This window comes from Vitis riparia, chromosome 19 (genome assembly GCF_004353265.1).
Source record: "Vitis riparia cultivar Riparia Gloire de Montpellier isolate 1030 chromosome 19, EGFV_Vit.rip_1.0, whole genome shotgun sequence".
In the NCBI taxonomy this organism is placed as follows: domain Eukaryota; kingdom Viridiplantae; phylum Streptophyta; class Magnoliopsida; order Vitales; family Vitaceae; genus Vitis; species Vitis riparia.
In genome coordinates this window covers 25,210,931-25,327,291 of record NC_048449.1, presented here as the reverse complement: position 1 = coordinate 25,327,291, position 116,361 = coordinate 25,210,931, and the positions used below count along the sequence as shown (strand labels likewise).

At 35.7% G+C, this 116,361-nt stretch overlaps 10 protein-coding genes and 1 long non-coding RNA gene across 16 annotated transcripts; 2 read left to right on the top strand and 9 right to left on the bottom strand.

Moving 5' to 3' along the window:
- Positions 1-7,926: 7,926 nt before the first annotated feature.
- Positions 7,927-9,360, top strand: LOC117908370 (protein FAR1-RELATED SEQUENCE 5-like). Its single transcript, XM_034821954.1, has 3 exons — positions 7,927-7,956; positions 8,042-9,091; positions 9,178-9,360. Exons 1-3 carry the CDS (start codon positions 7,927-7,929, stop codon positions 9,358-9,360), a joined length of 1,263 nt encoding a protein of 420 aa, XP_034677845.1.
- A 3,001-nt stretch (positions 9,361-12,361) lies between these two features.
- LOC117908063 lies at positions 12,362-13,038 on the bottom strand. Its single transcript, XR_004650152.1, has 4 exons — positions 12,965-13,038; positions 12,703-12,842; positions 12,520-12,620; positions 12,362-12,422 (listed from the first exon to the last, which is right to left on the bottom strand). It is a non-coding gene; the product is annotated as an uncharacterized LOC117908063 (long non-coding RNA).
- Positions 13,039-14,079: 1,041 nt separating this feature from the next.
- On the bottom strand, positions 14,080-16,424 carry LOC117908369. Its single transcript, XM_034821953.1, has 5 exons — positions 16,403-16,424; positions 14,882-15,003; positions 14,637-14,783; positions 14,418-14,543; positions 14,080-14,325 (listed from the first exon to the last, which is right to left on the bottom strand). The coding sequence occupies exons 2-5, from the start codon at positions 14,981-14,983 to the stop codon at positions 14,080-14,082; spliced, it is 621 nt and encodes a 206-aa protein (XP_034677844.1). The 5' UTR covers positions 14,984-15,003; positions 16,403-16,424.
- A 12,638-nt stretch (positions 16,425-29,062) lies between these two features.
- Positions 29,063-43,768, bottom strand: LOC117909567 (ABC transporter D family member 2, chloroplastic). Its single transcript, XM_034823622.1, has 10 exons — positions 43,128-43,768; positions 42,839-43,046; positions 42,682-42,749; positions 41,316-41,642; positions 41,041-41,205; positions 38,063-38,291; positions 32,644-32,885; positions 32,244-32,556; positions 30,282-30,553; positions 29,063-29,618 (listed from the first exon to the last, which is right to left on the bottom strand). Exons 1-10 carry the CDS (start codon positions 43,413-43,415, stop codon positions 29,433-29,435), a joined length of 2,298 nt encoding a protein of 765 aa, XP_034679513.1. The 5' UTR covers positions 43,416-43,768; the 3' UTR covers positions 29,063-29,432.
- A 650-nt stretch (positions 43,769-44,418) lies between these two features.
- Positions 44,419-60,975, bottom strand: LOC117909568 (zinc finger CCCH domain-containing protein 37). Of its 2 annotated transcripts, none has more exons than XM_034823623.1 (12): positions 60,476-60,975; positions 59,285-59,532; positions 52,777-52,836; positions 52,598-52,675; positions 52,447-52,509; positions 52,147-52,359; positions 50,411-50,448; positions 50,239-50,285; positions 50,008-50,135; positions 49,548-49,658; positions 48,470-48,604; positions 44,419-44,833 (listed from the first exon to the last, which is right to left on the bottom strand). In XM_034823623.1, the coding sequence occupies exons 1-12, from the start codon at positions 60,828-60,830 to the stop codon at positions 44,645-44,647; spliced, it is 1,665 nt and encodes a 554-aa protein (XP_034679514.1). In that variant the 5' UTR covers positions 60,831-60,975; the 3' UTR covers positions 44,419-44,644. The 2 variants fall into 2 exon arrangements, with proteins under 2 accessions (XP_034679514.1, XP_034679515.1); XM_034823624.1 differs by having other exon boundaries at positions 49,605-49,658; positions 60,476-60,973.
- A 9,240-nt stretch (positions 60,976-70,215) lies between these two features.
- LOC117908405 lies at positions 70,216-70,740 on the bottom strand. Its single transcript, XM_034821985.1, has one exon. The coding sequence runs from the start codon at positions 70,623-70,625 to the stop codon at positions 70,371-70,373; it is 255 nt and encodes an 84-aa protein (XP_034677876.1). The 5' UTR covers positions 70,626-70,740; the 3' UTR covers positions 70,216-70,370.
- Positions 70,741-70,841: 101 nt separating this feature from the next.
- On the bottom strand, positions 70,842-74,917 carry LOC117908404 (uncharacterized membrane protein YuiD). The gene is made up of 5 exons (XM_034821984.1): positions 74,627-74,917; positions 74,385-74,519; positions 74,254-74,291; positions 74,105-74,171; positions 70,842-71,411 (listed from the first exon to the last, which is right to left on the bottom strand). The coding sequence occupies exons 1-5, from the start codon at positions 74,819-74,821 to the stop codon at positions 71,052-71,054; spliced, it is 795 nt and encodes a 264-aa protein (XP_034677875.1). The 5' UTR covers positions 74,822-74,917; the 3' UTR covers positions 70,842-71,051.
- An 8,054-nt stretch (positions 74,918-82,971) lies between these two features.
- Positions 82,972-86,753, bottom strand: LOC117908406 (isocitrate dehydrogenase [NADP]-like). Its single transcript, XM_034821986.1, has 15 exons — positions 86,574-86,753; positions 86,338-86,381; positions 86,112-86,221; positions 85,963-86,000; positions 85,774-85,851; positions 85,632-85,685; positions 85,444-85,545; positions 85,169-85,260; positions 84,961-85,064; positions 84,614-84,682; positions 84,420-84,535; positions 83,915-83,949; positions 83,678-83,820; positions 83,350-83,472; positions 82,972-83,262 (listed from the first exon to the last, which is right to left on the bottom strand). Exons 1-15 carry the CDS (start codon positions 86,620-86,622, stop codon positions 83,169-83,171), a joined length of 1,251 nt encoding a protein of 416 aa, XP_034677877.1. The 5' UTR covers positions 86,623-86,753; the 3' UTR covers positions 82,972-83,168.
- A 580-nt stretch (positions 86,754-87,333) lies between these two features.
- LOC117908722 (serine/threonine-protein kinase AGC1-7-like) lies at positions 87,334-90,571 on the bottom strand. Of its 5 annotated transcripts, none has more exons than XM_034822409.1 (4): positions 90,408-90,571; positions 89,870-89,946; positions 89,028-89,761; positions 87,334-88,443 (listed from the first exon to the last, which is right to left on the bottom strand). In XM_034822409.1, the coding sequence occupies exons 2-4, from the start codon at positions 89,906-89,908 to the stop codon at positions 87,561-87,563; spliced, it is 1,656 nt and encodes a 551-aa protein (XP_034678300.1). In that variant the 5' UTR covers positions 89,909-89,946; positions 90,408-90,571; the 3' UTR covers positions 87,334-87,560. The 5 variants fall into 5 exon arrangements, with proteins under 5 accessions (XP_034678300.1, XP_034678299.1, XP_034678301.1 ...); XM_034822408.1 differs by lacking the exon at positions 90,408-90,571 and adding an exon at positions 90,220-90,392; XM_034822410.1 differs by lacking the exon at positions 90,408-90,571 and adding an exon at positions 90,248-90,392.
- Positions 90,572-91,212: 641 nt separating this feature from the next.
- LOC117909219 (UPF0678 fatty acid-binding protein-like protein At1g79260) lies at positions 91,213-94,537 on the top strand. The gene is made up of 4 exons (XM_034823164.1): positions 91,213-91,481; positions 91,582-91,722; positions 92,245-92,313; positions 94,155-94,537. Exons 1-4 carry the CDS (start codon positions 91,317-91,319, stop codon positions 94,272-94,274), a joined length of 495 nt encoding a protein of 164 aa, XP_034679055.1. The 5' UTR covers positions 91,213-91,316; the 3' UTR covers positions 94,275-94,537.
- Positions 94,538-95,799: 1,262 nt separating this feature from the next.
- LOC117909220 (mediator of RNA polymerase II transcription subunit 22a-like) lies at positions 95,800-102,591 on the bottom strand. The gene is made up of 4 exons (XM_034823165.1): positions 102,432-102,591; positions 102,044-102,192; positions 98,783-98,848; positions 95,800-96,229 (listed from the first exon to the last, which is right to left on the bottom strand). Exons 2-4 carry the CDS (start codon positions 102,188-102,190, stop codon positions 95,990-95,992), a joined length of 453 nt encoding a protein of 150 aa, XP_034679056.1. The 5' UTR covers positions 102,191-102,192; positions 102,432-102,591; the 3' UTR covers positions 95,800-95,989.
- Between the last annotated feature and the right edge of the window lie 13,770 nt (positions 102,592-116,361).

Genomic DNA, 116,361 nt, shown 5'->3' with positions numbered 1-116,361 from the left:
TCCCAACAGATTTGGAGACAAATCCACTAGCAATGCCCACCCTGATGAAGTATAAATATGATTACTCCTGGACTTTACCTCGAAGTAGTTCTTCCGATGGAAATAATTTCAAGCGCCTGACCCACTAGCAATGCCCACACTATGCTTAACTATCCAGGACCCCTGAGAAATTAAGCTTACAGTCCTCATTATATTACGCCAAATTTGAAGTCAATTCTAAAGACCTAAAAGCAGAATGACAAGGCTTGCATGTTCTGAAGGTGTTTTATCCACTTCTCTATCTTCTATATCCTCTTTGGTCTTGTCCTCTACGAGTGTTTCAGCTTCAGTTTTGACATCCTGCTCACTTTGAGGCAACCTAACATTGCTTGTCAACTCTCCAGATAAGAAATCAGAGGAAGGGTAGTTGCCTAGCTTTGCTCTAAACAACTCTCGTAATGCTGCAAATGCAAAAATGTAGAGGTTTTGATTTTAATACAGACAAAATTCATAAAATTATAAGAAGAAAGCGTTGTTAAAATACACAAAATCCAATTAGCATAAACTACCAGCAACTCTCCCAAGCATCCGGATGGTTATAGATCGAGCTGAAGATGTTTGAAGATAAGATCTCCAGAATTTCCAGTCAATAGCAAGCATGTGTTTTACAACTGATTGTTTCCCCTGGTTTACAGGAGATACCACATATCCTCCACCTGCAAAAGAGTGCAAAAGGTCATACTCAATGCATTACTTTCTAAACCATGAAATTCCTCCAGTAAATATTGGGTATTCACAGTCCTTTGCTGAGAAAAAGAGCAATAGTGAACACAACATACATCTCAATTTATGATATTATGAGTTGGATGACGATAATAACACCAATGGCAACAACAATGATATTAATTGTTGATTATGATAAAGCAACAGAAGAATTAGTTAACCTAGCAGGTTTCACAGCTGACAAAGCCTTCCAAATTGTAAGATCATTTGATAAAAATGAATAAAAGGAGAAAGCACATAGTTAAACTAGCAGGTTTCAGAGCCAACAATGCATGCTAAATTGTAGCATCTTTTGAAAAAGATCAATAAAAGCTCGTGTACAACTGAGAGAGAGAGAGAGAGAGAGAGAAAGCACATAGTTAACTTGCATATCACTAGCCCATATGTCAAAAAACTATAGTTGTTTTGAGACAACATTCATCTGGAAACTACAAGAAGACTAGGAGAGCTATTGAGATTACATTAATCTAAGGAAAACATTTCCATCACAAGAAAGTATTGATGCCAACTCCAAGAAATACTCACACATGCAAGTAGGTGAACCGGTCGACCGGTTATATTCAACCGGTTTGCTACTTAGCTCAACCGGTAGCCACTGCCCCTTTGACAATGCAGCAACTAAAAGGGGCAGTGGCTACCGGTTGAGATAAGTAGCCAACCGGTTGAATATAACCGGTCGACCGGTTCACCTACTTTATTTTGTTTTCATTTAGGTATGTGATATGGCTTCTGATTGCAAGGATTTTGAAGATTCAACTGTTCTTTGGGTTCAATTACCACATTTTAATGATGCAAAAGACAACATTTGTTTCTAATATATCTTGATTGGTTTTGTTGATAACATCATCAAACTCAGCACTCTTCATGTTCATTATTTTAAAGAATAGATGTGGATTGAATTTTAATCTTCTTAGCATCTTTCCTCTTTTAGTTTACTTGTAAATATCTTTCCTCTTATGTAGTCTTTTGACGCAAAATACCAAATGAATTTCTCAGAATTCATAATCTGCCATCTCATAAATAAAAGAAGTCATGCCTCTTGATAAAATGTGATGACAGAATGAAATCCATCATAACAATCATAACAATGTGTATTTCAGTCATTTCAGTGATCTCGATAATTAGTTCAATGCTACTGGGAGAAAACAGTTGTTTGAAGAAGCAGAAAATTGTTGTATTATTTTTTGAAGACCATATGAGAAATACAGAATTATTGTTTAAATGTTTTGGCTCCATTCAATGAAGGTATATATTACCAGTTTGATACAATGGTGAGGAAATGTTGGGGATTGATATTCAAACAGTTATCAATGCTGCTCTACGTAACCGAAATAATTATTTCACAAAGAAAGTAAAAAATTTGGATGAGGGTATTACAAAAGTAGCTTCATACAGAGTTGTAATACAAACATTCTCCAGCAAATCGCCCTTTCCATATAGCACATCACTAAGTTCATACTGTTCTCTCAGAACATTAGCAGAAGTACAATTTCTTTTCTTTTCTTTTTTCCTTTTTATTTATTTATTTTTTCCATTTTCTTTTCCTCTTAAGAGAGGCATGTGATTTTCAGGACTGGCCTTCGCTTATTTCCTCAGCTCAAGTAAAAAAAACTGAAAAAGAAGCAAACAGAGCACACACACACAAATACGAGTTTTGGCTTCCAGTAGTCATCTCCCAGGAGGAGCAGATCAATTCAGCAAGAGCAATCAAGCTATGCTCCACTTTGCTCCAGCTTTTTGTTTGAGAGGAGAAAATGCAAGATATAGGATGCCACTTTTGCTTTCATTTCCAAGTCCAAAAGTATGTTAGTCGTCTTTATATCTAGATGATAAATGGCAGGTGTAATTCCATCATGCAAGTAAGCGAGGCCTTTCCCAATGTCAAGAATTATATTCTTTCGCTGAGGCCAAGTTAGTTCCTTCATGCTATTGCTAGAGTTGAAAAGATGATGACTTAGGTTACCATTCAACATGTAATCACAAACAAGATATCGCCTTTTACCTTTACAGTCGTCACTTGTAAGAGAAAGAAGGTTCCTGTGCCTTATTTTGCTTATGATATCAACCTCACTGGAAAATTCCTCATCCCCTTGAGAATCCAAATCAAGAATTAGTTTCACTGCAACTAAAGTGCCATCACAAAGTGCCATACAATGTATTAAGGCTTAACCGGTCGACCGGTTTTGTTCAATCGGTTGACCTGCTAACTCGACCGGTAGACACTGGTCATTTTTTGATGCACCTCCCAAAATGGCCAGTGGCTACCGGTTGAGAACCAATTTGCGACCGGTTGAGGCTGTTTCTCGACCGGTTGACACTGCCAAATTTTTTTGGCAAAACCAAATTGGCCACTTGCTACCGGTAGCAAAACAAACTAATACCGGTTGATGCATTGCCTCAACCAGTTGAAACTACCCAAGTTTTATGTAAAAAAAAATAGTAGCTTGACCATATTCGTAGACATTATAGTAGATTAGAGCAAGGGAGGAGAATACATACATTTAACGAGGAACCAATACTCAATATAACCTTCCTAACGCATGATTCTTCTATGCTTTTGATGGAAATAGGCATAACCTTCCTTTTGCCATCCGAAACCAGGGATTACAGACTCAATAGTTAAAACACAAAAATATTCATGGCACCCAAATGGGAACCTAAATTATGTGATGTCCACCAACAATTTTAAATCTACAGAAAAAGGTTTAAAGAGATGAAAATAACCTATATATCAAGAGCTATAAACAAAATAAGCTAGATATAATATATACATGTAGAAGAAAATACATCATCCATATAACATCATCAGCATTGAGCGAATACATTTACGCCATTTATGTGAATGGTCGATCACTACATCCATAAGTAATACGAGAAGTCATAATTACAAAAGGTCATTTATATTAGCCAAATGTCCAAAAACATAATGAAAGTTTAATAACTATAAAACTAGTACAAAATGTAGAAGGGGTCATATATGGTCTGGTCCATGAAGCGGGAAGTGGGATCGCAAGAAGACCATCATCTCATCATGCTGCCCTCGTATAACTTGCATACCCTCTTTCACTTTCTCGTGTAAACCATCAATGCGATTCTCCAAAGATGTCAAACGTCGGTCATTGGCTAATACAATCTCCTCCAAGCGGGTACCAAGGGAGCTAATTTGGGCATTGAGGTTATCTGATGCCTCAGAGTCGTCCGGTCCAATTAGTGAATGATGATTTGTTAACGCCCTAGCTCTTACACCACCTGTTGACGGTATTTGTGTGACATTTGCTTTTGCAGAAGTTCTTCCCTGTACATCCTGATCTGCATATTCTTCATCCTCGGAGGACCCATTGTCTGAAGACAAATCAACCTCTGAGGGGGGAACGGAAGACTTCCTTGCCCATGAACCATCTTTCTTCCGAACAAAATGCATGCGCCGAAGTGAAGCCCGATCATATGTATCAAATGATTTGAGTTTTTCCTGTCTGTCTCATTGCGCAAATTGACATTGAAGTATTTGACAATCTTTGTGATAAACATGCCATAGGGGAGAACTGAATCTTCGCTGATTGAACATGCTTTCATGTGTTGGAAAATTATGTAACCAATATTAACCTTTCTTTCTGTGAGAATGTTGTCAACCAAAAAAGCCTCCAAGAAAGATACATCATCTCGGTGTCCTCCTTTAGGGATGAAAATGTACGATATCATGTGATGTAGGATACGACTCAAGACAGTCAACAAATGAGAAGTTGGTATACTACATCTCGGGTATCCACATAGCCTCTGTAGAGCTTCTGCAGGTTTGAAACCTTCCACCCTTGGCCACTTCTTGGCTTCATACAAACAAACCCCTTCATTTGGGATGTCTAAAATCTGACAAAGTTCAGCAACACCAAAAACGATCTGTACACCGTTAATCGTGGTAGTAATGGGTCCTTCATCTTCGAATGTCATATTGGAGTAGAAACATTTGACAACCTTGGGAAAAACGAACTCTTTGACGGAGACAATAGGAAGCCAACCCATTTTCGCGAAAAGCACATCAAAATGGAAATAACTGAGCTTTGCAAAATCAATGTTCCTACCCGGGATTACGGTCCGATTCGCAAAATGAAGATGAAATCGTTGGGCTAGGTCAGGGGTTGCGAACGTAGATCGATCAAAGGTGGCCTTCTTACGAACCTCCAGACTTGCTTCGACGGCTGGCCGTTTTCCTTTGTTGGTGGTGTCTTTTGCTCCATCGGAGGTGTGGTGGTTGCTGGGGCTGGCTTGTTGTCGGTCGGAGGTATTTTTCTTGGTCCTGCGCAGCCTTGATACCGCCGTTTTCTTCCCTTTCCAACCGGTGGAGGATGCTTCGACCGGTGCTCGTTTTGGAGCCATGAAGATTCCGAGTGGCCTTCAGGTATTGCGTGAGGATGAAGAAGACTGGAGTGGAAGACGGACGGGTTCAGATCTTGCGCGAGGATGAAGAAGAATGGAGTAGAAGACAAAGGGGCTGAGGGTTACAAGTGGTTTGAACGTCGGTCGACCTTCGTAGTATATGGAAAGACATCCAGTTTATGAACTTATAATTTCTATTTAATTAGCTTAAAGTCTTACATTATATTTGCTACACTTTGATATTCCATATGAGCTCATTTAACCTATAATGGATTAAAAGAATAAATATTTTGATGTACCTTAAATAAATTAATTGAAGTTAATTTCACAAAATTTATATTAAGGAAAATAAAATATGACAACCTTTCTGATATGTACAATATAGCAAAATGAACTCACTAAGATATAGTCACACCTGTTAGATTAAAATTGTAATTAAGTAACATATAGTACCATAGGGCCATTAAAATTAATAATGGTTGTATGACAAATTGTTCGAATAAGTACGAAATACCATGGTGAGTGAAATAAATTAATGAATCTGAATTTATTTAAAATTTCCTTAAGTAGAATATCATAACAAATCTCATTTTACGTAATTAAGTCTAATTAACTAACATTTCTCATATCTAGGCTATATTATGAAGCATTGATTAAAAATAAATTACGTTAATTCATGAAAAAATATAGTATAATGAAAAAATATAGTATAATGAAAAAATATAGTATAATGAACTCACTAAGATATAGTCACACCTATTAGATTAAAATTGTAATTAACTAACATATACTACCATAGGGCCATTAAAATTAATAATGGTTGTATGACAAATTATTCGAATAAGTACGAAATACCATGGTGAGTGAAATAAATTAATGAATCTTAATTTATTTAAAATTTCCATTAGTAGAATATCATAACATATTTCATTTTACATAAATAAGTCTAATTAACTAACCTTTCTCATATCTAGGATATATTAGGAAGCATTAATTAAAAATAAATCACGTTAATTGATTAAAAAATATAGTAAGTAGGAAACGGTATGAAAACATAGTTACAATAAATGGGCTAAACAACAGTAAGAAATGTCAATATTATCAATTAAGTCCATATCTCCCCTTTATATTTTGTTAAGTTATACATATATCCATTTCAAATGGGTGAAAAAAATATCAACATTAGGCTGACTTTCCCACCTGATATAAATGCTATATTTAATGGCACATAAAAAACTGATGCAAATATCCAAACTATCAACCACTAAGTGTACCATTGTGGTGGTAGGTTTTCAACATGTGGCAGCATATTAAAAAATGTAATAACTCCATCAACCAACCACATACATATGTTAGTATATATTTGGAAGGGAACAGATTGTAAGGAGCTTGGAGACTGAACGAGGTCTGGTATATGTTGGAGAACAGGTTACAAAAAACATCCAGAAGACAAATCTTCAGGTCAAGCTGCATCACACTTGGACTTTCCATTTTAACGGTATGATCTTTGAAGCAAAGTCTGAATAGGTAAACAAATCCATAATACATTTTTTAAGCTGAATGGCCTCATCTTTCAAATGGATGGGGAAATTTGCCCAAAACCTAGTACTGATTTTTAAATGGTATGTAATGATGTTAAAGAGTTTGGATTTTGATTGTTTATAGCACATTGTTAGTAATATGCATCAGTGATCTGTCGAACAGTTGACATTAATTTATTTAATATAAGTGATTCATGTTGGCTGTAAAAATCACACTATCATCAAAATTATAGGGTAATACATATTCAACTGACTTAAAAGGAGAGAATCAACCTTAAGAAATGTGTATTATTGACTCCCAATATGGGGTTAGTTTGGAATAAGTTTGGCGGCGTACCCAAAAGCTTCCATGCTTTTACATAGAATTATTTAAAAGTGATTATCCATGTTTTTAAAGAATGTGCATGAGAGGTAGTAATTATTGTGACTGGCAAACTCATTGAAGATGGCAACTAAGATTAATGATGGTATTTTTGTTAACATAGTATGCCTAAATAGGGCAACATTCTAACGTTCTAATAAGGAATGAAGGCCTTAATGAAATGAACAACGAAAAGAAACAATTAGCTACGATGTTAACATATTATAACAGTGAACTTTTACCGGTCGACCGGTTGAGAGATTTTCTCAACCGGTAGACACTGCCAAAATTTGTAAGCAGCAGCAAAATGCATCCGGTGAATATGTAGGTCAACCACTTTCTTCCACATTATAATAGCTTAGAGCAAGGGAAGAGAATAGATTCGGTTTACGAGGAACCAAACAATTGTACCGATTGTTTTTTTATGCTCATCAAGACCAACAACACCATCCCCTACCACAAAAAAGTTGGACAATCTGAAATATTGTTCTTGCACAAGGACCTCCAAAAGCACTACAACCTTAGCCTCAACAGGAGAACTATGTCTAGGAAGTTGAATTTAACTATTACTTCACTTGGTTGTCTAAGGTCAATTTAAATTATAGTGCGTTCATGTATAGATGTCAGACGTCGATCATTGTCTAACGCCATCTTTTTAGGGTATTGGTGTCGCATTTGCATTTTCACAAGTTATTTCCTCAACATAATGATTTTTAAGTGATATTTAATGATTTTAAAAAGTATTGCTTATGATTGTGTATAGCAGACAAGTATCAATTTTGCAACATATGACCTTTTAAATTGAAAATCATGGGGAAATTATCACGTGTGCAGTCTCCACCGTATCTATAATTTCTCAAATTCACAATTTTTATAAAAAAATGATAATAGATGACGTTGTCGAATTCGGTTTATCTTCAAGTATGCAATCAATTGATATAAAAGTGATATGATAATTTGTTAAAGTATTATTGGGCCACTTTTTTACGTTATTTATGTAATGTAGATGATGCAATCGGTGAAGGAGAAAACAATCAAGCGGGAGTTTGAAGTGAAGGAGGAGGACGTCGTCAATGATGATGCATTTATCGGTGGCACTTACCACCTGGGTGGAAACGGTTTGAAAGAGAAGGTGTTGAAGGGTATATCAGATGAAGAAGTCTACAAATTGCAATTCGATTGCATAGATGAGGTTGGAACATTTTACAACATGTTAGCAAAAGTAGCCGGATTTAGTATTCGAAAAGATGATTTGAAGCGAGACAAGAATGGAGATATAATATCACGAAAGTGGGTGTGTTCTAGAGAAGGACAGCGAGCGACAAAGTTTATTGAAAATGACAAGCGACAGCGTGAGCCACGATCATTGAGTAGAGTTGGATGTGAAGCTGCATTTCGTGTAGGCTTGAATAGGAAAGATGGAAAGTGGATTGTAAAGGAATTTATAGGAGATCATAATCATAATTTGGTCGATGCTATCAACACACAATTCCTTCGGTCTCATCGAACAATAAGTAATCCAGATAAGGCACAAGTTGATGTTTTGCGTAAAGTAGGTGTTAAAACCACACAAATTATGGACTATATGGTCAAACAATCAGGGGGACATGAGCACGTCGGTTTCACACAAAAAGATATATACAATCACGTTGATGCAATGCGTAGAAGTGAAATTAAAGACGGTGATGTAGAAGCGGCATTGGCTTATTTGTGTGGAAAGGCAGAAATGGATTCTTTATTTTTTTATAAATTCAACATTGATGAAGAAAGTCGACTAGCAAATTTGTTTTGGGCTGATTCAACTGCTCGAATGGATTATGCGTGTTTTGGAGATGTCCTAGCATTTGACACAACCTATAGGACAAATGCCTATAAAAAGCCTCTAGTAGTGTTGGTCGGTGTTAATCATCACCACCAAACTGTTGTATTTGGGTGTGCGTTATTGATAGATGAAAGTGTTGGGACATATGAATGGGTGTTGGAGACATTTCTTGAGGCAATGATGAAGAAGAAACCCATATCTGTTGTAACCGATGGGGATAAAGCTATGTGTAAGGCAATTAAAAAGTATTGCCCGATACGTGTCATCGATTGTGTTCATGGCATTTGCAACGAAATGCATTCACGAATGTGCATATTAAGGACTTCTCAAGCATATTTGCAAGGTGCATGTTCATGCGTGGGAATGAAGAAGAATTTGAAAAGGTTTGGCATGAAATGGTTGCAAAGTTGGGACTTAATGAGAATCGTTGGGTGACCGAGATATATGAGAAACGTAAAAGATGGGCAGAGGCGTATTTACGTGGAAATTTCTTTGGAGGATGAGAACCACACAAAGGTGTGAGAGTATGAATGCATATCTAAATAGATTCTTAAAAATTCGCTTGCGACTGTATGAGTTTGTACAACAATTTGATAGAGCCATAATGAGAATACGGCAAAACGAGGCAAAGGCAGAGTTCGAGTCGAACAATTCTTCACCCGTGCTTTCAACCAAACTATCCATAATTGAAAATCATGCTGCGACGGTATACACGAAAGAATCTTTCCTTAAATTTCGTGATGAGATGAAAAATGCAGAGTTATTCTTTGTGGTAGGTATTGTAAGTGATCATTCAATGCGGGCATACACATTATCTAAGTTTAGACACCCGAACTTAAATTGGGAAGTACAATTTTGCCCGGATATTGTAACATTAAAATGCTCATGCATGATGTTTGAGTCAATTGGCATCCCATGTTGCCACATGGTGGTGGTTATGAAGGTGGAGCATTTGGAAGAGATTCCTCAGTCATGTATTATGAAGAGATGGACAAAGTTAGCAAAGGTGTATACAAGATCAGTACCAGTGAATGAGACGGATAACGACATGGATCGGTTTGTACGATATGGTTCATTGAGTTCGATGTGCAACAAGCTCTCCTACTTTGCATCAGATACGTCATCTTCATTTATAGAGGCCAAAAATGAAATACAAAATTTGACGGCGAGAATGGAGGAACTCTATAACTATAATTTGAAAGGGAAGAAAATAGCAGCAGATGGAGCGATAGGCACTAACCAAGTTCGTGATCCAAATATTGTGAAGACTAAAGGGAATCCAGGCAAAGTGGCAATGAATGTTCAAAAGGGAAGACAATGCAGTCGTTGTAAAAGAGTGGGTCACACAATTCGAAAGTGTCCAGAAGCTACAATCTCTCAAAATGCTCAGCCGGGTTATATGGTATGTCATATTCAATAAAAAATTGCCCCTAAGATTAATTTTTGTAGTTGTACTTACATAAATGACTAACATAATTGTTTTGATGGCATTATGAGTACGTAGGAGGAAACTAATTTGTCTTCCCAATGTGACATTCAAATGGAAATGATGCCTTCAACAAATTCATCAGTTGACATTTTTGCAACCATACATGTATGTACAATAGGCTTGTTATATAATTTCCAAACATTGGTAACATCGAATTCAATAATAATTGACAACACTTAATTATTGAAAAATGCAGGGAATGTTAGGGAGCATTTGTCGAATGAACGATCTGACATGTACATAGATTGTGGTGAACTTAATAATGTAAGATCGGGAATAAAGAAACACTTTTGACATGAATTTGAGCTATGCATTATTTAATGATTTGGTTTAACTAATTGGGATGGAATTGGACAGCTGAAAAAACAATGGAATGTGCATGTGCAGATAGCAGGATTTCAGCAACATGAACAAAATATGACAACACCATGTCAAGGTGGGGATCCAAACAAATATCCAAATGAAAAGGATATGCAACCTTTTTTTTATTCCTTAACGGAGTAAGGAATGGTAGGTATTAAATCAGTATTTTTATTAGTTGACGTTATCACTTCCAGTAATGTGTACTTTTAACTTTACTATTTAATGAAAAGTTTGAATTTTGATCAAGAGTCAAGTTGATTGATAGAATGCAATATCCTCTACATTTAAAATTTAATTGATAACAAGTCATAAAATGATTGGTAAATGGAGAAACTGATTCATTTATATCATGTCGAATAAAACGGTTAATTATGCGGATTTAATTAAATTCAATTGTGGTTAAAGGTTGACAATTAGGTTGAGAAAATTCCTCAACAGGTTGAGAAAAATTCCTCAACCGGTTGAGCGAATTCCTCAACCGGTTGGGAAAATTCCTCAACCGGTTGAGGTTTTTTTCACCAGTGGCTACCGTTGAGGAATTTCTCAACCGGTTGAGGAATTTTCTCAACCGGTAGACTGGTGAAAAACCCTCACGGTTGAGGAATTTTTCAACCGGTAGGAATTCGCTCAATCGTTGAGGGTTTTTTTCACCAGTGCTACGGTTGAGGAAATTCCTCAACCGGTTGAGAAAATTCCTCAACCGGTAGCCACTGGTGAAAAATCTCAACCGGTTGATACATGCGTCGACCGGTTTCATCGACCGGTTGCTTCTAGTTAAAAATACCCTAAACCGGTTGAGAAAATTCCTCAACCGGTTGATACCCATCTTCACCCGGTTGCTACTGGTTAAAAACCATCAACCGATTGAGACAATCCGTCAACTAGTTTGCTATATTTGTCAACCGGTTCCCCCTGGTCAAATCATTCGTCAACCGGTTGAGACAATTTCTTCATTGATCAACCGCTTTCCACAACTAAAAAAATTGCTCACTCCCTTTAGAAAAATCTTCAATCACTCAATTGAACGCCAACACCGGGTCATTCTGCATCCAAAATTGTTTGTGGTGGTTGGGACAAATCCTGAACGAGTTCACACTGCATCCATAGGGTCATTATCCATATGAGGAATGTTCTCAATCGGTAGGCATAATGCGTATGCCTATGAAAAGTGGAGTTAGCTAAATCGTTGGACTGGTTCTTACCGGCTGAACGTCATTCGTCAACCGGTCTACTAATGTACTAACTATATATTTTTAGCATAGATAAATGAATATTTATAAATCTGATTAGTTAAAGATCGTACAAAATCACACATGTCGAACATGAATGATACCAATATATTACAATTTCATTTTGCCTACCATATTGAAAGAAGAGTATTTGGATATTCAAATAAAATGGACTTAATCATTAATAATGTATGATCATCGAATCTCACAACTTCCCAATAAACATGACCATATGTGGAGATGGAAATGATAAATATTAGAAAAATAACAAATATCATAATAATAATTTTTTCATTGCTCGTGTCGACGTCTTTGTACAAACAATAGCCACAATGGTTTGTTTTTCTCTATTTCCTCGTGTAAAACTAAATCACATGCTATTTCTCGACGTATTTTAGCAGAATTACAAAAGTCGGATATCGTCATCGAATCACCATTTTTGAATCTCTGCATATGTCTAATGACATGCACTCCACAGTCCCACCTAAGAAAGAGAAAAGAAAGCAAAACAACTTATTGAATGGTTGTCTAATTATACATCAGAAAAAGAATATTAATGTGAGTTATGTATTCATACTAACCCATTATCTTGGGTCAGAATGGAAGGAGCCCAATCAATGGAGAATTGGAAGACATCTTTCCCTATGTCATACAGTTTGAAGAACGTCTGACAAAATTCAACCTAATTTATTTTGAAAGTGGTTAATAAATATAGAAGAGAAAAAAAAACCAAATAAAAAGGAAAACAAAAAGAGAAAGCATACCACTTTTTTCACACTCTTAAACCGGAACTCGTCCCGACTCTTCGATCGTAATGAATCCAAAATTTGGATATCAAGTCTTTGAAGTCAATGACGCACAGATACCAATGACCAGGGCAATCGTCATGCATTGGAATAAATAGCTGTAAAGGTAGGAAAACAATATATATGAGTTGGGCCACAAAAAATATAGTATATTATAGGTGAAAACGATATCTACTCTAAATTTCATATATGCAATTAAACATTACAAATAATTACTAACCTTCTCGCAATCATCCAATTCGCTAATGTACTTACTCACGATGGATGTTTTTCTATCGAAAAAAGGTTGAGGACTCCCGTACAAATCATTTGCTAATAAGAAAACATAATACGAACATTAGTATATTGTACTTAATATGTAAGTAAACAACAAGAGAAATATGAGCTTACTGAAAATGTCGTGGGAAGATAGCATCTTATACTTCGTATGCCTATGAATTGTCTTTCAAAATAATTTAGCTTTGAGGCTTCTAGATTTATTACCTGTTGTTGAACAATAACTTCAATAAATTTATTTAACTAAGATAGCACGCATTTGATATAAATGAAGTAGGTACTTACAACATCCATCAAATTTTGTCTAGGACGTAAGCACTCAAAATCTCCACGAACTCCATGTTCATGACCAAAGTCAACAAGAAGCTCACTAAAATAATAATATGTTCAAACAAACTTGAATAAATTGGAAGCATATGAAGGCTAAAATTGTAACAACACATCTATGAATGTTCTAGACACGACAAACCTTTTTGACAATGCTCTATTGAAAACATAATCAGCGACAAGAGATTGAAGTACATTGAATGATTGAGTATCCACCACGTCTTCACGAATGGACATGGGGATTGACTAATCGAAAACAGACATAATTATTAACTATATATGTTAAGTATCAAAAATAAGAACAATGATATTAACTATTTCTATTATACCTCTGATGCTTCGCGTTTTACCATCTTCCTTAAATTGTGTACAAACGGGGAGACCTTGAATTTACTTGGTTTCCTCTCCCTTGATGTACGTGTTTTCATGACATGATTAGGATAACCACATAGTGCTCGTAATGGTTCTAATATGGAAAATGCCATTAATATACATCTATTTACTATGTAATGGTTAAGTAGTTGTAAAGAAATAATTTTTTCTTTTATATGATACATACCTTTCCATAATCTCTTCTACTCCTTTTGATTGGAAGTGGTAAAATATTTTGATTTTCGTCTGGAATGATATGCACTTCAATTGATGTAGCACATGCATCTTCATTCTTTTCATTCAAGTCCTCGGTGCATAACTTCTCATTTGACAAAGTGTGAAGATAATGTTCATTCACATTCATATTGTTCGTATCTTCCAAACTTCTCTCGCATGAGAGAATGTCATTCTTCGGTCCTTCCTCTGCATTCTCAAAGGTTTTCCACTTGATCTAAGGAAGAGACCTTTCACTGTAGTATAATTCTCCTCAAATTTAGCCAAAATTTGATCACAACTACTACTACTTGCACCATAAGCCATATCAATTAGTTGTGTCTTTAATTGTTGAAAGGTTTTATCCATCTCCATTAAGTTCCCACCATCAACCTAGTGATATATACGAACGTGATTAATAACATCATAATACAAAGGATCAATGCTAATATAGATAGTCACGATGAATATTGTAAAACACTTACTCGTTTAATAACATCTTTGTTTAGATTGATTACAAATTTCTCATCGTCCTCATTCTCACTTGCCATTGTCGTTGCATTTCCATCAACGCAATCCCTTATCTCATTTTCTATCACCCATATTTTGAGCTACAATGTATTCATCAAAATATAATACATATCAGATTTTAAATCACTAAAAACTTAAATAAATAGTAAACGACTTTCAAAACTATAACTTACATTCTCATTTGCATATCCACCAAGTTTTTTCAATCTTCGTTTCCTGTCCAATACTTCATCATCTCCCCAAGCAGTAATCCGAGGAGAAGGTCGAGTATATAGCGGTAGAAATTTCTCTTCAAATGATATATGCTCGTGGTAGAATAACTACGAGTATATTTGACATAGATATATAGTTAATTCATAAATTATATTAAAACAAAATCGTAATTCACTATGATGTAAATTAATTACAAGGACATTACCATTAAAAACAATAAGCAACCGCAAACCCCACTTTGTTGTTTCTTCTTAAACTCTTCAATCCCGTGCACAAGATAGGACAACACAAATTCTGCCCAATTCATCTTCTTTATTGAATCGATGTCTTCCACAAGATGTAAGAAAGAACGATTCACAAAAGCTTCATTGTTGGGCACAATAATGCACCCAACACAAATAATACAAACGAACTTTAAAATCGTTTCCACCCTCTTTATCCTCCCTAATTTGATTTTCTAACATCACTAATGGCAATCGCCCTTTTTTATCACAATATTTTTTACATAAATCATTCTTATGGCCAACATCTTTGTTCATGCCAATCTTGAACCCTCTTGCCCTCAATCCCATAATAAATTCAACATCAATGGGGGATAATTTGATACAAGTATTATACAATTGTAACATATAAGTGTTCGGATTAAAACTATTTATCAACCAAAGACATAACCCATGATCAATTTTCCTACATCGAAGTTGCAAGAGGCTACCAAATCCTATTTCTTCTATGGCTACCTTTTGCTTTGGTTCCAATTTTTCAATCACTCTAATCACTCGCTCAGGGAGCATCGAGTCTGAAGATATAACTGAAAAGATACACAAACATCAAACATGTTTACATTAATATAATTTCCAACAAATACATAAGTAAAGAAATTAAATATTCATTACAAAAAAAAAATTACCTTTGGAACAACACCCTTTTGAAGTGAATATTGTTTTGAACTTTCTTTGGACTTTGCTATGAAATTTTCTTTTTCTACTTTTGAAAGTGCATTCCACTTCTTGCCCAATTTTTTCCTCAACTACATTAATTGGTCACATAATTTAAATTCTAATTTTAAAATGTAATTATATTAGACATAGCAATATTATTCCTTACATCATCATTTATCTTCACTCCTTTATCCTTCTCTTTCATCATGGCTAATTGATCGTTACTACAAAACAATTTCAAACAAATTTAACAATAACAACCACAAAAAATACATTAAAAAACATATTATTTTACATATTTCTATTTCCCCTTACTAGTAATGTATCCAAGCGCCGATAGGCCTCTTTGGATTTCGAACAACTTCAAGACCATCGCGTTCGCTCCTAAAAATTAAATCAAATCATTTAAGTCAATTTTTATAATATGATTTTGGATATAATAAATCAAACATACTTTCACCACCACATTACCTCAACATAAGTTTTTTTCACATTTCAATAAATTTTATTTTTATATCTTACTACAATCAATCAAATGCCAAATAAATACAAATACCATTACAACTACAACATCCTCCCTAAATATCTTTACATTTAAAATGATGACAAAATTAACATATAATTTTTTTTCAATGTTCAATAATCTAACCACCCTCTTTTTCTATAATGTAATCAATCCATAAATCTAACAAAAAACATGAAATATAATGGACACAATATTGTAAAACACATAATTACTACTCACATTTTTTTCCCTTTATATAGAACTCGCCAAATAATTAGGATACAAGCGCCTTTTGAGTAACAAACAATTGTATCCTTCTCAGCTTTCTTTTCCTTAGTACTACACGCCCTCTTCTTCTTCTTCCAGCTACGTCTTCAATTCGGGTTTTTAAACCATTAAATTTAGAACCTGAAAACAACCCCTTACACCTCTTAAACAAAAAATAAAATATGAAGAAAACACAACGGTTATGAAGATTCCACTAAAATTCTCCGTGTGAAAGAACCGAAATTATCCGTCTGACAAAATGCAGGGGTAGGGGGGAAAGAAAGCAAAAATTCAGAAAATTTACATAAAATCTTCGAGAAGAAGAATCTAGCAGAAAAAATAGCTGACCTGGACATCGGGAGAAATGAAGTCTAAGACTCAGATCTTGGCACCGACCTCGCCCACAATCCTGAGCTCACGGTCCTTGAGGGAGACTTCTTTGATGAGGTCAAGACGTCGGCTTGGAGGAGGTTGGCCCGGTTCACGCCGATGGTGGTCTCCACCCACCTGTGAAGACGTCTTTGATCCCGGTTGACGGCGAAGGTGGTCTCCACCTAGCTGTGGAGACGTCTTTGATAAGGTTTGCGACGTCGCCCTCGATTGGCCCGGTTGAAGCCGACCGTGGTCCTCACCCAGCTGTGGAGAATCAGTGGAGAGAAAAACGGGAAAAGGGAGAGAAAACAAAGATGAGAGCGGGAAATGGGTGAGCTGAGGAAGTCGGCTATGGAGGATGCGTGAGACAGCCAGCCAGCTATGGACGGGAAGAAAGATGAGAGCGGGAAATGGGTGAGCTGAGGAAGTCGGCTATGGAGGATGCGTGAGGAAGAGAGCAAATTTGGGGGGAAAAGGAGGAGAGATGGGGGAGAGAACGGGAGGGGGAGGTACCCGGTAGAAATTTTTTTTGAAATTTTTTTTTTTTTCTTTTTCATTTGGATGGCTGAGATTTAATCATTTTCATCCAATGGATGAAAAAAATGGAGGCATGGTACCGAAGGAGGTATTGTAGAATTTCCCTATCATTATTAGTATTATTATTTTGTTTAATGTATTAACTTTGAAATTTTGTAGGAAGGTGATCTTAGGAGAAATATTCGGTATGCTTTTAGGAAAGGAACGAAGGTTGGTCAAAGGGAGGATTTGGAGCACATTTTGGGAAGGAGTTGGGTTGACATTCTGGAGGATTCAGAGCACGTTTTTGTGAAGTTTTGGGAGCTGACCTTTGAACGACATAGAGGCCATGGATAAGGAAGGTGAAGATTTTGTTTTGGAAAGGTGGATCATTCAGCAGTAAAGAGGAGGATAATTTTATTTATTTATTCCTTTTGGGAGGTGAGATTCCGGGCGACGAGGAGCAGAAATGGGGAGGATTGACAGTATATTTTTTGGCTGAATGAGGCTGACTTTCGAGGAAGATACATGGAGTGCTTTATTCAAAATGGGAAGCAGCTGAAGAGAAGGGAAACGGGAAGAAAGGCGGAGACGGACCAAGAGGAATCGGTTGAGAGGAGCAAAATGATTTTTTGGAGTAGGAGAAGGTGCAGTCGCACCATTGAGAGGATTTCCGGAGGAGTCGCACCATTTGAAAGACAAGAAAAAGTGCAGCGGCACCATTGAGGGGAGCTCTCGCCAGTCACACCGAGATGATGAGGGATCTACAGCTCCAATTCCAACCACCATCCTTGTTTCAAATACCATTCTCTGTATCCGTTTGTGGTTTTTTCATGTTTGCTCTTCGTGTGTCTCCATTGGTGTTTTTGAAAGTGGGAAGAGTGTGAATTCATCTGGTTCATCTTTGTTTCTCTCGCAACCTGATTGGAATATTCATGGTTTTGAGGGGAGCCCATCATGGAATTGGAACGAGTAATGTAAAACGGTGGGACCAAGAGGGAATCATGGAGGACGGTGCTGACCCTGGCTTATCAAAGCTTGGGTGTTGTTTATGGAGATTTAAGTCTCCTCTCTATGTGTACAAAAACACTTTTGCAGAGGATATTCATCATTCAGAGACAAATGAGGATATTATGGGGTGTTGTCTTTCGTATTCTGGACATTAACATTGATACCACTCCTTAAATATGTGTTTATTGTGCTCAAATTAGATGATAATGGTGAAGGTGGGACTTTTGCTTCGTATTCATTGCTCTGTCGGCGTGCCCGGGTGAACTCAATACCCAATTGCCAGCTTGCGGATGAGGAACTGTCTGAATACACAAGGGACGATTTTGTATTGCTCGATAAAAATTTCGGTTCAAGCCCAAAATTGAACTTGGAGTAGTATAAAGCGTTGTAGAAGTGTTAGGTTTGGAGCTTTCAATGTCAAAAAAACATCACCTATATGTACAAGTTCCAGTTGCTTGTATAATACTGTGCAATTGGTTTGTACACCATCTTCCATTGGAATCCCTATGTTTATCAAGCTCTCTCCTCATACTACATGTAGAAATTTTTTAAGAAAACCCAAAGTGGAGGTTGGACGTCACTGAGTGGAATTCTCTTATGCACAACAGGGTCGCTTGGGACAACAATTCATGGCCCTTCATTGCATTCTTCAGCAAAAACTCAAGTTTGTGCTAGATGGGGACGACAATGGAAGACATCATGGCAGTGCTTTAATATCTGGATTTCTTCTTCATGGGGGTCCAACGAGTGGCCTTGTCTATTGCTGCAGATATGTGCAAGAAACTCCCTCAAGATGCAGCTAACTTTGTGATGGAAGTTGTCCCTCTGTTGCCAAACCTTCTACAGTATCATGATGCTAAGGTGTTAGAACACGTTTCTGTTTGCTTGACTCGAATTGCTGAAGCGTTTGCTTTATCTCCGGATAAATTGGATGAACTATGCAATCATGGACTAGTTGACCAAGCTGCCTCTCTCACTTCCACCAGTAATTCTGGGATGGGCAGGCATCCCTTAGCACACCGACGTACACGGGGTTAATCCAACTTCTTTCTACATGTGCAAGTGGGTCTTCTTTGGGAACCAAAACTCTGTTTCTCCTAGGTATCAGTGGCATTCTTAAAGATATATTATCAGGTTCTGTTCTTGTTGCAAGCATATCTGTTTCACCTGCTATAAGTCGACCACCTGAGCAGATTTTTAAGATCGTTAACCTTGCAAATGAGTTGTTGCCTCTACTTCCAAAAGAATCATTTTTCTTCCAGTTAGCTCCAATCTTCTTGTTAAAGGGACTCTTGTGAAGAAGTTTCCATCTAGCAGTTCTGGAAAATAGGAAGATGTCAAAGGAAATGTGCCTAAGGTTTCTGCTCGTGAAAAACTATTAAATGATCAGCCCGAGCTTCTACAGCAATTTGGAATGGACCTTCTTCCTGTTCTAATACAGATCTATGGATCCAGTGTGAATGGCCCTGTTCGCCATAAATGTTTCAGTTATTGGAAAATTAATGTACTTCAACACCGCAGATATGATCCAGTCTTTGATCAATGTGACGAATATATCACGCATGGAAAGATCCTCAAGTCTTGGTTCCTATCCTCCAAATAGCTGAGATCCTGATGGAAAAACTTCCTAGGACGTTTTCCAAGAAGTTTGTGAGAGAAGGTGTTGTTAATGCTATAGATACATTAATTTTGGTCGGGTCTCAAAATGCAGTTTCTGTTCAACCATCTTCCAATGAGAATGACAATTAATGATTCTATAACTAGAACATCATGGTCTAGGCGTTATAAAAAACGTGATGGTAACCCAAATCCAGATGTAAATTCCTTGGAAGAACCCAAAACTTCTGTTTTTGTAACTATTGGTCCACCTCAAGTCTGCGCATCAATTCTTTATCCACGCGGCTACCACTTCTGGAGAGACTCAGTCACGCACCATAAGAAGGGCCTTTTCTTACACGCAATGGGATTTTCCTCTCCACACACTACCATAAGCAAAGCGACAACATCCTTGAAAGAGTTGGTACACAAACGAGTCTCCACAACTGCATGAGAGAACACACACACATCCGCATAGAAGAATAACCCCCCGGAATATCACGCTGCTTTGAGGGAGACAAGGACCAGCCGCATGATTCTCCAAGCAGGGAAGAAGTCTTCTCCATGCAGCCGCACACTTCTCCATGCAGTCACAGTCACATTCCCAGCCGCATGAAGGACCACAGAGAACCACTCACCATGAAACAAGGAGAATGAAGGTTCAGTGAATGATAATGGGGGCCCATTCATTAATCATGCACCATGGGAATAGAGAGATCAATGCTGCTATTCTTGAATCTCCACACATTGATAAATGGTCCACTTTAGGAGCAATCAGCTTCATGAAGGAAGAGATCACAATATAAAATTCTCCAACAGCACACCACTTTGGAGAAGAAAGCAGCCCGCACCTTTGGGCTTTGAAACAACCCCCATGCATTGGTCTAAAAGGTAAGTTCACATTCTTGAACTCGTTTTATTTTAGTTTAAATTTATCCATTCGATTCAAATTTATTTTCTCTTGTTATTTCAATCCATTGATAAAATTGCTTTTGTGCTAAAGTTTTTTTCTATTTTTTAAACCTGTTTTCATCCATTTTAATTAGTTTGGAATTTTTGTTTTCGATTTGGTTTTGGTTCATTTTGTTAGTTAGGAAAGCTTAAATTTTATTTAATTTCATTTGGATTTTTCACGTTAGTTTGAAAATTTGAAATTTTGTTTTGATCTAGTTTTGATTTTTTATGATAGTTTGGCAAGTTATGACCTTTGTTTTAATTTAATGTTGATCCATTATTTTACTTTGAAAGTTATGATTTTGTTTAATTTAGTTATGATTTATTATTTTTAGTTTGAAAAGTTAGAATTTTTAAGTATTTGTTTGGATAATTCTTGATGATAATGAAAAAGTTAGAATTTTTAAGTGTTTGGATTTTTTTTTTATGATAGTGGAAATGTTAGAATTCTTAAATATATATATTTTAAAATAATTCTTGATGATAGTTTAAAAATTAGAATTTTGATTAGTATTAGTTTTGCTTCATTCTTAGTTGGAAAATTCATAATTTCACTTAGTTTAGTATCAATTCATCTTTTAGTTTAGATGCTATCAAAATTCTAGTTTATTAGTTCAATTGGTTCCATGCTACTATTTTCATATCCTAAGTTTGTTAATTTTAATTCATGATTCATCCTTTTTAGTTTATAAGTTTTAAAATTTAAGTTGGTTAATTTATTTCATTTTGCGTTGATATATTCATATTTTAAAAAAAAAATATTGACTCTAGTTTTGATTGATCCTGTTTTAGTTGATAGTTTTTTTTTTTTTTTAGAATTTTAATTAGTTTGATTGGTCTTATACTATTTGGTTCATGTTTGAAGATTGTTAATTTCAATTTTCTATTAATTCTATGCTTTAGAATTGTAGTCAATTAGTTTAATTTATCCCCATGTTATCATTTCATGTTTAAAAACAATTATATTTAGTTCTTGACTGATTTTATTTAGTTTATCTGTTTGTTTTCTTTTATTTAATTGATTAGTTTAGTCGATTGTATCTTGTTAGATTTATGACTTAAAATCGTCAATATTAGTTGATATGTGTTGTTAGTTTGTTTTGAAAGTCAAATAATATTTGTGCTTGATTGATTTTATCTTAAGTTTAAATGTTTTTGAAAGTTCCAATGCTTGTAAGACCTAAAAGGTTTTGGTTTATCACTTTGGTCATCCTTTGTCAAATTCAATTTCTAGAGGCCATAAGAAAATAATGAAGATTGACCTTCATTCTCACTACTTTAGTTTGCTTGGTTGTCAAAAATTCTACTTTGTGATTTTGTTTCTTTTATTTTGCTTGTTTTTTATGTTTGTGGTTTTCAAATTAATTTCTTTTATTTTAAAATAAAATACTTTTCTCAAAAGATCCATTTGAAAATCTATTTTAAAAATTCATTTAGAGTCCTTGGAATCAAAATCTCTTTTTCTTAAATAATGTGCAACCATGTTTTGATCGGTTCACATCTTTTTCAGTTTTCAATAAAAGCTACGGTTTTGAGCAAGACATGAATCTAAGCTTGTGGTCCCAAACAAATGGGATAATTCTATGCTAGATTCGTGTATATCAATTAGGGAATTGGTGAAATCCCTACATAAGAAAGTTTTTCAAAACTCGTCTTTATTGCCACTTTTACCATTTGTTGAAATCATATCTATCTATTTTTTTAAGAGTTATATGCAAGATATATGTGGTAATTGATGATTTCGTACACTTTGATCATTTTTTATATGCTAATTAAATAACAAGCATGCTAGGATTTCTGTATTTTATTATTTATTATTTAACCCCTCATGTCTCACGGAAGCACGTTATGAGTTATCTATGCTATCCAGGTACACCCCCTATCACCCACCTTTTAAATTTTGTGAATATGCTTGTCACTATGAACTACACCTATATTTGATAGTGCTTAGGTGTCTTGATATATATCTTTCATTGTTCTATTTCTAATAAATTGTATGTTGAATGATATATTATTTGAACTAACTTTGATGTCTTGTGATAGCGCTTAAGAAGCAATCCAGGTACGCACCCTAAATCTTCTTTATGATTTGTGATTGGTTTTCTTGTTTAACATGTTATTTTTTTGGAAATCACCTTAGTCTACCTAGGTACCCTCAATCAACCAATTAATTACTACATTCCCCTCAACTTAATCAGTAGAAACATCTTTAGGGTTTTCTTTCTTATTTTATTTTTCCTTAAAAAACAAAAAAAAGTGGCGACTCCAACTTTTTTCAAAACTAATTTTTCACCAATAAAAAGCGAGTCTCGCCAATTGAGTGGAGGAGCACGTGAAAAATGCGGGTCCACAAACATCATCACTGCTCATTGTTTCATCATAATTTGTGGGATAAATCTCATGTTCCTTCATAATTGCCTCAAAAGATTCTCCCAAATACATGAACATATCTAGTTGTACAACGCCCATTACAATGAGGCTCTCATGTACTAGAATTGAATGGAAAAGTAGGTAATAGGTAGAAGAACCTTTGGACCCTCAGTCCCTTATACTAATGTGGGAGTGTCTTAAAGTGTTTTCCAATCTATATCATGTTTTGCCCTATTACTCATCATATAGTTTTCTTCTAGAAATCTGACATTTGTGCTAACAAATACCTTCTAGCTAACCTGACTATAAAATTTATACCTTCTCATTCCTTTTAGATAGCCCACAAAATGATGCACCTCAAACCTTGCTTCCCATTTTTCTACCTTTGGTTTCAACACATGTGTTGGGCACCCCCAAATGTGAATGTGTTGCAAACTAGGTTTGCGACCTTCCCACTTCTCCATGGTAGTTAAAGGTATTGACTTGGAAGGTACTAGGTTGAGAAGGTAAGTTGTAGTATCCAAGGAATATCCCCAAAAGGATATAGGAAGTGATGAGAAACTCATCATAGATCTCACCATGTTCATCAATGTTTGATTTCTTTTTTTCTGCTACTCATTTTGTCGTTGAGTTCTAGGTGCACTCAACTAGGATATAACCCCATGATCCTTAAGGAAATAATCAAATTGAGTAAACATGTACTCACCACCTAGATCAAATCAAAGTGTCTTAATACATTTACCCAAACAGTTTTTTTATTGTGCCTTAAATTCAATAAATTTGTCCAATGCATTGGATTTCATATGTATTAAGCAAACATGACTAAACCTTGATTAATCATTTATAAATGTGACGAAATACTCATACCCTTCCCGTGCATGAACATTAAAAGCCCCACACACATCAGTATGCACTAACTTTAAACACGTTTTGCCTCTATATCATTCAGTAGTAAAAAGTCTCTTAGTTAATTACTTTCTATACAAGATTTGCAGACTAAAAGATCTTCTCAAAACAAAGAGTATAAAATTTCAAATTTAACCAATCTTTGGATCCTATTTAGATTAATATGACCTTGGCACAAGTACCAAAGCTATGTTTGATTAATGCTAGGTTTTATTCTTTTAAGTGAGATAAGATAATTCTTATTACTTAGCAAAATAGATAATGGAGCGACACGATTAAGATTATCTATTAGTGATCTTAAACATATAAATGAATCATTCAATTTAATAAAAAACCTGTTTATTATATATATATATATATATATCAATGAATTTATTTACATAAATTAGAAACTAAAATTAAATTCTTTCTAGATTTAAAATAATAAAGACAATCTTTGAGTTCTCAAAGACAACTATAATCTAAGATCAAGGTAGTGTCTTTCATTGCCTGCACAACAATCCTCACTTTAAAAACTAATGTTGAGTACATTTCCCTATCATGCAGGCTTCTCCTTAAATGAAATTCATATAAAGAATTATAGACATGATTAATGGCCCTAGAATCTATCCACCAAGAATTAGTGGAATCCACCACTAAACATGATTCAATTAAAAATAAATGATGAATACCTGATTGTTTCTTTAGGAAAACTAGGCACTCATTTTTCTAGTAGCCTTTCTTTCCATAAATGAAGTAGTTGCCCTAATCCTTACTCTTCTTCTTCTTACTCTTGCTCTTGAACTTTTTCTTTTTCTTGGTAGCCTCAAAAGTGTTTTTCTTTTTTTGGCTAGAAGAAGCCTTGACCGTTATATGAATGCCCCTCTAGTCCTTGAGAATTCCCTCAGGCATTTAAAGTTATCTTATCAATTCAAGTAAGCTCGTCATCAACTTATCCATAGTATAATTGAGCTTAAACTGCCTAAAAGAATCCAAAAATGTCTCTAAAACCATGTCAACCTCAATTTGTCCATCGATATCAACTCCAAGGATTTTCATCTCGTTAAAAAGTCTAATCATATTAATCATATGATCTCTAATGAGAGTTCCTTATGACATCTTAGCATTCACAATAGTCTTATTGACAACTTATCTAGCTAACATACCTTTGCCACCAAACATCTCATGGAAACCAAGAAAATTTTCACAAGTCGTTGGCATAGACACATACTGATGTTGCAACACATTCTCCAAAGATTGAAGTATGATACACTTAGCCTTTTGATGAGCATTATGCCAACTATGATATTTATCCTCCTTTTCTTAAGTTGAATGTTCATTAGGGGTAGATGGAGCAAGTTCTTGAGTTACCTACTTTAGCTCTTTTGAAGTGAGTACAATGTCCAAATTCCTTTTCTAATCCACATAGTTTGGATCAGTCAATTTATTAGCGGTGAGTATGAGATTAAGCGGATTGTACAACATGATAATTATAATAGAAAAGTAAACCATGCATTAATTAAAAGAACATACACAACATAAATAAATTTAGCAAAATATGTAGAGTTTTGAAGACCACATGTCTATTTGCAAGGTATCCTAGTATCATAAGAATCAAGCTCATGTGAGGTGAGTCATGACCTTATTACTAGTTAGAGACCCTCTTGGATTGATCTCATTGCCTTAACCATGAAGATACCTAAGGCAAGATCAACATACCTTTTTCTTTGGCCCATGGACTATGTAAGTGAGACCACGTGGGGAATTCAACCACTTCATATCGAATGTTAAATTAGAATCTTATACATAAAAAGAAAAATCATATTTTATAAAGACTTGGAAATTTATGAGCTCTTCCTTAAAAGAAAAAAATTTATTCATAAAGATCTCAAATTGTGAGAAGATTAACAAATATATTGGTAACCTTCGTAAACATAAATTATTTATTATGGATTTTTCAAAATTAACTTATTTCTTTAAATTATAACCTTGTGCATAAAAGGAAAAATCTTATTTTATGAAGATTTGGAAATTTAAGAAATCTTTCTGAAAAAGAAAAAAATTTATTCTTAGAGATCTCAAAGTTTGAGAAGATTTTAAATGAAATTAAAATCTCTAAGAATCAATTTTGAAAAAAAGAAAGAAAGCTCTTATTACCTTTTTCAACTTGTCTTTTCCTACAATAAAAGATTTTCTAATCAAGCACATTCCAATTTAATAAGTTATCTAATTTAGAAAAATCACATGAAAATTTATTTTTTAAGGATACCAAAATATTGAATTTATGCTTATCACATGCCAAAGAACATATATAACATAATAAAAGGAAATAAAATAAAATATTTTCCATGGCCTAAGGGATCCTGTTGTATATTTATTAATTAAATTTGGATAAAATTCAATTTAATAAAATTACCATAATAATCCTATAATAAAAATTAGGGTTAGAAATTAGAAAAGCAATCCCTAAAATTTAGAGAGAGAAAACCCTAAACTACAAAAATAAATGCACATGGATTGTATGTAGACTACTACACACAAATTCTTACCCTACCCCCATTCTTTTAAGGGTCTTTCTCCATGAATGACTTCTTTCTTCTCTTGGGTTACATAGATACCAAAACTTGATTTTTACAAAAATAAAAATAAAAATCCTATGCTCCTTTTGAATTCGGAGCATACAACCATCTATGAAAAAGAAAACTTTTTACAATAAAAAGTAATATATGCTCCTAAACGCAGAGCTTACAACCCATTCTAAACAACAAAATGGTTTTTCATCAAAAATAACAATCACATAAATAATATATGAATGAATAAAAATCATTCGTTCATCCTTGAGGCCATGGGATGAATTAAATAACCTTGCAAAACCAAATTAGCACATCTAAGAGCAAACCTAACATGCAAGAACTAACTTAGGGCTCTAATACCTATTTCTAGGAATGTCATATTGTTCTATTCCCTAGCCCTGAATCTAGTAAGGTGTATAAAATCCACCCTAGGCTTCTTTAAACCTAAAATAGCGAAATATATGACATCGAAAAACCATTACATTAATTAGATCTAGAGAATAAAAATAATATACATTCAATTTGGATATCCACAGATTGTTTTCAAGTTGATAAAATAGTAGAAGAAGAATCTAAAATCGTAGAAAGCATTGTGTTGCTCATCTACCCGGTGTTCTTCCACTCAATCTCTCCTCACTCTGATCTAGACATGAGAAAAGAGTGGACTTTTCTCTCTAGAAACTCTTTGGAAAATGATAGAAAAGTGTGTAGGAAACCTTAATCCCAAGGGGTTTTTATAGGGCTCCTAATTGACTTAAGTGATTAGGTCACCTAATCCAACTCACCCAGGTCCTAATTAATTAATTAATTAGCTCTATTGGGCATCAATTAATTCAATAGCTTGGTCTAAAAAGGCAATTCATAATGTCTAGTGCAACCTTACGTTTTTACCAAAACGCTTTTATATACACTTATGAACTTGAAACCTAAAATTTTCAAAACAAACAGGCTACCATAATCTATGAGCTCTAATGGGGACCATTAAGACTCATAGAAAAATACCAACTCTCTCATAATCCAATTTTGAAATTAATTCAACATTTCATTAAAGAGAATGAACTACAATTTAGTATCCTATGTAATTACAATGAGGCAAAGTTCAAATCCATGACTTGCTATCCACTACATGTAGACTCCCCATGAACTAGTGTCCATAATCTAACAAGGTAGTGCTATCACCTATCAAGATTACCACTTCAGTTATTGAGTTACAAATCCACCTATTTATATGATCAATTGACATACTCTAACGCCAATGAACATATGTCAAATTCCACTAAGTGAAATGCTACGATCGTAGTCTTGTAAATCACATGTTCTTTAGATCACCCAAGATGATACATTTTCTCAATTCCATGAGATATTATAGTGCCCCTATTGAGAATATTTATTGTCACTAGCCTCTATCAATAGTAACTCAATCCATAAGGATATGACCACATTTGGATCTTGCGCACAAGTTAAAGTTTTTTCATGAATTTGGCATAGGATCAATATCCCTCAAAATTAAGAGTCCATGTTGTATAATAACTTAGTGAATTATGATTATTGATAACCTTACATTTGATTCACCATAGATCTTATCCAATGCATATGCACTTCCCACTAAAGTGTCATCAAGAAACAATTTTAAAAAATTCTAAGCTACCTAAAAGCCATCCCAAGTGAGGGTTTGTTTTTTAAGAAGAATGATTATCTTCTTGTAAAAGCTTATACTATGCAAACCAGCCTGGTTCAATTCATAGATCAATTACAAGTTATTGTACTTTTGTGGGATGTAACTTGGTTACTTAAAAAGCAAGAAGCACCCTATTGTTACATAATCAAGCATTGAAGCTAAGTTCGATATATTAGCCCAAGGAATTTGTAAAGTATTATGGATTAAAAATCTTCTCAATGAGCTACAACTAGAGCCTAAATGATCAACAACTAACCACATATGACAATAAGGTTACTATCAATATTGCTCACAACCCAATCTAACATGAGAGAATAAGTTTGTGAAAGTGGACAAATACTTCATAAAAGGAGAAAATTGAGAGTGACCAAATTGTAACTCCTTTTGTGTCTACTAAATAACAATTGGCCAATGTATTTACAAAAGGAGTCATAAACGCTATTCCTAATTCTGCAAAACAAAAGCTTGGAATGCATAATATCCATGCACCAACTTGAAGGGGAGTTTTGAAAAATATGAAATATTCTTTCTAATTTGATCATGAGCTAAAATCGCATAATTTTAAAATAAAATAAAATCAGATCGATATACTTAATAGTAAGATGGAAAAGTTAGAGCAATTGTAAGAATTTTCTTTTATTTCCTTAGTCTATTTCCCTTTTTTTCCCTTCTTTCTCCTCTAGCAATATGGTTTGTATAAATAAGTTACAACTCAGTCAAATCAATGACAACAAATTATTCTGAATTCTAATTCCAACTCTCAACAACACATTTTAGGTTCATGCTAAAGCTTTCAACAGGAGGCCCGTGCAAAGAAATGTGTGTAAATGAGTGATGCTGTAATTGACAAGGTGTTGTTAAACATCAAAGAACTAAACAAAGCAGTTATAAAATGTGGCAGCACAAAATGTGGAGACCATAGTTGTAATGCAACAGAGCAGCAGCATGTGACAAATTTGATTGGCCATTTACAACTGCATCCTGTTATATAAGTCCCCTAACAGAATGGTTCCTTGCCTCTAACCTGATCCTCTTCCAGGAGGACAATGTGCCACCTTAAAATGTGCGATTCGACTTCCAAGAAACTGCACCTACAGCTTTGACAAATTGTACATGGTGTCCTGATTGATGGGCTCAATGTACCAATTACGTTGTGTACTGTTAGGATCTGCTGCAGATATATGTAAGCGCCTATTGTGGTAACCATAAAGGGTTCTTCGATGGCCAATGCTAACATATGTTATACCTGCAGCTTCAATTTGCTGGTATAAGTGAGCCTGCAAAATACGCACAACCATTAGAAAAAAAAAATGTGAAGAGCTGCTATGCTAACATTACTTAAAAAGACTCGGTCTTTTTGGCCTAATGGAGGCAAAACTAGCAAGAAGGCAGTTATGGTCATTACTTGAAATGAAGTGCACAAGAAGAAAGCATCCATATAAACCAGGTATTGTTTGGAACTTGTGGCTTGAATTCTAGCAATAATTTCTGGACTCAATTGTCATTTCTCCATTTACAAACATTTCATCCAACATAATACCTTGTCTATGATCTGCAGCACTCTCCAGAGTTCTTATCTTACATCTTGTAAACAATCTAAACCAAGTCTTGTTTATCTGTTAATTTCATCCTTTGCCACCGACAAAAATATTTCTTTCTGATGTAGTAAATTAGCATTTTCCCTGTCTGAAATGTTCAATGTTGTGGGCTTCGCTACGAGTAGGAGTTAACCATATTTATGCATAGTGCCTGGAAATCTATTTTGATGTCCATAGTTCATACTTCAATAAACTGGGAAGGTACTTTACCTGAACAAATACACTTTGACCTTCTAAAATAAAGGACAATAAAATCAGCTGCATTTGTCAGTCCATGGACCAATTTGGTCACAAGACATGCATAGTAGGATGAGAGGATAAGAAAAAAACGTCTGTTCATACCTCATTAGCTTCATCCAAGGCACTGGTGGATTCATCTAGTAGAACCAAATTTGGTTTTGAAAGCAGGAGACGTGCAAATGCAAGGCGTTGCTGCTCACCAAGGGAAAGAACACTGGACCACTCATATGTGGAATCCAAACTATTAAAACGAGAAAGTATATAGCCAAGGCGAACGTCCTCTAGAACCCGTATTATATCATCTGTTGTGGGCTTCCTAGGATTTTCTCCCTCATTTTCCAAGGTAGATACCCCCATCAAGAAAGGAAGAGTGCCTGTGGAAAAGTTAGCAAGCACTATATATCTTAAAATAAGAAACTTGAACAATGAAAAAGTTAAGCAGCCAACATCATGGAACGGTTCCCATGGCTTGAAGAGAGCAATCAATCTGCCCATAATAGTATATCTTATGTAAACTAACTTCAGGACTAGCATGCTGTATAACATAAAAGATAGGGGCAAGCCTCATGTGCATCCTAAATACCAACCAAAAGAAAACAAGCTTTGCAAACTGGAAGTAAACATATAGAAAGCAATAATGCCCTGCCACCAGTACCTCAAGAATGTTGCCACTCAAAAAAACACCCTAAAAGTTTATTATAGAGAGATAGGTATCTCAAGTTCCAGACCTTGGAACCACCCATTTCACGCAAGTGATGGAGAAGTAATGTATGTATGACTTCCAAGCTACTAAACAATGAATAGGCAGAAGCCTGAGGTTCTCCTCCTTGCTTTTGCATTACAACACCAATCAGGAATCGTTGTCCTTATGCGAACCATGAGGTTAATGGTACCAATTTTGTCTTCTCCTGCAGTCCAAGGGATAAATGCCACTCTAGATGCAGCCACCTTCCATACTTTGCTTCACCAGAAGCAACTTTCACTACCTTCCACTATGGCGTGGAGTTTTCACCACAAAATTACAATTACAACTTCTCCAAATAAAAAATTTTCCCCTCCTCACCCACCCACATCCTTCACCACCAAACTCCCAAGCATCACCTCTCCAAAGAAGGATGTTTCCGAAGGTATTCCTATTTCTTCTGCACAAAATTCCGCCAAGTTAAGGCCACCTGGAAGAAGCAATAGGAAAGAGACCTGGAAATTGTTTGCGAAGGGGAAACCCTCACACCATTTATCATGCCATAAAGGCACTTTTCTCCACACCACAAATGCACTCCGAAATCTTCCAAACCTCTTATTGTGACTTTCCACATCTTCATCCCATACAGATTCTTCACCTCACAACTTCACCAACCAGGATCAAACTATCCATTTTTGCATTTCACAACATTCCTATAGAATACTCCTTCCTTTCAGAAGAGACAAAGTTGCTTCAATAAAGTCTTATTTACTCCACCAAATGCTGGATCTCTAAATCATCATTTCTTATGTTTATCAACATTATCCTGATCAACTAAATGGATCTAGGCTCCTCTAAACCTCCCTACCATAAGTTCAATGAGGTTTTAAGCTCACTACCACCAAACTAGGCTGGGAAACAAATAGAAATGAAATAGGTACAACAAATTTATCAGGTTGAAATCAACAGAAACCTAAGAAATAGGTGGAAAAAGATTGACTAGGCCAGAATCTTTGCAACCACATAAGGTTCATGATTACTTTTTACAGCATAATACGCACAAGAAAACTGCATGTGTTAGTTAGATTCAAGTTCATTTCTTTAGTGACAGAATTCTTTTTAATAACTCTGACAAGTTTTGGTAGTAGTTTAGAATCTATTAGAGCAAATCTTTCCTATTAGAGCTTTGTTTGAGCCTGAAAGGTCATTCACATCCACATTAACAGTTCTGCAATCTTCAGTTGATTGAAATAAGAAACCTTTTTATATAGAGAGAGTCAGGAGTTATAAATCAAAAGATTTTTCTTCTTTCAAACTTCTATTTTTAAGAAACTAACCATCAACTGTCCCTTTTCTCTAAAATTAAATTTAAAACTACATACCATCTGGTTCATCACCATCTGTCATGGGAATTACATCTTCTGCCCATGTAGGATATAGCAATTGTTGCCGAAGTGTTCCCAAAACCATATATGGTCTCTGAGGAAGGAAAAATATGCCTCTAGAATCTTTGTTTTTGGGTTGTTCAACTCCCGGATATGTATCTTGTGAAGGAGTTGCTTCAAGAGGAGCTGCTCCCAGCAGAGGATCTTCATCACCTTTCACAGAAAATGTGATTTTTCCTCTTCCAGTACTCCAAAGACCAGCCAGAGCTCGTAACAAAGAAGTCTTACCACTCCCACTAGGTCCTGTTACCTGTTAATGCAGCTATACACAAGTGAATAACTGCTTCATTGACAAGTTTACCAACCTAGAATGGAAAATGTAAACAGAACCACTAACCAGCAAATGATCCTTTTCATATATCTCCAACGATAAATCCCAAATAAGTGCAGTTTTACTTTTTGGTGTCAGGAGAGTCAAATTCTCAATGTCAAGTAACTTTTGACACTTATCCATGGCCATAGATCCATTAGACTCCAACAAGGTCAAACTTTTTACATCATAGTACACAAGATTAATTTCTTCTGAAGGGTCAGAGAGATCTTTAGAGCTGCTGTTATCCAGAATATCATCAAATTCACCTGCATACATGGGAGGTATCAAAACAGTAATCATGGTAGGTATTTATTCAATTCACCTACATACATGGGAGATATCAAAACAGTAATCATGGTAGGTACTTATTCAATTCAAAGACATCTAACCAACAAAGCATTAAAAGTCATGTAGGATTACTAAACCAGGAACTGGTACTGACTACATCAAAATGCTAGTGTGCAGAAACAAGCCAGTAAACCATGAAATACACACATACATAGTGTAATATGTACTTAAAATTCTTGAGGATTTGGATTGGCAGGAAAGCAGAACAAACATTGTACATGGCCAAAGTTTACACAGAAGAGCTCCAATTCATGACATAATAAAAATATCAGGATATAGGGTTTCTGAACTAGCTTGAGAAACCTGATAAACTTTATTGGTCCTAATGGTTTAACCTTTTGGGTCAAACATAGTTATAAAAGGCACGCTTAAAGCGCACCTAGGCTCAAGGTACAACCACTCCTTAGTTATAGCACCTCGCTTGCCAAGACATGCTGCGCCTTATTGAAGAGGTATGCCTTATCTACTTTGCTCTTCCTTTTTAAACACTTTTATTCTTGAAATTTCAAATTATATATTGAAATTTATATAATTTCATTACTTTTTTATTGAATATTTCTTTTAAATGTTTGGAATCTTAAATTTTTTACTTATTGGATTAGATTTTGAATCATATTTTATAAAATTAATACGCATCACAGGTTGCATTTCACTTCACTTAGGCGTGTGCCTTGTGTTGCTCCTTGCACCTAAGTTGTAGGAGACTTTTGCACCTTAGGTGCACCTTGCGCCTTTTAAAACTTTGTCAAATTGGTAGCTTAACATGGGGAACATAAATTATTTTGGAGAACAATGATATAAAAGGCAAGGACAAACAAGTCATTGCAGAAAGAAGAAAAGCCACATGAAAACTACAAATACAATGAAAGCAATAACATAGTGGCATTACAAAGAAACAAGATCAAGAAGGATAAAATGTTTAAATTCCTACACAGCCAAAGCCCTCTTTAGTCTACAAATCCATTTGAGTTAACCAACTATGAATCCCCATGAAAGTAGTGGCCATTAAAAGGAAAATATCTAATAGTTCCTAAAAAAACACATGTAAACAATAGGCTGCCTTATGGTATTCCGTTTATAAACTAACCTTTAATATTTAGTATTTTTTAAAGGACCCAACTCTATTCAAAGCTCCAGAACCAATACTTTCTATAACTAATTATATAACAATATTTCAAGAGATTTTTACATTTAATTATATTACATATTGTGCATATCATCAAATAATAGTTCAACAGTCAATCACAAACCTACAAAAGTCAAACATCATTATTGTGAAAGAAAAAAAGAAGATGAAAAAACCTTTCTCTGCTTATTTGGATGCAAGAGGATCCTAAGCTCTATAAGAAATGAATTTTCAGGTAGCCAACCTAGAGCTCAAGTTAAGTAAAAGTTTTTTTTATCTCCATTGGAGTTATTATCGAGAATACTAGTTCCTTTTTCCTTTTTGCTCCTTCCAATTGCAATCAGCGCTTTCCATACCAAGCCCAGCCCTGAGAAGTAGTTAAAGCTTCTAGATTGCTGTGTGAAATTCCTATAAAACTAAAAGAAAAGAAATAATACAACAGCTATAAAGCTCACCATGCTTTATGGCACAAAAGTCTCTACAGTGAACAAAAAACATCTCTACAAAATGAGCATAATGTACTTATTCATGACAAGGTATAGGTAACCCCCATGGAGGACAACAGGAGATATAGTCACCTAAGATGTTCAGTTCATGTTCAACTAACTGCTCTAGTAAAGAAGAATAATATGAGTCAAGTTGGAGGAGCAACAAGGAAAAGAGTAAGGCCTAAAAAATGTTGGCCAAGGTGGGTAAGAAGAAAAAATCATGGCCTATGATCTAATTGAAGATATGACAACAATAGAGCTAAGCAGCAAAATAGGATTCATGTCATGAATCAGGTAGTTAAGACATGAAGCTTTTAACTTGTTGCTACCCCCTTTATATGTATAATCATTTGAACATCTATATTCACAGGTCAATAATAAAGTGAACATGGCCTAATAGTTCCTTGATCCATAATGACTCATGGTAAAGGCCAAGCATGTGGTGGTGACCAAGTGGCCTTTGGAAAGATGAAAAATGATAATGTAAAGATCACTATGCAACTTGACATGACAGAAACTATTGAAGTGGGGTCCACTGGGCAATATATGCATGAACTGCATCAGGCCCCACCAGACACTGTATATAAAATGAGTCTAATAACACCTTCATCCTTTTCTTATATTCAAAAATAATATATTTAAAGGAGCATAATAAAAAGGGGACCCAACCCGCATGCATTAGCCACTTGCACAAGAAGTATACAAGGACTACCAAAAGAACATAATCAAAGAAGAAATCCTAGAGCCCAATGTATTTTCTCAATTGAGCTGTTGGAAAATTTCCACCTCAATCAAAGGTGGGATGGCTTGAGAGTCTTGATTTCATGGTCAAATCTAAAGCTAATGGAACTAGTTATGTGTCCATTACACAACCAGTGGAAGCCACCTTTATGGTCTCAGTGTTTTAAGAAGAATCGATGAATGAATCAAATTGTAACATGTGAGTAATGTACTCATAATCTGCCATGAATTTGCATAAGGTGTTTGTTGATTGATAATATTCATCCTAATCCTAACAGAAAAAAAGAATCTTGTAAAAGAACACCTAGTACTAACCTTCTTCAAAGAAAGGCCTAACCTCACAAAGAAAAGAACTCCCATAGATTTTTTATTTTATTTTACTTTTTGGTTAGGAACTCTTGGAGGTTTATTTGTAGAACCTCAAGAAAAACTTTAGAAGAAGTAATTTTTGCAGACCCCGATAGAGATTTCCCCCAAGGAAATACTAAGTTAAAGATCCAGAACATGTTCAGAACTATCCTTCAAGGGAGGCAGCTATAAAGTATAGACTCAAAAGTGTTGTCTATAGGGCTCTTCGTGACCCTGTCACTTCTATGACCCTCAATGTGCTCCCCTCAGTTGCCCACACTCCCTTAAGCCAAGTATCTTCATTCAGACCTCACTGGTAAAGGGATATGTTCTCATTATAATGCTAGATAATCATCTTGACAGTGCAGCTTACAATGATTTTCTATATTAGATTCCCCAAACAAAGAACCTAAACAATCTAAAACTATATCTTTTATAAGGAAAATATACTAAAAAAAGGGGTGTATATCACATGTATTGCAAAGTATATGAGTTGCATCTAGAGAAGAGACAAAAGAAAAGAAAGCCATGAAAGCCTCATCTCAACTTCCCTCCAATTTATCAATTAAATCGGAAAGGGACTCTCTTATCCATCACAGATTTAGCCATCCATACAAATAGAGATTGTAAAAGAGTCCTCCATTTTTAGTCTCAAATTTTCTTTCACCTCAAAGATTCATCCATTCTTTCAAGGGGTTTTCCTTCATCCACTTTTCCTATTCCACCTCACAAGCTTGCTATACCTGATAAGAAAAAGCCTACTTCAATTATATATATATATATATATATAATTAAAACATGCAGATGGACTTGGCTTCTCCAATTTAAACAGGTTGGCTTCAGAACTGGATCTAAGAGAAGATTCATTTTTGGGTCAAACAGATAATTATTGTGTCTATAAGTTGTATTGAGTCAACTTAGAGTGCAATCCAAATATTGACCAATTACCATGACTCTTGAGGTGGCTTCTGCAACTAGTTTGAAACCCAGACTTGCCCTAATCTATGTTGCATGGGTTTGGGTATGAGTGTTGGATGTGGGCATGTATCTAGGTGTCTAATCCTTTACAACTCAAATTTTAGGATATGGCGACTTGACTAAAAAGGATCCAAAAAATAGGCACAGGTAATGGGACACAAAAAATTTTAATTAAAAATAACTGGAAGTGAATATATCCTATTTAAAAGCCCTCATCTTTTCCCTCTATTCCCTTTTTTTCCTCTGATTCCTAAATATTCCAACAAAAATTCACTTTTCAGCTAACTCTTCTTTTTCTTTAATGTAATTATTAGTAAGAAAGTTCAAAGAATAAAAGAATATTAAGGAAAAAATCAAATAGCCACACCCAAAAATAAAATAGGAGTGCCCAAGAAGAATCCCATAAAATAAAGAGTTTGCTTGTTTTTACTTTGTATTTTCTTGTATTTGATTCCTTGTAGTTTTGTTTTTCTTTGGTGGGAGGATTCCTCATCCTTCTCTTGTACATCCTTTTTATCAATATATTCCTTTGTCGTTTCCTATCAAAAAAAAAAAAAAGAAGAATCCCATACCCACCCCCGTGTCATCTCATGTCAACAAGCATATGTTGGGTGAAATTGAAGGATCCGGGTATCACAGGTCCTGATTCATCTACCTTACTGGAAATGAAGTCAATGTTCTTTTACTTTTCTCTTTTATACTACTAGTGAGTGTGAAATTAAAGAGCATGGAAAAGAATAACATGGAAATATAAACCATAAGGCATATGTGCGATGATAACAAAGATGCATTAGTTACATCCAATATTAAAAGGTCAAGAAGCTCAAGCAGAAAAAGCAGTATTTTTCCTGTTAAATATAGATATTGATACAAGCAAGACACTTCCACTCATGTAATACTGCTAAGCATCAAAAAGGAAAATCAATCTTTCATTTAGAATTCACATAACATTAGATCATTCACTGACTGCAAAAGTGCATACTCGTTATTGGAGATAATTTTTTCCTGCACTACAGCTATTATCAACAAATGAGAGCTAAGAGAAACAGCTTTCTCCTTCACTATATTGCAGATAGCTAGCTAGTATGGATGAGCAAAATGGAATAAGAAAATTGACAACTCAAAAAACATTAACTGAAGTAAGTTTGTCCCAGGACAATATTAATGCAATTTAATGTTCAGAATGATAAGTATCTCAATTATCCAGTGAAAAACAGATCCATGTTTTCTGTATATGTTGTACTTGATTTTATGTTTCAACCTTCTCCACAAAGATCACTTATAGGATGGACCTAGAAAATCTGTTCACTTAGTAGCAAGTTAAGGAACTAACTAATCTCCTTTCAAGTTTATTTGGTTGGAAAAATGTAAATTCAAACAAAACATGCAGGAGATAAAAGGAAAAACCAAATACCAAGTCGATCAATGACAGCTGAGAAGGCACTTATCGCCTGAAACTGGTATACAATGAGGGAAAAATCACCAAGGATGTGATTGAAAGCAGATACAGACTGATTTATGACACCAAACTCAATTTTTCCTGAGAAATACATCGGAGCAACAACTGCAGCTGGAAGAATCTGAATAAGGTAGCGGTAGCCACTGGTAAAGAATTCTAGATTTCTGGAAGAAATCAACAATTGCTGCAAAATAGAAAATTTGAAGTCAGATGGATCATATAAAGATATAAAGGTATGTTGAGATAGAAGCCTTGTGACATTGGACCCAGAAAATGTGTCCAGTAACATAACCTATGCATACCAAAATAACAAAGTTATTAAAGACAAACAAGAAATCAAGTCTGACCTCTATATTAACAGGCAGGTACATGCAACCAAAAAAAAGTGCAATTTAACAATCTTCAATTGTCAAAATGCCCAAAAGAAGACGTCAAGGCTGTATACTCTTTGGTACTTTCATTATTCTGAAAAATGATAATTACCCTTGTTTATTTTGGTTGTACATACATATGTGAGTAGGTGGGTTGGGGGGTGGCGGTGGTGGTTGATGTTGGGGGTGGGAGGATGACAAACCTTTTCTTGCCATTCTTTGGGACTTCATATTAGGACAATTAAGAAAGCAACAGGTGATTATGCAATCAATTTATGAGAGTAGATGTTCATCAAATATCTTTCCCTTGCCAATTTACTAAAATCTTAACTTCATTAATTTCTCACATTCTCTGCATGCCATGTGTCTAGTTTAAAGCATGTGGGTGGCTCGGACGAGCGAGGAGCAATGCAACTGCACTGGATGAACTGTTCCTCAAATTAAACTAAGCAGCACCAACAATAAAATCTAAGAGAAGCCAGAAAGATGTTCAGCATGGCCAAAAAACCACAACAACCAGATCCTATGTGCTGAAACCTTATGCCTATCCATCTCGACAACATAGTGTCACATAGACAAAGCAGTTCTCTGCTAGCATGACACCAAGTGTCTTCCATATCCACAAGGAAGCACCACGTTGCCATCTCCATACCTTCTTCCATACCAACATATTGCAGCACTGAGGCAAGGATGCCCACCCACCATGCATGCCAAGGGAATTCCCCTACTTCCAACTCCAAGTACAGGTCACACCTTGTGGATCTAAGGGGAAGGCTACTTCGCTTCCATTATTGGGAATCAAAATTCCTCTAAAGAGATTGCCTCCTAATGATCACATGCACCCCCTCAAATGTTATTCATCTTTCTGCATTTAGAGTTGGACTTAAGAACAGAGGTTTGAGTCTGTGGGCAGGGAAGGGTGAATGGGCATAGTACATCTAGGTGGTAAAATCAGCCCTTCACCACCGAGTGCATAGGAACTGGTTTGAAGATCTTGGTATGTCAGCTTGATGTGAAGGCTCACCAGGGCTGAAACACATTAAACTTGTTTTGACTAGAATGATATGCAGGGGGGATCTGCCAATCACTAGCAGATTCAAGTGGGGCTTAGAGGGGGCACAAGCCCCCCTGAAAAATAAAAAATTCACCATGCAAAACTAAGTTTTGATCCTATGACCTCAGTTTTGGAGAGAAATTACCTCCCACCCCCCGAAATGCAATCTCTTTCATTTTGCCCCCTCTGGATCCTATTTGTAGCTCACCCCTGCCACCAATGTTTGTGAGGCACATGTTAGCATAAAAAACATCCACATCATCACATGATGAGTATTGAGACTACTTCATGTTCCAATTTTTTCAGCAAGAAGAAGACAAAAAATGCTTATGCTCCCTGGTTCTCAAGATTCTCTCTAAATCTAGGACTCTCGATATGTAAGCTGTCATTCTCCAACCCACCCCCTACTCAAACTTGGACATCTCATCATTCCATCTTACTAACCTCCCCTCACTAAGAACTATATGGGACAAACTTACATTCCTTGTCATACAAATGTTCATGGTCCAAACCATAAATAAGAAGAACAAAACTCCAATTTTACTTCACCACTCTTAAATCAATGTATCGCACAAGAAGGGCAGGGTTGGTCAGCTCTTTGAGCAAACTCTTGGGTTTGTAAGTTTTGTTATGGTCTGCATGCATATTTCCTACACGCCAAGGCTGCACCATATTTAGTGGGGTTTTTAATATATTTTCTCTAGTCTTAAATGACTGGACTTCGTGGAGAGGGCACAGATAGTTAGCACTTTGTGTGGGATTGTATTTTTTTTTTAGCTTTATTAAAGGTCTCCATATATGCTTCCTATATGCCAAGGTTAGTGGAATTCTTATTATATTTTCTGTTGCTTGCCTACTAGAAAAGTCATGTAAATGATGGGACCTATCTCTGGCCCATTGTGTATGGATTCATCAAAGGGGTACCAAATGGGAAACTGCCACCAAAGACAACCAACCATGTACCAAATCACATATTGCAAACACATTCAACCAGTCATGCTGAAACATTTTTACCCATTTCTCGTAAATGGAGAATAAAGCTTCAAAAAATGACTTGATGATCACAAAACATCTGTGTTCCCAAAAGTATCCAGTTTCTCAGGTCATAACATCCATATGGATATTGAAGTTAGCCAGAAGAACTCCCACATCACTGATGTTTCCAGTCACACAGAAGAACTCATTTACTGTCCCCAAGATTGCAAACAAAGATAAAATCAGTCAAATATCATCACAATATGACATTGAAAATAAAAATAATGAGAGAAAAATTTGAGAATGAAACAACCAGAAGAGTGTTAAAATACAATGTAATACTATTACCATGTTAAAATGACCCTCAAATAAGAAATGGGATTGAAGTGCTTGCAATCGAATTGAAAGGAAATATGAAAACTAAAATAAAGGACTTAAGAGAAAATGACATCCTCAAGGAAAAAGCCTTTGACTGCAAACAGTGAAATCATAATCATGGGAATGCATATAGAAGAAATACAAGGGATCCATACGGTTAAATTTTCAAAGGCACTCCTGAAACGCTGAATCAGAAGTTGCATTTCACTTTCCTCGCCACTATAGAACGCAATTGATTCAGCATTTTCACGAATACGCACAAGTCCATAACGAAAATCTGCTTCTTTCTTCTCTTGCAAGAAATTTAGGTTTACCAGTCCCTGAAATCACAGATGAAATATTTCCTATTGACTGGAGTAAGAATATGTTCTATTGCATAATGTTTCACTGCAAATTCAAAATAATGATTTCAAAAAGGTAGGAAAATTACCCTTCCAAGAAAAACACTAATAGCTGTTCCACCAATTGAATATACAAGAAGTACAACAAAAAGCGGTGGGTAGATGCCATACAGGATGTTACTAAATGATATCAAGTCTACAGCAGCATTAAAAAATGCCAGAGAGAATGAAAGCGCTGTTCCTGTGAAGGAACTTAAATCGTCAACAATCCGCTGATCTGGATTATCAATTATGGATTGGGACTGTATTTTGTAGAATGTCCAATTCTTTAGATAGCGTTCCATGTAATAGCTTGTCATCCAAGATCTCCATCTTAAAGCAAGAATTTCTCTGGCATAATCCCTCAACACAAAGAACTGCAAGACAAAGATAATGCAGCAAGCAATATACAAATTAGAAAGATCAAAAGCACATGAAACTGAATATGAACCCAATGATACTATGAAAATTGCCTAGAGCCGTCATGACACTATGAAGCAAAGGAAAAGTAACAGAACTAATACGGTCCCGTATATTCATTAAAAAAAAGTAACAAAATATTTATGCATATAATCAGCACTTGCAAAAGAAATGCCCTCCAAAAATATGTCAAGACCCCACTTGGACCTTGGAAAGAATAATGGAAAATGGAAATGCTAAAAATACCTAATAAAACTAGATTCCTTTCTCAAGCAATTAAGAGCATGTTTGGAATGCTAGAATTGGGGACAGGCATGGGAAATCCATTTCGTTTAAAATCTATTACTGTCTTTGAATGACTTATTAGAAATGTGAAATAGGAATAAAAAATTCATTCTCATGAAACCAAAACTAACTCATGTCAAGACTTGAATTTCTCTCTCCCACATGGTTTTGTGATTCATCTCCCTTTCTCATTTCTATTCTCTTACACCTAGTGCACCCTTTCAGTATTGTCTTTTCCTGATTGTTTCCAGAATCCAAAGATTGCCTAAAAGAGACAAGCATCATCTGCTCAGGATCTGATAGCATCGAAGATGTGCTTCAAATTAGGCTGCTGTCACCGCTAAGACAAGCAGACACGTGGTGTTGACTTGCATACTCCCGGATTTAAACATCATTTAACAGAATCATGAGTGGTCACAGACAGGTGCCAAGTTTCATTACATTAACCTTGTAAGAATGACAACATGAACAAATTTTTGGAAAAAAATGAAATAATCAATTAAAAAATCCAGATAGAAGCTTTACACACCTTGAGTTCAGTTGTTCAATTTTTTTTCATATTTTCTCATGTATTGAAAAAAGTTGAAAGCCAAAAATGAAAGGATAGAAAAAAGTCATTTGCTCAGCAAATATGGTACGGCCGGCAGCAGTTAGTAATGAAGGAAAGACTCAGCGAGCAATACCTAAGAAAGTGCAGCAATATATGCTCACCGGAATTCCTCCAGCAAAAGCGCCAAGATAGTACAAGAGTTGCTTGGTGAACTGTTCTTGGTCCTTATCTTGCATTGGCCAAACAAGTAGATGCAATTTACTACCAAATCAGCATGTATCAATAAATAAAGCGAAGGAGAGAATTCAGAAATCTCACTGGCGAGGGCATTGTAGAAGTCGCGGCCCAGGAAATTGAAACCGACACTGATCCCAGTGGTTCCTAGAGTGAGCGCAAACACAGCCGCCAGCTGCAATCTGGCTTGTACCTTGTCGTCTGACCACCAGTACGGAGCCGCTACTTTCCAGAATCTCCTGAAAAGCGTGGGAATGTCAGGGGCCTTTCTCTTTACATCATCCTCCTCCTCCTGAGACAAAAACCCATCCAAATTAAACAATGCCAAGAAGCAGGAACAACATCAAAGGAAAAAATAGAAGATGAAAGAGACCTTTTCGGGCTGCGGAGGTGGTGAAGACGGGGAAGAAGCGGTGACAGCAGCGGAAGAAGACGTGATATTGAAGTTGTCATCAAGAGATGAGGATGAGGATAGGAATGTGGATGGGTTTTTGGAACTCCTCCTCCTCCTCTTCCGGGGAACGTGGGACATGGCCACAGCTGGAAACGAATGGGAGAATGCGAATCTGAGTGGTTTGGTGAAGTGGCTCAGACTCACGCTATGGTGACTGGAGAGAGGGTGTGGAATTTTTCCCACTCCCACTGCCTGTGTTCGAATCATTTTTCTTCGTCCCCTTGTTTTTTAAACTTCCTTCTTCTTGTTGTTTTGTTGCCACGTCTTCTCGAATCTCCTTCCGAATTCGGAATAGCGCGTCTTAAAAAATTAATACTTCTGCCTCTGGAGCCTGCAGCCTGGAGCTGCTACCTCTGATTCAGGTTCAGCGGCTTCTCAAATCTCAACCACGCTTCTTCCCAGTTATCCCCAAGGCAAGAGGCTTAGCGAACCCAATCATGCCACGCCAGGTCGCCTCTTCGTCTTCGTTTTTCTACTGACCAGCTCACCTCCTCTCTCTTAAATTCCTCGTTTTCAGGATTGAAAATGAAATAAAATGTAAAACAAACTGCACCACACCTTTTCATTTGAAGAACTTGGCCTAATCTAATTCAATTCCATTCAGTGACCAAAAAAAACATACTAATTAATAGTAATTACAATAATATCACTATTCCACGTCTCACACCACACAATACCATCCTCTTATTGTGCATGCCTGGGAGGGGGACTCTCGTTGCATATTTTTTACTTTTCCCTTTAAAAATAAATAAATCGAATTAGATGCTGGCACATTTCATGTCCCTTCTGTGTAGTGTGTACAACCAGAGACTAAGATTTGATTGCCGCCTGAGTATAGGCTATAGACTATAGTAAAGAAGATAAAACCATCGCTATTTAGGGCAGGCTCACATGCATAAAAAAGGAAAAAATAAATGCAACTTATGTAATTTATCAAAGATATTAAATAATGCAGTGAAACAATCCACATACCGTAAACTGAAATTTTGTATAACGCTCATAATTGTAAAAAATGCTAACCCCTTTTTCGCTTCATATCTTGGTTTTCTGGTTCAAGTGCTAGTTGCCATTACCAAAATCCTCATAGTTTGGCATATTAAATAAAACACATATAGAATAATTTATGTGTATACAAAAATGCCTTTCTGTTATTTCTAAAACATAAATTCCGTAGCTCATCCTTATGATATTGGAAAAATACCATGAGATCAAATATGAATCTACTCCAAAAATCTTTTTACTCTCATAAGACCCCCACACATCCTTCAAAGAAAAACACTTAAATTATTACAATGTGACAATAAAGCTTCTACAAGGCTGATTAGAAAAAACTTGGCCACAAATTTACGTAAAACACGCCATACATGATCATTCATCCTGAAACATCAAGCATACACTACCCAATTAGTAACAACAAAATCTACTTCCCAACAACCTCACTGTTCTTCTTCTTTAGCAGTTTCATCCTCTTTTTCGTCCCCATTTGCTTCCTCTCCAGCAGATGTGGATGCTCCCTGTGATGTTGCCATGGCCATGACCTCTCCAGGGGGTGGGTGATCAAATTTGCATGTTACCCCATACTTGCAGGTGCCAGTCTTCAAGTAGAAAGGGCAGATAATTGTACCCTGTCAAAATGTTGCACCATGATTAGTGCTTTTGTGCTTGTTTATCACAAGAAAACAAAAATAAGAAAGTAGACAGTGGAAATAGATTTGCCATTCATAATAATAAAAACAAAAAATAAGTAAAAACAAAAAACAAAATATGGATGGTTTATATTTCCTCTCATTGCTCAAGAGTCAAAGCAAAAGGCATCCTTGACACTCCAAGGCCCTTTAGCCTCAAGGGAACTGATCTGATCTCAGTCTATTGAAGTTGAAATATGGATGCATGTGTAAAAGACATCTCAATGGTTCAAAGATTTGAAAGACCAACTTTGTTAACAATGCACAAGAAAGATTTATTCATTCATTTATTTATTTATTTATTTCAAGTTCACCTTTATTATATCCATTCTTCCATTTCCTCCCTCTTCATCATAAAGGGCCAATTAGATACCAACACGGCAGCCTAGAGAATCTTTCTTGCTGACACAAAATACTTCTCATGGGATATCTCAAAACAGAAAAAGACTACTCTTTGTAAACTCTTCGATGCAGTACTAGTTCTCTGACAAATTACACAAAAGGTGATCATACTATGGGAATTGAAAAGAAAGGAGTACTTGGTGTTCCAAATTGTTCAAATAATTAACTACCAAAAATTGGGCTTCTATAAAAAATTCTACTACTTCTTAAGCAAAGCACGCATTATTTTTTTTTATAGGATCTGTTAAAATTCTACATTACATATATTGAAGACAGAACACCTGCTAGTTCTCCAATAGCAAACCCACTTGAGCAAAATACGCTGTACAGAAATTTATTAAAAGAAAAAAAAAAACTATAAATCAAGAAGAATGGGATATCCTTTGTGTTATAAATAATAGAAATCCAAACCCCTGATATACTCCCAAATGTAAGACCCCAAGATGGGCTAAAGCTAAGGGAAGCCTATTAAGCAACTTCACAATCAAACAGGTGAGTTGGTCAAGTCCTCTGTCACAGATACTAATAAGAAGGTCAAAGAACAAATACATCCACACAACTTTATAAAGCTTGTTTCTCGAAAATACAATCACTCCATATCACACAAAAAGTGGCTAGTTGTGCGTAGCACCACAGAACCTGTGCCTTTAGTCCCTCCGGCTGAATAAATGAAAAGCCATAAGCAGCACATTTGGGATTTATATTGGGGCTGGCCACTGAATGCCCACCATGGCAAAGAGAAACTGCCAAAGGTCACAAGCAAGGGGATGATGGAGAAACAAATTACCAGTAATGTCTCCAAGAGGTCTCTGAATCTGAAGCATACTATTGGTCTACCGTCTTGTAAGCAAATCAACAAACTCCTCTTGATTAGATTTTTATAGAAATCAAAGGGCTAAGATACCCACAAGGTAGCCTAATTGGTCAGGGCAAACACTGGGAAGTGTGGTCCCAATAAGTGCATATGGTCCTGGGTTCAAATCCTACCACTAATGATACCCTGAATTTACCTAGTATTGTGGGGAGGTCAACACCCCGAGGTTTGGGTCCCCATGGAGAGTCCTAAGGGCTTGGCCATGGAAGGTTCCTTGATTATCAAAAAAAAAAGGGCTAAGATGGACAGTTACAGCAATGAGATCAAGAAGTCACTCCTTCCAAAAAGAGTTACACCAACTTAGAGGAGAAGAAGGCCAGGAATGGTCCTCCTAGAATATGATTTTATATCCATTCCCAATAACATACAAAATATGAGGAAGAAGGCTAGAGACCTCAGGGAGATAGTTTCCACTAGCTTTGTTGAGTAGTTTTAACCTTAGAGTGGGTCTAAGACAACCAAACCTAGTTTCCTAAATCAAGGAAGAAAAAAAGGCTTCTAGGCAATCATCCCTAGAGTTTGATAAGCAAGCACATTTAAAGAAGACAATCGCACACCCTTAAATTCTTCTTTTTTTGTTCTTTGTGTGTGTGTGTGTGATAAGAAATGTGTGGAGTGTTGCAAGGATCTCCTTGTATTTGCCATAGTTACATCGAAAGAGGCGTTGGTGGTGAATTAGTGGAATCAATCCAACGAAGGGTGTTCTGGAATCATTACTTCTCTGTACAAATGATCGATTGACAGATTGAAGATGTGGAGCTTTTCGAGACTCCAAGGCAAGGCAGTGAATAGGGGAGGAGATGATATGATTTGGTTGGAGTCAAAGAGCGGAATTTTTTTCCATCAAATCCCTTTAGTTGACCTAGAGCAGTTCCATTGGAAAGATCATTGCCTTCCCAATGGGTGTTGTTTGGAATTCCCTGGTTCCACCTAAAGTGAGTGTTTTTGCTTGGAAGGCAACTTGAGGAGAAGTTCTGACCTTGGATCAACTTCGGAGGAGGGGTGGACATTGGCCAAGATGTTTCCTATGTCATATCCAAGAGGAATTGATTGACCACATCCTTTTGCATTGTAGCAAGACGAGGGTTTTGTGGTAGGTATTGTTTTCTCTTTTTGGAGTGTCTTAGGTGCTATCTTCCTTGGTTAGAGGGGTCATCTTAGCATGGCACAGCTCCTTTGTCAAGAAGAAATGAAAAAAAGGAAAGGAATAGAAAATCTTTTGAAAATGAGGAGTTTTCTGATCAAAGATTGAAAAACACTTCCCTTAGTAATTTGTTGTCTTGGACTAAGTTGTATATAGATGAAGACCCAACATCCTTAATTGACTTTGTTCATCACTTGGGTTCTTATTGAGGCACAGAGTACCTTTTTTTGTTGTCCCACTTTCTTCTTGCTTATGCCTTTTGGCAAACGTTGCATATGTCTTGTGTACTCTAGTGCACTCATTTTGGTGCTCTTTGTATATAATACTCTCTTTATTTACCTATAAAAAATATATAAAAAATAAATAAATAATTGGACCTCCTTGTTACACACCATCTAGGTGCCCTAATATGGCTTCCCCTTGCACTATAACACCATCTCTTTTGCCATTAAGGCACATGGTCAAGCATCTTCTAGGTTGAACAAACAAACAACCTCCATTCCATCCTTAATTGATGGCTTCAAACCTCTAGGTAGTAAGAAACACTAACCAATTGGCTACCATAAGTTTCAGTTATATTTCAAATTTTTCTAACTTCTAAAAAAATTTTGTCTCGCACAACCTGGACTACATTCAATTTGATCAGCAGTTGAGCCTGTAAACCAAGCCATCACAAACAGTTGATGCCCAGTTTGGTTCTGATGACCAAGCTTTATTTAGTAGTGGAAAAAATTTTCAAAAACTAATGTTAGATGTCTAATCTGCCTTAACATGCTTTTCTTATGCTGTATAAAGATTACCAGTTAACTGTAAGAAAACACATTGTAAATGTCAATTTAATAAAAATAAATAAATAAATAAAAAGGAGTACAGACGTTTAAGAAACATTAACAAGCTTTATGATACTTGTATAAATAGTACAATTTAAAAAGTGATCATACACAAGAAATAATTCATGTAAAGGAAAACACAAAAATACGTTCAAATCTAGGCAAAAGCGGAATAAGAAAAGAAACTATAGATTAATTAGAAAATAACATATTTCCTTTGCTTTAAAAAAATGATTCAACCTTTCTGTGCATAAGATGTGGATATCCTCTTCCCACAATTTATGTATCAGAGAGAGAGAGAGAGAGACTCCAAGTATAATGCATACCTCTCTCCTAGGAAAACCTGCAAGAGTGAGCCTAATATTTTGTTGTAACTTTGTAGCTGTTGGTGCAGATCGATCAATAGGGTGATGAAATTTGCATCTTTCCCCAAACTTACATTCTCCAGTTTTCATATAAAACTACAAGAGAAGATGCAAATGCAGAAGACATAAGACCAATTGCCCAAGTAGATTGATCATAAATAAAAACAGATGTCATCACAAAGTAAAAAAATAATCCCACAAGAGAGGAAGCAAAGGCTTAACTATATAAAGGTTTTAGATAGCCATTTAATATTACAATTGAACAATAAAAAAGTTGAAGCCGTTTAAATAGGTCAAGAAGAAGCCTTGAATGTTAGAGAATCCTTTCCATAAAACTCAGACTTCCGTAAAAATAATAATAGCTTTTCTGACTGAAAATTGACATTCAGATTTTCAATAGAAAAGAAAGGAAATTATAGCAATTAATTTACCACTTTTTTAATAGGCATCAATTGCATTATCAACGCCTAACAAAAGGATGCACAGAAACATACATGATGTATATAAGGACGCCAAAAGGCCAAAAAAATAAAATAAAAAAGCAAGGGGATACACAAAACACCATTCACGCCTTACTTAGAGCTGAACCACTCTACAAAGTTCACCATGGACGAGGACCAATCTCCCATTCACACTATGACCCACTCCAAAAAAGTCCATATCAACATGTGGCAAAATTGGTGATCAACCACAAATTTTCCAAATAATAATAATAATAACAATAAGAACTAAAAGCTCTATCCAAATGGACTCTTCAAATTACTTCTCTAATAAACATTATGGCATGCCTTGTAGAGTTACATATTACAGGAGAGTTCATTCCAAGATAATAAAAATAATATGATAATATAATCACATTTAGGAGTATTCAAATGAAAACAAAGGGCAAGATGTGACCATTTGCACATATGCCAACCTGTTCTTCCAGATAAAGATTAAAATCCAACTTGCTGGTTTTCTATAAGAACTATTTAAAGTGAACTACAGATAAATTCAGGAGTGAGAATCCAGAGGAAAACATTAGGCATTCTAGACTCACTTCATCCATAAAAGTAGCATCAGTTGGAATAAAATTAGAAAGTAAATGAAGGCATACATCACATTCCATCTGTCCAGGTCTTTGAGGGTAAATAGTGGGGCCCACCCCCATCTGCAAGAGACAAACAAATAACATGCATCAGTAACTGAAAAAAAAGTACCAGAGAACTTTTTTTTTTTTTTTTGATAGGTAAAAAGTGCCTAAGAACATTGAAAAAGAGAATTCCAGAAACCAAAATACATAGAACAAAATAAATAATAACATAGTCTATAAAACCAAGACAGAATTACATAGAACAATTGATAAACATAATACAAAACACTAATTACAATGCCATTGTGATTCAGAAACTTTGACCCCACAAAGAGTTCAACAGATGCAATGCAATAATCTCTTCTCATGCATCAGCAAAGAAAGAGGGAAGTGCTTATATGATGTCTGTCCGATATAGTTTTGTTACCGTTTGCGAAAGCCTGGGGTCAATAGGATGAAGAATAGATGTGGCTGGATTAACCACTCCAACATTCAGATTAGCTGCAGGAGAGGCTACAATAGCATGGCCTATTGCAGCAGCTGGTGGATTGATTGCTGCACAACAATGAAGCAATGAAGCATGAGTATTGAACAACTTTTGTTTGAACAGTATCAAATCATGTATCTGAAGTAGAAAAAAACGAGAAATGAGACATACCATTCCTGTCTGGATGATTGTAGCGGCAAGTGGCACCATATTTGCAACTAATTTACAGAAGTCAAAAAAATTTAGGAATGTTAGATCATTCTTGTTTTCTCTCTCTCTCTCTCTCTCTCTCTTTTTTCTTTTTGAGATAATAAAATCCTGTATTAAATATCCAAAAATTCACCTGCCAGTTTTCAGGTAGAACGGACAGTCAACTTCACCCTGCAGGACGCAAATGGCAAGTGATTACAACAGATGAAAAATGGAAGCCAAGAATATGATTATGAATTTAAAACTAAAAATAATAATAATAATGATAGTAATAATATAGTAATTATTATTTATTGCTATAACAACAAAAACAATAACAAAGTCACTTAGCATTATGAAGGTCAAAACCTCTCACAAGAACATGTTGTAGTCTTAGTAAGAGGGGAAAGGGTTAAGGATTTACTCAGTGTGAGATATCACATCATTCAAGGAACCTAGATGCTACAAGTTTGAGAAGGAAAGAACCAAGATAGATATCAAGCAGTGAAGGAAGAAAATAATATGTTCTTGAAAGAGGCAGAAAACAAACTGAGGTTGCTTCTCATAAAGCATGGATATATCAGAGCTCTAACATTTAATAAGCTATTAGCACAGCAGCAAACAATGTCAGATGAAGCTGATCAATCCAGAATACAGCAGATTGACCTGATTCAGTCTATTGCTCAATCAAGAAAATACCATGTATAAAAGCATCATATTTCTTGAAGCTAGTCGATCCAGAGTACATCTAACAAAGCATTGTTCACATTAAGAAATATCATGGTTCAAAGATACTCCCAAGTGGGCTTCCTCAAGAAGGAGAGCACCATGGAGGTATGGTCAAAGGATGCAACAAATACAAGACTTATCAAAGAAACTTGGGCTCTACTTCATCTCGAAGCAGAGATCAATTAATCAAGAGGCGAATAGCCTGGTTGAGAAACGTGACCCTTCTTTTGTTAAGAATGTAGAGGAATTCCTCCACCTTGATTTCCTGGTGGTTAGGTTGTTTAGTGGTTTTATGTTCTGGTGTATATATTGATTAGGTATCAATTTTACACCATTCCCTTGCTTTCAAAAAATCTCCCCTGCTTTATAGTTCTTTCTTTCTGCTAATACTCAGAATTCCTACTTCCCATCCAAAAATAAAAACAATAATAAGGACAAATCATTAATTTCTTATAACCTAGTCGTGTTCAAACTACCCTAAAAGGAATAAGTGACAATAGAACAACAGGTAGTGAGAAATACAAGAACCAAGGAAAAATCAACGAGACAATTACTTTTTTTATAAATTGTGAACATTTCTCAGAAAAAAAATAATAATAATACTAATGCTGGAATTTTAATACATATGTAAATAAACTAATGCATATGATCCTTAGAAATTCCTCCCTGTTACAAGGGGTATGCAATGGACAGCCCTGAGAAAGATCCCAAATATGCTGCTCATAGCTTCTGGCCTTATAAGTAAAAGAATCCGGCTAATAGCCACTTTTTGGGTGACCAGAAAGGAAAGCCAATACTTTCAAGCAGAGACGGAATTCCCCTATAGAGTTGGGGGATCATAATTCATTTCTTGACATATTTATGCATGTCTATGACCAAGGAGTTTGCTGGCACTTCAATTAGTTTGCTTTTGCTGGATTAGGAAGCTGTCTGATAGAGACTCCCCCTAGGATAGCTCCATTTGGATCTGACTTTTGCCCTTCTTTGAGTGTTTTAGGTTCTGGTCACTACGGTTGTTGTGCAAAGGATATATTATCCTTCTTTATTTTCTCTGTATTTGACTTTAACAAATTCCTTTTCATATCAAAAGTAATCTGAAACCAATACTAAAAGGAGAGTCAACAATCTCATCTATTCATGAATTAGCCAAAGTTAGCTCACCAGTCTCATAGGGAGTCCTTTGGAGTTATGTACTAGCGCTGGAGTGACTGAAACAGGTAGCTTCACATCCCCAGTTGTTCCAGCACCCTTGGCTCCTGTTTCAGCCTGTTCACCATCAGCATTATTTTTTCCAGTTGATGCTATTTGTATATCTTTTGGGTGATGAAACTTGCAGGTGGCACCAAATTTACATTTCCCAGTCTTCACATAGAACTGTTTAAGTTTAGACCATGCAGAATACCCAAATTAGCAAGGGAAGTAGATAAACCTGTCCTGCAAGTGAAAGGAAAAGGGTATTACCGCACATGGGAGCTCAGAGGGCCTCTCAGGTAAAACAAAAACATCAGTATTTTCTGGAGCACCCTGACATCAGAGTAAGCCATCAGGTTATCACAATTAAGGAGAAAAACCCACATAATCTTAACAGAAATCTCATGCCAATAGCACCTACCAAAGAAATTATTTGATCTTTTGGATGGTTAAACTTGCACTTATGACCGAACTTGCATTTTTGTGTCTTCATAAAGTACTGGAACACATCAACAAGGAAATTAAGTATAGAAGCTAATGAACTCACAGGGGCATTTAAAGAAATTGGCACAAAAACCACTAGTTTGCACTAATGCTTACTGGACAATCTGGCTCTCCTGGCCTCTGGGGAAGGAATTCATTTGCAGCAACAATTGGAACCTAAACGAACAGAAATAGATCATGTCTCTGTCATAACAATAGAATGATTATATTTGTAGAATTGAAATACAAATAGAAAATAAAATTAAAACAAGAAAAGACTGGTAAAGATAGCGTACAGTGAAATTACAATTTCAGAAACATAGATGTTAAAAAAGTCATTCTTTCTTACAAAGTACTTTTTTTTATATATAAACGAAACAAATATATTAAAAGCATAATCTGAAGGCACACCAAAGTACACAGGTTGTATACAAAGGAAGCCTAGATTCATCCTTATAAAGTACACAGGCAGACTCTTACATTATAGGCATAAAGTACAGAAATAGATTCCTAACAAAAGAATCATTTTTTTATAGGTAAATAAGGAAAAATATAGTAAAGGCGCAGAAAAGTACACATGACCAACCTACACCAACAGACACACAACCTGGAGAGGACACAAACTCCCCCCTAAACCCAACTGCAACCAAAAAATTCCCTCAAACAAACTGGCAAAGAAAAAGCAGCCTCACAAAATAAGTGTTGAATCCCAAAAGTTCCTCCCTCTTCCCCTTACTGTGAGCAAAGAACTATTGTAATTAACCAAGCGCTCTAGTTTTAGAATTTCTCTCTTTTCCTCTTTCCCCTAGAGACCATAACCCCACATCCTCTTCTTGCCTCCATTTTCCTTAGAAGGGAGTTGATTTCCTTTTCAAAACCCTCAACTGACATCCCCATAATGGTATTGAAGTTGTCAATTAAACTGAGAAGGCTATCAAGGTTACACTCCTCCCCCAACCAAACGCATCCAGACTCCACAACCTTAGAGAGCTCCAACTCCTTAGCCCTGACCGCCATCTCCTTACCTGAAAGACGTTTTGCAACACTCCCTAGAAAATCCAACAAACTGCCATCTTGAAGCATTATCCTTAGCAACCGACATCCAAAGCCCAAAGGCCCCAAGGAGTGCCCTGCCTTTCACTAAAACTCTAGATCACCACCAAAATCGAGCGACGTAGCAAAAGGAAGGGGATGAGGGGGAAAAGATGGCCTACCTTCAAAGCATGTCACTTTTGCCAAGAGGGTCTTGTCGACTCTCGAAACCCATACTGCTTGACCTTGAAGTGTCTCCTTTATAAGGGGATCAACGAAGGTTGCCATGGAGATCAAAGCACCTACCACAGAAGGATACCACTGACTACCCTCTTGGGCCTTTAAACCCACAACACTATTCAAGGGGTTGCATAAAAGACCTTTAGGCTGGTCTTCTAAGCATGGCCCAATCTCAACAGGCCCGCCATAGTTCCCTCCAACAGGACTTAAGAGTTCTGTTATGGGCTAGCCCAATAAGTACTTGCAAGGGCTCCCGACACCCACATCTAAGATTTTAGAAGACCTGGGACCCAACAGCCCACTAAGCTCACAAACTTCTCCAAAACAGACTCCCTCTGCCATTGTGTGCGCTACAAGACTTGGCTCTAACTCCAACACCTACAACTCTTCCACAGCACATTTCCTTTCGTCTCTCTTCACTCTCCCTATCACATGTGCACTTCCCACTCTTTCATTCCTAACCTCTAGATTTTGCAACTCCCTTTGAAGACCACTCTTGTCACCATGGCAAAATTTCCCACCAAAGTTGGACGGCATAGACAACTTCTCTATCCACAACAAACAACTGGCTTGACGTCTTCCTCACACTAGATTTGATGAGGGTCCTAGCCCATTTCAAGTTACGTCTCTCTGTCGTCTCCTCATCCACTGCCACAAAACCTCCACAAGCATCGCCAAGCCTCTTGAAAAACTCTCTTCCCCACAGATGCACCGGTAGACCTAACACCCTTACCCATAATTTACCCACGCAAGCATCTTCTCTAAAGCGACCAACATCTAGCCTCCGCCATTCCAAAAGAAGTCTTCTTCCCTCAAATAAACTAAGCCCTAAACGCAATATCCTTTCAGCTTCTGAAACAACTTCAAACTCAAATAAAATGAAAGAGCCTCACAACAAAGACGAGTGTAAATCACCTTTCAATTCCCAAGAATGCAAAGCCCACAATTTCAACAAATCCAACACCGGCACACGGTCTGAAGAAACGTCCCACTTCCCCACCAGACTCTTTTTGAGAGGCACCAAATTGCTCAAAACCTCTATCTTGCTCTCAATCCAAACTGCCTCACCAACCTCCCCCTTGCCTTTGATCAAACCCTCTACAAAGGAACCATTCTCTAAAATGGTACCAACTCCTTTATCCTCCACACGTTGAACCGACTCCTTAGAAACCTCCCAAGTAGGCACAGGGAGAACCTTGATGCTCCTTAGTTTGGTGGCAAGGATCTTCCAACCCCCAAAAAGAACTTTTCCTTCTGGGAAAACTAAGGAGAACCTTTTCTCCTCTATAGACAAAACTGTACTAAACAAGAATCTTCCAGCTTTGTTATTGTCCATCTCCAGCTTATAGCCCCTTCCACCTTCATACCACACCCTTCTAAATGGCTACCTAAACTTCCCCTCATAGCAAGCTTCCAACCCTTCCAGTAGCCAAGCAAGAACCCTCTCCCCAAATCTGATCCAAGAAGAAAACCCCCGACCCCTCTCCACAATCTTCTCAACCTGCTTACCTTTTATTGACTCCATTGAAATCTCAAAAAGATTTCCATTCCACTCCAAACCAGCATTTTCCTCCAAGAGGATCCAAACCAGCATTTTCCTTCATTCTCTCTACATTTTCCTAGCGTAAAGACTTGTCTTCTTCCCAGTTTTCAACTATTTTTATGAAACATTAAAATCTAGCAAAAGAATCACAACTGACGGCAGAAGAGCAGAATGCTTACAAGAAAACATGCTAGTACAAGTACAGAGTTAAAAGTTTTTGGCCTCTACCTAAAGTGGTTGAATCCAGTAAATATACAAATTTATTTTGCAAGTAGTTTCCTTGGATATAAATGCAAAAAGGGATGTCGCCATGTAGTACAGTAGATAATTTATGGCATTCACGTGATAATATATATCTAAACAAATTGTTAGAAGCAAAGAACTCAGCAAAAGGCCATGATATTGAGGGGAATGGATAATTTCCATGTATAGATGTAAGACCAAATCAACCCACACCGACCTGGACAAGATTATAAAATAAAATCTACCCAGATTAGAAACTCCTGACTACTACCAAGAGTTTCATAAGAACTTCAACTTACCAACAGGGTATTCCAAATAACAAAGAATGTTGTCATTAGCATAACTAAACCTAATAGACATTTTACAATTCATATTAGATAATCCAATTCAGAAATTCTGAATCAAGTCCTATTAGAATGTAACACTGAAAATATTGGCATGTATAGGCCAAATCCATCAATGTGCTAGTTCACTCTTGGATATATTTCAGGGTGTTTTACAGGATTTGTGCACCAGGAAAATCCTAATGAACAATACATCATGTCTTTATGGAAGCTCAACATGCCATACTGCCTACTAAGTATTCAAGCCACACTTATAATTTGTGCACAGTGAAATTCTAATGAACAAATCAACAGCAGCAAATTTTATTTCCGAAAACCCCATCATGCTGATGTTTCAAATATACTGACACCATGGCATTGTGATGTAACAGTTTATGCCAAGATATTGAAATTCTAATGAACTAGTGACTATGCAGCTACACACCAAGTGAGTATCACAAATTGACAGTCCCATGCATGGATAAGGAATCCATTCAGTGGACAATTGTTGAAAAGTCTTCTAATCTATGTTACATGAAATTGGGTGCAACATGCAAGTGCATTAGTTGGTATCTCAACCACCATATACTGGAATACAAGGATATGACAAATGTTTTTTAAGTATCAAAAACCGGGTAACTATCTTGCCTAATAAAGAGCAGTGGAAAGGAGGGGCTGCACAACCCACTTATGTGGAGGGTATAAGATAGAGCATCAAGAGGTGAGAAAAACAAGACCTACAAGGCCCTAAAACACCGAGGAGTCCCCAATGGGTATATAAAATAAAACAAGGAGCTAGCATCAATGAACCGATGGCACCATAGGAACATGGTTGAAACAAGAAAAAAGATTGAACCAAACACTCCACCCCTTCAAACTGCCAAATAGTCCAAAAATGGAATAACAAGGTGATTCTCCAAGCTTTATGCCTTTAATTCCCATGCTAACCCAAAAAGATATCTTTCACAATGTTAAGAAGCACTCAAGAAACCCCAAATATAGAGTATAATAGAACCCACAAATTCTATGGTTTCCCACAATGGGTAAGAAGATGGTTAGTTAATTCCTTCTTTTCATCTGCACAAAAAACAAATATGTCGAAGGTCATCCTCTTCTTTGAGTTGATCCAAAGTCAAAATTTCGGCCCACACAACTCATTGAATAATTTTATTTTTTTTGATAAGTAAGAGATTATATTAATAAAAGCACAAAAAGTGCACAAGAGTATATAGGTCATATACAAGTAAACCAAGCAAAAAATAGAAAAGAGGGTACAAAAAATATTCCCTCCCTTACCCAATACCCAACCAATCTATGAAATCAATCAAATGCGTATATCCACTACCTATATGCACCCTAACCCACATAGAGAAATTGTTTAGAAATAAATTTTTTAGCCTTTGATTAGACAATTCCTCACTATCAAAGTATCTCCCGTTTCTTTCCTTCCAGATTGTCCAGAAAATGCAAGGAGCAACTCTCCAAACCTTAATATGCCTTTTCTCTATAAAAGACCCATGCCACCCTATGAGAGTTTCCCTAACTGACTTAGAAATAACCCACTATACACCAAAAATTGAGAACACTAGCTGCCATAATAATTTCGCTTTGTCACAATGAAGAAGGATATGATCTATGGATTCTAACTCCTCTTTGCACAAAGCACACCTATTGGCCAAAATCCACCCTCTTCTTTGAAGCTGATCCAAAGTCAAAACCTTTTCCCAACAAGCCTCCCAAGTAAAGAAACTCACCAGTCTCTAGCGGTTTAATAGCTAAGGCTGAAGAGGGAGGCTTCATTACGGGCTTCAAAGTAGTGGGGAGAGGTGGAGAAGGGGTTCATGTCTCTCACTTATTGTTTGCAGACAACACTCTTCTCTTTTGCAAGGTTATTGAGGATCAGCTAAAGTTTTGAAAGTGGATTGTGACTTGATTTGAATTGGTGGCAGGTCTTAAAATAAACTTGCAGAAAAGTGAAATTATTACAGTGGGGGGCATGGACGATGTGGAAAGAGCAGCTGCTCTATTTGGATGTAAAGTAGAGAAGCTCCCAACTTCTTATCTAGGCTTATATGTTTGAAAATAGAACCAAATTTCTGAAATAATAAATCTTGGTAAATCTTTTCCTAAATCATTGTAAATACGTTTTTTCTTTTCTTTATTTATTTATTTATTAAATTATTTATTTGGTAGGCAAACAAGTACATCATTAACAGAACTAAATTCTGGTTGTACATTAGCCCCTTAACTTTGATTAAACATCAGTTTCTGACCATAAGAAGAAATTATTTATCAAAATATATTTTAGGCTATCTCTACATCTAAAAAGAGCTGCTATTTTTAGTGCTAATGCAGGATACTTTATTCCAATTTTAACAAGCTTTATTGTATTCCCAAACACTTAAAATCTTTATAAAATTTAATCAGTTAAATTGCATTTCTAAGACATTTTCAAACCAACCAAAACTTACCTTGACAATGAAACTTTGAATCATTACCATAAATATTGGATTTACTAAAATAATTGTCAAATACATATCTCTTCACAAAGGAACCCTCTATAATTATACTCACAGAAAAAACCCCTATATTTATTTAAAATTAAACAATCAGAAAAGTAATTTGTGAAAAGTAATCAAATAAATGCTCCTTGCATTTTTGCAGGACAATTGTCATACTACTTTATTTTAAAGATAAACAATCAATTGCTATGCAATTGAATTTTCAGAGAAAAAATATTTGTCAATGTCAAAGAGTAGAACTAATATAACTTATAAGAAAGAAAATATTTATAACCAAATTACTAATTTGATTAGTATGAAACAATAAATTAGCAGGAGGAATAGACAAAAAAATAATGCCTTCTAAAACTTAATACAAACCAAACTTTCTCTAGCCTTATTGGCCTTATTGACCATTTGTCCCAAAGCATGTCAAGCTAAACATTGATCACAAAGTATGCAAGCTGTAAGAAACAAAATTTTCAAAAACATAGGGGAAAAAAAAAAAAAAACTCAAAGCACAAATAAAGTTAATGATACACCAAAACCATTCACACAAGAGTTGCATAACTTAATCCGAATGCATACTTGATATTATAGGATTGATTCACTAATCACTAAAATGCATAAACCCATCATAATATTGAATTTAGAGACCTGTTGTATAAAAAAATAATATTTGTATCTATAATATAATAAGATATCACTATTGTAGAGATAATAAAATAGCAATAAACCTTCACCTCTTTCCAATCTGGGATTCCACCCTCAGGAACCCAAATAGGATGGTCAAATTTGCAGCTATCTCCAAATTTACAGGTTCTTGTGAGCATATAGTGTGCACAATCCTTTTCTCCTGGCCTTTGTGGATAAATAGGTAAATTGCTGGCACTCTCGAATCTGGGGCGCTTGGCTAGAGAATTGGTAGAAAACCAAGCTTCACTTTGCCCAATCGTGTTATGGGCACCCAGAACAGATGGATGGTAGAGCGCTATAGTAGATAGTAGACCAAACATATGTGTTATTATATAAGTATAACTTAAATATAATTTTAAATTGGTGTAATAGATTTACTACAAATCCATAAATACAATTAAATATCATAGCAACCATATATGGAACTAAATGAAGATAAAAAATTACAAGTTTACAGGTTTAGGCAAGACATATGATAAATAAATATGTAACTGGATCAATAGGTTCTAAAGTAAATTAAATAGTATATCTGAAAATGGGACAATTTCACTTATACACTAAAATTAACAAAATTTGTTCTAATTATTAATATTTGACAAAATCCACACAATTATAAGACATAGGTATAACACATTAACATATATTAACAATATTTATAATGCAATTAAGGATGGAATCCACCGGGTTAGCAAGAAAAGCTAGATCATTGTCTTCCTGTGCTCCCATGCAAAAGATTGGATGTGCCAGTAACACCAAGTTAAGAGGACACCTGGCTGTTTGACAATAATGGTGTTTGAATAATTATCTCATTTTCAATATATCTCTCAAAGCTGCTGGCTAGTCTGTATCTCATCAAGCTTTGTTTTGTAGTAACATAGCAAACATCATTTTTTTCCTTTTTGGAGCAAACGTTGCTTTCTAGAACAAACTGCATTTCACTAGTAAAAGCCTTTGGCTTTGATATAAAAATAACTATCAGTAATAACAGTGATGGATAATCTCCGGTCATGCACCCCGTTCAATTTTGATCCAGGGACATCTGGGTTCTCAAAGATCCAAAATGTGGGATCAAAACAGAAACTCGCCTGAGATATCACTATGCCCTACTTACCTCTAATAAATTGCATTTCCAAAATGAGAAATGTTGAGTTGTAAGACGAAAGCAATAGACAATAGAGCAGAACGATGAAACAAGGAATTGAATAGACCTAGGAAAAGAAAATATATATATATCAAACCTTCAGAAGACCGCTTGAGGCCAGCAACGAGGGGGTCGACAGAACCACCAACATCAACACCGTGCGTCGACACAGAGGCACCAATTCCGCCAGGAATTCTTGAAGAGAAAGCACCGGCGCCACCGATATCGGAAGCAGAGAAGCGGAGGCCGTCGAACATGGAAGAATGACGCTCGGTAACGGAATAGTAAGAGGGATCGGAAGAGAGATGATCGGAGGAGAGATATCTGGAAGAGGAAAGAAGGGAAGAATCGGACAGAAACGGATCTGTGACAGATCGAGAAGGATATACGGAGGAGAGATTGGCTGCTGCAGCTCCGTAGCTAGGGTTGTAGCCGTAAAGTTGATTCGCCATTGCCAAATCACAAGTGAGAAGCCCTAGAGAATGAGACCAACCACTCCTCGTAGTTGGTACTCGGGAGCAGTGGCGGATGATGGGAAATGATTATGAAACCAGTTGATGATGCCTTGATGGCGGTCCGACTTGTTCGGATCGGTTTCAAACCCAGCCCGAGCCGGTTGTAAAGGTCACCCTTCAATATAATGATAAATCTTTTGCGGATCAAAAGAGAACAGGCATGTAACAATTTCGAAATAGTTGTTAAAAATCTCAAGGTTTTTTAGTGAGCTTAGGGTTGATTTTTATTGTAAAATAAGAGAGTGAATATTTTCAAAGATAATACCATTTAAAAACAGGATCGAGAGAGACAGAATATTAAATTTGTTGATATTTAAGCCTTAATCCAAAAATGTCAAAAGTTATTTTTAATTTTACATTGAGACAAGTCATCTAGGATACATTCAAACTATCTTTCCAAGATTGTTTTCTTTTTTAAGAGAGTAACAATCTATCACCTCTTAAAGATTGCTTTCTTTTTTAAAAGAACAATAATAGATTATCTCTCAAATATTACTTTCTTTTTCAAGAGAACAACAATTGATTCTTAACATAAAAATGCATTTATCAAATAATATACAAAATTTATTGAAATTTAATTCTTAATCCAAAAGTATCAAAAGTTGTTTTTTATTATACATTTTCAAACTTCATCATTTTTAAAAAGCCAGAAGTAAGATGATATTTTCCATAAAATAGGAGTCACTCTCCTTAAAAAAAAGGATTCTATAATTTTTATTTTTATTTATAAAATAATAAAACACCTTACATCGAGGATCATGTTAGAAAGATAATTAATTATTTATAAAGATAATATCTAATCATATCACACGATAGATCTAATTTACTCCATGGATCAATCATTAGACTTTTGATTGAAATTCAACAGATGTGTTATGTGATGAATCAATTTCCATCTTATTTTAAATGGTATTTCAATCCTTTCTTTGATGCACTAAAATAAAGGAGAGAAAGAAAAACAATCTTATAAGATAATATAACCAAACCATTTTGCATACAATTTAAATGCACACAAACTTACCAACTATTTCTTTCACCTTTTAAAATGAATTTTCTCAATAATATTAAAAGTGCATTTGACAATGATTTTAGGAAGTGTTTTTAGTTTTTGTAACACTTCAAAATTTTTATTTTTCAAGTATTAGAAATGTTAGAAACACTTTTCAAAATCACTACCAAACGCATTCTAAATCTCGAGTTTTCATTTGAAATTTATCAAATGAGATGTCCCGGCAAGTTTTTATTATTAGAGCCAACTTAGAAAGTGTGGTAATTGCATATACATGTCATAACAAGTGATACTCAAATATGTTTGTTCAATTTCTTTAAAGAAGGTAAATATTGACCAGGAAAAATGACCATCAACATATACAAGAACTAATATAAGTGAGCTCAATTCCAACTTTTTATACAATTGAACATCCAAGCTCAGTATCTTGCTCGATTTAAACCCTCTTTTACACCTACACGAAAAAAGATAATTTCCAAAATGAATTGGATAATGATACTTAATTCATTTAAACTAAATAAAGTATCTCTCTCATTTTCAATCCCAAATGTTATATTAAATTATACTTCATTGATAAATTAGTGGCATGTCATGTACATAACGTAAAATGAAAGTTTGTGTAAAGTGCTTTTAGGGAAGCACTACAACATCTAAGATGATGGTTATGGTATTATTTCTTTAATAATTATTGAAAGTTATATGATGTAGTTTAAGTAACACCTAGAAGGAGTGGATTATTTGTCAACACAAAAACACGAGAACATAAGATCTTTAATGTGGAAAACCATTCACACAACATGTAATGTAAAAGTTATAAGGTTAAAGACTTTAAATCATCATTCTACTGTTTGAAAGTACAATAGACAATGTTGTCTAGCAGAAACTATTCCTAAGTCTTACTGATTACTACTCAAAAAGTGCTATTTGATAGCTTTTAATTAATCCTTTTAAACACTTTTGAGTAGTAGTTGGTGCCTTTTAACCCAATTAGCATGTTAAGGCTCCTTGCAATCAATTATAATCAAATTGCCTTAAGTTTTGGTGTTTTTGTTAGTATTTTGATCACCAAAGCATTATGAGATTGAGGAGAGTTATTTGGAATCCTTAGAAAGCTATGGGAAGCTCAGAGGCATGAAGAATCAAAGCCTTGAAGCACTTTTTCCATAAACGAGTCTGGAATGCAAAGGGAAAGCAAAGAGAAATCAGCTATGGAGCATTCTTGATGACAGTCACTGCAGCCACTTTTGGAGCACTTCTTGATGTCCAATTTATGCATGCTATATGTCATTTGAAAGCTTAGGAAGTCAACAATCCAATGCTTCAAACCGTGTGCAATTTGGAGCTGAAATGAGAAAGTTACAGCCTTTGGAAGACAACTGCTCCAAGCTGAAGGAAGGCTTCAGAAAAGTGCTGCGGAATCAGCCTTTTGTTGCGAGATATTTCGCAACACTTTTACACAGTGCTATGGATTTCCCCTGAAGCTTCACGCCGCGATGGAAGCCAAACACCACAAGATGGAAGTCCACTTTGCAAAGGTATTGAAGCAGCTGGCTGCTATGAAGGAATTTCGCAGCTCCTCTTGTGCACCTGCGAAATTTCGCAGACCTCATCTTTCACCTGCGAAGTGGTCCTTAGTGCTTCCTGATATTTGTAACCGACTCTTGGAGATATTTTTCATTAGATTTTTGTTGCTTAAATGCCTAAATTCTCCTTGTAAGTCACCAATGATAGATTTCCTTAGCTTTTAAGTTAGGAATTTGGCAAAATATCATGGAATAGCTATCATTGTGATTTTTGGTATAAAGGGAGCCCGAGGAGCCTGTTCTGTGGGTGTTAGGTTGTTGAACCTTATGTAAAAGGAAGGAATATATTTTACAGAGCACTTGCTCTGCTTTTCATATATATTTTTGTTTTCTCTTTCATTTTCATTTTCTTGCTAGCCAAACATTCTCTGAGATGTTTTCTCAGAGGATGAGAGGCTAGGCTCTTTGTCTCTTGGAGTGAAGGTAACCGGGTAAGTTTCCACATGCATGAATTGGAAGTTTTGTTGTTTTAGTTTTTAATGAAGAGAAAGTGTGACCCGTGAATGGTTTCTAATCTTTTTAGTTAACTTAAAACGCCTTTAAATCACCTGGGCCAACACTTGGTAATGCAAGTGATCTCCATCCATGGAGATGCACTAGTTTACCCCTTGCGAGCCTCTGGGAGGTGAGTTGAAGGTAGGATTTTCTAGAATTGCCAACACTTGGTAAGCTTTTGGACTCCAAGGAGACATCCATTAGTTATCTCTTGCGAGCTTGTGAAGGGAAATCCAAGGTTAAAGATCACCTTGAATGGCAAGTGCTAGGTGAGAGGCACGAGTCATAGCAAGTTGCATCAGTGAGAGGGATTTAGTGCTTGAACCCATTAATGGGAAGCATCTGTACAACACCGGTTGGAGAAGGAACTATATGTTAATTCTCTAATGCGAGGAAAAGAAACAAGTGACCGAAACTCTCCTTTTTGCATGAGGAATCTGAGCCTAGTGATCCGAAACTCCAAGAAACACTTTTCTTTATAAGTAAAATCAGTTACTACTTTTGGTTAGCTTAAAACCTTTCCTTTTTCATTCAAGCATCTTTATGTTTTCTTTCAAAGCTAACCTTGAAATGAAAAGGCACCAATTCAGCTTTGAATTAATATCATTTGTGAAGTGAAAACCCATCCCAGTGAACGATCCTAGAGCCACTATGCTATAGTAGCTTTGTCTTTGCTACCCTAGTATATGGTGTAATAGGTTATAAATTTTGTTGATTAATCCCTCAATCAAGGAGCACCAGCTGGACACGAATCAGCTGAGACACCAATTAGGCATGAATCACTTACTCTCCAACACCTACATTGTACTTCACTTCCACTACATAGTACTACGTGTGCTCCTAATGGATCTAACCTCAATGTAAATTTCCTTTTCAACCTAGCAAAAACAAAAACAATTGTCTTTAAGAGTTTTAGGAATAGGAAGATAAATTAGGTTTTTCCAAACATTTGCATCAAACATAAAATAAAAAATAAATAAATAATCAGGTTAAGTATTTATAGGCCTCAGAATCTAGTAAACCAAACCTAGAAATTTCTTAAAAAAAATAAAGCCTTTTAAAATTGAAAAAACGAATCTCCACAAATTTGGAGAATTTTATCATGATTGTTGGAGTGCTTGACCAAATTTTTTAGACCATTTTGAAAATCTATTAGCTCATTTATAAAATCATTGGCCTACACCTTACCTTAATTATATCAAATTTGTTTTTCTTACACCTTTCTATACTCCTGTGTCATCCCAATTGATTATGCAACAACCTCAAGTCTTCAATAGAGAGTAAAATACAATCTAGAAAGATCTTAAGCCAAAATGAATGGAACAAAATTTTCAATCTTAAACCATATAGCTTAATGTATTAACAATATCCCATTTTTGGCAATTTTATGACAAAATACAAATTACATAAACCCTTAGATACTCTCAAATGGAGTTTACAAATCTCTTAAAAAGCACTCATCTAAATCAATCATTCCTTACCAATCATATGACGATCCAAGACACATCCAAGAGTGAACAATCTAAGCATACTTGTGATACAAATAATGCACATAAAAGATACTTAGCAGTCATCATATTTTCTCCCCATTTTTGTTGCAAAATAACAAAGTCATGTAGGATATAGCAATGAATGCAAGCAAAAGAGAGACAAGTAAGTAAGTATATATATATATATATATATATATATATATATATATATATATATATATATATAAAGTTCTAGATATAAAAGAAACAACAAATGTACATCCAAAACAAAAACATAGTACAAAAGAAAGTAGGTCAATCAGTTTTAGCAACAATCCAAAAAGAACATATCCAAACCAAGACAAAAAGAAGCAAAGTCTTGGGATCAAAAGGAGTCAATGGAGCAAAACTAGAAGCATCATGTAACCTCACCTAATAAAAAATGGGTAAGAGATCCCTTATGACATAATCCTCAAACTGGAATTGGTAGGTGTTCATATCATCCATTTGGATTTGCAATCAGTCAAGAAAAGTAAGGATTTTTTGCATATTAGTCTCAAGAGTGGGGTTCGTGGGGGCTGCAAGGTGAGACGTGGTGAGCTTGCTCTCCCACAACTATTGTGCCCTCTAGGTGTGGGCATTGGGAACTCATCACCTTACTCCAAATGTGGATCCTACTCCATCACACAAATATCCTCCTCCTCTTAAATATCTTTTGTAGGAATTGACCAAAAATGTGGCTCACATGCTTAGATCACGAGCTCTCATCGATGAAAGCATGCCTAACTATTGATCAATCTTGAGTCTAATATCCACCAAAATCTAAGAGATAATAAGTGCAAATGGAAGGCTATCGTTGTGAGTTGGCTCATTGATCACCTAGGTGATATTAATCGGTAGCCTAAAGAGAATGGGATGGATAAAACGGGCAACCTACCGAGGAATTTACGTTTGGTGGGATGACATGAAAAAAGATGAAAAAAAAAAACATGGTGAGGACCCAAGTTGGCTTGGTAAAGTCAACCATTAAGATATAAACTAGGAGATGACATGGTTTGGCAAAGAGAGTAAAGGGAATGGTAGTAAGCTTAAATCACATGAAGGCTTGAATCTCAACAAAGAAATAAGGAAGGTCTACCTTAAGATGTGGTAAGTCGAGGGCCCAACAGATAAACTAAGGGTGATCAAAAGAGTATGACCATACTTAGTCACACAAAAGGCAAACCTGAGCATCACAAAGTGGATGTTCACATAGAACATTCAAACAATGTGGTGATAAGCAACCCTAAATAGGGATGTGAAAGACTCCCACATTTTTTCTTGTAAAATACAAGGAAAATCAGTGTTCCTAAAGGAGTTTAGGGTAATACCTTGTTTGATCTTAACCCGATGATTAAGCAAGTAAATTACTATTCTCGAGTGTCTTGGGAATGAAAATACCCGACGAGAATATCAAAAAAGTCAAAGTGGCCTTTCAAAGTGAACCCCATAGCAAACTCACGAGATTGAGGCGCTAGAGGTGACTGTCAAGGATGCCTATGACTAGATATACTGACCCTAAGATAAGAATATGAAGAAACACAAGAATCGAAGGGCTACCTAAAAGAAACTTAACCGCTGGAAATGCTCAGAATGTAGCTGGGAAAACTCCTACAAACTCAAAATGGAAGAAAATCGACTGAAAAACTTCTATAAGACAAATAGACAAGAAATGAAAGCATGGGACAGTGCTTAGGCAAAATAAATGGGGAAAATGAGCATTTGAAGGCCTTTCAAGGTCGTTGACATGCAAAGAACCACTAGATACCAAATTACCTCTTAAGCACTTCGAGCACTTAATCACTTTGAGCACTTGAGCACTTGAAGGGCCCTCAAACCTAAGAGTGCTTAAATGCTCCAAAGAGCACTTGAGTGCTTCAAGGAGTGCTTAAGTGTTAGATATAGTTTACCAAGCGTAAATCACAATGAGAGCACTCCTTTGAGTGTCCAAAAAAATCCTTTTTGATGTGAATAGCCCGAGACTTCAACCATTAGTCACAAATCTTTATTTCAATTTAAAACTAAAGTCTAAATCATGATAACTCTAGAGGGGGAAAAAAACTAGAGATAGAATTATCATGACTTTGTAATATTCCAAAGATTAGCTCTAACATGTTTAGTTGTTTTTAGATTAGAAGGATTAATTATTTGTTAAAGCAACAAAACTCAATTAGAATAAATAAAAATAAAATATGGATAGAAATTTCCTAAAAGATTTAATGAAATAAATCAAACATGAAGAGTTTCATAATCCAAGTGTCAAATCCTTAGAGAAAGAAGATTATAAAATCTAAGGAGATTAAAGTCAATTTGTAATCAAATTGATCATATGTCCAATATATGAATTTGAAACTTAGATTTTTATTTTTGAAAATAGATCTCTTAAACCAATTAAATATGATGGTTAATTTTGATTTTCAATTTTATTCAATCAATAACTTATGTTCATCTTAGCGATTCGAACCTTAGATTTGTTAATAGTAGAATCAAATTGAAGTAATTAATATTCAAGGTCTTTTAAAGAATTACTAGTATTTGGGTAAGAACTTTAAGTACCTTATCTATAGTGAACTATTATAGAGGATTTGTTCCTATTAATTAAATATTGAAAACATTAAAGAAGCCATAACTTTTTTATGTTCTTGATACTCCTCTTTTAGAAATCAACTTAGCCAAACATGGTGGAGGATTTCTCCTTACAACATGTGTTTGTTTGCTAAGAAAACAAAATAGAAAGATAGAAAAGAAAAGAAACTAAAAATTAAATGTGGATTGTTGATAACCTCAATTTCCACTTCTTTTCCATTTCTCAAGCTAACGGTTTGTTCTCCTTTACTTAGTTTCTTTCTTGTAAGGTATCTTTACAATGAATTTGTTATATGAACGCTTGCACTAGTATCAATCCACTAAGAGTTTGATGGTATATCAACTAAATAGAATTCATAAAACACTAATTATTGATTTTTACCTTTCTTTTCCAATTAAGACTTAAAACCAAAACAATATCTTCTTTTGTGCACTTTCTTATGACAAAAATCATATTGTATCTTATTTTCACCCTTTTGCCCGTTATAAGATACATCATTATTTTACTTCTCTTTTTAAGTCATACATCTTTTAAAGGATTTTTTTTACTTGGCATTGCAATAGTGATAAGTCATACAGGGTTTTTCCATTTTAAGCATGTTTTCTTATTGAGTCACTCATTTTCCACTTATCCTTTTGTGTATTATACTTAATTTTAAAAAGACCAAACTATGAAGGAAGGAAAGTTATTATGAAATGAACAAGGAAATTTTTAGAAATTGTCTTGTTCATTTCCTCCAATTGAAAAGTCATATCACTCATTTTTATAATGTGCTTACGTGCACCAATATGACTATCATATTTCAGAGTACTTATCAAGGACTTGAAAGTTCATAAGAATTGCTCCTCAACTATAACCAATAATAATTGCAATATGTTACTTTTTTTATAAAAAAAATAAAAATCGCCCCATTTAATTGTTCAATACTAGACAAGTAGCTTGTAATAGTAATAAGATTCATTGCTAGAAAATAAAATTTAATTCATAAAAATTATTTCTATCTCATGACAATTTTAGCACCATATTTTAAAATAATCTAACTATTACAAAAGTTAGATAGATATCATATTAATCATAAATATAAGAGATCATATCATAATTTTTTCATTGAATCGAACTATAATCACATAACATAAAAAGTATATTATTATAATGCTTCCATTGAATTGAATTATAATAATTTCTAAATCATATAAATATAACAGAACTATTAAAATATTGAACAGTAAAGAAGTTTAATACCGTGGATAAAAAACTTAATCAACCTTTTATAATTGAGTTTTTATCATGTAATCAAATATAATAATAAACCTTTGTTGGATTAATCAACAATTATTTCATAAGTTGAATAACATATAATAAGATTAATCGTAACAAACAAGTAAATCAACATGCATACTATATAAAACTATGAATTTTCATAATCACATATTTAAATTATTAATTATAAATTTATAGCTTTTATATAAAATCATGCAATAGATATAATTAAAATTATAAAACAAAAACATTAAAATATATATGTTGATACATCATTCATATGTATTACATCCTATATATTTTAATTATATCAAGCAATAACCAAATTTTGAAAAATATGTTTTATAATCCAAAAATTAATTTGCTACCGATTGTAAAAAAAAAAAAAAGCATGATCATCATCTGAAATAGAAATAATTTTCATGGTGAAATGTCCCTTATTGGGGTGAGATGGTCCTTAAAGCCAAAGCCGAAGCCAATGCCAAAGTGGATTCTTTGATGTTCACCTGAAATATTAGTAAAGAGGTGCTTCTTATGCAGTTTCTAACTGTTCTTTGGGATGACTTTGAGTCAATTGGGGAGCCTACTCTTCATCTTACTCCAGCTTTTTCTAATAGTATTGATGCTTCTTATAGCTTCTGATCCTTCTTGGCCCCATTCATATTCCCTAAAAAAAAATCATGAAAACTAACATGACTTCAGCAAGGGTTTTGATGTGAAATATTGATGCTCTTTACCTAGGAAGGAATATGGCTTCTGATCCTTCTTGGCCCTATTCATATTCCCTAGAAAAAAAAAAAAAATGAAAACTAGCATGACTTCAATAAGGGTTTTTCTTCACATCAAATGTAGAATGATTCAGGAGATGGGTATCAACTTATCGTTAAAAAAACCTGCTCATGTTACCTTTTTCTACTGGAACCGCCAACTTTTAGGTAATTATTATTCCATTATTTTTAGTATTTGTACATTCATACACACCTAGACATAAGCATAAGCCACAGCCATGTCAAAAGGGGAAAAAAAAACAAGAGACTAAGCCGTGCCGGTAACACCCAAATCTGGCTTGTCACCACCTTCTTCTTCTTCTTGTTGGGCAGCGGCACCAAAAACAGGCCCGCCTTTGCCAGCAGCATCCTCCACCTTGTCCTGCAATTTATCTACCTTTATGCCCCCTTCATCTTCTCTGGACCGCAAATCCAACTTCGTCTTGTTCTCTTCTCCTCCCACTGACTCATATGTGGTTGCTGTATATGCCTCCTTTGGCTGTGCGCCTTGTGCCCCAGACATACCTCTCAGCTTTCCTCAGTTTTGCCTTTACCCCATTTACCTCCTGCTTGCAACTATTTTATAGTTGCAGGACCTGGAAGGCGGTTTCTTTTAGTGACTGCACGTGGCAGCCATGCAATACCCTTGTGCTAGGTGTGATCCATGCACCAGTATCACTTGGCAACGGCCTGTTGTTTGCCCTAGCTCATTTCAAAAGATTCAAGTCACCATTGCATCTTAAATTAAAAACAATTCTATAAATTGGGATTTGTTCATCTCAGTAACTCTGAACAACGCCAAAAGTTTGGAACAGACTTGTTGGACGCTTCTAGGCCTAAATCTGACCTTATTTCCTTATGTGACACGACTCAAAAGGGTGTCAAAAACTTAGGTAGATGTCAACAAATAAAGTTTGAAATGAATTGATCAAAAGAAAATGGATGGACATCATAGCATGGTCTGCACTGCCAGGCTGACAAAGAAACCTAGCAAGGCGCCTGCTAGGACTTCAACCTCAGTGTGGCCGACTGTTTCTTTCAATGGATTGATAACTTTCTTTGATCCTTCTTCAGCATCAGTATCTAAGCCAGAAGACATCAGAGTTGAACTGGTTTGTCTCAGCCTGTTGGGTGATCTAGCTAATAGAGTGGCATTTGTTCGTTTGGGTGCAGGAGAAGTCTCTATATTTGATGATGGTTTTCCCGGTTGAGTGGTTGACATATCATCTCCATCATTACAATGAAACCGTGTCTTGGAAAGTGTCATGTTTATGGTTTTTGCATGATTGCCCACTTCCCTTCTCACTCCCTGCAAAACAAAGGATTTTCTGTCAGAAATTAGTAGTTTCAGTCAAAAAACCCATTATCTAGCCATAGAAACAAATGCCAAGAACCTATTCTTGATCCATCTATATTTAGAAACAAGATAGTTTATACCCTTTTTTCATCATTAACTGTACTGCATGGAAGGAGAGGCAAATGACGGAATTTTTGGCAAGAGTTTTTGGTTATCATTGATGGGCAATATTTTCACAAGTATTCCACCTCGGTTTTTGAGTCTTGCAGGTTGTACTATGAAGCAACTACACTGACAAACCATGAGTAGCATATTTGATCAGGAAGGTCTTAATTAGCCTGGAAAGTGGTTGATCCAAAATGTTCTGTTCATGTGTAAAAGACACTGAGATTGTTGATGATCTCCTCCTAATTGCCGCTTCTCTAGGATATTTAGGCGCTTTGCCTAATCACATTGGACAGTAGCTGTGTCAAGCGGAGATCAGCCCTGAACCTCTTTGTTTTGTTCAAGGTTGATGCATGCTCAATGTTTTGGTCCAAGAAACGAAGGCAGATGTGAGGAGAATCAGAACACCAACATTAATGCAAAACAGAAAGGAGCCTCCCCTCAATTTTTTTCAAGGTGCTAAAGAAAATTTCACCAGAACAAATTAGAACCATGCCTTGGAAAAGAAAGGTAAAGGCTGCATGAGATGGCATTGAAGAAGGCAAAGGCTGAACGAGGTGTTGAAATCAAAAGTGGTCTTAATGACCACATGAAGTTTGCCTTTGGTTTGATCATGATTTAGGTTTTTCGGTCTCTTCTTGTATGTGATTAATATCCAACATGCTTTGATTTTCAACATGCAATCTTATGGCTCCCCATGCATACATTCAGATGAAATTAATCCTAAAAGTTCCAAATTAGTGCAAGAAAGAAGAAAATACGAGAAAAAAAAAACCCTTATTTTTGGTTCAAATGATGGGAAAATCCATAAATCACCTATATGCACATAACACTTCTACTCCCTCTCTCCACTCATCACCTTTTCAAATTGACACATTGCATGTTCCCATTACTTGACAACATAAAAAAGAAGTAAGGTAGTATAGATTCAACGATGTTATTTCCAAATCTACAAGTAACTATATTTATGTTATGGATCAAGATACGTGCTTCTATCTTTAAATCCTGAATTTTTAGAATATCATGAAATTTCAATCATGAGGTAATCATGAAGGTCACTCCCAGCACCAGCTAACTTCAGAGCCTCCACAAACTAGTGTGGGCTTCTTGCTTCTAAAGGGATATCCCTATCTCCTACCATCAATTTACCTTATTATGGTGATTATGTAACTCTGATGACATACACTTCATAAACCTATTTGGCCAATATACAAGGCAGAAACTCCTTCCAAGATAAATAGTCTTTGGAAGAAGGTTTCATGGAAATACCAATAGCTTAGTGACAAGGATAGATGATCCAAAAGGGTTGAGATCTCCACATGTAACTCCAATATTCATGCTTCTGTTGCCAACCACTAAACGTTAAAATGAAATGAAAAAGGCAGATTGTGACTACCAGTTTGCAAACTGGCATACTCCATAACAACTGTTTGGGGCTGGCCTTTTAGTGATGATCTTAAGCCTTGTAGAAACCTATTACTTTAAAATGATACTCACAATTGACATAAGCTGAGAAAATCCTGAATCTAGCAAGCTTAAACACCAAAAGAAGAAAATGAAGTAAAAAAAGTGGAAGAAAGGTTTCAATTCTTGATAGATAGAGCATCCTCAGGGAAGCACCAAGCATTCCACCGGAACCCCCACAGTCTCTCTTCTCCCTTTCCCACTTTTTAAAATTTTGCATTCACATGAAAGTTCAACCTTGACAGTGTTAATGGAACTAGACTAGGGGCTAGGTTTAGGGCAATCTCACCTAAAAAGAAAAAAAGACCAAGAAAATGAAGAAAAAAATTGAAAATGAAACGGGAATTTACAACATGAGGTTCAATTTATGTCTATAGTTTTTTTTTTTTTTTTTTGGATAGGTAAAAGGTTCAATTTATGTTTATAGTTCCATGAAATGATAGGCAAAAAGGATAGAAGCAATGGCTTTCCTTTTCATCCAATTGTAATCTTCCCTAGATGTTTCTATCTTTAGACCTCCATTTCCCTTGCACAACTTTCTTTCATGGGATTCCATAGCAAGGGCAGGAAGATAGAGCAAATGGTGGCAAAGTTCTAATTCATTGTCAGGGGAGCATGGCAATGATATTCTCCCCCAAAATCACGCACAAATGCACAACATGGACACCATTGAGAGAGAGCCTCTAAACCCGAACCCAGAAATGTTACTTATACTTGTTTGGAGTAGCAATTTTGTTATACTAATTGGCTTTCAATTTGTCAATTCAGTATTGTAATCACAAGAATGAATCATATTCTAGGCCAATAATGTATGGGTTGGTATGGAATTAGACAAGACATAGTGTTGCCATAAAAGCATATTTTGAATTCAGTATTGTAACCATAATAATATCATCACATTCCAAGACTGCCAATTGGGTCCCCTGATTTAAAAATGACCTCTGCATTAAGGCAAACAGTCGACTATGACAGTGCTGAAAGGAAACAGATAATTTCCTTTGATAATCAAATTGCAAATCAGAAAAGAAGATAACCAAACAAAACTATAATGAAATGCCATGTAAAAGCGAAAGTACCTGAGCGTCATACATGACAAGGGAAGCAAAAACAACAGCCATACCAAAGATTGAGTCAGAAAACCCCCTGCAATTATCAAACAAACAGATAAATACAGATGAAAGCAATCAACAGGAACAACGAAGATTCTACATTGCTGCTGCTTTACCTTTCAAGAGCGAGCGACGTTGCAGCGGCCACAACCGCCTATTCAAAATCCACCCACCCATTCATCAATATTGCCCGTAATGAATCAGAAAATAACTTGAAAAAATCAAAGATTAAAACACAAACACGTACAGATGAATGGGTAGAAGGAAATCCCCCTGGTTGAATGGCGGAACCAAGATCGAATTTGCGGCTGTAGAGAAGAGAGGAAGTAAAGGGCTTCGAGAGCTGCCCTATTGCCGCCGAAACCCCTGCTGCTATCAGAACCTTCAGGCAAAAACAAACAAATAAATACAACCCGTTTGGATTTCGTTCTCATATTCCCAAAGCTTCTTATCCAATCCATACTGGAGACCAAGTGGTCAACTTTTCACCTTGTTGTGGGCGATTTCAGGGAGCTGATCGAACCCGGGAGAGAGACAGACAGTGGGAGAAACGAAGGGTGATGTAGAAGAAGGTTTGGGCTTTGGGAAGGAGAGAGGGACAAAGGAATTTCTCTGGTAGGCCGGAGAAGTGGGCACCATCATCGTAGTCATCGTCGTCACCATCCCACACTGATGAGATAACATCTTCGGCTTCCACCTCTACCACTAGGTCCACTACCAGCAGCAGCAGCAGCAGAAATTGGCGTCTGTGTATGACCGCCATCTTATTACTGGATGTGTTTCATTTTGTTTGGCCGCCATCTCTTACCATAATCTATTGTTTTTTTCCTCCAGAGTTTAGTCTTTTAATAATTTCTATATCTAAAAAAAAAGTATATTTTTATTTCCTTTAATATTTATGAATAAATATTTAAAATTAAACCATTTAAAATTTTATTAATTGAAATAATTACATAATATTTTTGCACAGTTATGGAAGCCAGTTTCAGTTTCTCCTCACTGGCATTTCATTCTTTACCAACTTCAGGTACTCCACTTTCCAAACTTTACATTTTAACATTTTAAAATTTTTAATATTTTAAAAATTCACACAAATTTTTATTTAAAATCAATTATAAAAAAACAAATATAATTCATTCATTTTCTAATGCAAATAAATAATTTCTTCATTATATGTGGATGTTTAAGAGTAGTAAAAACGTACATGTGCCTTAATTGTTATCAATTTCCAATTAATTTTTCAAACTTTCTCAATTTTTTTCATTAGATACCAATAACTCCTAAACAAACAAGACTTAATACGTTAAGTTAATGATAAATGCAGTAATTTGTACAAATTGTTGAGGCCTCGTATTCTCAGCTATCCATGTAACTACTCAATGGATGGATATACGATCTCAACGAATACGAATTCCTGATTCAGCTGTCCCTGCAAAAGGTGTCCGGACAGGGGGTCCGGACACACCCTCCGATGGTTTTGTCAGCCATGGAAAGAGAGATAAAAGCAGATGGCACAGTTGGCCTTTTACTAGGTATTGAGTAGCTTACCTTCTTCTTTGTGCGAAGGTTCATATATATACCATTTAGAAACTCTCTCTCCTCCATAAATGATGGAAGGCTTTCTGGTTTACCATGATTGCCACTAGGTGGTGGCAGGGACATCCTCATCCTACGAACGGCTGTCAGAGGTCGTGGGAAGTGACTAGCTGTCACTTCTGTCTTTTCGCTCTGCAGGTATCGGAATATGATTTGTGACAGGATGTCAGAATGACGTAGTGAGGCACGCTTAGTTTGACCAGTGATCCGGATGATCATATCCGGGTGGAATACGAAAGGCCGCCGGATGAGTGATGGCGGTGGTCCGGGATGAACATATCCGAGTGGGATATGAAAGGTCGCCGGATGAGTGATGGAGGTGGTCCGGATAGGAAAGCGCGCCACGTGTACTCTTGGGGAAATCCGGATGTGGATATTCCGGGTAGGAACACGTGCCACGTGTCGTCAGGGGACGTGTGCCACGTGTCAACAGGGATGGGTCCCTACACAAATAACATAATCATTATGGACTAATTTTATCCTAAGAAATTTTGGTATTAATTGAGCTAATTTTTTTTTTTAATTCCAATTTATTTTTAAAAATTACTACTCTTTAATATATAAAGAATCCCAATACATTAATTCTTTTTTATTTATAATTCCTTTGCCCAAAGAAATTAACATAGTTATTTTAGATGAATTTTGGTTCAAGAAATTCTAATATTAATTTGTTTAATTTTTTAATTCATTAATTAATGTGTATGAGGTATCATATTTTGTTTGATTTGGAATCGTTTTACTTAGGTAGTATTTGTTTTTTTGGTTTTTTGCTTAAAATAATTTGTTTTCAGAATTTTGGTTATTTATTTTTTTACTTTTTCATTAGTTATTATAAACTTTTTACTAAATAGAAAAAGTCAAAATATGTAACTTTTTCTAAATAGAAAAAATAACATATTAGTTTTTCTTTATTTTTTAATACTTAATAGAAATAAAATACTACAAAAACAAACAACCTAATATTTAACACTATTAAATATTAAAGTTCTATTTAGAATTAAGTAAAAAAACAAACACCACCTTAGTAAAAAACTTTTAAAAATTCATTGAGAAAGCTGTAAGAATTTGTTAAATTGTTAGAGTAGTATATGTTTGAATATGGGGTGATACATATTTGAATAGGGGCTAGTAATTTTCCTCATTTGTTTACTCATACCTAATTTTCAATTAATTTTCTCCCTAGGCCAGTAAATACCCAATCAAATGAGGTTTGATGTGTTAGATTCGTCTACGAATCTTGTAATTTGTATGAATATTTTAGAACTCAAAAATTAAGCGAATAAACACCAAAATTATCCCTGATAACCATGCTAAGTTCCTTTCTATACATAAATACTTTTTTTACTTCTTTCAATAGGAAAACAAACATCGAATCAAGCAAAAGTTGATATGTTAGATTATTTAACAAGTCCAATAATTTTAAAAAATAATTTAGAACTCAAAAATTGAGTCAATTAATATTATAATTTCTTAGAACAAAATTAGTTAATAATGATATTGTTAGTTTCTCCTCCAAAGCAAAATTTTCATGAGAAATTATGGTATTAATTTTCTTAATTTTGTAAGTTATAAAATATTTTAAAAATTACTAAATTCATTAATGAATTCACACTCATTAGTGGTGGTATCTTAGATCTATGCAATGAAAGTAATACTAATTGATTCGTTCCCAATTGGTGTATCAGCTAATTCATGTCCTCTCAATGGTCCCCAACAACGGTGCCATTTGATTCGTGTCCAGCTGGTGTTCCTTAATTGCGGTCCTCAGGGAGTAATCAACAAAATTTATAACCTATTACACCATGTACTAGAATAGCCTCAACTAGCATAGCATAGTGGTTCTAGGATCGTTCACTGGGATGAGTTTTCACTTCACAATTGATATTAATTCAAAGCTGAATTGGTGCCTTTTCATTTCAAGATTAGCTTTAAAAGAAAACATAAAGATGTTTGAAAAAGGATTGGTTTTAATCTAACAAAAAATAATAGTAACTGAAATTACTAATAAAGAAAAGCATTTCTTGGAGTTTCAAATCACTAGGCTCAGGTTCCCAATACAAAAAGAGAGTTTCGGTCACTTGTTTCTTTTCCTCGCATTGGGGATTTAACATATAGTTATTCCCGAATCGGTGGTACAGATGCTTCCCCTTAATGGGTTCAAACACTAAATCCTTGTCACTAATGCATCTTGCAATGACTCATACCTCTTACCTAGCATTTGCTATTCAAGGTGATCTTTAACCTTGGATTACCCGTCAAAAGCTCGCAAGAGATAACTAATGGATGTCTCCTTAGAGTCCAAAAGCTTGCCAAGTGTTGGCTATTCTAGAAAATCCTACCTTCAAACCACCTCCCAACGGCTCGCAAGAGATAAACTAGTGCATCTCAATGGATGAAGATCACTTGCCTTACCAAGTGTTGGCCCAGGTGATTAAAATACGTTTTAAGTTAACTAAAAAGATAAAAACCATTAACGGGTCACACTTTCTCTTCATTAAAAGCTGAAACAACAAAACTTCCAATTTTTGCATGTGGAAACTTACCCGACTTTCTTCACTCCAAGAGACAAAGAGCCTAGCCACTCATCCTTTGAGGAAACATCCTCAGAGTTTGTTTGGCTAGAAATAAAAATAACGAGAAAACAAAAATATGAAGGAAAAACAGAGCAAGTACTCTGTAAATATATTTCTTCCTATCGTCGATTACATGATATATGATCTATATGATATATGATCTACATGATTTCTTTACATTGGTTCAAAGATATATATAGAGAAGATATTTTCTAAGAAATATCCCAATAATATCTTTGACTGATTACAAGGAGAAAATATCTTGAGAAAAAAAATCTAACTAAGTCAGTTGCAAATATCTGAGTTTACACAGGTGGATTTCGCAAGGTGATTCACATGTTGAATTATCCATTTTGCAAGTTTGAATTTTGGTTTTGCAACTTGGAGGTGATTTCACAACTTGGAGATGATTCCGCAACTTGGAGATGATTCGCAACTTCATTCACAGCTTGGAGGTGATTTCGCAACGTGGTTCGCAGCTGCGAAGATGGAGGCATGGGCTGCGAAATGGCACTCGTGTGCCAAAGGTGGGTTTCACAGCTCATTTCGTAGCTGCGAAATGGGCTTTGGGCTGCGAATTTTTTGCACAGCTTGATGCGGTTGTCTTCAAACGGTCATAACTTCTTCGTTTCAACTCCAATTTGCACACCGTTTGAAGTGTTAGATTCCTGACTTCCCAAGCTTCGAAACAAAATATAGTATGCATGAAATGGAGTCCAGGAAGTACTCAAAATGTGTCCAATAGTTGCTATCCTCTTGAATTTCATCATGTTAGATTTCTCTTTTTTTCCTCCTTGCATTCTTGATTTGCTTTGGCAAAGAACTACGAAGCTCCAAAGCTTGAATTCTTTATGTAAATGAGCTTCCATTTGCTTTGCCATGGATTATATAAAGCTCTCCCTCATCTTAGATTGCTTTGGTGATCAAAAAGCTATCAAAAACACCAAAACTTAACACAATTTGATTAGAAACGATTGCAAGGGTCCTTAACATGTCAATTGAGTTAAAAGGTAATAACTACTACTCAAAAGTGTTTAAAAGAGTTAATTACAAGTTATAAAATAACACTTTTTGAGTAGTAATCACCAATTTTTCAAAAAAGTAATATCAAGTGTTGAAGACGACCTTAAAGACCTAGAGATCTTCTATGCAATGACTTGTCCTTAAACTTTAACATAGAGATGGTGGAAATATCTAAAGGTGGAGGTTAAGGCTTTCTCTTGAACGTGAAGGAGAATGAAACCTAACTTTATAAGGGATATTTTTCCTTTTTTAGTTAATTATAGAAATTAGTGAAGGAGAATGAAACCTAACTTTATAAGGGTTCCTATTAAAGTTAAGTGACTTTACTTCATTTTGGGTTTGAGTCACTTAATTTAGCCAAAAAAAAAGAACATAATTGTTTAATTAATCTAACATTACTTTAATTAAACAATTGACCCAATCTAGAGAAGTTGTCCACTAATTTCTATAATGAACTAAAAATCAATTTAACCCTCATAAAATGCGTCAACAAGGTATATAAGCTCGAACAAGAACCATTTTTACTCATAGGATAATACCAACTCCTGTAGAATTCAATTATGAAGTTGATTCAACATCCTACTTCAAAGAGTTAACTACACTCTAATACTCATTATAAATTACAACGAGACACTAAGTGTTCATGCCTATGACATTGTAGGAAGAGTGTAAATGTGAAAAGGTACTTTAAGTGTTTTACCTTGTCCCACATAGGAAAAAGATGAACATCTTTAACAGGTTTATTAACTAGCTTACTTTCCTTAGCCTAATGGGCTTGTGGAGAGGTATAGGAGAGCCTCACGCACCCATGGGGCCCACGCCCATTTGAGTGGTGCTTTGGGCTGGTTGGACCAGAATTCCTTAATGCAAGTCACGTCCGCACATGCATCCTACGCGGGGTCCCCCACCCCCCGGGTACGCATGTGAACTTGGTTAATTTTTACAAAATTTAAAATAAATATTTTTTTTTCTTACAAGTAGAGTCATGTTCCGATTACAATTATAGTCCCGTTGAGACTATGTTAATGGCCTATAAAAGTATGTCACCCCTCACTCTCTACACACCAATTTTGAGCACTTTGCAACATTCTGTTCATCACTGTTCTTATTGCATTCATTTATTTATTTGGAGGAATATTTCAGAACCCGAGCTATATATGTCTCGCTTACAAAGTGCACCCAAGGTGAGATTCACTAGCTGTTGAATCCTAGAGGTAGACCATTGGTACCCTAGTGCATCGAGTTCGTTTTCGAGAATGATGGATCTATTTTAAGGACAATGCATTGTCACGCCTCAACCTATCACCAATAAGTTTCCAGTTCCTCATTATGTTATTTGCTTGTGTGTTTTCGGGCTAGTCCTCTATTTTAATACCTTAAAACAACACCCATGACCTGCTATCTATTTTATAAAGTCTTCCCATGAACTAGTGTCGGTAATCTAACAAGGTGAAAGTTATTAACCTCTCAGGATTACCTCTAAGATCCTTGAGTCCTAAATTCTCTTATAGTGTAATCAATTGACATATCTTAGCTTACTAACGTTATTGTTAAGTTTCACTTAAGAAATTATTATAACCATAGTATACTTGAACACACATCCTTAAGATCACTCAAGGAGATACATTGTCTCCATCTCATGAGATATCATGATGCTTCCATTGAAAATACTTATTATTATTGGCTTCCACTAATAGTGACTTAATCCATAAGGAATATATGATCACATTAAAATCTCATTCATATGACAAAGTCACTATTAATTTTAGTGTAAACTTAATATTCTTTTAAGGTTGAAAGACAATATAACATAACAATTTCGTGAAGTTTAAGCTACTTGATAGTTTTATATCACGACTTACCGTAAATCTTATTCAATGTGTTACCATACGCACTGGTGCACTCACCATGAAAAACTCATCCTAATGGCCAAGACTAACTATCTCTCCAATCATAGGATAGTGCACTATAACCTCTAATGAGTTGTTTAAGTCCATGAATCGACTATAAACAAGTCATCTACTTGTAAATAACTCCTGACTTAGATCTTTTGTACAACTTCAAATGCGCCAAAATCATGTACAATATAAGAGATATAATACATTGAATAAGGATAAATTAAAGTTTGATTTGAACTTTATTAAATAAATAATGAACTTTGAATTTGTTATATCATGCTATGCTTTTAAGTATTCTATTCTACCCATTAATTTCATTTTACTCAAAAGTTGGTATGCGTAGTGAGAAAATTTGACAAAGTTAGAAAACTAATAAAAAATTTGTTATAAGTAAGGGCATTTAGCACTTGTTCAAGCATCTACCATCCTAGTTTACATATGCACTACTACATCAATTGAGGAAGGACTTGTACCTTAATTTTCTTATAATTCTCTCACTTTGAGAAAGGGCTTAAAATCAAATGAGATTTAATTCATCGGAAACATTAACGAGTATAATAGTTTTTAAAAATAAGTTGAAACCAAAAAATTGAACTCTCTCTCTCCCTCTCTCCCTCCCTTCTATTATGTAAATAAATTCCAAATCATGTGAAACTTTATATGTTTGACTCTTAACAATCCTGATTATTTAAAAATAGTTTGACACTCAAAAATTATATTATTACTATTATTATGATAATTTGGATGAGGTCTATTCAAAATACTTGTAATCGAAGAGCAAATGTATGTATGTAGGGGAGAAAGTAGATTTGCATTTTTTAAAAATTGTATTGTTTTTATAATTGGCTTTAAATAAAATATTATCAATACCTATTATTTTTTGAAATATTATTATTCATTTTTAATAAAAAATATAATTTATACATTTATTAAGATATTAATATCTATGCTTTACAATTTTTAGTAAAATACTATATCGTACTTTTTATAATTTACTAAATTTATTGTAGTTATTATCCATTTATTTTATATTTATCTCTCACAATTTAATATATTTGGATAAATTCATTAAATAGCCCATCTTATGATTTTCATTCATCTCCTATCACTAGAAATAAGAGAAATGTTTGATAACATTTTATCAAATTAATGATGGTCTTTTGTATTTAATCAAATTTTGAGGAAAAGGGAGTGAAATTAACTTCTAAATATAAATTTGTGTGAAATTTTAGAATATTACAATTGATTGTTAAAATTTTTAATAACATTATTATTCTTTTTTTAATATAAAATATAATTTTAATATTTATCTAAAAATGGTTAATTTTAATTCACTTCTTTTAGGTTTAGTATAAATGCATTAAGCCATCATTTATTTCAAATTTTATCTCTTAGCACCGTTATAGATTTATATCAAATATAAAATTTACTTTTTAAAGAATATAATTTATCTTTTAGAAAATTATTAAACATATGTTACCAACTCACGAAATTGAGGGAATATAATATACAAAATATAATAAATTTATAGGGGATCTAAGTGATAAAATTTAAAATCAATAGTAATTTAATGCATCTACACCAAATTTTAGAGTTGAAGTGAAATTAAATCATATAAAAAAAATTGATGACCAATTTTTTTTTTTTTTACAAAATTGGGAGTTACAATACACCAAAATAATAATAATAATAATAATAATACTAATAATAATAATAATAATAATTTGAATGAGAAACAGCTAAGTTGAATGAACTTGGGAGTTTTCATTATTGCATTATTGGCATACACAAAGCCAAGTGAACGGCTAGGAGTTCAAAACTTTGATTTATAATAATAATAAATAATCTCATCAGCCTTGTTTGAATGAGAAACAGATAAGTTGAATGAACTGTGGAGTTTACATTATTGCCATAGACAAAGCCAAGTGAATGGCTAGGAGTTCAAAACTTCGATCTTTTAGGCAGCCTTGCTCTCAGTTCCTCAGCCACAGCTTCTATGAACTCTTCAGTGTTCAGATACTGAGCCCTAGTAACCCTACAAAAACAGGAAAGTTTATTAGGAACAAAAGATGTGGAGCAGTAGCAAAACATCTACACAGAATATCCTTTTGAATGCACTCACTTAGGCCCGTGAATAAGAAGTGCAAGATCCTTAGTCATCTTCCCTGATTCTACAGTTGCAATACAGGCTGCTTCCAGTTTCTCAGTAAAGTCCAATAGCCTAGCATTCCCATCCAACTTAGCCCTGTTCACATTCGAATACTTATCATAACTTGATCATGACACATGCCTTAGCAAGCAAGGTACCGTAACTAGGGAGTGGTATAGCCTTAGGCCTAAACGCGCTTTAAGGGCACCTTTAACAACTATTTACCCAACCTCGAAAACTGAAAATTCCTATTCTGAATATTTTGATACATTAAAAGAATGGTTCGGGAACTCATTTATACCTGTGTGCAAGACCCCTTGACCAGGCAAAGATAGAGGCTATGCTGTTTGTGCTGGTTTCACCTCCTTTCTGATGAACCCTGTAATGGCGGGTAACTGTGCCATGTGCTGCTTCAGCTTCAATGGTCTTTCCATCTGGGCACACCTGGAATTCAAGCCAACTTCTCATCAATCTAATGTGAGGATACATAAGAAAGCCCATTTGAAAGTGTAGAGAGAAATCAACAGAGCAGATATACCAGTACTGAAGTCATCAACCCAAGAGATCCAAATCCTGTAATGATAGAGACAAAAGTTTCAGATGACTAAAAAAAGAGCATCACAATGCTTCTTCTGTGATGCTTCTAGAGCAACAAACCTTTTCTAGTCACTTCGGCTCTGTTTTTGTTGTTGGAAAATTTAAGGGAAAATGCAAAGGAAAGAAAATAAAGAGCAATAGTACAAGGAAAGAAAAAATAAAGGAAAATAAGAATATATTTAAAGTCCATAAATTACTTTTATATGTTACTTCAAACTCATTTAACTTGTTTTTCCACTCTATGCAAAGATTAAATCATTTTAAAATGTATAAATCTTTAACTAACTAATTTTAATTATATTTGATTTTGTTTCATATTTTCCATATAGTGAATAAATATGAGAATCATTTTTCTTAACAATTTTTTTTTCTTTCCTTGGTACTTTATGAGAACCAAACATAACCTTCATGTAACTCACACATCATTGAAACAAAATGGTACAAACCTTGGGCTAAGAAATCACTCTGGACATCTCCATCATAATTTTTGCAGGCCCATACATAGCCGCCATCACTTTTAAGGGCATAAGCAACCATATCATCAATGAGACGATGCTCATACCTACCAAACCACATAAGTTAGTGACTAATAACATTAACTGAATTAAATCAGACAGCATCCTGGGGCATGATATCTCACCATATCCCCGCAGCTTCAAACTTGGATTTCCATTGAGCTTCATAAACCTCTTGGAATATGTCTTTAAATCTTCATGGATTAGAAAACATTGATAAATAATATGAATGGAGGCCTCATATATCTCACAAAAGAAGAAAAATAGCATGGCCCAAAATGATGCAGCCCCTTAGAATAACATGGGTATTCCATGAACAAATCATCTCTCTGACACACACACACACAAGTTATGAGCGGATAAGACAGGGACTGTGATGATTCAGTTAGCTAGAGTGATTGCAATCAAAAGATAAAGTTGATAAAAAAACAAATATAAAAAGAAAAAATTAAAATCAAACTCGAATGCTTACCTGCCATCATATTTCTTAAGAATGGTATTTTTTGTTGAAAGATAAAGTGGCCACCTTTTCTGGTAAGCCATGTTCATTGAAGCCTCAGCAAAAGCGCGGATGGACTGTTTAAAGAAATAATAATCATATGACAGTATCAAGAGGTCTAGTAAACTTCAAATTGGCTTTCAAGTAAGAGAAAAAGGGAAGACATTTGGTGAATGTAAACCTCATCAGTATTATACATTGACAAAGCAACTCCTCCAGCACCCGTAAATTGGTAAACCTCCAATTCTTTTATCTCATTCGGTCCATCAGGCACTGCAAATTGTGTATTAAGATGCCCTTGATTAGAAGATAACATACTAAACCAACAGTGGAATAAAGCACTAAAACATATGTGGAGCTTGTAATTCGGCATTGGAGCCTGCAGTTTTGGAAGCTATGTGAAAATTGAAACAAACATTATTCCCTGAAAGCTCACTACTGAAAACAAAAATTTACCAAACACCATTTTCAGTTTTCCGGATCCTTCAATAACGGCATCAGTTGCTCGATATTGATCCCCAAAAGCATGCCTTCCAATGCATATTGGCTTGGACCAACCTGGAAAAATGTCAAAAAATTCTATTGCCCCATTTCTCTAATGTAGAGTTAGAAACAATGAACAGGAAAAATCACATCACTAAAACCTGGGATGAGGCGAGGAACATTCTTGCAGATAATTGGTTCTCTGAAAACAGTACCTGTAGCATGTTGGAAACTAATTCACAATGTGGGAAACGTAAGAGGGGAAGAATAAAAGCAGGAACCCACAAAGGAAAATTCATCTACCATTTAAAATGTTCCTAATAGTCCCATTTGGACTCTTCCACATCTGTTTCAAGTTGAACTCCTTAACACGGGCTTCATCTGTCAGTCACCACACCAAATGAAAAGGAATCAAACAACAAAGTAAACTAAATAGTTCAAAATTGCAAGTAAAACGAACGCTGTCATTCCCCTTTGTCAAAGAATGAGTACCTGGAGTTATAGTTGCACACTTAATCGCCACATTATACCTATGACAACACAATAGTGGACAAACTTACATATTGAAAATACACAAGTAAAATTTTGAACCACAAAAATCATTAAACAAGAGAAGAAATGGTGATAGCATAAGCGCATACTTAAGAGTGGCATGAGCACTATCAACCGTAACTTGATCACGAGTGGCCTCACGGTTGGGTAGGCCAAGATCAAAGTATTTGATATCCAACTCTAGAAAGGGGAGAATAAGCTGTGGAATGCAAAGAAAAAGACAAAAAAAGAAAAAGAAAAGAAAGAATGATTAAACAAAAGCAGAAGAAAAAAAAAGAGAGGGAGGAAGCATACAAAGAAAAGCATAAGAATTACCTTATCCTTGATTGATTTCCAGAAAACCCGAGTCATTTCATCACCTGCATGATATATAAATTAGTTGAATTGGAATTGGGGCTTTGAAACCCATATCTCAATTGGGTTGGAATTTGAAAATCCATGGTGGGAGTCAGGATTCAATTCAAGAAAAGGGGCGTGTGAAGTAAAACAAGCAAAAAGAAGAAAGAGAAGAAATTGATTGAGAGAAGAAGATAGAAGAAAAGGGTGCTGACCATCCATCTCAACGATGGGGTTGTCCACCTTGATCTTCTCCAAAGCCATCTCCGATTTATCAGTGAGTTAGACACAGTCTCTGTCTGCGACACACAATCCAACGTAGAAAGCGAAGGTATACTGTAAATTCCCTTCACCTCCAGAATGCATCGGGCACATCGGTTTGATACACCGTTCCACATTTCCACCTACAGAAACGTGAAATTTCTGTATTACCCTCACCAGGCGCAAAAACTTAGAAATGGAAATCAATTATTTTTTTGGAGTAAGCATTTCCTAAAATGTAATGAATATGGTAATATATTATCGCTGAACTTTCTTCTATTTCATTTTTTATGGAGAGAAAGAATATTCTCTTCATATTCTTTCTTAGTAAAGTTTTTAAATTAGAAATTGACTGATTTGTTCTATAAAATTTGATGAAAAATGTAAATAAAAAGTAAATAAACCAGATATTTTCTTAATACTTTTTCTCAAACCAAATATAGCATTTAAATTATGTGTACATAATTCTGTTCATTCTCTAATTAGCACACAAACCAGATTCATTGGTGCAGATAGAAATATTTATTTATATTTGAGGTTACATTCTTAAATATTATTTTATTAAAAATGAAATATATATATATATATTTGAGGTTATAACACTCGTGGTTCTACTATGTCTAGTCATGAGTCATGAGTCATGAGCTTGTTGATTTGATCTAAATTAATAACATAATTTTATTTCTTATTGTTAATCTGAATTGAATCAAACCAAAACAAAACAAAGGAAACCAACAAATTAAGATTGATTAGTGTGTTTTTTGTCAAAAAATTCTTACAAGGATTGTTTGAAGGTAAAACGCATCAAATGATAAAACCCAACAACCCGTATGTTGAATAGATATTCGGCAAGCATACATTTCTTATTCTTTCTACAACATGATATGGTCTTTCTCCTAATATGTATGTTGTTATCATACAAAGTAGGAGGAGCCTATTTCCTAAAAGTACTCGAAATCAACATAAGAAGCATCATTCGGACTATTCTTGTGTTTATCACCCCCAGTATCTGAATTCTTCTTCTCAGCATGGCCCGACTCTTTACTAGCAAAGTGCCCAAAGTCTACTGGTTCGGGTATGTGGGGAGGCATGGCGCTCCTCACTAGGGCCCAGTTCACTCCTTCAAAGAATGGGTGTTGTTTTATTTCTGTGGCACCCCTTTTGTATGCAATTCGCTTCTGCGGTTCCTTCACCAAAAGCCCTCTTATAAGATCACGAGCCATGAAACTCACTGTTGGAGTATCTGGAAATCTTAATGGCTGCCCTACAACATTAAACAGTGTGGCACGATTGCCTTGGCCCTTGAAGGGAGTTGTTCCATGCAACAGCTCGTACAAGAATATACCAAATGTCCACCAGTCCACAGCACTGCCATGCCCCTCTCCTCTTATGATCTCTGGGGCCAAGTATTCATGGGTTCCCACAAATGACATTGATCTCACGTTTGTGGGCTCTGCCATTAGTTCTGGAAGGGACCCTCCAACAAAGAGGCCAAAATCTGATTTAGATTTTCGGTTTTTTTTAGTTGGTAGAATGCGTGGGAGAAAAGTAGAAGGCTGGATACACCCCTGCACTGCATATTCATCATCCAGAATTGCTCCGCTGCTGATACCTCCGCCACCACCACCAACTGTGCTACCTGAATGCCCGGATGAAGACTTGACTAGCGTTGGACTCACAGAACAGCGGAGTGAGAGGTCAAAGTCAGAGAGCATGATATGACCCTCATCTCTTACTAGCACATTTTCTGGCTTCAGATCCCTGTACACGATGCCTAGCATGTGCAGATACTCAAGTGCTAGCAATACCTCTGATGCATAAAACCTACCAAAGTTGAACCAAGAAACATAAGAGATTCTATCTGTTAATCTCAAGGAACTTCATAAGAAACTCAACTTAGCTGATAGAAGAGACATCAAGACATTTGCTCTGTAAAACCAAAATTGCCGAATCCAAATAGAGTTGGAATATCAGATGAAATCAAATTCTTTGAAGCCAAATGCAGCCCAATTCTTTTTGTTTATGTTTGTCAACTGGTGGTGATGGTGGTTGGGAAAAGGGAGATAGAACACTAGTAGACCAATATGAAAAGGAAATACATAACATTTATGCTCCTATATGGCTAATTGGTATATGATAAATAGGCTTCTAAATGGTGAATATAAGAAGTGTGCTTTTGATGGGAAAAGTTGGGCATCTTAAAGTAATCAATTTTGCTAATCCTCTCCTGGTTCTGAAACTAATTTATCAGATTCCGAATTATACCTAAATGATCTGGATAACCTTTATCATAGTGCTCATCAAAAGGTATGTATAAAGCATATGCAAGTACAAAAACTGAACCAGACATTCCAAAGGGGAAGAAAGGGAATAAAGTGATAAACAAAATGAAGTGGAAAGGTACTAACCGGGCAGCTTCTTCAGAAAAATGCTTGTTGGGTTGTTTCTGCCGCAGAGAATGTAGATTACCTCCACTGCAGAACTCCATGACCAAGCAATAGAATTTATCAGTCTCAAAGTAGGAATACAGAGTGGGCAAGAATGGGTGGTCAAGGAGTCCAAGAATCTCCTTCTCTGTCTGGGCCCGAAGTAGCTTGTTTCTACTTGCAAGAGATGCTTTGTCCATCACTTTCATTGCAAAGTAGGCAGTGGTTCCTCTGAGTTCAACAAGATAGACACTTCCAATGTCACCATAGCCAAGGCGCTTGAGCAGCCGAAAATGGCTAAGCCCAAGAGGGGAGTCTCTAGAATTGGCCAAGTTAATAGCATCCCATCGAACATCACCACCAGTGTGGGGTCTCAAGGGTGTGGTAGAGCTCTCTAAGCTGTCACTACGGGTGCTAGTGCTCATCCCTCTGTTATTGTTGGGGCCAAGATAACTAGTCTTTGCTTCATTTGTCTTTGCAGATGGTGGGTTCATAGACGAATTTGCATTAGTTTTGGAAGCAGGATCCACAGGTGCATGTGCAGAGGCCAAATCATGAGTTGCAGTTGCAGTTGCATTGGCGGCGTTACTTTTGACTGCCCCCTCCTTTTTGGATTCCTGAGGCGGGGGGCTGTGGGTTGAATTGGCACTGCTCTTGGCAACTGGATCCATATGTTTGGGCTCGCATCGTGCTTCTTCTTGTGAACTGCAACTCATCTGCACTATTGGAATGGACAATAATTCTAAAAACTAACCAATAACACAGCATATTCATGAAGAAGAATAAAGGCAGAGAGAGTATGAATATCAAGTATGAACACATACCTCAGATGAGTCAAGCCCTTTCGTAGGCTTCAAAGACATCAATTGGGTAACACGGCAATGCCCCTCAATAGGAATTCCTGATCAGAAGATTTACATGGAATTGCAGTTAAACTCTCAAACACAATGTAGAATAAACAAACAAATTGAATGAAATCGAATCAGAGGAAGTGGTGCTTTGTATTGAAACAGAAGATACAAGTGGGGGTTACTGTTGAATGGGGTAGGAAAATCTTCATCAAAGGCATATGCATGGATGATGTCCAATATCAAAGTCAACATATGAACATGTATATATATTTATATGAGAATTTGTGAATGTTCTATTCATGGTGGTTCATGGCTTGCATTACATTTTGGGGCCAAGGGAATCAAACCAACCCTTGCTTGCATACAATATTCATGTGTGGAGGGCACGTAACAGAATCGCATTCCAACCAAATCATTTTTCTTTTTAACAGAAAAAAAAAAGAAGAAGAAGAGGAAATATCAGTCGACAAAAGACAAACTTCAAAGGAGGAGGAGGAAGCGATGTACATACATTGATAGATGGGAAGAAAGAGAAGAAAGAGGAAAGATGTGAGGAAGGGAGGGGTCTGGGAGATGTTGTGATCATCCCATGTTAGTCGAAGAAATTCAAGGAAGAGAAAGAGAGAAAAATGTGGAAAAAACAGAAGAAGTGATGGGAAGATTGAATACACGAGATGAGAGAAAGAGAGAGAGAAACGGTCACAAAAGGCCCCGGGCATGGGGCATGGGGCATAGGGCATAAGAACATGGATGGATGGCCGCTTAACACTGGAGAATCGTGGTGCATGAGGCTTCTCCATTTTCGCCCACTTGCTCTCTTCTTCCAATTCCTCACCTCCACCTCACCCACTTGCTCTCTAATTTGTTTTCCCTCGATTCCTTGCTCTATTCTTGTTTGATACATCATTCTCTTTGAATATTCAACCACCACTTAGGCCTGCACTATAAGAGTCTTTTACTTTTTTTCATCTTATTACAAAATTATTATATAATCTTATTATTTTGAGTTTGGATCTCATTTCCCCATTTTCTTTTCATATGAGTTTCATGTCAGGTTAGATTTACATTTAATAATACGTCTAAATGATTGTTAGGTATGAAACATTTTTCCATTCACTCAACTTATAATCAAATATTCCTTCTTTTTTTTTTAAATCAATTAATTAATTAAAATAATAAAATGAGATGAAAATATGACAACAGTTAGACTTTTTTTTTTTTTTTTTTCGTAATTGAGAAAGAAAAAGACAAAAACAAAAACAAAAATCTCTTACCTCTCTTGTTCATTTATTTGAAGAAAGTGTCAAAAGGGCAAAGGCTGAATGGAAGAAAATAGAAGGGGATGAAAATGGGTGGTTGAAGCCTTGATGCATTTACAGATTACAAAGAAAGGAGAGTCAAACAAGAGTCAAAACCAAAGATGGATGCCAACAACAGTGCCAGGCCCCCACCTCCCCCGGTACACCCTGCAATACAGCCCCTTTCCTACCTGCTGGGAACATGGAGAGGCCAAGGCGAGGGTGGTTTCCCCACCATCAACTCCTTCTCCTACGGCGAGGAGCTCCTCTTCTCTCATTCGGGCAAGGTACTCCTTTTTCTCTTTCTAAATACTTCCTCTTCTTTTGATGATGATGAAGACGATGACTTTTTTCTTTCCTTTTTTCGGTTTTTCTTTGTTGAAAAAGCCGGTGATTGCGTATAGCCAGAAGACTTGGAAATTGAGCTCCGGCGAGCCTATGCACGCCGAGAGCGGCTATTGGCGGCCTAAACCCGACGGTACCATCGAAGTTGTCATCGCTCAAAGCACTGGTCTTGTTGAAGTTCAGGTCCTTCTCCTTCATTTTACCCCCTTTTTTTTCTTACTTTCTTGTCTGGGTTTTCAATGTATTTTGGAGTAGCTTTAACGGACCTGGGGCTGAAATCTGCATTTCACAATCGGAAACACGAGTGTTATCAGTTCCCATCTCCGGGACTGGTAATTTAGTTCAATTCTTGTTTAGGTTATATTGTTCCCACATCCCTGTCATATGCAATAGGCAGTTCAGTTATTGGACATGTGTTGTTCCTTGGATAATGCACCTTGATTAGATGATTTTAGTCGCTAACTGCCTTGATCAAGCCCTTCCCCTGAAGCCTGCAATCCCAATGCGTATAGTGCTTTCCATAAAGAGCACAGCCTCTTGTGTTTTAACAGATAAGTTTACCACTCTACTGTATTATCAATGCAAGACTCCATTAACACCAAGAAGATCTCTTCCTTCCTTGATACTTATATTGCTATGTTATTTTTAATATATTTCTTGTGGGGTCTTACCTGTTTAATGCCACTAATACTTCGTTTCTTCCAGAAAGGGACATATAATGCTGAAGAGAAACTGGTGAAGCTTCAGAGTGAACTTGTGGGAAATGCCTCCAAGGTAAATTTTAAGTTGGCCATCAGAGGGCAAACCCATACAAAAAGTTTGACTTATTGCCGTGTAGCTTTGGAATGGTTCATAAAAATAAATTCACATTATTTATTTTCATAATGAATGGATAAAATCTTTCTGGAAACACGTGGTATTCATAAAAGGGAAATGCAATGTAATTGCATGGCCCCTTTAGGGATAGTTGTTTTTCAGTCAGAACTTTGAGGGTAGTTGTTAAGAGTAGTGCAAAATCATCTTATTTAGCCTGCATTGATGTTCCTTTCTCAAACTAGGGATCCTAGTGAATCAAGAATCTCCCTTTGCTCTTTTCTGGGAGGATCTTTGGCTGGGGCTCTCTATTCCTAAAGAAATGTTTCCATGTCTCTTTAATAATCTCTCTTGGTTCAGAAGTGCTTCTTCATTTTTATTACTATGTTTTTCTTAGGATTTAGATTTTTTGCCCATAACTGTTGATTGACCTTCTAAATGAGGTCTACATTCTCAATCCCTTCCCTTATTCAAAAATGTGGGCAGTTGAATTGAATGATTGCTAGTGGGATAGCAAACGCCTCAGGGAGGTCATTCCAGGGACATTAGCAGTCTTGGAGATTTCCCAATTTGTTGTAAGTTTTTTTTAAACTGTATGGTCCATGGAATCTGCAGTCTAGTGGACCTATCACACTACAAATTCAGGTGTTGATTTTTTGTTTTTAACTTTAGGCTCCATTTGAATTATGGAAAGTACCAAGGAAAAAGTATGAAGGAATCACAAATTTTTTTAATTATGGAAAATATAAAGGAAAATCAAACACAATGAAAGTTATTAAAAAACTGATACATTTTCAAATTGTTAATTTTTCATATGAAAGATGAAAGAATTAGGCCTCTATTTTCATTTTAGTTTATATTATTTTCTCTATTTTGACCATTTCTTTAAAGGCCTGTTGGTGCTTGCATGTTGTCCCTCTCCCTCCCTTTCGTTCCTCCTTTATCTATTAATAAATTCCACTTCCTAGTCAGAAGTTGAAAACTTGTACTGAGGATGCTTTCTTTTAGTCTTCCATATTAAGCACTTCTTTATGATTAATATCAACATGAACATATGGACATGGGTGATTTTGGGATGTCCCATGCAAAATAAGACATTCTGTTTTATTAACCAAGCTGAAAAGTCCACCTAGTTTTGACATAGCATATGAATTGACCTCATTTTTGTTGGTTAAGTTCTTTTAGTGATTTCGTGAAATGTTTTGGTTTCAAACTTATAATGCCAAGCATCATGTTGATTGCTTTGCTCTATTGGTTGACTGTTTATATTATAACAAACAACTCTAAGCTAAGGGTGGATTTCATATTTTAAATGCCATGGAAAATGCAATGGATTGATATATCAGACAAGCCCTGAGCAAATGAGATGGAAGAAATGCAGCACTTTCCCCCTGCTTTTGATTTTATTTTCCAGAAAAATTTATATGGAAATGCAAAACATCAAATGGGAATCTAGATTCTAGTTTCTAATTGGCGTTAATTGAGCTGAGTTTGGCTGACCTAATTGCTGTCTAAAATGCCTTTACTTTGCTGAATGCAACATGGTTATAATGAATTGTTTTGAAGTATTGGCCTGCCATTATGTTGACAGGTTCATTAGTCTTCCACATTGGCAGTATGACTTTGTATTAGATGTTAAACAAAATGTTGATGACAGTTCAGAGAATGTCAGGAGGATTAGAATTACTCATCTGTTGCTAATTGATCCCTCTCTATGCAGCATCTATGTTAAAACCAGTTTGCTTCAACTGTGTTTGGAAGTGACTCTTGAGAGTAAACTTTCTTACCTTTCTCTTGGACAGGTGATGGAGATAAGTCGTGTTTTTGAGTTGGTTAATGGAGAATTGTCATACGTGGTTCAGATGGCTACCAACCTTAATAGTCTTCAACCCCATCTGAAAGCTTTGCTCAAGAAGATCTGATGCAATCATGTCTTACTTAAGATAGGAAATACAGATCAGCTTCCCTCATATCCTGTGTGACCAGCTCCCTGATGTTTGTTGCAGCAGTGCATCTTTTGCTGCTTGCTTGTACTTGATTAACTTTATTTTCTTTAGGATGGGCAAGGAAGCTTTAGCTAAACTGAAGTTCTCTTTATCACATGAATACTCCAACAAAATAAAATGGTGAAGCTTGTAGAATTTTTTGCATGAATAAATAGCATTTGCATTCATTGTTTGTACAATAGACTTCTTTTTCTCCTGGGATATGCAGTTCATTTAGAACTATGTCAAATTATAAATTCATTTCAAAAACATGAACCTAATTCAAACCAAGGGAATCTATTAGACTAACAGGTTCTACATTTGATGATATGAGCAAACTGACATGGGTAGTTATCTGAAAGCAATCATGTTCTTATAGATTGGAATTTATGGCTTAAAAGAAAAAAGTATTTTGGCAGCTGTGTAAAGATTCTCTTTTGATTGTTTAGGATTTCTCTGGAAACTCAAAGAAAGCAATTGAGAAAAGCATTTGTGCAAGAACAAAAGGAAGAGATTAAATCTACTTATTTTCCTCCGTTTATAGAGAGAAAAATATTAGAGGAAATGGCCAAAATCCATATCCCTTTGCAAGTAGTTTTGTCATGTTGGAAATTATGTGCCTTAATTTTCTCCTAAATTTCAGTTCTTGCAATGAAAAAGGGGGGTTTAGAAGCATGCTTTCCTTTCAAGGTCACAAATGCCATAAAGATTTGCCTAGTGCATTGCACGGGTTTATAGGAGAATTGGATGCCTCTTCTCACCCACAAAATTGATTGAGCATTTCCGATTCAAAGAAACAAGCGTTTGTCATCTTCTTTTGTTTAATACCACGGGACCATATATTTGCAGATATGTTTTTGAGAAGATATGGTATCAGGTCCAAAGCAGATAATACTTAAATGGGTTGTGACTTGTGACGCAAGGCATATGAGCCAATCCCCAACTCAATGTGTAGAATTTGACCAGCTGTGATGAGTTGATGTCCATCACTTGAGAGAAGTCGTCTTCTTCCTAACACCTACAAGATATGATTCACCTGATACATCTGCGTAGACAGATAAAGCTGAGAGGTCCATAAAGTGATGTAATATCGCATACCACTTGGGAGAAGTTCCTTATATGACTGATCAAGCATGTACAGGTCTGTCTTAAGGCTGAGAAACTTATTAAGAGCACAGAGCAAGCTTCGAAGCATGCAAAAACTAGGAGCTTCACTGATGACAGGATCCAAGGCTCTAGCTGAGGCCACACAAGCGGCAAGGGTGAGCGTTTGTGATACCGAAAAAGAAAAATCAAGTCTCCTGATCGCCATGCTCTGTTCAGGCTCCATGAAAAATGTTTTTAAGAAGTCTTTCTTCTTAAGATTTCTGCTTGAACAAATCCCTCAAAACAGCATTTGAATATAGAATTGGTAAAAGGACCAAAAACAGCACAGGTATGACAATTATGCACTGGCCTATGGTGGAAGGAAACCTTGAAAAAGACAGATTCTCATTTGCCATTAGTAATAATACATCTAGGGTTGAAATTCAAACTGAACTACATCTACCACAGTGAAACTATTTTGACCTGTTTAACCTACACATGAACTCAAATTATAGTATTTTGATTTTCAAGGGGGCACTACATTGCTTATCGTCCTAGATCAGTCTTCATGGCTGTGGGGGATCGCTTGTCCTCTGTGCAGAAGAATAATAATGAGATTCAAGCTCCTTGAGGCTAGCAGCTGCCTCCTCTCCAATTCTAGCTAACAAGTGGTCAGTTTTTTCTGCCTGTTGGTTAAACTCAGCCTCTCTTTGATCTACATGGTCATTAAGAGATGCAAATCCTGAAAAGATTGCAGTCTGCTTCAGCTCTGACACCAACTTCAGTAGTGAGTCAGCTGCTTGAACCTGTTGTTACATGAATATTAAAGAACAGAGAATTGAAATAAAATAAAGTAAATACAGAAAATCATTCAGGAATCATGCCTACCAGAGAAGTGGTGTTTCATAGAGACTTAAATTGATGTCCATGGACAGTTCCCAACCATATACTTACTTTGGGAAAAATGATTGTTAGCCCAAGGGTTCTCCTAATCGGGTTTTGATAATAACAAACTATGGTTAAGTGACTAATTGTTTTAAATAGTAAAGAATCTCAGGTATAAATTTGGAAATTCATCAAAGGACCAAATGGATACAAAATCAAGACTTTGGGAAGACTTTTGATCATAGGAAACGAATGTAAGATGAATGCATGAGTGCACTTAGGATTTTCATACCGTTTCATGCATCTTAGAAAACTCGGTTTATCCTTTAAAACTTCGATTTCATTAAAACCTGAGTTTTATCAAATGTACCTTAAGCAAAACGTTTTAAAATTGACATATTATTTCACCTAAAAACCTTGCCTAAGTGTTAAAAAAGAAAGGAATTGAAAAAGATAGGTTTTCGGGGCTAAAAGGCTGAACCGGTCGAGGCTCTGGCCAACCGGCTCAACTGGTTGGGGAACCGGTCGACCAGTTGCCCTTGTCCAGTCGAGGTCTGATCGAGAAGTGCTAAAAACACTCTCTCTCATCCAATAGCTTCCTCTTCCCAGTTGAGGTTCACCTCTTCTCGGTCGAGGTCCGGTCGAGGCAATGGTAACCTACCAAGTATTAAATGTTCTAACGGCTAGTAAACTGGTCAACCCCTAACTCGACCCGTCGAGGCTCCCTTTTGCTGTTTTTGGCTCCCGAGCTTAGAAACCTATAAATTGAGAGCTCCACTTCATTTATGAGATAGAGAAGACTTGCAATCAATTGTCGACCTACCTGTTATTGACCAAAAAACTCTCATTTCTTTCTTAGTGTGTTAAATCATCACTTGTATATCCTTTAGTGCACTCTTGTGTGTCATCCTAACTTTGTCTTGTATTTGAGCTATCCTTAAGCTAGGTTGAGGGATTCATTCTTGTAAAAATCTGAGTGTTAAAACCTTATAGAGGTTTGAATCTTGAAGAGATTATGTAAGAGCTCATTGGAGCCAAAATCCAAGTGTAAGAAGATTAAAAGCTTGGTTGAAACTTCAAGTTAGTGAAACCCTCACTCGATTAGGAGATTGAGGACAGTGGACGTAGATAAGGAAGTGCCGAACTACTATAAAACCCGAGTTTGAATTCTCTAACTCTATCTCTTTATTTTTATTTATATTCTGTTTGAACTTGTTGTGTTTGAAAAGATTTAAAAAAAACCCAATTCACCCCCCCCTCCCTTTTGGATGTTTTTCTTAATTAAGCATAGCCTTTATTTTCTCAATGATCAGTCAACAATAGTATTTGATGCGGATGGAACTCAACTAGTCCATGAAATTTGACAAATCCAATGGAAATTACCTTTGAATAGATGACAGTTTCAGGGTCGACACACTTTCAAGTTACACTGACCAAATGGGGTACAACACATTTATTACAATCTCATCTTGTTGGGGGATATTGACTGTTTTAACTTATATCTCTTTTGCTACAGTTGGAAGGTAAATTTGGGAGGGATATTGTGGCCAGGTTATCACTAGCAATGTGATGCAGGGAGGGAAAATCCTGGCTAAAGGTGGGTTGCAGGAGAGGATGGGAGACAGCAGCTGAGATCTGGAAACCCTCAACTCTCACTAGTGGCATTCTTTATCAAGCTGACAGAATGGGAAAAGATTTTGACAATTGACCTGTTGATGCACAGAGAAGGATCTTGGGAAGTTGGGGTTACTTATGCAAATCTCATGTTGTCATCATATCACGATTTGCTCCATTATCTATTTACCCAAGGAATGTTGTCCATGTTCTTATTGTTTTGGTTGGTTTCACATTCCCAAGGACAGTATTTGTGCCTTCCAGCATCTGGCAAAACAAATTTATCAAGGGGAAATAGCAGGAAGCAATGGTGTCTGGCCTCCCAATTCTTGCTTGGAATCTCTGGCAGTAGCATAACAGGAGAATTTTTTAGGGGATTTAATCAGTTTAAAGAAGTATGTTTGGACAGAGGGGGCTAGCAGCAGTCGAGCCACTCAAGGCTGAGGGGATCGAATCAGTTTAAACACCATACTGTATATTCCACACAATGATTATGACCCAAAAGCAATGCAAATGGCTAGGTTTTCAAACTAGATTTTGGTATGACCAGTCAATTCTGACCATAGACTAGGAACTTTTTCATCAAACACAGGTCTTTCCCCTGAAGCTAAAAGTTCCATCAGACATAGGTCTTTCCTCGAGGCTTGGGGGCAAAGTCATAAAAATTTCTTATTGCCACAAATTGATGTATAGGTATATGTGTATTCGTATGAAAAAAAGTCATCTTCTCATCAAAGAGGTATTTCCTTCAAGACTTAGGATTGAATATAATTTTTTCCTTTTATTGCTTTTATGTGCGTCTATCTATATGCATGTGTGCGTATGAGAAGAGGACAACTACAATGAAACACATCTATTACCATTCTGGCTGCACGCATCTCCATCATGAAAGCCTCCTGTGAATTTCTGACTGGCGGGTCATTCACCTACAACAAACAAATTGCTGTCAAGAGAATATTACATTAGATTCATTGCAATGCTTTAAAATATTTAGTATTTTCACAATTGTTAAGATGTATTAAATCCATGTTTGACATCTTTAAGAAGAACCAACTAATCCCTTGGTGAATAAGGAAATTAATTCACCCTCCCTTTTTCATATCTCCCTCAGCAAACATTAAGTCGCAACATTTATTCAGGGAAAATAATGAAGAGCCCCTTTCTCAGCCAATATTGCTGGGTAATACTTGTCTTGGTTGTTAAATTCCTTCCTACAGATCTCCATATCACTTTAAGAGCCAGCATAGCTCAGACTTTTGTCACCTATAATTTGAAAATAAGTTCCTAATTTTGTATTTTTGTTGGCTCACATCCTAAATTTGCAGAAATTAGGGGCCCTTGTCAATAAATTCCAAATTTCAATCATATAATAAATCCGGTAGGGGTTCTTGTGAACCATCATGGCTTGCACAAGGGTGGTGCTAACTAGAAAAATAAAGCATAAGACAACTTTTAGTTCCATCTCTACTACAAGAAACCAAAAACAGACAAGTCAATATCTCATTCAATCAGGACAACAATGAAACACAACAGGCATGATTAGTTGAAATAAAATATGCTTAGGTATTGCACAGAGGCATGACAACCAGTCCATTTCATAGTGGAATGGGTGTTGACTATCATCTTTAAAGAATTATATCACTGTGGCTATCAAGGTAGCTTGTTTTGCTACAATTGAGTTCACCTATCCATCATTTAAAGATGCTATGAAGGGGCATGCACACTAACTCATCACTCATACAATTGCTTACCACTCTGATATGTTTGCATCCTTGATGAATGGCATCAGATTGTGAGACTTGCTTTGCTGAAAACTTCCAGCAAGTGCAAGTTGGTGACATCTATGCACCATGAATTACCTATTGGAAATTGAATAGCTAAGGCAAAGGCAACATTATCAATGCATAACAATGCCAAGTGTCTCATACATCCACATACACAACTTGTTTACTCATGTAGTGACATGAACTTAAACTTGAAAATAGTTATTAAAAAGAAATTAAATCCTATAAATTATTTGGAGCTACAACCAAAGTTGTGTCATCCTCAGCAGACATAGCCTTGTTTCTGTTCTTTTCTTTCTTTCTTTTCTCTGAAAACCAAAAGTGTAATTTCACCATGGTCATCAAAGCGCAAGGTGTACTTAAGATGGTCTATTAAAGCATAGGTGCAAGGTGCAATCCAACATGCATTTGAGTGAAGTAGGGTGCAACTCAGCAGACTGATGCAATTTTGTATGTCACAAATTTGTATCCACAAGAAAATAATATTGCAAGCAAATTTGTGGCTGCAAGAAAATAATATTGTAAATTTCACAAGACACTAACACAATGGTATATAAGTTAATATGCTAGTGTCTCACCAAAAAATTCTAATTTAATTACATTAGCACATGATATATCAAATTTAGTAATCAACCGCATAGCACCAATACCATCATGCAGATCCAAAATTTCAAATTCCAAACACCAAAAAACTTCCTATCATACAAGAAGTTGCAAGAACTTCAAAACTTGAAAGTTAAACAATAAAAATGTAGCCTCATAAATCATTATCAATCATCATCAACAAACATAAATCAATCATTCTATTTTCAATTGTTAGATTTATAACCCTAACCATTTTCGTTCTTTTTCTTCTCCAAATTGGCATCTTCATCATCAAGAATTAGTCTTGAAGGAGAGGACCTAGTCCTAGAGGTTCATTCCCCTTGGTTTGCATCATGGCATCCAGTCTAGACTCCCCAACTCTAGTTTAACAACATGAGGCCATGTTAAATTATCATTGCCAAACATAAACTCACCTCTGCCTGTTCTTGTACATGAGCCATCCTTTCATTCACCAATCATTACTTTCATCAAGTCTTTCAAATGATGGGATCAATGGTCATTTGACTTTAAAAGAAAAAATTAACCTAGTGAAATCCATGTTCCACATACCAAAAAGGAATGATTCGTCAATCGAGAAGGGGGGCTTCTCTTGAGATGTAGCATGGATGTGCATCAAAAAAATAAATGATTTTACATATAAAATTTCAAAAATATATCCACAAGATAGACTCTCATCAAGGTTACTTTTACAAAGTTTCAGAAATTTGATTTGACTGTTGTTTTTTACTGTACGCTAAAGTGACTAAACTTGATAAACCCTTGTGTCCAGCTACTTGGAATTTGGTCACATGAATCCTTTTTTCTCATTCAAATCTAAGGACATATTTCCCATTAAATTGTAAGCCGTTACTTCTCCTCACTCCAATTTAATCTTTGTTGCACATGACAAAACCATCTTTAGGCAACTTCCTCTCATATTACTATTGGTTGATGCTACATCTCAATTTTAATGAACACATCCATTTCATCATGATTTTTCTTGTTTCAACATTCCTGCATCTCAGTAACCACATCTCAACTGTGTTAACTTCATGGGTACATTGTTCCCCCATCTCAATGTTTTAACTTCATGGGCAAGTTGTTTCTATTACCTACATTGTGTAGCTTAAAGCATGCCTCACCTTACGAACAACTGAGTCACTGAACTCAATAAAGTTATATATCCCAACTACTCAGGTAAACTGCATGAATCATTTCTCACTGCTAAGGTCAATCCTGAATATCTCCCGTGATAGCCATTTGTCACACATCCATCTTAATACCATAGATTCCAGAAAGAAATAATGCAGGCCTGCCTCTCTGGTCATCAATTTTCTTAGTGTTGGTTTAGATATAAAAAACGAAAAATAGTGGTAACTTTTATATAAATACAAGAATTACCTATATATATAATACGAGAATTAGACTTATATTGAAATATGATGGTTTTTATAAACTAATTAAAAAAAAAATTAAAGTAATTTTTAGCAACATAATGTAAGTCAAAAACAAAAAACAACAAGAAATGTCTCCAAAAGAACTCTTTGTTTTCTCATTTCCACTTGTAATTAGAACAAAAATATAAAAATAAAGAATAACATAGATGCTCAACGCCCTAGATTTTACTGTCTGATACATATATTTGAAACCACATTTTACCAACAAGTTTCTGCCAATAGATAAAATCATGAAGAAAATGAATTAAAAAAAAAAAAAAAGGAACAGAATTTAAAAAGAACAAAGTAATGGTACCCGAGCAACGTTAACTAAGAAAGTGAAGTGATCAACCACATTAGCGATGTCAGTTTCAACTCTCTGCAACAAAGTTTTCTGTTTCTGAGCCGCCGCCGCTGCCGCCGCTGCTGTTGGACCTCCACCGGCGCCTCCGCCTTTGTTCATTTCTGTTCAATTCAAAAATCCCTTGGTAAGAAATTTCGGAATTTCGGGTGCTCCAATGATTGGAATTTTCATGAGTCTCCCCCATTTTTGGAATACTTTTTGAATTAATTTGCGAATCGGCATTCAAAAAACCCAAATGTGTTTTCCCATTTCATTGAACAGATACAAGCACGTGAAACTTCCCTAAATTCTAGGCAAGAAATGGAGAGATCAAATAGATAGAAAGTATGGAGAGCAATACCCCGGCGATGGGGTTGAAGTGGGTGCTGCGGATGGCTCGTAGGCAGTCGCTAGTGATGGCGTGATGATCGCCGGCAGCGCTGGGTGTGAAATCAAAATTGAAGAAAGAGAGAGAAGCCGAGAAGAAGTTCAACACAATACAACGCTCTTCCTGTGGGATGCTTGTGAGAAAAGAATGAGGTATTTTTATCAGAAGGATTAAATTTTTAAAATTGAGTTTTATCATTATGATCTTTTAATTAAATAACCTTTATTTATTAATTAAGAAAGGTTGTAAAAATAAGAATTATTTTATTTTTATATAAATATATTTAAAAAGAGATCTTTTTTACAAGAAAATAGAAACCCTTTTGTTTTGAAATTGAAATAGATGGGATGCTTAGAATTATGAATTTAAGATTATTTCATCATTTTGATCTAATAACCCTAAAAACAAAACATGTTTTTCTAAATCAAATTATCCCAAATAAATAAGAAAAGAAGGGTACCTTTAAAAACCTACCAAATTGAAAAGAGGAGGGTTCCGCAAAAACCCTAAAAGCTTTTTCCTTTTCCGTGTCTTGGTGTCTCCTATCTTATCTACTTCTCTCTTAGTCATCTTTTCTTTCTCACACCAAAATAACAAAGATGATCATCCTACAAAGCAAGCCACTCGTCTTTCATTTCTAAGAATCTCAAGGTACATATATATTTTTTTTCTGGCCATACTCAGGAGTTGAACATGTTGCCCATTAGTATTTTGCCTTGATCCATGATGCATTTTGGTCATTAATTAAATATATTCCGTAAATGTGTTACATGTTTGAAGTGTGTTTAAATTAAGATTAAGTTTCGTTGAGTTTATTTTGAGTAATATTTAGATTATATTTTATAGTGATTTTAGGAAACATTTTCAACATTTTTAATACTTCAATTTTTTTATCATTCAAGCATTAAAAATACTAAAAACGTTTCCTACAATCACTATGAAGCACACTCTTTAAGAGTACATTTGACAGTGATTTAAGAAGTGTTTTTGATATTTCTAATACTTAAATTTTTTTTTTATTTATTAAGTATTAGAAATGATATAAACACTTCCTAAAATCACTCCCAAACGGGCTTTTAGAGTGTTTGATAATGATTTAAGAAAAACTATTAACTTTTTATCATTTAAAAAATTTTATCTTTCATGTTGGTAGAAGAGTTAGAAAAATTAGAATAATTTGATGAAATAATTTTAAACACCACACAAGATCTCATGTAGACATTAAAACATGCAGTAAAATAACGAGAATTATGAAATGGTTACCTTGATTGATCCCATAAAAAGCCATTCCTATGCTCCATTGGTGTTCAAGGATACTCTCAGTTTGTGATGGAGTAAAAGATCCGAGTTCAATGAACTTTTCCCTTTCCTACACCCAAAATACAGTCCCTGTGTGTGCTCTGAAGAGTTCGTGCAATTAGGGTAAGTCCATAAAAAATCGAGCAATAATGTGTCCAACCCCATTATGGACCACAATTTAAAAATTAAAATTACATTGATTTATGACATTATCACATTGATTATGTAAGTCCACACATAAAAATTCCAACAATTCTCCCACTTGGGCTACATAATCAAACATCACAACATAATCATAAATCAATGTCCCATAGAATCTCATCAAAACAAATAATCAAAAGCAATCATATATGCTTCATTGCTTGATTCACAGGGAAATATACAATAATAGCAATCCTTCCAACAATAGCATAATATTACAATACTAAAAAAGGCTCTCACTAACTTAATGCAACATAGGCTTTCAACAACCTCATTCGAGATACATGTTCTTGAAACACAACTATGGGTAAGCCTTTTGCTAGTGAATCCGCCAACATACCTTTTGTGGACATGTGCTTAATATCAATAAGAGACTCTACCACTTTCTCCTTAACAAAATAGAACTTTACATTAATATGTTTGAAGTGAGAAATACTCCTAGTGTTCTTAGAGAAAGCAACAGTTTCGGAATTATCACAAAATAATTTCAGCGGTCTAGAAATGGAGTCAATAACTTCCAAAGCTGAAATAAAATTCCGCATCCATATAGCATGACAACAAGCCTTATAACATGCCACATACTCTGCCTCCATAGTTAAGGATGTTGTAAGCGTTTGCTTGACACTTTTCCAAGATATAGCTCCTCCTGCCATCATAAAAATATAGCTTGTAGTGGATTTCTTATCATCTATGTAGCTAGCAAAATCAGCATCACAAAACCCAACTACATCAAGTATGTTGGTGCTCTGATATGTCAACATTAAGTCCTTAGTTCCTTGCAAATACCTAAGGACCTTCTTAGCAACTTTCCAATGTTGACTCCTAGGATTGCTCAAGTACCTCCCCAACATGCCCAAAACAAAAGCAATATCAAGGCGTGTACATACTTGAGCATACATAAGGCTGCCAATCAAAGATGAATAAGGAATGGTTCTCATTTCTTCTCTCTCATCATCATTTTGAGGACATTGAGCATTTGAAAACTTATCACCCTTCACAATTGGCGCTCTAGTAGAACTACAGTTGTGCATAGTGAACCTCTTCAATATCTTCTCAATATAGGTTTTTTGAGACAATTTAAGCACTCCATTAGCTCTATCACGAAGAATCTTTATGCCCAAAACATAAGAAGCCTCACCAAGATCCTTCATGTCAAAATGAGTTGACAACATGTGCTTTGTTTCAATGAACAAGTCAGAATAATTTGATGTGAGTAGTATATCATCAACATATAAAACAAGAAATATGTAACTACTCTCACTAACCCTAAAATATATGCATCTGTCAACTGCATTCTCTTTAAAACCATTTTGGGTGATAATCCTATCAAACTTCAGATACCACTGCCTTGAAGCCTGTTTAAGACTATAAATTGACTTATTGAGCTTGCGAACTAAATCTTCCTTTCCAACTTCTGCAAAACCAGTAGGCTGCTCCATATACACGTCCTCATCCAGATCACCATTCAAGAAAGCTGTCTTGACATCCATTTGATGTAACTCTAAATCAAAATGAGCTACTATGGACATAATCACTCTAAAAGAGTCCTTGGTCGACACAGGTGAGAAAGTTTATTTAAAATCAATTCCTTCTCTTTGACTATAACTTTTCACCACAAGTCTGGCTTTATATATCTCTATTTGCCCGCTAGAATCACGTTTGGTCTTAAAGACCCACTTGCACCCAACTGATTTACAACCATGTGGCAATTTGACCAAATCCCAAACACCATTCATATACATAGAGTTCATTTCATCATTCATGGCTTCTTTCCAAGAAGTGAATTAAGGACAATGAATTGCTTCTTGATAAGTGACTGGATCAGAAGCATCATAACCACCATACTCATGCTCCTGCAAATAAATCATGTAGTCATTTGAAATAGTCGGCCTACGAACCCTCTGTGATCTTCTCAAAGTAATCCCATAATACTCACCACCTCTATCAAACTTCATAGTTTTAATGGGTTTTCCCAACTGCAACTCCACCTTAGCCTTAAAGGCCTTAAACACATTTAAGGAGTCAGATTTCTCATGGATTAGTTCAACATAACCATATCTAGAGAAATCATCAATAAAAGTGATAAAATATTTATAACCCCCTAAAGCAGTTGCTGTCAAAGGACCACATATATCTATGTGGATCAAGTCTAAAATACTTCCACACCTATCAATCTTTTCCTTTCTGGTCTTAGCTATCATCTTCCCCTTTAAGCAAACAACACAAGTCTCGAAGTCTAAGAAATCAAGACTAGAAAACACACCTCTCTAACCAATCTCTCTAATCTTTGCCTAGAAGTATGACCTAGGCATTTGTGTCACAACATGGAAGAACTCAAATTCATTCTAGTACGCTTACAACCAACAACAGAATTAACAGAAGATGAACCATATAAAGGACCATGATGCAAACTGAGACTATAAAGATTGCCATACAAAACACCATTGCCAATTAGAACCGAGTTCTAAAAATATCCACTTTTCCACCCCAAAGTTGAAAGAGTAACCTTGTCTATCCAAAATAGATATAGAAATCAAGTTTATCCTAAGTGAGGGTATGTAAGCAACATCGTGTAACAATAAAAAGCTTTTAGTGGCCAATCTTAGCTTTATATGCCAAAAAATTTTACTTTCACTTTGCTTCCATCAACCATATACACAAATTCTTCATGCTTTGACGACCTCCTTTTGTTTGTCATCTCCTGCAAAGAATTAGTAACTTGAATAGTGGCACCAGTATCTAACCACCAAGAATTGGCATGAACATCAACAATATTAGTCTCAATCATGTTTGCATTCATATTAACCACAACCACAATTTTACATTTCTTCTTCTTCTCTAGCCAATTTTAAACTTGAAGCAATCAACCTGCTTGTTCCTAATCTTGTGGCAAAAGTTGCATTTCCCTTCGAATTTCTCATTCTTTGTAGCATTAGAAGAAATAGATGCATTAGAAGCTCCTTGACTTGAATTCCCTTTCCTCTTGAATTGCTTAGAGCCTCTAGAATTCTTGTGTGGAGGTTTTTTCTTCATATTACTCACTTGGTCAGTAACAAGAGCAAGAGAGTGAGTCTCATTTTTCTTTAGTGAGACTTCATGTTGCACCACAATGGACATCAACTCCTCCAAAGTCCATTCTTCCTTCAAGGCATTATAAGTCAACTTCATTGCATCAAATGAAGTAGGAAGAGACTCAAGTATCAACCATTTCAGGAATTTCTCACTCAACTCCACTTTCATCTCATTTGTCTTGTTGAAGTAGTACTTTGGCTTGATGATGTGATCTCTAACCCCACCTACTCCATCATACATACTGGTTGTGAGAAGCTTCAAATAAGTTGCCATTTCTGCCTTATCAATCTTGGTATAATTAGCCTTCATATATTCTAAAAAATCTTTGGCCCTTTTCGTCTTTGGCACACATTCTTTGATAGACTTATCCATAGTGTATTTCATCACCATCAAACAACTCCTATTGGAGTGCTCTCATTTCTCATAAAAGGATCTTTCATCTGCAGAGCTCATATCAGTGGGCTTACTTGGTTCATCAACTCTTAAAGCCAAATCCAAATTGTGCAGAGTCATATGCACATTGAAAGACTCATAGCATTCCTCAAAATTATTTCTAGTAAGAGGCTTGATGGCAGACAATTGCAGAGTAATTCTAGGATTGCTAGTAGCTGGAACATAGCAAAATTAAACAATATGCATGTTACTACAAAATCATGCTATTTGCTAGTTTCCAGAATTTCTCAATTTACCAATAGCTTAGAATTTTGAAATTCCACAGCGGTAAGGACAACTAATTAAATGTCACAACCAAGATGCACTAATTTTATTACCGAAAGGGCAAAAAAAATTAGTACGGTTCATAATATATAATTAATTTCCTTCACCAATCTAAGCATCCTACCAAGTATTATAATCATCGATAGGACAATTACAATACCCGTATGAATCTTAGTAATCGCAACAATAAATACCAAAAGTGGGAGATAAAATATCTCAATAAAGACAATTTGACACATATAGGATCACGATAGGCAACCACATATATGTTCACTGTTGTAATGATAAATTTAGAATATCTCAATTTGCACAACTTAACACACTTGGAATTGCGATAGGCAATCACACAAGTGTTCTTTAATGTCACAATAAATTGAAATATTTAACAAAAATGGCCTAGGACAACATTATTGGTATAAGACAAAAATTATACCCAAAAGAACAATAATAATAATAATTGTCCCAATAAAGCCAAACTTAACAAATGCATAATAATTCCAACATATGCATAATCATTCCAAGAAAACCAAAACAACCAAAAAAAGGATTTTTTTATATTACTTATTTATTTTTTATTTTTTTAATGATATCATGATGACGTCACCGTCTTTTCTATGGGCTGAACAGACCTAGTTCTTCTAGAGAAGGAAAAAAAAAAATTTCGGTCTAAAAAATTGTGTATTTCCGACGAAAACAATCGGATTTCCATTCTTAAACATTAATCCTTCAATCTAAGCCCAAAAAATGCACAAAAATGCATAAAATGAAAAACCATAAGAAACCCTAATTTTCGAAATCCCATCAATTGAGCCAAAATAAATAAATAAATAAAAATGATGGGTTTTGCTCCAAACAGTGTTTTCTACTAGTCTCCAACATTAATTGGGCTTCAAAACGGAGAATTAATACCAAACGAAAAAACCCCAAAAAAAATGGCTTCCAAATAAGAAAATGGAAACCCTAAATAACTAAAAAAAAATTGCAGCTTAAATGTCATCCATGGTAGCTCTGATACCAATCGATGAAATACTTTTAAACACCACACAAGATCTCATGTAGACATTAAAGCATGCAGTAAAATAATGGGAATTATGAAATGGTTACCTTGATTGATCCCATAGAAAGCCATTCTTGTACTCCACTAGTGTTCAAGGATACACTCAGTTCGTGATGGAGTAAAAGATCTAGGTTCAATGAGCTCTTCATTTCCTACACCCAAAATACAGTCCCTGTGTGTGCTCTGAAGAGTTCGTGTAGTACATGCTCTTCTCAACCCTCAAGAGAGAACATAACAGAATAGAACATAACAGAATAAAAACTATTCTTTTTCCCTTATGTGTGTGTGTGTGTGTGTGTGTGTATAAATTAATAATTTATATATACCACATATTATACACACAGATTGAACCACTTGACTTAATGGGTCAGTCAAGTGAATTAGGGTGATCCCATAAAAAATCAAGCAATAATGTGTCCAACCCCATTATGGACCACAATTCAAAAATTAAAATAACATTGATTTATGGAATTATCACATTGATTATGTAAGTCCACACATAAAAATTCCAATATAATTTTCTCTTAGAATATTTAAGAATTGAAAGACATTGAAATAATTGAACTAGGTGTATATCCACATTTTTCATGTGTCCTTACTTGATGACAACACTCATTTTTATTGTGAAAAATTGTTGCCACCAATGTTTTTGTAATTGAACCGATCATTAAATCGAAAAAAATTGTTGGTTCATGGTTCACTGGTCGAATCAGTGGTCGAACCAATGATGTCATAAATATATAATTTACATTTTATTAAAATTAAAAATAATTTAATTTTTTTTAATATAATTAATTAATTAATTAATTAAAATTGTTAACAACATTTCATTTTTTTATATTTGTTATGTCAATTAAATGATAAATATAAATATATTAATACATCAAATTTTATTAAATAATATATGTATAATATTTAAATATGAAAATAAAATTATAATATTTAATTTTAAGTAAGTATTTATGTACTTTATTATTTTGAAAATTTATTATATTAATTAATTCATATTATTTCATATTTATTGTTGATAATTATTATAAAAATAAACCCAAATATAAATATATATATATATATATATATATATATATAACAATAAGTTTAACAAAAGAACCTTGTAGCACAATAATTCTCTATCTATTTTGGCAACCTTAGGTCCAGGTTCAAATCCTGACCATGTAAAATAATTCATTTCTATTATAACTAGTTCTACATCCCACTTTGGAAAAACACAAAGAAAATGAATTGTATAAATAGCTTCCACATTCCAACACAAGAGACGTGGGAGGCTATGCTTTAGGAAATTTGGTCCAAAAAAGAGGTAAAGAATTTTGGTGGCCGGTAGTGGAATTGAGGAACAAATGAAAAGTTGACACTTGGAGAGGAGCGTAGAGGAGGGAGCGTTTTTGTTAGAGGGTAGCTAGCTGTAGAGAAAAGAGGGTGGTAGTGCTTTTGTGGTTTTTGGGTAGATATTTTCAGGGGGTTCTCTAGCTTGGGGGACAAGCAAGCTGCCGGAGGGAGAGTTTTTCTTAAAGAGATTTTTTGGGGCTAGAGAGACAGACAGGAAAACAAGCTGAGAGAGTTTCTGTTACAGAGAGAGAGGTTTTTCTGGAGAGAAACTAGAGAGGTTTGAGCGTGCTAGAGGGGGTATTTTCAGGTGGCCTGCAAGAGATATTTTGGAGGGAATTCATTTTATCTTGGGATGCAAGAAAATGAGGATTTTTGGAGGAAGTTTTCATCTGTGGTTGGAGAGAACAATCACCGGAGGAGAGACGCATCACCAGGGGTGAATCTGCATGTCGTTCCCAAGTTTATCTAGGATTTGAGATCATATCAACATCACCTTCAGAGGAGGATCACTTGCTCAACAAAAGACTCGGATCAATGCACCATTTAACTATTTTTCTAGAATTTTTTTGCAACTGCAGTGCCAAATTAATTTCTGATATCCTGTTGTCAGTTCAATCTGTGCATCACCATCGGAACAAAACACAAAGGTGAGTTATGATGGCCTTATTTTTATTTGAATAAAAAATCAATAGCTTGGACACATACTAATCATGAAAAGATGTTAGTGGAACACTTTATTTAATTTAAAAAGAATAAACTGATGTGAAGGTGGATGACGGTCGACCATGGGAATTCTTTATTAATGGCCTTTGTTGAACTTTAAAAATCAAATGAACACGGAATGATGTGGCCGACTATGAGGGATGTCAATGGCTAGTGTTTGTTTGAGATTTAAAAATAAAATGAATGCATGGTAGACATGGAAGAGTGTTAATGCTTTGTTTTAATTCTTAAAATCAATGGAATGAGAATGAGAGTCGACCATGGTGAATAGTTAATGGTATATATGTGATTCATGCTGACTGTGAGTGGTGTTAATGGGCTGTGTTTATTTAATCAAAGAAATCAATGAGATTGGAGATCGAGTGGCAGCCATGGAGGATTGATCTAATGGCATGTTTGTTGTTGAATTAAAAATTCAAAGTGGTCGGTCATAGAAGTTAAATGGAATGTAGTTTTTTATGTTAATATGGAATCTTGAAATCAATGCAATCGATCATGAGTATGTGAAATATTAGTGTTTATTTATGTGAATAAAAAATTCAATGTAAAATAGGGTTGGTTAGGTTAGTGGTTGTTTGTCTTAATAAAAAGTCAATGTGAATATGTTATGAGAGAGAACAACACTTGCTATCATCAACCTCACAGTACAATGCCGTATGCACCCGGTGACCCACTTGTGTATGGTTTGCATGGCCTCATTAGGCTACATGTCATCTTCATTTTCTTCCTCTTTGATTTTAAAAATATTTTTTTTTCGAATCCCATTTTTCAAATAATTCTTTAGATTTTAGTTTTTTTTTAATAATTTCAAATCTCCCATTTTTCATCTTTAGCATTTTTCTTAGGTTTCGAAAATCCATTTTCCAAACAAAATTTGTTGCCATTTTCTTCCCAGCGAGCCTCATTTTCACATCTTCCATGTTTTTTATTTTATTTTAAAATGTTTTAAAATAAGCAAGAATCTAATTTCGTAATTCCAAGTGATGGAGTAATTGGAATTGATTTATGCAAAATAAAATGGGCTTTGGTGGGAGTCCCACATCAGAGGAATAAAAATAAACCTGAGTGAAGTTCAAGATTTGTCATTGGTGACTTATTACACTATTTAGTGACACATGCGTGCTATATTTTATGTTTATTAATTGTGCACTAACCTCACTTCTTGATAGCGCATTGAGGCTCATTGCTCAGGTATGTATCTACTCGTATCATGGTCATTCTCTGTGCATATTCTGACTCTCATACGTGCATGATCGTTCTGGGTATTCATTGATTTACTCATCAATTGTCATGATTATTTCATTTTATTAGTAGAGATATGACTTTACGGACTTAGAGGGGTGCTACGGTCTTTACCGTACCTTCTCGATAAGTAACCTGACCATCAAGCCCGATTTGGTTTTTCACAAACCACCTTTTCTAGAATAAGGAGTCACACTTAGGTTTTCTTTCTTATTTTGTTTACCCTTTAAAAATAAAACAAAAATAAGTGGCAACTCCAAGTCATTTTCTAATAAATAAAATCATTTTAAAATAAAAATCGAGCTCGTCATCGAGTGGAAGCCCATGAGCCGAAATGCGGGGTCCACACACACAGATATATATATATATATATATATATATATATATATATATATATATATATATATATATATATATATATATATATATATATATATATATTATTTCTAAATGTAATAATATCGATCGGTCATCATCTTGTCAGTTCGAGTTTGCGTTTTGGGCCCGCACCCATATCGATCGACCATCTTCTTATTAGTTTGAGTTCATTTTGAGTTTTCGGGACCGCACCTATATTGATCGCTCATCATCTTGTCAATTCGAGTTTGCGTTTTGGGCCCGCACCCATATTGATCGACCATATTCCTATCATTTTGTGTTCAGTTTGAGTCAGGACTGCACCTATATCGATCGACCATTTTCCTATCGGTTTGAGTTCATTTTGAGTTTTCGGGACCGCACCTATATCGATCGGTCTTCGTCTTGTCAGTTTGTGTTTTGGGGGCCGCACCTAAATCGATCGGCCATTTTCCTATCAGTTTGAGTTCATTTTGAGTTTTCGGGACCGCACCTATATCGATCGGTCATTGTCTTGTCAGTTTGTGTTTTTGGGGCCGCATCTATATCGATCGACCATTTTCCTATCAATTTGAGTTCATTTTGAGTTTTTGGGACCACACCTATATCGATCGATCATCATCTTGTTAATTTGAGTTTGCGTTTTGGGGTCGTACTTATATCGATCGGTCATCATCTTGTCAGCTCGAGTTTGCGTTTTGGGCCCGTACCCATATCGATCGACCATATTCTTATCATTTTGTATTCAGTTTGAGTCAGGACCGTACCTATATCAATCGACCATTTTCCTACCAGTTTGAGTTCATTTTGAGTTTTCGGGACCGTACTTATATCGATCGATCATCGTCTTGTCAGTTTGTGTTTTAGGGGCCTTACCTATATCGATCGACTATTTTCCTATTAGTTTGAGTTCATTTTGACTTTTCGGGACCGCACCTATATCGATCGGTCATCGTCTCGTCAGTTTGTGTTTTGGGGGCCGCACTTATATCGATCGACCATTTTCCTATCAATTTGAGTTCATTTTGAGTTTTTGGGACCGTACCTATATCGATCGCTCATCATCTTGTTAGTTTGAGTTTGCGTTTTGGGGTCGCACCTATATCGATCGGCCATCTTCCTATCAGTTTGAGTTCATTTTGAGTTTTTGGGACCGCACCTATATCGACCAGTCATCATCTTGTCAGTTCGAGTTTGGGTTTTGGGCCCGCACCTATATCGATCGGTCATTCATCCTGTCAGTTTGAGTTTTGAGTTTGAGTTTTCGGGACCGCACCTATATCGATTTGTCATTCATCGTTTTGTCAGTTTCAACTAGAGTTCGGGGCCGCACCTATATCGATCGACCATTTTTCTTTCAGTTTGTGTTCAATTTTTCGAGACTACACCTATATCGATTGGTCATTCATCATCTTGTCAGTTCAAGTTTGTGTTTCGGGGTCGCACCTATATTGATCAACCATTTTCCTATCAGTTTGTGTTCAGTTTTTCGGGACCGCACATATATCGATCGGTCATTCATCATCTTGTCAGTTCGAGTTTGTGTTTTGGGGCCGTACCCATATCGATCGGCAATTTTCCTATCAGTTTGTGTTCAGTTTTTTGGGACCGCACCTATATTGATCGGCCATTCATCATATTGTCAGTTCGAGTTTGTGTTTTGGGGCCACACCTATATCGATCAGCCATATTCTTATCATTTTGTGTTCAGTTTGAGTCGGGACCACACCTATATCGATCGGTCATCATCTTGTCAGTTCAAGTTTGCGTTTTGGGGCCGCACCCATATCGATCGACCATATTCCTATCATTTTGTGTTCAGTTTGAGTCAGGATCACATCTATATCGATCGGTCATCATCTTGTCTGTTTGAGTCTAAGTCTGGACCGCACCTATATCGATCGGTCATTCATCCTGTTAGTTTGAGTTTTCGAGACCGCACCTATGTCCATCGGTCATTCATTATTTTGTTAGTTTTAGCTAGAGTTTCGAGGCCGCACCTATATTGATCGCCCATTTTCCTATCAATTTGTGTTTAGTTTGAGTCGGGACCGCACCCATATCGATCGATCATTCATCCTTCTAGTTTAGTTTTAGTCAGGGCCGCACCTATATCGATCGACCATCTTCCTATCAGTTCAGTTCAACGTTTAGGGTCTTTGTTCAGTATGACATTCAGAGTCACATCTTTAGTTTCGACGTTCAGAGCCATTGTACCTGTTCATTCAGGTACCTATAGTCACCACCATCTTTCCGTGCTTTTAACGTTCAAAGTCGTTCCTCCTTAGCCATATCATTCAGAGTCACGGTCCTTGGCATTCATGTTCACTGGCATTGCACACCTTACCTTAATAGGTTTGCACTTGACCTCATTTTCCTCACCTCGTCACCCTGTGCTTATCGCCTATTCTTCATTGCCCTTCTAGACTTTCCCTTCCACTACACAAGACATGGTCCTTCGAGTTCGTGACACTTATTTCGTTCATGTTGTTGGGCACCCTACACTTGGCATTTTCATGTAGTTCACATAAGATAGTTTCCTTTGGGCACACTCTTTCTTATACTTCAATGTGGTTCGACCGTTACTCATCTTTGATTGGTCTTTCGAGTCACTTTTGGAGATGTCTTAGAGGGAGCCTGGGTCCTCAGTGTGGCTTCAGAGGCTTTTTGAGACATTATTTTGTCTTAGAATTAGAGCCTTTATGTTCGTCTGTTGGCCTGAGTGAGCTCGTGTTTCACTAGTGTCCCTTTGGGGGTCTTCTTTGTTTTTCGGTAAAGTTCACTTCATTCCACTCATTATTCACACTCGTTTTTCACTTCAGTGTTCATATTCCTTACACTCATGAGCTCTACCGAAGAGGGACATATTTGTAGACCCCTATTTTGGGGTTTTTTTTCGTGTCCTTGTAGCTCATTTTTTTCCAGGTGGAGGGCTCTCAAAGAGCCATGTGCTGCCTCCTGATTGGTAGCTGGGGAATCCGGTAAGGGAATTGAGGAACAAATGAAAAGTTGACACCTGGAGAGGAGCGTGGAGGAGGGAGTGTTTCTGTTAGAGGGTAGCCAACTGTAGAGAAGAGAGGATGGTGGTGCTTTTGTGGTTTTTAGGTAGATATTTTCAGGGGGTTCTCTAGCTTGGGGGGCAAGCAAGCTATCGGAGGGAGAGTTTTTTTTAAGAGATTTTTTGGGGCTAAATAGACAGAGAGGAAAACAAGCTAAGAGAGTTTCTGTTACAAAGAGAGAGGTTTTTCTGAAGAGAAACTAGAGAGGTTTGAGCGTGCTAAAGGGGGTGCTTTCAGGTGGCATGTAAGAGATATTTTGGAGGGAATTCATTTTAGCTTGGGATGAAAGAATATGAGGATTTTTGGAGGAAGCTTTCATCTGTGGTTGGAGAGAACAATCACCGGAGGAGAGACGCATCACCAGGGATGAATCTGCATGTCATTCCCAAGTTTATTTAGGATTTGAGATCATATCGACATCACCTTCAGAGGAGGATCACTTGCTCAACAGAAGACTCGGATCAATGCACCATTTAACCATTTTCTAGAATTTTTCTGCAACTGCAGTGCCAAATTAATTTCCCGACATCCTGTTGTCAATTCAATCTACATATCACCATCGGAACAAAACACAAAGGTGAGTTATGATGACCTTATTTTTATTTGAATAAAAAATCAATAGCTTGGACGCATACTAATCATGGAAAGATGTTAGTGGAACACTTTATTTAATTTAAAAAGAATAAACTGATGTGAGGGCGGATGACGGTCGGCCATGGGAATTCTTTGTTAATGGCCTTTGTTGAACTTTCAAATGAACACAGAATGATGTGGCCGACTATGAGGGATGTCAATGGCTAGTGTTTGTTTGGGATTTTAAAAATAAAAT

Coding starts and splice junctions, on each gene's coding strand:
- LOC117908370 (XM_034821954.1), top strand. CDS start 7,927: ATGACGTTGTCGAATTCGGTTTATCTTCAA. Junction 7,957..8,041: donor CGAATTCGGTTTATCTTCAA/GTATGCAATCAA, acceptor TATGTAATGTAG/ATGATGCAATCGGTGAAGGA. Junction 9,092..9,177: donor GGGATAAAGCTATGTGTAAG/GCAATTAAAAAG, acceptor GTGCATATTAAG/GACTTCTCAAGCATATTTGC.
- LOC117908369 (XM_034821953.1), bottom strand. CDS start 14,983: ATGAATTGGGCAGAATTTGTGTTGTCCTATCTTGTGCACGGGATTGAA. Junction 14,784..14,881: donor GTTGCTTATTGTTTTTAATG/GTAATGTCCTTG, acceptor ATATACTCGTAG/TTATTCTACCACGAGCATAT. Junction 14,326..14,417: donor ACAAAGATGTTATTAAACGA/GTAAGTGTTTTA, acceptor ATATATCACTAG/GTTGATGGTGGGAACTTAAT.
- LOC117909567 (XM_034823622.1), bottom strand. CDS start 43,415: ATGATTCGAACACAGGCAGTGGGAGTGGGAAAAATTCCACACCCTCTC. Junction 32,886..38,062: donor AGCTGTCATTGATCGACTTG/GTATTTGGTTTT, acceptor CCATGTATGCAG/GTGAATTTGATGATATTCTG. Junction 32,557..32,643: donor ATGAAAAGGATCATTTGCTG/GTTAGTGGTTCT, acceptor CTGCATTAACAG/GTAACAGGACCTAGTGGGAG.
- LOC117909568 (XM_034823623.1), bottom strand. CDS start 60,830: ATGGCGAATCAACTTTACGGCTACAACCCTAGCTACGGAGCTGCAGCA. Junction 50,286..50,410: donor TTCTACCTGAAAACTGGCAG/GTGAATTTTTGG, acceptor TCTGTAAATTAG/TTGCAAATATGGTGCCACTT. Junction 50,136..50,238: donor CAATCATCCAGACAGGAATG/GTATGTCTCATT, acceptor ATTGTTGTGCAG/CAATCAATCCACCAGCTGCT.
- LOC117908405 (XM_034821985.1), bottom strand. CDS start 70,625: ATGTCTGGGGCACAAGGCGCACAGCCAAAGGAGGCATATACAGCAACC.
- LOC117908404 (XM_034821984.1), bottom strand. CDS start 74,821: ATGTTATCTCATCAGTGTGGGATGGTGACGACGATGACTACGATGATG. Junction 74,292..74,384: donor TTCCTTCTACCCATTCATCT/GTACGTGTTTGT, acceptor GATTTTGAATAG/GCGGTTGTGGCCGCTGCAAC. Junction 74,172..74,253: donor ACGTCGCTCGCTCTTGAAAG/GTAAAGCAGCAG, acceptor TGATAATTGCAG/GGGGTTTTCTGACTCAATCT.
- LOC117908406 (XM_034821986.1), bottom strand. CDS start 86,622: ATGGCTTTGGAGAAGATCAAGGTGGACAACCCCATCGTTGAGATGGAT. Junction 86,382..86,573: donor CCCCATCGTTGAGATGGATG/GTCAGCACCCTT, acceptor TATATCATGCAG/GTGATGAAATGACTCGGGTT. Junction 85,261..85,443: donor AAAACTGAAAATGGTGTTTG/GTAAATTTTTGT, acceptor CACAATTTGCAG/TGCCTGATGGACCGAATGAG.
- LOC117908722 (XM_034822407.1), bottom strand. CDS start 90,148: ATGTTGACTTTGATATTGGACATCATCCATGCATATGCCTTTGATGAA. Junction 89,762..89,869: donor AAGGGCTTGACTCATCTGAG/GTATGTGTTCAT, acceptor CCAATAGTGCAG/ATGAGTTGCAGTTCACAAGA. Junction 88,444..89,027: donor TTTTCTGAAGAAGCTGCCCG/GTTAGTACCTTT, acceptor CAACTTTGGTAG/GTTTTATGCATCAGAGGTAT.
- LOC117909219 (XM_034823164.1), top strand. CDS start 91,317: ATGGATGCCAACAACAGTGCCAGGCCCCCACCTCCCCCGGTACACCCT. Junction 91,482..91,581: donor TCTTCTCTCATTCGGGCAAG/GTACTCCTTTTT, acceptor TTGTTGAAAAAG/CCGGTGATTGCGTATAGCCA. Junction 91,723..92,244: donor CTGGTCTTGTTGAAGTTCAG/GTCCTTCTCCTT, acceptor CGTTTCTTCCAG/AAAGGGACATATAATGCTGA.
- LOC117909220 (XM_034823165.1), bottom strand. CDS start 102,190: ATGAACAAAGGCGGAGGCGCCGGTGGAGGTCCAACAGCAGCGGCGGCA. Junction 98,849..102,043: donor TCTTAGTTAACGTTGCTCGG/GTACCATTACTT, acceptor TGTTTGTTGTAG/GTGAATGACCCGCCAGTCAG. Junction 96,230..98,782: donor AGATGCGTGCAGCCAGAATG/GTAATAGATGTG, acceptor ATGTAACAACAG/GTTCAAGCAGCTGACTCACT.